Here is a 126,875-nt window from a genome sequence, read left to right as displayed (position 1 = left end):
CTAATGCAGGGTACCCATGCAAGGTTCAAAAAAAATAATTAGTTAGACTAGTTTAAAACAAACCCAGCAGCGTTCTGCTGGTTGGATGACCTTAATTAGACTATAAAGTGGGAAAAACGTTAATAGGAAATGATGCCTGCCTGCAGGTGATGACTAAAATGTATTGATCTCTAAGTACCAAGCTGGCAACTCTTTGTTTGGAGGAAAATGTATGATTAGAAGCAGTCCAGCAGTAAATACAGGGCAGCCCCTAATTCATCTGCTGGTACAGGTTAGTCAAGCAAGCGTCTGCATTTAGTGCAGGACCAACAGCATGATGTTATGGGCCAGCTTTGTGTATAATACGATATAATTGCCCTTCCCGACCTCAAAGTGTGGATCTGTTCATGTCCTGGGACTGAGGTGAAGAGAGATTTACTTGTAAAATTGCACTTTAACCCACAGATGCCAAAACGGGGAGGCTGTAGCTCACCTACCTGTGTCAAATATAGATTGTACCTTATGTTAGGAGCACTCCCTGAAAATTTCGTGCAGTTGCTCACTGGTAGAAATGCAGTCACTGCTTCCTCACTGCACACTCAAGTGGCCTCGGAGCCAGGAGGGACATTGCAATGTGCACCTGGGGGTGGATGGACCCACGTATTTAAGACTTGCTCATTGCTAGGCTGGCTATAAACTGACTCTCCGGAGAGCCCAGGAGTTCATTACCGGTGTCATTCACTACAAAAGCAATTGCATTTTCTGGGGCACGGCTGCGAGGAGGCGATGGTGAATCTCAGCCAGCGGAGAAACCAGGAGGGTCTCAGCTCCTTCTTAATTCGCATGCATCCTCTCCTCCACCCTGCGCAGCTCGGGAAGAGATTTCCCCCACAAAACACCTTCCTGCCTATTAGCATGCGTCCTGCAACGCGCCGCAGTTTTGTTCCATTTGCACTTAATGGCGCCGTGATTGCTGGAAGCATCTGAGCGCCGCGGCCCCTTGTTTGCTGGCAGCGGATGCGTGTCCCAGGGGAGCGAGCATTTGCAAAGAGGGAGGGAAGTGAGTGGGGAATTTATTTTGTTGTTTCTACCATTTAAGTAAAGTCATTTTCTCAACCACACAGCTGAGGAAGTCAGAAACTCTTGGCAAAGGAGTCAACAGCAAGCAGGATTTCTTTCGCTGTTCAATATTTATGCCTTTCCACGTTGCCCATATTCGCAGGGCATTTTGCAGGAACATGCTGCTCCATTTTTCTGAGCCGGAGAGGATTTGGAGGGCAAATGCCCTGCAGCGAGCTGCAAGCTTCCCCTTACTGGAATTAGGAAACAAAACCCTTGACATCTCATGGCAGGCTGATCTTGCCCTCCGCACCAGGACCTTTGTTGGGCACAGACATCCTGAAGCACAGAGCTCCAGCCATCCTTTGTGTTCTGTTCACATCAGGGCACCATCACACCCCCAGCAGCAGTGTTGGTGCTGGTGGGGGCACGGAGGTGTGATCTCGGCTGGTTCCACACCGGAAACACTCAAAACATTTACCAGGTTCAGCTTCTTTTTAGCTCACACACCAGGAATAACTCTCCATGAGCTGGCCCATTCCCATCTTGTTTCTAAGTCGCCGGTGTCCATCCGACTGGCCCTTCCCCACCTGCAGCTCCCGCAGAGCTGGCCAACAGTGCCACCCACCTGCACCCTGCACCGCGCTGCCAGCCCTGTCTGCAGCCCCGCTGAGAGCCGAGAGCCCGGCACCAACCCTGGGACGAGAGCAAGCATCGCATCCACACCTCAGCTACAGGCTACGAGCGGGGAACCTGGACCGGTGTCCAGTGTCAGTATGCTTTCAGTCCATCACACCCCTCCTGTCCACCCTTGTTCAGGCTGTAGTATTGTTTTTACACGACGCACGCCTGTTGTAGGATGCCTTTTAAGGCAATTCTCTGCAGAAGTGTGTATTAGATTTCTCTCCGATTCATGCTCGTTTCGGTATCAGAAGCATGTTATCATACGCCAGATGGAGCCAAATAAAAACACCACGAGTGCTGGAGTATACTGATGTGAGAGATATATAATAATTAGGATGTGCTGTAAAGCTATTAAGGCTGCAAATCTGAAGAATCTATTATATTTTCTCCATTTCTATTTCCACAACATTTCTCAAAACACAGTGACAACTAGCAACGTTAGCATTCAAATACATCTTTTCCAGGCGCACACAGACTGTAATACCAGTGTTATTTATCCCGGTGTGACTCAGTGTGTCTGATTTAGCAGAACTAAAGCAAAGTCCTTTTCCCAGGTATGGATATGCCAGGACCTGGTCTGATCCTTCCCCACCAGCGGGTGCAGGAGCAGCAGAGCATCCGCGCTACAAGGACAGGCAGGGACAGAGGGACAGCAGCCAGGGATAAAATTTCTGAAGGTGGAAGTGCCACCAGCAGTGATCGATGTGTCCCATCCCCCCCAGCAGTTTAAGGTTCAGCCTGTTTGCTAGCCATGGGAACACAAAGGCTGTCCGGCCTCAGAGCAGGCTGTGGCGTGACGAACAGGACCTGCAATAAGCAATAAGCACCGGACACACGACTGCTGCTCCTGGCCCCGCTGTCCGAGCGGCTGAGCACCCACCACCTGCACAGCCTCCTGGGGACCTTGGCAAACGCCATTTTACGATTTTTTTTACTGGTTCACCCGGTCCTTCCCTCCTCCCTGAATGTTTTTTCTTCATGTGTGCAGGTGGGAATGCTGCAGCCAACCCCCTGCGGCCGCAGCAGCAGCGAGGCGAGGCTGTGTTGGTGCCTGAGAGTCTCTGGGCTTTGTGCTGCACCTGCCAGCGTGGTCCAAACCCCTCCAAAATGGCTCTCGCAGATGGCCGGACCCGCGGCCGAGCCCCAGGACTGACAGTGGGTTGGGAAAGCTGAAGGAAGCGCACGCAGGTTGGGGTTGCTCCTCCGCAGAAACGAGTGGCTGCAGCAAGCAGCCCGGCCCCCTGCGCTGCCCTCCTGCGTTTGGGGTGCAGCTGAAGCAGAAAGGTTCGCTTTGGGTTGATTTTGGTTTTAATAACCTGAAACACGGCAATGAATCGTGGCTCTCCCAACACTGGGCTCCGCTGTGGCGGGGCCATACAGGCAGAGACGGCCCTTCCCGAACGAGCTCACAGCACGATTCGGGTAGGGAGACAGAGAGGAGAAAAGCACGCCAAAATCCTGATTTTCTCACTCTTCCCACCAGCTGCTTTTTGCTATTTGTCAGGTTCAGGGCCCACCTAAGCTCACCGGCCCCTCTTTGCTCACGTAAATAACCGGCCGCAATTAGCTTGCAAACAGCCCCAGCGTTTAATCACACGCTTGACCTCCTCCACCTCCTCACGCACTGCAATCTCCGAGCATTTCATTATTACCCAAGATTATTTATTTTATGTGACTCCCCACTTCAGCCCCGCTGGTACCGCATTAACGTCAGCGACACGAGCCCGCCCCGCTTCCGCCGGCCCGCTGCTCCCGTCCCGCAGCCTCTGAGCTGCTAATTAACTCTCCATTATGATTTTTAGCAAAGAAAAGCAATATGACACAATTCAATTAAAATGACAAAAGGAGGGAAGAAATGACATGTGTTTCCCCTGGTGGTTTTTTTTTTTTCCTTTATTCTAGGCAGAGGATGAGCCCATTTCTCTGCATCATCAGTGCTGGGGGTGCGGGAAAGCCTTTGCATGGGCAGGGCTGGCGCTGGCCCTCGGTTTCCCTGGGGAGAAGCTCTATGACCCCTCTGATCAGCACCCTGAAAGCCTCTCCTGGGTCATCGTGGGGGCCCCCCAGCCCTGACCGCCCAACCCCAGGCCCCTTCTCTGTGCAGGGAAGCCCCCAGGGCCTTTTCCCGCAGGTCAGGGATAACGTACTGGGGAAGGAGTGCTGACACCGCCTGTTCTGGAAGCACTGGATGGAGGTTTTTTTCCTACCTGTTTAATTAAACATGTTAAGAAACTGCAAGGGGGAGTTTATTGGATTTTTTTCCCCTTTTCAATGCACTGGAGCTCATTAAAAAATAAAGGGGGGGGGGGGTGTTTGCTGCAAACACAGCTTTCAAATAAGTCTTAATTTAAATAATTAAACGGGCAGCATTTATTTTCCTTGTCGTTTTTATTTCCTTACCAGCTTCCTTGTCAGTTTAGCTCAGATTTAAGGGGCTTTGCAGCGATGGAGTGGGTGCAAGGCAAGGAGGGGGTGAGGTGGAGTGCAGCGCGATGAGCACCAGCCCCTGGCAGTGGCTCCAGGAATTCAGCACACGCAGCCAAGGCGGGTCAGGATGGTCCCAGCCCACCTCTCCTGGACAAGGTTTCTGCCCTGATAGGACACAACGTCCTCTCTGCTTGCTGGTCTGCAATGACTGCAGTGAATTAAGCATCCGTCCCTTTTCCTGCAACTGCAGCCAAGCCTCCGGAGTTTGTGTTTTTGGTTTTTAAAGAGCTCTGGGATACATTAGATGGGATAAAAATTTTATAAGGGAAACATTATATACACTTTTATACATATAACCCTCATGTTTCAGGCTAAAAGGCACCTTCTAACTGCCTGGGGTGAGAAGGAAAGTCCTCCACTGGGCCCATTAGAACCTAATTGTTTGTTATGGATGCTATATGCTGCCCTATATATTTCTACAAAACCTCCAAACTTTCCTGACAAAAAAAAAAAAAAAAGGCATCAGCAGCCTGATTTTTTCATCCTTTTGACTCCCATCTCAGTTGGGGCTGCCTGCAGGCTGTGGCTCTGAAGAGTCTGAAAAGCCTGTGCTCTTCCCCACAGCCACACGTCCCCCTTGGTTGTGTCATTTGTCCATCATCAGCCTTCATCGCCAGCCCTGGCAGGCTGTGAGTGCGCAGCTCTGACAGCACAAGCGTGGCACCGCTCAAACAGCCCTGCGAGCGGCAGACAAGCAATTCTCAGGAATCCCTGTTTTAGTAACAGCTCTTTCCAAACGCCATCCTATAGACGAGAAACCTGAGCTACGGAGGTGGCTGGTGGCCACCCGCAGCTGTGACAGGCTGGCACTGGGCTGGGACACACCACGGGGTCCTGGATCCCTCTCCGGCCACCAAAAGCCCCCAGTCCTGCAGTCTTTGCAAAGCTGGTATTTGGTAGCTACACAGGGAAGGTGCTAATGAAGTTCCTCCAGCAGCAAGTGGCCAAGACCCAGGATTTTGGGAGCCTTCCCCCAGCAGGTCTTTGGAGGGGAGAGCTCGGCCCCTGGGGACTTGACCCCTGGACCCTGGCCCACGGGCACCAGCCCTGCTCTGCTCTACCTGCCCCTGGCCAGCAGGAAAGTCACCAAAATCTCCCTCTCCGGTGACTTACAGAGCCAATGTAAGGCCATTTCCACTCTTAGAAGCATTTCTTCCTCTCCAAAGCTCAATCTGCCTCTTCCTTCAAGGTGGCAATTCTAGACCTCATTCTCTCATGGAGGTGGCCCCGCAGGAGCTTTGGTGCTTACCCAAGCAAGTCAAGGGTCAGCATGAAGCAAAGCATGCAGAGAAAGCAGAAAATATGCTGAAAGCAAGATGCCGTCACTTGTCTTTCCCAATGGAAAGCACTACAAGGTTGAGGTTTTGTAACCTCTCGTCGACCTCCTATGGAAAAAAACAGCATCACCTTCACGAGCTAAACCTCCCTGACCTCATGGGAGGGGAGACATGGGCACTGCTCAGGGCAGGCAACAACATCAGCCACATGGAGATGAACTTGCACCCATGAGCGCAAGGAAAGGCCCACGTCACCGCTGTCCTTCTCCACTGCCGCCCTTCACGAAAACACAGCCTGTTTTTCCTATTAGCAATTGCAGTCAGCTAATACCTTTACCTTTGCATTGTGAATGGTGTCACATCTCCTAAGTGTCTTAAAGTAATACTTGATGATATTCTCTCCCTCAGTAAACATATTGATTAGATTACAAATAAGATTACCACTAAACATGGCCCTTTGCAGAGAGCAAGGCAGCTCTTCTGCTTCCTCCTGTCAAGTAGGTTGGAGTTTATTTGTTGCAAAAGCTCTTGATTATTGTGATTTAATGTGACTCTGCTCTTCCTCTCCCCCACAGGGACATAGAACAATTAGAGGCCGCATTTTGGGGTGATTATAACACACCTTGGGGGTGTTCGCAAGGCAAAAAGCTAAAGAGCAAAGGACTTAACGACCTAGAAAACACAACGATTCCCTGACACTGCGCTGCCCTTGGGGTGGTTTGACCTGGAATCGATGCGGCGGTTGGGGCCGGGACACAGCGGCACTGGCAGCCGGGGCTGAGCCAGCCCTGGAGCTGTGGGGGGCCATGAGGGTGTGCTTGGGAGATCTGCAGCAGCCCCAGCTCCTGCAGCAATGACGGGGTGGGCATCCATGGAGAGAGGCAGCAGGGCCAGCTTGCCCCTTCGCTTGCTGTGAGCGGTGTGGATGGATGGGACCGAAGGGGGCTCACCCCACTGCCATCTCGCCCTCGCCAGGGACCACATCGGTGATGGCAGAGTGGCTCCATGCCCACCTCTCCTCAACGCAGCATCCCACAGCAATGGGCGAAGTGGGAGAAAATGCCCCGTGTATCAGCTCAGTGCAGATTAACTGGGATTTAGGGCCAAAGGGAGCCCAGCTGAAACAGGGACAAGCAGGAGACCTGCAGAGCAGTGCGTGTGGCCTCCCGTGGCTCTGTGCATGGGTGTCCTGCCAAGGGGCAAAGCCACGGTGATGCCAACCCAGTGGTGATGCCAATCCAGCCGCTCCCAACACCCGGCAGTGCTTATAAATCCCATTCGTGAGATATTTGGCATTTTCTACCTCCAGCAGCCACAACTCCTGGTTTCAGCTTACCCCGGCCCTCTTCAAAAGGATCTTGCATCAAGCCTTACAGATTTGTAACTTGTAGAAATCATAGCACTTGAAAGAAGAAGGGAAATTAAAAAACTGTGGTTAAAATGTTGATTCAGTGTGTACTCTGCTTTTTGACACTGATTTTCTTACATCTTGCCTTCACCAGAAGTTCCCTTTGAACAGCTGTGTCCCGTTTTGTAAACGGTTCTAAGCTCCCAGCACGCTTTCTTCTGCACCTTGACTAATTCCCCCAGCTTGTAAGAGCGCTTGCACTTGTAAGCTCACAGACATCTGCTACACTCGGGGACTGTGCCCTCCAAAAAAGCCTTAAATACATAAATAAATAGTCTGGGGCAGTCGTTCTGATCAAAGCCAGCTGAAGCACACAGGGATGTCCTCATTATTTATTATAATTTTTTTAATTGCAGTTCTCTCTTTTTTTTTTTTTCTTACCCCGTCGACTAAATTACACCCACCCTTTCTCCCCTTCCCGGTTGATATTATTTAGCGCTCAGCAAATGAATAATTTAGAGTTTGCGTTGAGCAGAGACGCTCCCCTCCCACTGTGGCCGGTGCATGCTGCAGGGCCGCTCTCGGGAGTAGGGGTGAGGAGGGCCGGGCCTGGCAAGGCCAAGCCGGGCCAGGCAAGGCCAAGCCGGGCAGGACAGGGCCGGGCAAGGCCAAGCCGAGCCAGACAGAGCCGGGCAAGGCCGGTCAGAGCCAGGCAGAGCCGATCTGAGCCAGTCAGGGCCGATCCGAGCCGGGCAGGGCCGGGCTCTCGGCGTGGCCGGGCTCGCAGCTCCACCTGCCGCCCGCCGCCATCAGCTCGCCTGAGCGCGGCTCTCCCCGGCCCTCCCTCCCCACAGGGGCTTGGGAAGGGATAACGGCGCCTTATTAATGAGATAACAGCAATTACAGAGCATTTCCCAGCCCAGGGGTTTCCGTGCGTTCCCCCAGCGTGATTGCAGCCGGTGGTGACGAGGCAGGAAGGGGATGCGGCCTTAATCCCATCAGATGGCAAAGGCACAGGACATGGAGCATCACGCAGCCCCCAGACCCATGGGGATTTGGGGTGGGGGCTGCAGCGTGAAAATCCTCTGTGCCCCCATGTGTGGTGTCAAAGAGGATGCAGCCCCAACCCCTGGCACAGCAGGGCTGGGACAGGCAATGATCCCACCATGGACCACACACCACAACCACCCCATCCCTTACGTGCTGCAGAACCAGCTGCCTTCGTGCCCCCCACTCCCTTTTTTATTATTATTATTATTATTTTTCCAGAAATCAGCATTTTCTTCTCCATCAGCCACAGGGCTCCACAAGCCCACTCCTGAACTCTTTAGTCCCTGCCCCAACTCCATACTGAGCCCTGGTCACTGCCATTAGGCTCCCACTGGGCATTGAGCTACTGCTCCAACCCTTTGATTGCTTTTTTCTCGTTTTCTCCCACTTTCACCCCTGCCTTTCCAAACCCAGACACGGAATGCTTTACAACAGAAGTGTTTGCTGGGTACGGAAAAACAGTAGCTTTTCTCAAAGCAGCTGTTGCACCCCCAGTCCCAGAGCAAGCATCCCACTGCACGTCTTTCATGCACAAGGATGAAACACCTGCGAAGCTCCTTGCTGCACAGTCAAAAACCATCCTCTCTTACACCTCTAAGCAGCTTTGAGCGACAACTTACACTCCCTCATTCTGCAAAATCAGCTTTAGGCAGGGCCGCGGGCGCAGCAGCCCGGCTGCCTCACACACCTGGCCCCGCAGCGGGAGGACCGAGCTTCCCTGCAGAGCAGACTTTACATATTTGCATTTTTAATTATTTTTTTTAATCAAAACTGAAAAAAAGTTTATCCTCCCTGCATTAGAGGGAAGGGTACAATGAAGTCCTGAGCTCTCTTTGCTTACTTGGCTTATTAAAGGTCCCCCAGTGCCTGTGTGTACAGGGTCAGGGTTGGGGTAGGGCAGGTCCCTGGGAGCAGGACAGCGGTGGGGTGGCTGGGGCAATGGGGTGCACAGTCACACAGCACACCCTGGCATTCCTCTGTGTCAGCAAAGCAACTTCCGAAGCTCACAAAAAAATCAGCCTGGGTCTGTTAGAAACCCCCAAGCCCTCAGTGCACAGCTCAGCGAGGCGGTGCTGGGAAGGAGAGCCCGGGCCACACATGAGCCTGGCCAGGCAGGGCTCTAGCCCCACTCACACTCACTCGATCATGCTCGCACTCACTCGATCACGCTCACGCTCACTTGATCACACGCTCACTCAATCACACTCACACACTTTCCCCTGCACTCTCCTGCTTGCTTCAGTTGCCAAGGAGACAGTGGATGCTCACACGGCCCTGCCTTTCACAGCGTGTAGGTTCCGGTTGCCCAGTTTAGCTATTGTTTTAATATCATTTATTTGCAGAGACCATGCCCAGGAGGAGCTTCTCTCCCATTTAAACCAACCAGGCCATAAAACCAGACAGCAGGTGCAGCCCCAGGCCTGTCACTCATCACTGCCCCAGCTGACTGACAAGCTGCTTATGGGGGCAAGGCCCCAGTTCCCTCCTCCCCAACCACCATCTGGGGTGGGGATGGGGCTCGCTTCCACCAGCACTCACACAACTCTTCTAGGGCTGTGCTCTGAGCAAGGATCCTGAAATAGGGGCATTAAGATTAAGAATGCACACACCAAACATACTCCTACCCTTCCAAAGGGGAAAAGCTACTATATAAAGAAAAAAAAAAAGTCAAATCACACACCTAGAGTTAATGCTGCTGTGCATAGGTATGAAAAGAGCAAAGAAATCTAATGTTCTAGGTACTTAACACTTATTTCTCCAGTGTGAATGATTAATCCCACCAAGTCTACACCTATGTGAAGATCCTTCAACCCATAACTTACCCAGAGTTTTCCCTAGTCACAGTGGAGTAAAGGAGCCTGGGCACTAAATGGTGACACTGTCAGCATCTTCATTTCCTCTTAAAGAGCCTGTATCTAAACATCACTGCATTGGGCCGTGAAGAACAATATATCTAATTTCCCAGGAGACCAATCTGCAATAATTGGGCAATGCTCCAATGTGCTTGCTTGAAATTAGAGCACCAAATGCATCATAGTAAACTAGAAAGCAACTAGAAAGCACTCGCAAGTTTTTTTTGGCAACTTAATTTTGTTATTGCATTGAAAAGTACATAAGTGCTCAAGTAAAACCATATAGTACTTTCAGAGCGCAGAGACACTGTAAAAGTGAGATTTGTTATGTATTTATGCAGTACTTTTAGAGAACCGCCGCACATATCACAGACCGAACGCTGCTCGCGTTGTTTGTACAAGTAGGCTATTGACTTCAGAGCTGGGAAACTCCCAGGAGGAAACTAAACTGGGTGCAACCCAGCTCCTTACAAAAAAATAACAGTAAATATGCTGTGCAGGAAAACAAAGGGAAAATAGACTGTGTTTCATGAGGAAAGCTATTTCTGAAGTAGCAGAACAAAAGTAAAATCAGGCAGCGGCTGCGAAGCGTGAAGCCTCCCCAGCACGCTCAGAGCTCCCACCTGCACTCCCACGTCAGCACGAGGCAACTTTCAGCAGCCACAGAAACACAAGGACTGCGACTGAATTTCTAAAAGCAAATTTTAAAGAACATACTCCCTTTCACACAGCTTGGTATGTTATTGGGTAGTCTCAGTAACACACAATAAAAGAGCGCTGGCTTGCCCCAAAGGGCGATGGGAGAAGGGGGAGCTGAGAGCAGAGCAGGTTTTGGCCACAGCGGCTTGCTGGAGGACAGGTCTGTGCTGTTAAAATACAATTTGAAGTAAATTCTTCAAATTTTACTTCACAATTTACCCCAATCTGCAGCCCAAGGGATTTTCTGACTGGGAGGACTTGTAGCCCTTGTTGGGCAAATTAAAGACAGATTAGCAAGGCAGAGCAGGAGTAGCATGCTGCCCTCCCTACCTATCCCTTCAGGGAATGAATATCCCCCAAATAAATGAGCCTGGCAACTTTTAAAGACAGGAAAATGTCACTTGCTAAATAAAATCTCCCAAAATACTGAGAAATCTTATGGAGGGTGCTGTCTACCTGACATTTTCAAAAATCAAATGATTAGGATCAACCTGTAGTACCTAAATTCCCTCTTCACACTTCCTACCACATCCTAATACAGTAGGTTGGCCTGTACTTGCCTGAGGCCCTGATATGTAAATATCCTTGCATAAACACTGGAAATCTCTACAGAGACCCTTCCCAACTCAAACACACAAGCGTAAAGGTTTGCACACTTATCTAGACACACTGGTACACGTACATAGACCAGAGGAAAACTGCTGCTGAAATTGTAACCACGGTTGTGTAACCAACCAGGTTTCTGACTTACCCCAAAAGTTAACTCTTCTCTAGCGATGGACAAATAACTGCAAACATGAGAAAATGGTCACAATGCTCACTGCATTAGACTACTCTCATACCGTTATTTTAATTTAGACAATCAGAGAAATATAGGGAAATTTCTTGGATCAAATAAAAATCTCCAATGAAATTGTGAAATTGATGGCATTTGCAGTGTTCAGGCATGCATCTTTCATTACGTATTTCAGTAGGTGCCTTGAAAGCACGTTAATTATAGAGCTCTGAAATATGAAAACCTGAATCCAGAGTGCCTTATTATATCCTAATTATTCCACTGGCTAGAAGAAGAATGACAGCAATAGTTCAGGAACGTTACAGCTACATGCTATCTAATCAAAGGTGTTAAAACAGAGATATCAAGGCTAATGCAAAACAAGGTGCAGAGCCCACCTCTAGGTCACTTGCAGAAGTGCTGGCAAACTTAGAAGCAAGAGGGAGAAGCAACACGTTGCTGACATGGGGCTGAAAGTCTAACAAATAACTGGGGGATTGCAGAGCTAGAGCCTCTGCATTGCAGAAGTCTCCCCAGCACGTACCTCCAGCTCGAGGGGTGCCAGAAGTTGCAGCACACAACCCAGGACAGGTGCTGAGAGGATGAAGAAAAGGGACAGCCTGAAGCTCGAGCCGGGTGGCAAATGAACCTTTGCACTTTGGTGGAGCTGTGCAAGCTTTGGGGCCAGGAAAAGAGCACAGCTTCTCTCTTTACAGGTCACTAACGCACCAGGTAAGTGCTGCTCTACGTACACGGTTCCTGGAAATGTCACTCCTCCTCGGTTGTGGGTTTGCTCTGGAGCATAAAGCTCCTGAGATGCTTCTAAAGGGAGTCACCATCTTTATAATTAAAAAGTAAGATCAACAGCTGAGCTGCCACAAGAACATCTCAGATGTATCCCAACAGCCACATGAGGCAGCAAGCAATCCAGCACCAATGATAGTTGAGGGCCAGTATTTCAGCCAAAAATGACATCGATTTGAACTGGAGGAGGGAGATGGGCCCTACCAGCTTCCCTCTCTAAAAGGATGACTTTTACAAGCCAGGAAAAAATTGTGCAGAGTGAAGAGCTGATTGTGCACTTAAGAAGATATTATTTAAAACCAAGTGCTACTACCTCTACTGCACAAGGAACACACAGTATAGCATGCCATGTAATAACTTCAATTTTTCAGACATGTCTTAGCCTCCTCTTGTTATTGGAAGCAACATTTGAAGGCCAGTTTCTTCTCAACTTACCTGCCGCAGCTTCGCAGTTAGCGTGCTCGCTTGCTGGATGGTTGGTGGTGATTAGCAATCACAATTGTTTTTTACAATTAAAGGAAGGCTATGACAATGTTTTGGCCAAAAGTCAAAGTAGTTTCTTTCCACTTAATAACATTACATAATTTCAAAGACAGTTTGGAGTTTACAAACGATTAAAATCTTCAAGTAAGTGTCACACATGATGTCAGGTGAACACATCAGTGGCGGAGCTAATCCGTTTTTTCAGCGAGACAACCAGTCTCAGGTGGACCACGTCAATGCCGGGCTGAGTGCCAGTTCACTAGCAGTGTGCTTGCTGCAGTAGCCTGTGGATAGGTTTGTCCATGTACAAGAAATAATTATCAAAATAATATGATTTTTCTATTCATCTAATAGCAGGATTGGGCCGTCAAAATTGTGATTTTTTTTTTAACTGCCCATGTAGAGGGGGAAAATAAAAAAATAAACATTCAGTACAGAGCACCAGAAATACACCTCTGACTTTCATATTAGTAATCAAAAATGCGTCCCTTATTATAATATTCATAATTGTGTTCCAAATTCTTTGTTTTATATCACATCTTCTTCTGAAACCCATTGCGGTTAACTGTGTTTGAGGGAGTAGGCTTGCCCTCAGCGAGAGGGTATTTTATTAAATCTTTACTGGATCAAAACAAAACACTCAAGATCTCTTCAAAAGGTTTCCCTGCTTAAAAAGCAAACAAAACAAAACCACTACCCATTGATCTTTGTCCAAGATCCCTAAGACAATAATGAAGTTTTAAGATTCATAAAGTTTCATACCTCCAAAACACTGACAAACAAAACAATATAAAAAACCAAAGTGCATCTTTAGGAAACAACATCCCCTCAGGTAGACTAATATTTTACTGTACCAAGAAAAATAAATCCAAGAAGAGAAAAGATTTAGAGAGAAAAATACATTAGCAAATACAGATAAATTTGTTTTTAATAAAGGAGTTAATTTTCTTTCAATCCTATATAAAACAATAGCAATTAAAAACTTCATTTTTGAAAGTAAAATATTTACATATGAACAAGTAACTGTGCAAAATTTACATGAAAAAAAATGGAAAGACAGGATTCCTAAAAGACAAAATAAAAGGGGTGTAACAGTTGTCAGGTGTTGATAAAAATACTGATCAGCATTCAGTTTACACGCAAGAGAGTTAAATTCTACCATGAGAGTTCACACAAAGAAAGCCAAAGTATTTACAGTCATAAAAGTACTATCAATAGACAATTTAATACAATAACCTCTGAAAATATAAAGAACCAATTAGTATATTTGTAATAAAAAAATAGGTACAAAGAAGGGACTTTGCTCTGGACATCTTTAAAGTAGGCCCACAGCTTGCATACAGTCTTTTAGCAAAATAATTATAGTTTACATAGCCATTTTTATGTTATGTGCCAAAAATTATGTACAATTACTGACAAAATACACCAACCATTTTTCAACACTTGATTCACACTGAGAAACAGTCTTTTGATGATTCCTCTCAACTTTGATTTTATTTAATCTAAGCTTTCACTTTAGCTAAAAAACACAGTGCAAGTAAAATATATTTATGCTGAAAAGGTTTCTCTTTTTTTCCTTTTTTTCCTTTTTTAACTTTACAGCTTTACAAACTATAGCAAATAATATGCATTTTTACAGATGCTGCTAAAACATTCAGAAGTAACCCTCCTTTATGGGATTTCAGGGCCTCTAATAAGCAATAATGTGATTAAAATTGAGGTTATGTTTAAAATTAACTGTATATCCCTCTAGATTTTGAACATTTTGGGGAAAGATAAATATTCTTAAAAAATCAGTTTGCTTTGCTAACTGACTGTTTAAAAAAAAAAAAGCTAAATGAAATGAGGTCATCTGCTGTAGACATATAATTGATTTAGTTGAATAAAACTGAACTAAAATGCACAATTAATGTCAAAACTGCTACAGGGCTGACAAAGGGTAGCTAGTTATTTGCTAAACGATTCCATCAGTCTTTATATATGGCTTGTTTGGCAAGAAGGCCACTCAATCAAGAGATGAGTTAAAATTTAATTGTCCTTTTATAGTATCCACAGGCCTTGTAAGTATCCTCACTGTTACAGAAATGTATTTCTCTTATACTGAAGAGTTTATTTATAAACAGGAATATAAAACTGTTCCATGTAAAGAGGTGGTTGTTTTTTAAACAATATCCCATTTGCTTGTTACAAAAAGGCGTAATTTGCAAATATATAAAAAATGTCCTCAGGCGGCTCTCCATCAAAAATACCTTGATCTTTTCCATTTTACTTAAGGAATGCTTTATATAGCAATAGTGAATGGCTTGTCTCTCGCTCATTTTCTAAACAAAATATGAGGTCCCTGAGGTTCACCCGCGTTATCCTTTGTCGCGTAAACTGTCTGGTTGTTCCAACTCCAGAGCTGCCTGGGACTGCTGCATTTGAACCAGATCCCTGTGAACGAGAAGAGCAGAGAAATCAGGACTTGGTAATGCCCACAGGTACTCCAAAACTGTTCAGAGAAAACACGTGAGGTAAAAACTGACTGACTATGTCCAGGAGGCTAGCAAACAGTGTATGCTACCAGATTACAGACTTCATTTTAATTACTATTTTATAAACAATAGGTGAATAATTAGAAGCTATTGGTGATGTTTAATATAGATGTGTTTTGAAAACACACAAGCAAAGTGCTGTTCTTATCTGCTGGCAGGCTCTAGTGACCGACAATCCCAACAAGCAAAAACCCACGAGTAACTACTCTCGGTATTCTTCACCAGGTTGGCAGACGGATCCCAGGAGCAGCCCTGGAGTTCTTGCTGAGCTAGGAATCATTCCTATCAGCCTGACTGCGAGGTCGCAAGGAATATCCTCTGTCTCCCCTGATCTTCCCAGCAGAGTGCCACGATCTCTGCCTGTTGTTGACAACAGCTGTAACCAGGCTCAGCATTATATTAAGCAGCAGCTATTCTGGACACCGGCAAACATTCCCTAATCATCTCTGAATTCCTCTCTATCATTCAGCAACACTTACCCCTCCGCTACACACTGGTAGCGTGCCACACAGGGTGGCAAAAGAAACAAGCAGAGCGTTATTTGTTACTTTCAAAAAACAGGAGGAGAAACGTAAGATTTCTTTAGAGATGCCCACACTGTTTAGATATAGACTGGTTGGTAACTGAGTTTGCAGAGCAGCTCTGCTGGGGCAAGCTCGCCATGCATTCTCGCTTGCAGCAGTCACAGCTCTGGTAGGATACGTGTGATAAATACAACTCTTTTATGTCTTCTGTGCTTTTGTTTACACCAGCAAGGAAATCCTGTAGTGCTTTAAAGCCATCGGATTAGGCAGGAACACTATCCCATAACAAAGCGTCTCCTTCCAGAAAGCCTGGGGTTTTCTCACAGCCAGGGTTCTCTAGCACATGCAGCAGAGACATTTCCTTAGCAGTACTGGGGCGCAGCCTGGCTTGGGGCTGGCGACAGCTGAAGAGCAGCAAGCATCAGAAGAGCAGCCCCCAAGAAGTTCTCAACCAGCCTCCCTGGCTCTGCCTCGCCTGCAGGGTGGAAGCAGCAGCAGTGAGGCACAGTCGCCAGTAGATGGCACAACGAGACCAAAAAGCCAACTTGCAGCTCAACTTTAAAAATCGGAAATATTTTTGGTAGTTGCTTGTTGCTGATACCTTGCTCTTGTGTGTTTATAGAGATAATGAAGATATTCTGAGCGACTGGGAACAGATTATATTTCTATCACTTACTTCTGGATACTTTTTTTCCCCTCCTATTTCATTTACTAGAAGAATCTAATATTCTTTTATTTTTTATATGAAACTTCAGAACTACGTGACACCAGAAGGCCCAAATACTCCACTAGTGGATAAAGATTCATCTGCCTGCAGTTTAGAGCATTTAAAAGTGTTCTAGGTAAGAACACTGCAGAGTGGAGAAAAGCCATGAGAGCAATGTGAATGAGCTGCTGAGACGCACACTAACACAGTCCTCCACATGTTAAAGTAATGTATTTCTGCTCAGTGTATGTTACTAAGAAACCAATCTAAACTTGCACTGGAAATTGTCATCTCTGAGGTGGTAGCATACTGGGTTTGCTGCCGCCCTTCTTACATCAACACACCACTAACAACAAAGGACACGTTTCAAAAGGTCACTTTAAAGCACTTGCACAATTTAGGTGCCTAATTTCCATCTACTTCAATGGACGTTAGAAGATGTAGGACAATATTGGATGCTAAATAAATTTTGTCAAATACATACAGGTTAATAACAAAAGGTCTATAGATGGAATGGTTAGCTGTTTGTTTGTTTAAATATGCCTTAGCTCAATCCTGATTTTTATTCAAAATGTTATTATAGTCTATAAAGTAAAATATCAGGAGTCTTTTTAAAGAGAGAACTATGCTACTCCTTTAGGCACAGAATAAGTTATGAGCTTTCTTACAACATTCAATAAAATCAGTTGGACCTAAAATTCTAAAACTGACACCAACCTGTTTTGTTGAATTTTGAAACAGTACAATTATTAGAGGTGATTTTACAAGTAATTAAGATTCCACATCCCTAGACAACAGAAGCTTACATTTACAAATCTGTGTCTAAGTAGATTTTTTTCCACACTTCTTCTAACATGCCTTAACTACAAACTGCATACAAATGGTGACAAGTGGAGCTCAATTTAAAAACGTTAAGTGACACAGCAGCAAAAGCACAGCTGTGAGTCTATCAGATCAAAAGCAGCTGGTTCTTAATTAAACAGACAAAAAGATTAGATTTCCAGGGAACCTGTAGTTAATTGGTTAACCAATAAGTGATTAATCTAGGATAACTAAATTAGTCAGATTTAGATGAAATACAAACAAGTGTTCACAGTAGATGCAAAATACTTTCCATAACCTAAGTGACATTAACAGACTATTAATGTTGCACGGTTGAGCGTGCATAAGCAGGCAATGCCAACATCAACACTCTGTGAAATATTTCAGGATATTCCTCAGAGACCACATCATTTATAAACATATTGATCTTTCCGAGTGCTGCATTCTGCAATTTCTAATTTCTAAATTCTGATTTTAAATTATGTTTATAAAACTTCAATACAATAATTAGTTAACTTATATAAAAACAACTCTATCAATAAGCAGGCCTGATATATTATTAATAATATCAGGCATTTCAGTAACATTCAAAACACAAAATTGTTTATGAGGATGCTCAAGAGGCTTGATTTTTTAATATAAAAATAAAATTTATTAGTTTTCAGATTGTTTTGTAAATTTTATATCAAGCACACAAATTCTGGCTTCTAATAGCTCAGTATAAAGCAAGGTGAACTATTCTGTAATGTCACTTTTCTATAGAATGAGTTGCTTTAGCAGCAAAAATGTGGGATGTTCATGCAGTAAATAAGCAAAATTATTAAACTATTAGTATCCTGTCTCTTGCTATCAGATACAAAACTCTGCATCGAAAAAGTCTCAAATTATGAAGAGCGTTTTTGGACCTGTTAATCACAAGTTTCGGAAGACTTTGTTCTTTTCAAGCATTAGAGATTCTTCATTCAATATCTTCCATGCAGAAAGTAATTTTATACTATTTCATGTTCATTAACTTGTTTACAAATATAGCAGATAGTCTATCAATCTACCTGAATTTAAATGAACATTAAACTAAACAAATACTGAGCATACTAATAGCTTTGTCAGTAGAGGCATTTTTAATTTTTAAAATGCTAGTTTAAATGGTAGAACATACAAGGGATATATATGAACATGCTAATCAAATAGAAACAGTCAAACTGATCTGCTGTAGAGATCCTAAAACTACAGACCAATCAAAGGCTGAAGAAATTAGACAAGTTCCTATAACCCGACGGTCCAGATGTAAAATTCAGCAGTGATTCAACTCTACCACTGCACCCACCTCATTAAAGGCATTAGTCTGCTCTCTTAGTTGGTTAGTTTGGATACAGCTATGACAATCTGTTTTGAAACCAGGTCCAAAGAAGCACAGACTTGAGAGAACAGCGATGGCTTTCTAACATTCCTCAAGTTTCATGAATCAGGAAATAATGACTACTCAAATTTTGTCCCCTATGCCATTACACTGATGCTAAAAATTGATTCTGGCCTTGGAGCAAGCAAATGTTAGCACATTTCAAAATACACTCCTGCTACTCAAAAACTTCTACAAACTAGCAAAGAAAGCTCTGAAGAAAAAGACTTTTACAGAGTGACACAGCAAAACCAAGGACTGCAATTGCACTGTACCTCTGTCCCTGATCCAGATCCTGGTGAATCCACTTTCCTTTTCTTTCTGGGACCAATTGCAGCTAATGCAGTCAAGTTGGCATCCCTCTGTCTCATCTGTGCTAGCTCCTGTTGCTGCATCTGCATTTGTCAAAACAAGTACGGTTAATCTTTTTTCTTTTAATTTTGCAAAGAAAAGTTTATGTTGAAGTGAACACTTACCTCCTTGGCCTTCTGTTTCAACCTAAGCTGTTCTGGATCTTCTTGTCTAGATCGAGACTATGTTGATAAACGATGAACATGGAAGAGCGAGGGAAGAAAAAGAAAAAAAGTAATTTGTTTACAAAAGCAGATAAACATGGTAAGTTTTGCAGTGTATGAAAGCTTTTCTTAAATTTCTGTGGGAAGTGGATTAGTAACACAATAACACAACACAAACCTATCAGAAATCCTGGCTTATTTTGTGAATTGTCTCTAGAGTGCTGCTGCATAGGTAGTCATACTCATCCTATATTCGGGTCACTGAGTACAACCACAAAGTCTAGTACTTGCATCAACTGCTTCCTACCTATTATATTTCTTCATCCTGTCAAAATCTTTCTCAATTCTATTTCTATTCTCCAAAATACTTGTAGCTTTTCTATACCATTTCATTTATGCATACCACCAAGATACAAAATAAACCTTTTTCCTCAATGAAGATGGCAAGGACTAGTTTTTAAGTTCTAGTAAATCTAAGAAAATGCAACAAGAATGGTAGAGCAGCTGTCTCACGTGCTTTACCAAGAAAAGCAGAACACAGCTGTATCTAAAGAACACATTCATCAAGTTCTACCTCTGAAGATTAAAGTCTTTCCCTTCATCACGTCCTTTAAAATGCAAAGAAACTCTGCACTTTTGACGTCAAAAATGACACCGAAAATGTGTGAAATCCAAGCACTTGCCTTTGCTGCACGCATTAAAATTTCCCTTTCTTGTTCATCTTTACGCTGCTTTTCTATTTGATCAAGTTGTTCAAAGAACTTGAGCTGTGCCCGAACGTCACTTGCTTGTTCATATCTTTCATCATCCTGAAAACATAGCAAATATGTTTCTCATTACATATCTTAAAAACAAAGCTGTTACCTTGTACTGTACTGTAGAAGAACATATAGATTTAAAGCTAAGTGTTCACTTTGTCCTTTTCAAACAAATAGCAAGTGTATATTTACACCAGTCAAACCAGCTAGAGCTCTTAAAAGCATTTTGTTCTATTCCACGAATTCATCAGATTTTGACTTCTATGCTAATATCATCACGGCTTTAACCTCCCAAACATATTTCAGAGAGAACTGTTTTTTGTTATTTTTTAATGCTTAGGCATTTGCATCTATTAAGAACACACATCTGTCAGATAGAAGTCTCTTGAGAATTCAGAGCAGTGCTCTCTAGTCCCACGTTGATCCCAGCAGCATTAACAACAGGTGCAGTCTGTTCATTCTAATACAACGTGGCCACATGCACGGAGAGCAGGTGAAACAGCTCATTTTACATTCAGTCGCTTCGTCCCATACAAAGTGCCTTGTTTAACATGGGTTACCATCAAAAAGGAGAAGAAAATATGATATATTTTTCTCTCCTATATGCTCACATTGGGGGAAGGAAGGATATAATGTGGTGTAAGCCTCAATGCTAAATTTTGCTGCATCCTCTTCATGCTTGAGCAGTTGTAGAGTTGTACTTCTGTGACTTAGGGTATACCTTTTTGGAAGGTCAGCATAGCCAAAGAATATTTCCTTGAAAGGGAATATTAACTGCATGTTCAATGATTCACTTTCTCCCAGTACCTGCTGGGCCTATATAGATTGAATTACAGAAATAAAAGAACACAAGGACTCTACAAATAGATCATCACTGAGCACAAAAAAGGCTTCTGGAGATGAGCACCTGTATGTATTTTCAGTAGGAGATCAAAAAGCTTGTTTGCAAAGATGCTGTACACTTGAAGAAAGGAAATGAAAAATACTCATCCATCACACCATTCAGCCTTACACTGGGAGACTTGATGCTGACTGACCTTTACCAGATGGCACATAATGCTTGGGTGTGGTGAATAATACTAAACCACATCTTTTATCTGCCTCTCTCATTGTACAATCACTCAGACTTTAAACATTTGACATAATAAAGGGGTGGGGACAGCTCCTAAACATTGGTTTGAAAAAATTTTTGCAAAGGCAAGCTGAAGTATTCTAATCATCTATGTATATTAATAATCTTAGTCTAAGGTAAATCAGTCAGAGACAATAAACAAACTAACTTCACAGAATGAAGAACATCTAAACACATGTATCACAGCCAACCCTAAGAGCCCATGGAAACTGTGCGATTTTATCTGTGCAATTAAATACAGTTACCTTATAAGAAATGTTCTTTTGTTGAGCAGTCTCCGATAATTTTTCCACGAGGTTTTGTAGTCTTTGTTGTGTAGCATGTGATACGTAGCTAACTACATCAGGATGGATTTCTGTTATTCCGTGTTTTTTACCTATGATCAGGACAGAAAGTTGTAAAAAAAAAAAATTATAACATGCAGCTAAACATCTGGTCAATCTCAATCATGGAAATTTAAGCACTTTAAAAAATAAGGCCATCATGTGTATTTCTGAGAACAAGCATTAGACAGGAAACAGTATACATATAAAAGTTTACATTAGCTTAACAAAATTTACGACTATGAACAAATGCTGCATGCCACAGTAAAACAAGTAACCTAAGAACATTTTTAGTTATACTATAATTTTTAAACTTGTGCATAAATACAATAAAGTTGTTTCTGGATTTATTTTTTTAAAAACAAATTTAATTATTTTAGTTGCTCTATCATTTTATGCAGTCAGAATTTTAACAGGGTCCGCTAATTTTGATGTTAAGTTGCCATCGTTTTAGAAAATATTTCTGTAGCTTTGTTATTGCTTACACTGTTCTTCTACTTTCATAAGCTGAGTGACTGCCCACACAAGCATCCAAATATACAAAAGGTAACTACTCTAGCAACTTTAAAACTATTCAAATCAATTTCTATGGAAAATGTCTTCAAGTACCCCCAACACTAGTGAAATTTGTTTCTTAAAGCTCTAGAAACATTAACTTACCTATTTCTAATATCCTTCTTTGTAAAGGTGCTGAGAAGAGGAAGGTTTCATCTTTACAGGACCTTGTTAACGTGCCCACTAGCTCAGAGTTTGTTGCCAATATTCGAGCGCTTTCCTCTGACAGGTTGACTCCGGCCATTGATGCAACATCATTAATGTCATCGTCATCCCTTGAGAAACAAAAACTCATTACAACCATAACATTTAGTTCTTGTATCTACACATTCTGCTACAAAACCTCAACTGCAGGTAAGTTCCACAACAAATCTGAATATTTTATTTAACTTTTACATTTTATTTGCTTTTATTATGCATTAAAATAAATCATTTGATTCCAAAGTATTCTTGCCATTTTGCACTTCCTAACTGTTTTTCTTAAGGTCTTTTCTTATGCAACATTTTAGCATCTTGAGAAACAAAAGGCTAGACATCACTACCACCAAACAATAATAAACTGCACTCATCACCGTAAAACAGGCTGTACATCTGAACGACCTGAGCAGAGTTGGCAGGAGCAGAGGAATGAATTCTATTTGCTTGTCCAGACAAGATTTGTTTGTGAGGTTTGATATCTATCCTTAGTGCCAGCTAAATGCTAAAACCAGTCTGGCACAAGTATATCCACAGCTGTTTGTACAAGTTTTTAAGTAGCAAACCTGCTACAGAAAATTCACTTCTAGTTCTTGCGAGTTTACCTAGCCTGATTCAGCACCACTGGAATACACAGAAAGGATCCCACTGAGCTCAGCAGGTTGCCCAGGCAGTATAAGTACAAATAAGCATATGGTTCCTCACCTAAAAGAACCTCCCCCAGGTTCTTTCAGTTTATTCTTCTGAGCAGCAGCTACTTGTGTTGAAACAGTGGCAATAGCCTTGTTTCCAGGTAATACTGTTGGTTTTACCACAGGTACTGCAAGAAGACAGACAACATTTGTACATCAAACTTCAGAGTTCAGATTTACATGCCAGTCATGGGTGGTAATGGCAAGGGCCTGGCACAAAGACTCTACCCGCATTTCACCCATCTAGAGCAGGACCCCCCCATGCACTTCCAGCTCCCAGACATTTTAGTTGACTGTAAATGCTGCCCTAACATATGTGCAACCCCAGCCACTATGGCAATATGCTCTGAAAATTTTATCTGTACTACAACAGCCAGCATACAGCTACAGGGCACTTTAGAACTGACAGTAACAAAACAGACTTCAGTTAGTGCTATCAATACAATATATACTAAATATCTTGACCTCCTACCTGTCTGAAGTTGATTCAGTTGAATTTGTTGAGGAGTAGTAAGCATAATACGACTATGTGGTTGCCGCAACGCTACCATCGGTGTCTGTGTCAACGTTACCTGTGGAGGCCTTATCAATGTCCCTGCTTTTTGAGACTGTTGGATAACCTGCAGATAAGTAGAAAAAAGAACTGTGAACAATCTGAAACAACTAAGGCTAAGAATCTGGTGGGAAGAAAAAAGCCTAACAATAAACTTGTAAATTGTTATCATCTTAACACATCTGTTCATTGATCTAGAATCAGCACATTTTAAGGTATTTGAGTTTCTTTAGACAAATTATTACTCAGAGGAAGACTAATCCACTTTCTGTGATACAAAAAAAGCCTTACTGCTATTAAAAAACAAACTATAATCACAACAATCCTGGTAAAAGTTCTACCTGTAGTTTCTATATTAGATATAGAAATATATATAGCGTTCAATTTCTATTTCTTCCCTAGGTCCCTAACCCCTTGCTATAATGTCTAGGCTATAAAGACCATAAAACTGATAAGATCCCCAATTTTCTTTCAAGTTAAGTAAAAAGTATTTATGAACTGACAAAAGCAATCTCTTCTTTTCATCTTATATAAAAATTTCTGGACAGAGAAGCTCAGATGAATGGCAAATGTTCTACAGGCAACGTTCATGTACTAAGTAGCAAGAAACCCTAGCCATTTAATAACATAAATTAATACATATCCTAGAAATAGCTTGTGTGCAGACACTGCTTTGTTATGAGAACAGGAAAAAAGGCGGTGCACATTATAATAGTCTTATATGGTTTTCATTAAGGTTTACATGCAGGCCTAAGAAACTTCTTTCCTCTTTTGGGGTAATTTGTTGTTAGACTTATGAAATGGGAAGTGAAAAATGCTCCGTAACACTGCTCTCATGGGATGCAGTGATTGAGAAAATCTGTCAATATTTCTTGGTAAAACAGGAAATATAGTACTTTATTCGTGAATGGATTTTAAATTATACCTTTTTTCTTCTTAGTAGCTCTCTTCTCTAAAAAGGTTAAAGATCCGACTGAGGTAAACAACCAATTTGTGAAGCAAACTCACTGCATTCTGAAAAAACAACTGTGCAGTAACAGCTGACGCGCTTCAACTTACGTACCAGTGGTGTAGACTGCCCTTGTTTACTAACGCCAACTTGTGTAGGCTGAGTTAGACTGATTACAGGTTGTTGGAGAGTACTCGTTACAGTTGCAGTCGCCTTCCCTGCTGTGCGCTGAACCGACGGGCTTAGCATCACTGCCGTAAGTGCAGTTGTTGCTTGCGTTGTTGGCTGCTGCTGTTGACTTTGCTGAATGAAAGCTGCAGAGTCCGGTGTTAACTGTCTCAAGGCAGGTAAACTCCTCTGAAAAGAGGAAGGGAAAGAATTTGCTTGAGTATCTTAATGCTAGATCACAGAAGAAAACATTAATCATAAAAAGCAATGCTTTTTATGCAACGTCAGTGTGCTGCATTGGTCTGCATGGACATCATCATCAGAAGAGAAAATGTGACAGCAGCACACAGAAATACCATGCCACTTCACGTTTAAAGCTAGACAGAGCAACAGGACCTTTAGTTGTGGGAACTTGGCATCAGGCATCTAAGTCACTGAGCCCATCTGGAACCCTTGGTACATATTTAACAGTCTAAGCTCATGCTGCCTCACTTGACTGCATGTACCAACCTATGAGATGTGATGGCTTAGAAGACTGCAGAGTTTTACCGAATTCTTACATTAGTTACTTAGAGTAACAATTTTTGTCCTTGTGAACAACTGACATATGAACAAGTATTTAAGAATCCAGAAACATCAACACACACCTACAGCTATATCCCTTAATCATACATTAGCCAAGCAGAGTTATACTCTTACCATAAAGTGCTGATGTGCCTTCTCTGATTTTTCAGATGTTAAATGTTTCAGAATAAACATTATTTTGAGATGTGTCGAATTACTATAAAATTTAGGACAAATGGTGTTTATTATTGAGAGATGACAAATTTCCTATTTATCCATATGAATATATGGTATATAGCAGAGGCATAAGAGCATGAGTTTGTCCAGAAGGTACAGTTTTCTGTATCATTCAATCCCTACTTTTTTTTTTTTTTTTTTAAGAGACTAAAGAGATGATAATAAATCAATTCATAGGCTTGGTGCTATGGAAAGAAACAGCTTGCAAGTAATAGAAAGATGACCCACACTTCTCAGATTTCTTAAAGTAGCTATGATTTGACACTAGTAGAAATATTATTGGTTGTGCCAATGAATCATACTAACAAACCTTTGGAACCAAGAGACAGAAATATTGTTTTAAGGGTGCAGAAGTCTAACCAGGCACCATTTAAAACTTCCATCTACATCATCTCAGAATTCCATCTGTACTGGTAAAAGATGTGCTTGTGCTCATTGCTGCAGGCAGATACGCACAGTTATACATGAGGACTTGTGAACACAAGTTACCTTCAGGAAAGGCACAAGGTAAGGTTGAGGTGAAGAATTAAGTTCTCTGTAGAGCCTACTGGTGAAGTCTTCTGCTTCAATTTTTCCATCCTTCAGAACAGAAAAGCAAAATAAATGAACTTGCAAAAATTACCTTTTACATTTATTCAACACCAAGCAAAAAAATTACGTCTTAGCAATCTATAGAAAATAAGCAGTTTTATCATCCCCCACTAATTTTAGTTATCAAGTTTTATCATAGCAATGATTTTTGAATGCAGTTTTAAGACATCAGCCACAGAGATTTATCAAGAGCGATCAACTGCTCAACAGCCTGGCAAGCCCCATCTCTGGTGTTCTCTTTTCCAAAGTACCATAGCTCCTCCATTTCAAATAATTAAAGGTGTGCCCATCATATACTAAGGTGGCATCTCTCTCACAAAACTAGTTTTATATTCCTCTTAGGAGGATATTTTGACTTTTGGTCTTGTGACCACCTCTGGTTATCTCATGATAACATCCAGAATATACAGCTGTGCCTTAAATTAAAGGCTGCTCACAACCAGGCTAAGCAGTATTACTATTCATTCTATAAATATTATGTATGTCAAGCTTTAACATTAGCTTCAGGTAACATTATTTACTATTATTTTGTAAAAGTTTGTGGTTTCCTACACTTAGCTATTCTACTAGCTGCACTGTCTTTCCTGACATTTCATAATTCATATTTTTATTCGTTCCTTTATCAATAAAAATCATAGAATTTAAAGAGTCATCATTTATATTATTTGCACTTAAATTTAACTCGCATAGGTCCATTACAATAAGTTAACAGGTGTCATGGTTAGGAGCAGCAACATCTGATTTACAAGCTTTAAAGGAAAATATATGCATATATTTTAATTCAGAAAAAGCAGTGTTTGGTTTATCTCACATTTTAGAAACTTCCTCATCATAAACACTCAGTTTTGAGTCTAAATTTGCTCACATATTGTTTCTTACAACTTTGAATGAACTTTCATATGAACTTTCCTTACCAGCAGGTTCTGTACCAATTCTTTCACGTTAGCCGCAGTCTCTGAAGACTGTTTTCCAGATGATGCCAGTTTTATTAACGTGGATAGAAAGTTTTTGCATTTCTTCACATTTTCCATAGTTTCCTGATGGAGGTGGGCAGGGGGAGTAGAAGGGAAACAGAAGGGATAATAAATTCTTTGTAATAAATACTCTGACCTGAATTCTGAGAAATAAAGTCCTTCTCTAGTTCATCACTGAATAATAGTATTTATTAATTCAGGTCCCTGAATTAAAAAAAGTGTTCACATTTCGTAAGTTATATGGTACTGCCAAAAGTTTACTGTTTTCCCAAGACCATCAGGTAACAGAACTCGTACATCTTTACTACTCTCCACTCAGATCAGTGCCTGTGTGTGTATATGCGTATAGATACACATACGTGGTTGTAATAAAAGGGTTTTTTAATGCACTCAGTATCTTACTGTGGCAGCAGTGGAGGTTGCCGTCGTTCCTTGCACTGTTCTCTGAGGAGTTCCAGTTTGTACAGCTGTTGCTGTCCCCAATGTAGTTGTTTGTGCAGTACCACCTAGAACAATCTGAGGCTGCAGAAAATACAAACATAAGATTATTATACTTGGAATGTACCTGACTGTTTCCTATCAAACCATCAAATTAACCAAGCCACAGGGCAGTGGGCATCTTCTTTCACAGCTCCTACAAAAAAGTTGCTCATCTACTATCTGTTGCAGTGGAAAGAAAGAGCCACCAGATGGCACAAAACACTACACATTCAAAACTGAAATGGCAAAAGTTGATTAACAATTGCAGGATTTTTGGTTACTCAATAAAATCGCAAAATAATACCACAAACATACCCTTATACTCTGTTGTTTCACAACATGATTAAAAAAAGCACTACGTTTCTGTCAATGCAATAACTATTTTTGCCTGTTTCCTTAAATGCCACTTTCAAAAGGAGACTTTTTTAAAAAGCACAATGAGCACAAAAGCTTTGGTGTTCTCTAGGTCTTTTTGATGAACGACAGGACAAAGCATTTTTCTACTTTCATAGACAAGGTGGTAATTCAAGGTAGGAATAACACCTATAAAGAAACAACACTGTAAACAAGAACTTTTCAGACATGCAGTCCCACTCAGACTTCCAACACATTCTAATTACTAATGACAACCCAATCAGAGAAACAATAATTCTTATCAAGCTAAAGCTAGCTCACAGAACTTTAAAAATTTATTTGTAAACTTCCTCTTTAATACAAATATACACAAAGAAAAAGGCTCCAGTGGTGCCAAAGATAACTTTCATTGGTATTTGGGAGATGGAAAAGGAGCTAAGGATTTAACATGTCACATTCTTTTGTAATAAGGATAAATGAAGACCACGATATGCCCATTACAGGAAAAAAAATATGCAGATGGAATGATTTTTTCCTCCAGTACAACAGCAGTGTAGATGAGTGAGACTCGGATAAATTAACTCTTAGACTTGGAAAGACCACTGGCATAGGCAAAGGATCTGAGAGAGAAAAAGGTTAACAGGGTGCACAGCAAAACCTGCATGTATTAAATGAAAACTCTCTAATCCTCTCTACTCCAAGGATGAAGAAAGCACAATTATATGATTAGGCAACAGCAATCACATCGTATTGTTGCCTGGAAGTCAAAGGGAGAATTTCACACTTCTGCACTGCGTCTTAAACTTGGTATTCCCCTTCCTCCCCCTCAAATAAAAAAAATCAACAAGAAAGCCTTTCATTAATACAGGCTGATCAATTAGAAGAGACCTCGCCATACTAAGACATCATGATTTATCCTAGGGCTATTAGAATCTCCACAAGTACACAAACCAAAGCACAAATTCAGAAGAGGGAGAAGGCTTGTGGAAGAGAAGGCTACCAGGGCAAGTTTTTGTTTGTAATTGTAAATTTTGTTGCGGGATTTGGAGGACTTCAGATCCATCACAGGACTACTGCCAAAGCTCCAAATCTAAAGGAAAATAGTGTCACTTTTTTGAGGGAGAAGGCATAAAAGTTACTTTATTTTGGCCAGTTCTGCAATTATAAAAACTTTTATTTTTTAATAAGGCAGGACACCTTTACATATATAAGGCAGGACATATATACAGTATATGTATATATATATATATACATGTATACATATATGTATACATATATATGTATACATATATACATATATAAAGGCAGGACACCTTTACATATATATATGCAGATAGGTGTAATATGAAAAAAAAACCATTAAAAATCATATACATTTTTTTACATCCTCATCCAAAATCTGAAGTAAATTAGGATCTGCAAATGTTTTAGAGAGGATAATCCATACGATATTTCTTCCATGCACTAAGCTTCCAATTATAACTCCTGTATTTCTGGCAGTTTCAGGGCTTTCACCTATCTTAACAAGTGAGGTACCTCAGGCACACCTTCCATTTCTACAGACTTACTTGCACAACAGGAGGACGCTGTAGCGTTGTGGTGGGTTGCACTGTTGTTTGAGCCTGAGACACTTGCTTGATAATAGTAGTTGGTGTCACCTGTCGTGCAATAATAGACGTTCCCGGAGCCTAGGGAGAGAGGAAAAAAAAACACATGGTAGTTCCTAAATTGAAATATAATCTACCGATCCCTTATTAACCATATTTGGTCTTGAATGGCTTTATTGATATAAAGAAGTTTTAAACTTAATGCCATGCATACAAGTAAAAATATTTTTGATGAAGGCCAGCCAAACTGTAACAGATTCAGAACAAAACTTAATGCCTATTCCACATGGGAAAGTCTGTGTATTACCCATTTCATCAATGACTTCTTCAAATCACTAACAACACGTTGCTTTCTGGTGTATTCTTTTCAGCTAAAACCTTTTTCTTTTTTTTTTTTTTTTAAATGCTGCAAATCAGTGAACAAACCTGCACTGTCGATATCTGTACTGGAGGAGCACTGGTAGGGGTAGCAGGACGAGGAGTCATAGTATTCTGAGGCTGAGACTGGGCATGTGCCTGTGCTTGCATCTGCGCCAAGGCTTGTTGAGGGATCATCAGCAACTGCCCGTTCTCACTACGCACAAGGACCATGCCTGTTAAAAAAGAAATTAGTCAAGAAACATACTGTCCTTTTCAAATGTGAAAGAACACATTTTTTCAGTTTATCCAAGTTGGATACGTAAGTGGAATGAATGCACTGTTGAAGTACTACACAGCTAGCAAAAGTAGTTTGGAATAAAAGCAAAATACCCCGACGTGTTACCATATTCTGTATAGAATAGCTTAACTGCAGGAGGACTCCTTATTCATCAAAATGCTCTGCATGGTGTGCATCAGCACACACGAGTCACATCCCTCCCGACCAAACATCTCATGAGAGTAGAGGTTAAAGTTAGTAATCACATAAAAATTGCTCCTGTTTTTCTAGTAAAAGATGTTTTATTTAACACAGCAACTAAAACAAGATCTTCCCATTAAGGAAGATTCCTGTTACTTTTTGAGAAATTAAAATCAAACTAGGTTTCACCAGCAACAGGAACACAATTGTCTAAGTTCTAAATTAATTTCCCCGTAACAAATTTAGTAATGAAAGCGGTTATAAAATCGTAATTTTTCTCATGTGCATCAGCAACAGACTGCACTGTGCCATGTTACACCCCAAAAGGGAAATAAAACGGAGAGGGAAACGAGGCAGCCGTTCCCTGCTCAGTCACTCCGATCGATGCACTTAACCCCACCGGAGAGCTCCAGGGAACCAGACCCAAACAGGCAGATTTTCAGATGCTAGTCTCTTTCGAGAAGCACATACAACATCGGGATCGGGACAACGTGAACTTTTTCAAGGGTTCATTCATTCCTCATGTCTCAGTCAGTCTGTGAGAGCCTCAGGAATTCGTGAGCTCCGAATAAGCCACCCAAGGAAACAAACTGGGCACCCAAAACTTGTTAGCCTGTTTGAGCAACAACCTACAGGAGGAAACTTCACCACGAAAATGAAGAGGCACTACTAAAACCACACATTTTTATTGTTAATCAGTGGATAAAAAACCTATACATGCTCCCCAACAATACGTGGAGATAGATCTCTTCTCTAGAATCGCATAGCATGACTACCACAAAAGAATCAAGCTTTCATTTGGTTTTCTAGTTGAAGTGCTGAAATGTCTACAGACAGAGCCTTAAAAAGTTTGCTTGGATGGTTTGAAAATTAGCGTTCAGCTACAAAATCCATATACTGATTTTTACAAATATGAGATCAAAAGGAAAACATTACTATATTAGTATTACACAGATGTTAATTTACATCAAAATTTACATCAAAAAGCTCATTTACATCAAAAAGGTAAATTTCTTTCACAGCTTGTTTAGAAGCGTTAAGGTGGGAGCACTACGTGCTGCGGACAAGAGCTGTATCTAGAAGCAAATATTCTAAAGTTGTCTTTCTGAAGGAGTGGTGGAGGGGGAAAATCTTTATAATCTTTAAGACTGCAGAACTAAATACACTGAAGTTTAGCTGTCATGCCTGGAAAACCATGCCACCACAAAAAGTAAGGTCTTCTTTCCTGTGACTTATGTCAAGAGATGCATTTTAATTACAACAGCAAAGCCACGCATCACCAGCACAGCTTACAAGAACTTTTATAACCTGAGAGCTTGCTCCTCTCTGCTGCTCATTAGAGCCACCACTACATTCTCACCAACAGCCTCACAACACGGGAACAGGGCTACCAACACACACACACACACACAAAAGAGAAATTCAGTAGTTTAAAGCCTAAGAAGTGACTTGCTAGCATGCCGAGCTCATCCTTGCACAAAAAGAACTTGGCAACAATCTCCCAATGTGCAAATATGAAATCTTAGGTGATGAATTCTTGTTGCCCAATTTTGTCACCTTTCTTAATAATCAGCTGAAGAAACTGAACACCGCATCAGTGGAAATCTCCAGTATTATTATAACTGGAGACATGAGGACAGCGTAAGTCTGATTAGAGGGGCTATTTTCAGGACAACGTCAAATATTTAATCTGGCCGATTCCCGTTTAGTTTCTAGCAAATCAAAAGGTCAAGCACAATTATAGAGCTTCACTTAAAGAAGCCCTGAAATGCACACAAGTATATTGACATCCGTAGGAAACTTTTTTCCTTAAACACCACAATTTTGGGGTTCCCTACAACATTGAAGGGCTAACACACCACCCAAGTCCTTTAAGGGGAGTTGTGTATTTCCTCCTTCCAGAAGCCCAGCGTAACAGATACCAACTCGAGATAAGCACCAAACCAAAGGTGACCACCGCTGCAGGGCAAGCACCGTGCCAGGACCGCGAGGTGCTCTCCCTGAGCTCCACGCAGAGTAGGAGCATGCCTACACGGTAACACAGCACAGCCGCTGACACAGGTGAAAAGCGTGTCAGCGTAAACCTTACAAAACATACCAAGGAAGTTCAGGTTTTGGCAGTCGACAGAGAAAACAATCAGCTATAATCGAAGCCTTGGCTCTGGGCGCTGCCCTGTTAGATGTCTTAACTACGGCAAGTCTGAATCTTCGCTCAAGTCCTGAAGTCCTAATAGAAAAAGTAATTCACGCACAGCTACATTCATATCTGTCCCCGTTTAAATAGCTCTTTTATATTGCGCTCCTGTTTGATACGCAGTTATTTTCAATTTATACAGTTTCTAATATATCTTTAAGTTAGGGTCTACCGCTGACAGACAAATTGCTGTGCGCACTTCACCGGCTACGTGTAAGCGCAGAGACAATTACAAGCAGCAGACCAGCCTTGCATAACCTTTAATCACAGCGTGATGATTTCACACATTTCACCTGCTTGAAATCGTGTCTTGTTGGAATAGAGATAATCTCAAAAAAGGTGTAAGAATTTAGATCGAGATGAACTTTGTTTGTGACACTTTCGTGCAGAAATTCATCCGTAATACAATGAGGGCGACTAATTTCTGATTGACCACTTCACATCTCTCCGACCTTGCTGGCAATTTTTAAAAGGGAGCTGGAGACACCTTCACGTGTGAAGGAAATATATATATCTTTTCAGTTCCAAAAATGTATATTTTAAATATTGACATACAGAGAAATACCATAATCTCATACTCCAAAGCGTAAGGGTACAAACGCTGTATGAACCGGACCAGAAACAATCAGCAGGTACTAGACGACAGCTAGAACTGTACCCAGGTACTTCACTTCTCCATTAAATGCAGCATCACATTTACATAAGAATGAGAAATACCTTTTGTTTCAAGTTTACAATCCAGGTTTTTGTTCCCCAAGTGGCTGAATTGCAATTTCAGGCCAATCAGTTAACAAAGATCGTTGCAGATGTTCTATTAGAAAGAAGTGACAATAAAATCCCTGCACATATTAAATATCTGTTTTTTTTTTCCTAGAAAGTCTAATAATATGTACTACAAAAATCATACTCGCTATTAAAAATGCAAACATTCTAGCATTCTTTCCAAGGCCCTCATTAAAAAACTAATTAAAATTAAAATTAATTACTATTTTTGTTAGAAGTTTGAGGCTTAACAGAATCCTGAAAGAGGCTCCTATTTTAGTTTGAATTAAACAATTCATCACAGCTCCAAATGAAGGATTAGCAAAATTGAGTTGGATTTCTCCTTACACCAAAAAGGATTTGTCCTCCTAACTAGTGCAATGGTCATCTCACGTACTCTCATTGCAGAGAACTTTCCAGATCTTGCTAATTTTCAAGAAACCTTTTGGGCAGAAAAGTTCATCATTATATAGCATAGCGACATGACTCTACAATGTGCCTTCTTTGCCTCTTGCTATTTGTATTTTATTTGCTAATGGCATTTCTATTTTCAAAGGGTTTTGTTCTTTTTTTTTTCTTAAATTAATAGAAGTTGTAAAATCATGCAGTGGAATAAAATGTGAAGAGCTCTGCCCATATGACATGTCAGAAAAACACAAACCAGGCTTTCTTCTAATGCCCTCCCCTTCCTTTGAAAGAAGTCGTGCCTTAGCAAAGGCTAAAGAAAAAAAAATCCATATCAGAATAATAAAGGCAGAAAAATCAAAAGTGATCTTGTAGCTGTTACAGACCACCCTGGGTAACTCCTGAGACATGCAGCTTCTCTCTCGCAGGGAACCTCTACGTTTGAGGGAACCAGAGATGCTTCCTCCAGTAAACCTAGAAAGCTAGATTAATAACATGTACAAGAGCTGGAATGAGAGAATTCAAACTCCCTGCAGGTACAGCAGGCATCTGCAGGTTACGGCCCTGAGGAGCTGCGGGGTCCAGCAAACCGTCACCCCGACGAGCACACCCAGCAGACGCAGCCAGGTGTCAGCCCGGCTCAGAGCAGGCGATGCACTGCTCAGGGACTACTCACACACCAGGCGATGTGCTGGAACGGCAGCACGCACCCAGCACGAGGACCATAGGAAGGGATGCCCACGCTCGTCACACCTGCATGAAGGACTGAAACCCTTGGGTAGCTGTGAAATACAAAACCTACAAAGTATCCTACCAGATCAAAAGCAACAGCATTTCTGATACTGAGCAGAAGAACAAATAGGTTGAAACTTAAGAGATTTTGCTCATTACCCACAGTACAGCCCATGGTCTGATCCAGACCCGTTCAGAACCATCATTAATGAATGTAGACTTCTAATAAGGTGTTTTTTCTTTTTTGTAGCTGAGACAGACACAGAGGAGTTAATGGATGTATGCTCTTGAAATCACATGGAAAATATGTTTTTCCAGTCTTCTGAGGAAATTCTCTGAGATTCTGTTCTCAAAATAAAAAGGGAACTGAACTTTACTTCCAGGAAAAGGAAAAGAAAAACCACACGCACACTTAGGCTCAGGGAGCACCGTGAGACAGCACAGCATCACCTTCAATACACCCATGTTCAGAGAAGATGTCCAAGCCCCAAAGAATAACTAGAGGATTGGTAGTTCAGGTGCAGGAAATCAAAGTTCGAACAAATATCTCTAGAAAAGAAGGTTATTGATCGTAAAGTCCATTGGAACCTGACAAATCTTCAAATCCTATCCAGATTTGCCAGGAAATTTCACCAAAGAGGTTATCTTAACACCAAAGCAGTTAGTGCCCACAGCTCTCAGGCACATACTCAGTTACAAACTCTGACCTGGAATAAAAATCTGACAGTAATTGTAAATGGGCAGTGCCATATTAGCAGAAGAAAGCTTTATAATAGTATCGGTATCCTTTCTATGTTGTCAGAAGAGAGTCTGTTGCAATGAAAAGGAAAGCAAGTGTCCGTAAGGGTATGCAAGTTGATAACAGACACACCACAGACACCCGAAGAAGCAGAGGGGGTGAGTCAGTGCTCTTTAGGTGATTTGATCAAGCTGCGCAGAGACCCTGGAATGACAAAACCTTTACGAAAGGAAGTTTTTAAGATTTTCCCAATATAAAAAAGGTGGAAGAAAAGTGGATAGACAGCTGGAGCAAAGGATCGCTGCCTGTAGAAACCTCAGGGAGAGCATTCGGCAGCAGTTACATGTATGACAGTGGCTCCTCTTACAGGCAGGGAAGGATAGCCCGGTGCTGACACCAACACTAACTCCCCTCATGATAACTAGCCTGCCTATACAAGGTCTCGCTCTACAGGAATAAAAAGCCAGTAAAAGAGGGAAGAACCTACCGAAGCTGACTAGTGTAGGCTACAAGTCTGCAAGCTCCTGGCAGCTCCGTGACAATCTAAGTAAGCAAAGGAGGCCTCCCCTCGCACAGGACAACTTTAGACAGGTTTGGAATTACTTGTGTAAGTCAAAGAAGAGCTGCTGTAATAAACCATCAGACACACAGCACTCGTGAAGGACCATCTACACACCAGTTCATGAGACGTATTGGTTACAAACACGATGAACAGCACAGACTTTCAATGGCAACACAGCCGTGGGCCGGATTTTACCAGGGATGCGTTATTTTGTACCTGTTGAGAGCTGTGCACCATCGTTAGATGCGCTGTCACTTCTGGCAACCTTCAGGGCTTTATGCTGGCACCAAAACCTTTCACCATCTCTGTCACTGACTTGGGTGATGGGACAGAAAACACTCATCAAGTCTGCACAGGACAACAAACCGGGGGAGCTCCAGATATGCTACAAGGGAGGGCTGCCTTTAAGGGAGAATTCAACAAGTCAGAAGATTAAAACAACAGGAATTTCACAAAGTCTATGGACAAACAAGTCCTGAACCTGGGACAGAGGAACCCCATGCAATAGTGCAGGCTGAAAACCAAAGCAGCAGCTCTACAGAAAAAAAAAAAACAACAACAACAACAAAAAAACCACAGGGGTCCTGGTGGACACAAGCTGGACAGGAGTCAGCAGCACGTCCTTGCAGAGAAGGCAGCTAACCAACACTGGATTGTATTAGCATGCATGCAGCCAGCTTCATCAGGGAAGTGTGAGTCTCATTAACTGGCACTTGCAAGGTTGCCTGTGAAATATCTTCAGTTTGGGGCTCCTCAGAGCGGGAGAAATACTGACAAAGTGGAACAAGCGCAGCACAGGGGCACTGCAAGGTGAGGGTGCTGGAATGGGCCCCAGGCAACCTGACCTGGCTTTGAAGTTCACCGTGCTTGGAGCTGAGGTTTAGTTCAAGTGATCTTCAAAGGTCCCTTCCTACCTGAATTATTGCACAACCCCATGAGAGAGTGCCAAGTACTAGCCACAGATTCAAAGGGAAACTGAAAGTCGCTTGGATTCAACATGACATATTGCTGGGGCTGTAAAAACGGGTCAGGACTTCAGCTGAGCTTCCATTAATTCCATTAATAAATTTCCATCCGTTTTTCTGTCGCATACAGACTGTGACAGCAGCTCATCAAGAGGGGAGCACGCCACGAACCAGAAGGGGAGCCCGGACCTAATAGTGGGGCAGTTTCTCAGCCGCAGCCCAGACCCCTCCTCGTGCCGTGGATTTCCTGGCACGCTGCGGGTAAGGGCGCAGAGCGGGGAGCGAACAAAGTTTAGGTGCTCTGAACCCTCAGGCGAGCTGTGCTGCACAACCAACCCGGGAAAACCTTTACTTGAATTTTCTTACCCAAATCTTCGAGGCGTTCAGCAATCCAAGCTCTTAGGCTTCACAAACAAACTCGGTTGGTTTGTGACATCTGTAAGCGTCTCGGCCCTACAAGCGTTACCGCAGCGCTTAAGCCCGCGCAGCACAAGTCTCAGACCCCACAAAGCAGCCGGCTGAAAACGAACCCACGGCTCGCCGTGCCAGACAGCCTGTAGGAACACAAACCAGCAGCAGTGGCAGGCCTACGACCACAAGGCTGCCAGGCGGTGCTAGAGCTGTCCAGCACACCGAGACCCCGGCCCACAACCGCCCACGCCCTGCACCAGAGCAATGGGCACCCTACAGCACCGAATGCCAGGGACTTGTGCAGCTGGACCGAGTGCACAGCCGTAAGATGCTGCACACACCTTGAGGCTGGCTGTTAAATGCTCAGCACCTGCTGGGCTTAAGGTGGAACAAAGCCAGATTTCACCTAGCCACAAAGCCTAAAAGTTTTGGTACCGCTCTCGTTTCCTACAGCACTCCACTCCTTTTGCCTGTCACTGCCCTCCCCTCACAGCCCATGTGCGCACACAACTTGGGCCATAACTGAAATTCTACTTCTTGAACAGCTGGCCTGTGATTATTACTAAGACAGATGAAACAGACCTCAAAAATCACCACGAATCCTGACTACAGCACAAGGAATTTTTGTTGTTGTTGTTGTTTTTAAGACCAAGTACACAAGTCTACATCATGAAAAACTTTTAATAAAAGATTATTTTATAATAACTTCATAATAATAATTTTATAACTCCTTATAAAGAGTTAGGAGACAGAAGCGACTCCATTGCACAGGAAAAGCTTTTATTTACTTCTACTATGCAAGAAGTTAGTTTCAAACTACAGAACTTCCCTGTACTCTCCAAGAAGCGAAGTGAACAACTTGCAAGTATTGATTCCAAGAACACAGCGAAAGGGATAATGTCAGGCTGGAATGCCAAAAAGCCACCGTGTTCAACAGTGATCCCATACAGAGAAATGTTACCTGCTCAGCTGGAAAGGTGTGCAAGTGCTCTGACAAACACCTCTTTTTTTATAAAGAAGTATTTGACAGATGCTTCATCACCGATGTGGACTGAAACTCTTTTGACTTTTCTGGAAAGCCATATTCCTTGAAAGCATGTTAGCAGTCCTTCCTAGTCAAGCATATAAAGGCAGAACAGCAGAGAGCTCTGTCGAACTGCAGCCCGACCATCACACAAATCCGCCTTCCGGCTGATGCAGAAAGAACTAAGAAAGAAAAACACTACCAGGATCTAAACCAATTACTTTAATTATTGATCTCGAAGCGATGCAGACTTAGCTCCGCTGCTAATTTCAATGGACTCGCATCAAACAACAACACGGCTATACCAGAATCGGATTTGCTTTTGCGAAAGGAAGACACAGAAGAGAGGGTTACTAATTCTTTTGATGTCATTCTAAAGCGGAGATTTTACAACTCAGCCAGTCTTCCTTTCTGGCCAACAGATTGCCTACACCAAGGTGTACCAACGCACGGGAGCTGTTCAAGCACGCGATGAAATGGAAACGGGCACGCTGCTTCGAATTCACCACAGCCTGCACACAAACACCTAGTGAGGAACGCTGCAGTAAATGCACATCGCCTTCCTTGTAAAAGCAACACCCTGAAACAACTGAGTACCCCGTGAATGCCCTGCTCTGGGTACACCTTGGTAATTTTGGCAGGGACACGAAGCTTTGCGGATGCTGCCTTTTCACCTGGAGCTGCAGGGACCCCGCGCTGGACGATTCCCCAGACAACCAAGCAGGGCTGCCCCAGTGCAAGCTTTCACTTCCAGTCCTCCTCCGCAGAAGCAGCCTGTGATTTCACGACTCCCGCTGCCGATACAGGAGGTATCCTGCTTTGAGAACATGCCAAACACAATGCCTGCGAGTTCAAATACAAATGATCACCGTGGACACGATGTTGCACGTCACTCGGCCGATAGCAACACTTATTAAATAGCGCTGCTGTTTCGGTCGGGGTATGAACACAAAAATAAAAGTATTTTCACACCTGTAAGCTTGCGCTCGGAACGCGTTTAAGCAAAATGAAGCCTAGTTTTGATTTTACTAACCGTCAAAAGCACAGTCCTGAGTAATGACTAAGCTTAATGACTGGGTATGACTAACACTTATAAATAATTAGTGCCTGCTCTCCCCCTCCCCCACGGAGGGGAAGGAAGGGAAGAAAACCCAACGATACCCTGGAAAAAAAAAGGAAGAATGCTAGGAAATAGGAGCTCCAAGTTCGTGGCGTGACCGCTTGCCTCTTTTCCCCGTCCACTCTTAACACCACCGCAAAGCAAACGTGGCCACATGGATGTTTGTGAAGAACTAGCAGCCGCTCACACGTTCCTGCAAACTTGTGCGGAGTCCAGCCACTCTGAGCCTTCGTACTCGAGATCTCTTCCACCTCCTCCACCGATCCCTCAGCAAACGTTCTTGGGTCACCTCCTCTGCCTCTCGCCACAGGTGCTGCAGTTCCTCGGAGCTGCGCTTCTGACTCACAGGCGCGACTGGTCCCACTCGCCGCACCGCCACTTAGCTTAAACGCACCTGCCTGATGCTGGCACCGCTGAGAGCTGGGCTACACCTAACCCTCCCTCACCGAGCTGCTTGATTAATAAAGTGAGAGAGGCGTGAAGACAGCTTGCCACAGCCTCGCTGCCCCCCGAGCTGTGTAAGAAGGACGGGGGCACAGCACCGCAGCTCAGCGCCGAGCTTTTGTTTATTCGCTGCTATCTCCAGCGTATTTCGCAGCCGAATCTGCACTGGGTGGCCGTGCAGCACCCAGCACGTGCTCTGCTCTGTGCAGAAGGACTGGGGTGGCTTTTAACAGCGTAACTCAGGCAGCGTGTGATTCTCAGAGCAGGTGGAATAAGCTGGACCACTTTTATAGGCAGGCGGATTCAAGACAAGATCTTACAGCAGCCGTACTAGCCGTGTGAAATAACATCACGCACTGATGCAAATTTTGTGTTGCCAGTTGTCCAGGTACCGGCTGCAATGCATTACTGGGAAAAAAAGTGTTTTAGGAATGCATTTTAAGGAAAAAAGCATCAAAAATAAAGATAAGTGGTGTTCATAACTTATGGTTCTGATTCATCAACTTATAAATAACTTATATATATTTATAGAGTTCTACACTAACAAGAAGTTACTCGATTTTTCTCAATATACTTTTCTAAATACCACGAAGAGCGTGGCAACAGTCAAAGCTTGCACTAAATCCCATACAAATACCGAGTAAAAGGACTGTCCCTGGGTAAAAGGATTTACAACCTATTTCTGCACTTTGCTGAGAGTCAGCCCTTTATAATCCAAGTGTAACTTTCTCATCACTAGTAATACAAGTACAGAAAGTCGTATTTTTAAAATGTTATTTCTAACCTGACAAGAGCTCCAGGATGACAGATTATCTATCTGTATTTGTAAAGGGCCTTAAGAACAGCTCTGCCAAGGCGGTGCTGAGCCTGCTTATATAGATCTCACTGCAGAGCCTGCTCTCAGCTCCCTATAGTTATCACTTCTTTCTTGATTATATATTGATAACCTATACCGTTACACAGCGATGACAATCAACGATTTGTCCTCACCAAAAAAGTCTATATTAAAAAAACAGTTAGTTAAAGGCATAAATAAGGCCTCAAGGAGATTTATTTTACCTTAAATATTCCACTAAAGACATACGAAGAAAATTACTCCAAGGCAGGAGGCTTTGTGGTAAAGACTTGGCTCTCGGTTCCTTGAGACTCCTGTGCCTCCAGAAAAAGACCAGCATTTCTGGAAGGAAATTACTACAAAATAGAACTGGGGTAAAAAAATGAGACTAAGCTGAGGTAAAACTGTCCATGAAGGGGAAAAAAAATAATAATAATTTGCTCCTGAGGCAGCAGCGTTTTTCTAGGATAATCTATTCGTGTGTCTGTGGTCTCGATGAAAAAGGTCTCATTTAATTTGAAATATGAGTGATCACACAATCTTTACAGCTGTTTAATTACAGCCTCATCTGTATACAGGTTTTGTACTTCTCTCAACATTTCAGGTGGAAACGGGACCATTTTGCCCCAGTAATTCAGAGTAACAACGTGCAGTACGGACACAACTGGGTCACTGTAAAAGCTGCCTGCTGTATGAACCGTTTCCCTTCTGCTGCCAGGAGGAAACGTGCAGGAGGGGTGATGCAGCAGAGCCATCATCCAGACAAAAAAGGTTATACAACTTTTAAGAAGCCTGCATCAGTATAAATAAACTACAACTTCTTGCGTTTCCTCAAGAACTTAATTAGTTTAAAACCAAACTCAACTCAGGGCATTAACACCTCGTAACAACACAAACACAGCTCCTTAGCATCCGCACAGCCACCGTCTTGTTAAAACAGCAGCGTGCAACCCGTCAGAGATGTACCGAGGCTTCAGTCCCGACGTGCAGGAGGGAAAGCCATGATGCTCACAGGTAACACGACTCACGGGCAAGGAACAACCCGACGGCGGCCACGCGCTCACAAAGCTCCTGGTAAGCTCTCTGAGCTCAGTCTTCCTTCAGCTTCGTTGTTTGTGATACAAACCGAGTGGCTGTCTGCAAGGTACCACTGAAAATTCCTTCCTATCACTGCCTTCGGTTGTGGGAAGCACCATTTTCAACGTTGTGTGTTTTCGTGCAGCTGCTTCGTCAAATCTTCTCTCACAAGAGGTAGCACACCTACCAAAAAGTTAGCTCGGCAACGCGTACTGCCGTCCAACTGGCAAAAGCCTTCTTGTTAACATCAAGCAGTGACAGCAAACTCCAGGAGCAGATTCAGACAGATAAATGGAGTTGTAAACATTCATAAAAAGTTTCAACACACAAAACAACCGTGACGAGAGTTGACAAGATGGGTTATTTTCAGGTTAAAATGTTCGTTTCAAATATTTCTGACAAAAAGTGCATATAGCAGCCAAGAAGTGTTTAACGTGCCCTGTCTGTACGTGGTTTCTATGCCTGCTTCATACCAAAGAGACTCTCATTATTCGTGACAGTTTTGGTGAGAGCAGAGAGCAGGCTTTCCACCAGCCGACCCCTTCTCTTAAAACCCACCCAGGCTACTACCAGTATTTTAACTGTGCTCCTGAACTCCTTCACACACTTCTTAGGATTTTATTTACATATCATTTCCCGAGACAGAGCAGACAAACAACAGTAAGGATTTTCATACACCAAAGGGTTTCGTTTGAAGAGCGTTTGCATTACCTACTAATTTGTGTCTTATCACATCAGTGTCCAAAGCCGGTACGTTTTCATTTTCAGCTGCTAACTTTGCTGCAGTGCCCTGTATTAGTGACTCGAGTCCCAGGCAGCACCAAATTTGTGGTCCTCTAACCAAGATGTTGCACTTCACAGTAACCCCAGAGATGGGAAACTCACTCAGCTCACTGAGCGTGCAAACACCATAGAGCTTCCTACAACAGCAGAGTGCAAAATGCCCCAAAGACACAAAGTGCTCACTTTTACTCACCTACCAACATCACAACGCTAGTGATACCCCAAGCCCCAGACAGACGGTGACTTGAAGTGTAGGTAGATATATAAAATAAATCCATACGTGCTCTTCTTGCTGGGAACAACAGCGTTTTCCGTAACAGAAGTGAACAGTAAGCAAAGTTAATGTCTTTCATAGCTTGGCTTAGTAGAATCACAATTATATTTCCCATTAAATCTCAACATTTAAAGAGACACCTTTATCAGATGTGTACAAACAAAGCATTCATTTGCCTCGTGACACTCGTTGTAACAACAACAGAAATCCTACCGAGCATCTCTCTCATTTTTAGGTTCCTTGGGGTACAAAGCTAAGCACGCAGGATTCCTTAATTATAGAAATCACAGCGAGAACTTTCAGCCTGGTGACATATGGCAGATCTGATGTAACAGATTTCAAATAAAGCAGAATGTTCCTTTTGCTGATGCATGATTTGAACATGAAATCCACCCTGCACTCAGACGAGATCCACGGTTACCCTTCAGAGAGCGAGCTACCACTTCACGCGCCAAGTACAGGACTCCCAAGCTCTAATCTTGGCTCAATATCGATTCCCTCATGGCCTTGGGCAAGTCAGAACTCCTCTCACTCGCTCTTTCCCCCAGCTTTAAAGCAGAGTTCATACTACTTTATTTACCAACCACATGGGCATGTTGCAAGGATCAAGTTTTGTAAAATACCTTGAAAGTAAAACAGACTACGCGTACTGTAAGAAGTTCCTGTTATCACTTTATGTTAGAGATGTTTTGAACAAAACACAGCCATGCCAACACAATTAACAGGCAAAATATTGGCAGCACGTGCATGATGCAGGGAAGCTCGAACCAGGATATGTTTGAACTCGCTTGATAGTAAGAAATAGAAAGAACGACATTCCACTACTTCGTATTATTTCTTCTGTTCCTTTCTGTATTTCTTAAGATTATGGAAGTTTGTAGATCCCCTTATGTGTTTATATTCCTATTGTCTCTAATTATTTTAGGCACTTCTGGGGTACACTTCAAGCACAGAATAATCCGAAAAATGCCACCTTCAGACTGAAAAAGCGTTTCACAAAGTGTTTACCAAGTGTTTTACAGTGACAAGGTGGTCTGATTCTCCTCAGCCTGACGCCCTTCTCCTATTCCTATCTGCTCTCTTTTGCCTGACAGCCTAGCACCCCAACTCCTTACTGAAGGAAACCGAATTAGTCCTGTAGAAATTATTTTTCAGTGATGCCAGCTCCAAAAAGTATCAGTGCTCAAGTTGACAGGACCTGAACACATTTTAAATTAGGCACGTGCTTAGGTACTTTTCCCATCCTAAGGCAGAATAACCAAGGCCTGAGGCATTACAACCCTTACTGTACAACCGACACAAGCTAAAAAACGGTGGTTTCTACAAAAGTTAACCCCCCATTTCAAATCAAGTTCAATATCCAGCCTCTCAGGCTGTAAAGAAAACCTTCAAGGTATGAACAGTAGTACGCCATCCTCCAAGGTCTGCTGACGCAGGGTCCCGACGTTCGGACAGCTCTCCTCGCTCCTCCGAAGCACCACCAGGAAGCTGAAACCAACGGCCGGGGGCAGCTGCACCAGCACCGTTGAGAGTTCTGGAACACCCAACTTTTCAAACAGCCCCATAGTTTCCAGGGCTGAGAAACGACCCATCCTGGAGTCACACCACACACACAGAGAACAGAAAAGGCCCCCACAAAGAAAACGGTGGAGAAGCCTACTCTCATCCCCCATCAGCAGCTCCTGGCAGATTCAACCGAGCCTCGTAAAAGCAATAAAGAAGTTTTATCATTAGGTACAAAGCAAAACAAGCCTGTGATAGCTGTTCTACTAGAGCAGCAAAATTGCATTACTGCTAATGAGAATGCTGGTCAGGAGCTCCGAAGTCAAAAAAAAAAAAAAATTTACATAAACTATAAAAACAACCTGTCCTATCTTCTATCTTCAAACAGAATTGAGTGTCGCAATCTTGCTTATTCAGGGAAAAAAAACCTTTAGGATCAAGCTGGCAATTTTTTGTGAGTACTAATATTCACTCAGAAGGTAAAAGAAAGAAAAACGGGTACAGAGGGAAGTGAAGGTTTCTAGATTTCATTTTCACCCGAGCTAGAAAACTGTCCAAGAGACCTACCAGCTGCATGTTGTTCTTACTGCATACCTGCAGCAATCTCTCCAACCTGCTCCTTTCTCTAAGCAGGCACCTTAAAGGTTGTCAGGAGATGCTTGTCCATAAAAATGAAGTGGGAGAGTAGCGACATGAAGCACCTCCACCAAGAACAGAAACCAAATCTTTGAACCCTCAAGTTGACAATAGTGCTAAGGTGATCATAAGCTCCTGGACTTTGGTTTTAAAATTGTATCACAGCATTGCAGGAGGAGATAGTATTTTGAAAAGGGATTTTAAAGCACACAAGTTAGTCACTTTACCAAGATGATTCTACCACATGTCAGTGATGGTCTCTAATCACTTTATGAACCCCTACATTGCAAAAGATTACTCTTACAGCATAGTCTCAGTTACTTATAAGATCCAGCAGAGAAGTGTATCTGTAACAGCAAAACACGGACAGCGTTTTAACAAACTCACAAATTTTCCTACCTCTTACCAGGTGATTACACACAATGCATTTCGTATTATTGCTTGAAGTACTCCAAAACAAAGAACTGGATCTAATTTATTTTCAGTCCCTATTTCAAAGATGCTGCATCTTCAAAGTAGCATGCATAAAGAGAAGCATGTTTGCGTTACCCCCTCCCTGCTCCCTAGCAAGTTACCTGTCAACATTTCCACGTCGTTGCTATAAAGTTATAAATAAGGTTACTTTTGGACCTTCACTACCCGGATCTGTCCAGCTGGACCATGAAGCTACTGAAGAAAAGACTGAGCAACAGTTCTCTTCCTCATAGATGTCAGTAATGGGAAACTGTTATAAACGCACAGATGCTCTGAACAGTCCAGTTTCTTTGGGAAACCATTTACCAGAACCCTGCAAGGTCACAACAACTCCGTCCTATTAGCAATTCAAACACCTCCGATTTGTTATGTTATTGATATATTTGTTGTATGATTTGTTTGTTATACAACCACCTTGATGCGATACAAAACATTATTCTAAAAGCAACGTATTTTAGAGAGTGCTGATCAAACTTTTGTTCCACATGCTCTTTTTAAGAGTATGTTAGAAACCTCTAGCCGAAGTCCAGGCTAGTAACACTTACTGACATTTCACGTTCTGCTTTTCATAAATGAGAAATGTAACTGTACTTTGGAGGGCCAGAAACAGTGTATCAGGATATGAAAATTAACTGTAAAACGCGTGCTGCTCATTGGTCAGACCTTCCACGAGAATTTTCCAGGTATTTGTAAATAGCAGCGTAAAAAGTGACGTGTTCCGTCTTTAATCTCAAGCTCTTTCATGCACTAAGTCTTACCAACTCTTGTACAGACACACCACTAACTTTTAGGCACAAACTTGTGGATGCAAATGTGGTGGTGCACACAGTAGCTGCACAGCATACAAGCACTGCAGTTGCAGCCTCACACTGCCAAACTGCCTTTAAAACTCTGGCCTATCACAGTGTAATTTGAAATATGATTTTGAAACCATACTCATCTATTCTGCTTTCACTATGAATGTAGATGAACTCTACTAAAGATTAAAGCAGTTGCACACGGTTAGATTTTTCAGAAGCGCTTAGCCCGTGCACCTGTGAGATGTTGTTAAGAGCTCAGCACCCATCAGTTCTCAAGTTGTTCTTCGCTTCATGCAGAACATTTGCAAAGTTGGCTTCTTTGGCAAAGTATAAAAACGTAAACGAAAAGAATTAAACACAAAACGTTCCGCTAAAAAAAATCCTTTCCAATATTAAGTCTGTCTTATGCAAAAATCTAAGTTCCTATTTCTGTTCAGTCATGAATATATGCTTATATTAGGAGTCATGCTATTCTTTTGAAGTTATAAATATTCCTAAAAGTGTAGGACAGACAAGAAAAGTGCTTAATAAAAAATCTCAAGTGTTTAGAAACTATATTGCTTTACTTTGATCTATCAAGACCTCCAAAGGAGCAATTTATGGTCCAATTATGCTTAAGGACTGGCAGTGCTGCTTCAGTGTGTAACACATTTCAGTGTGCAATGGTGGTTTGAAAACATCAGCTACCTGGAAAAGAGGTCCCATTGGGCTCCACAGTAGTATTTGTCCCATAATCAGATTTATAATGCAGTATTAGTGAAAATGTATGTATACATGGCAATAGATTGCAAACCTGAAAAATCTTTTGATACGCTGTGGCAATAAATAAATAAATAAGGCTCTTCCAGACTATTAACCCACAAGCTTCAAATTAAGCACTAGGAATTCAAGGTCTGAGTTTTAGTGATGTTTTTTAAATTAGCGCCACGTCTCAATCAAATTACTCATACAGGGAATAACTCGCTACACAAAAAAACGTGGAATATTTATGCCAGTTGTACTCAGATGTACTGAATGCTCGATAAGACTTCATCGAGCTACATGGCATCACACACCATAAATAGCATATTTGACAGAAAGCTCGTGTGCAGTAACACCGTATGGTTGCTGGTCTACCTTATACAGCAGGTGCGCTGCTTTAATGTTTGTTAGGTGTCTCAACAGACACACTTTTACTAAGACCTAATGACATAGATAATATACAAATACGACTGATTTCATTAGGTACTAGTAGTAAAATTTAATTAGTTGCTCTTTGTACACTGCCCTGCAAACAGCGATAGTAAGAATATACCTATTATCGCATACTATTAAAAAGACAGGGAACTCTGTGTAGGCTTGCACTCCTACTTTCAGTTATAGAGGAAGCATTGATACAAGTACAAGCCAGGTTCAAAATAACAGTAAATATATAACCTTACACCTCCAAATCTAGGGTATTCCGGAAGGGACAGAAGAGTTCTCAAAAGAGAAATGTTTCTCACCCTGCTTTTTACTCACCCACTGAGGTCAGGACTAGATTGCGTGCCCAGAGATGCTCTGCACTAAGCACGATACCAGCTACTACAAAGCTGCAACCCTAGACACAACAGGGTGAGGTAAGGACATAGGAAGACTGCCTTTTGTATCAAAACTCCAGTGACTAAAAAGACGATCATAAGCTTCAAATCTGGGAGTTTTTAAGTCAGACTTTGAAGGTGTTTAAAGCAAAAGAAGGTGGTTTTCTTGTGTTCTATCTGCCGCTTCTCTATTCAAGAGTGCTCTATGGTACTGGGGGCATGCAGGGACAGGGAGGGAACAGAACAGCACGCGAAGGTTATACAGACTACCAACAAAACCACCCTAAAACGCCTTCTGTGAAAATGAAATAGCAACGTTTCATTTGATAGTTTTTCATTGTCACACTTTGGCAGTTTGCAGCTTCGTCTACAGGCAATGTTGTAACGAAGACACCGGATAGAATTATCTCCGAATTACTCCTTCTCACAAGACTTTCTGGTCACCTGAAATCATACGCTTCGTAGTGGAATGCTACTACACTACTACTCAACACCAGACAATTCTCATTGTTAAATGCGATGCCTTTTCCACAATTCACAATTAAACAGCAAGAAATCTTATTTGGACATCTTCCTCCCTGCAAGTACGTTCCCGAAATAAAAGCCCTTGAGCTTCTACTTACCTGGTGGTAACTGAAAATTCTGAATGTTCGTTGGATTCTGAGGTGGCTGAGGCAAACGAGGTGCTAAAACTGTAGGAGTCAAAGTTGCTCTGATTCCACTCGTAGTTGCTGTTGGAGTCCTTGGCAGAGTTTGTGCCACTGTGTTGGCAGTGCCTTTAGCCATTCCCGTAGGGGTGCCAGGTGCTGCAGGAGGTATCCCACCAGGATTGGGAGCAACATTGGAGAGCCCAGCTTGCATAGTTTGCCCAATAATCATGTTACCCCCTGTAGTACTGGGCTGGCCAGCAGTAGCCAGCGTCTGCTGTTGGGATACTGCCTGGACTATAGTTTTAGGAGACTCAGATTTGATGACCTGCGTGGCGGGAGCTGCTGGTACGGTGGTACCAGGCTGGCTGTTCACAAGCGACGTCTGGAGGGAAACTCCAGATCCCACAGTGGCTGTAGCAACAGCAGGAAAACTTCCCACGCTGATGGTTGAATTGATCACAGTATTGCTCCCATTCTGAGTGGCTGCACCAGCTGCAGCCACTGTGGGTCCTGCTGTGTGGATCGGTGGCCTCACGAGCGTCACCGTAGGCCCCCCACTTCCAACGCTCGGTGGCGGCTGCGAGGAGATAACTGTGGGCGAGGAGGAAGATGCGGAGGACACAGCAGTATTAAGGAAAGAAGTCTGGATGACAGTGTTGGAAGCTGACGGCAAAACAGCGTTAACAGTATTTCCTTTTCCCACAGATCCAGGTCCATTGTTAACGAGAGGGGCAACAGCAGGTGCAGAAGCGGGGTTAGCAGTCACAGGAGTCCCAGAGAAAGCAGCACTTCCTGCATGGTGAGAGTTCATCACCACGTTACTCCCATTCAAAGTTTGCACTGTTGTGGTCCCAATCTTGCCATTCCTGGTGGACATGGCAGTCGCCATGGTGCTGATAACCACCGATTTGCCCTGACTGAGGGTCCCTGGAGCAGCAGTGACTTCAGATCCTCCTGCTGCTGCAGTGGTGGTGCTGGTGCTCGTCGTGGTGGCTCCATCCAGAGCTGAAGTCTGGGACCTGGTGTTATGATTAATAACACCCCCTTGCACCGCTCCTGCTCCTGCAAAACAACAACAAGGGTAAACAGAGAGAATGAGCAGGAGGAGAACTCCAGCAAAGACAGAACGTTCTCCCTCATCACCGAGTCTTCTCCATCTCCGAGGCTACTTGCACGCAGCCAAAAAAATGAGATAGAGAACAAACTGAAGAGGGATTTAAAGACATTATCCTGAAACCCCCAATTTCCCACCAAAGATTGGTAGCTTCAATATGAACCATAACACCCTCACCCTCATCACTACAGTAAGAGAAAATTGGGAAAAAAAGATTTGACATGATCTGAGGGAAGGAAGAAGGAAGATCATCTCAGACCTCTTCCCCATTCTAGAGCCTGATACCACATTTATCAACAGGACTGCAACTGCAAGAGGGGCAAATGGCAACAGAAGACACATTAATAAGACATATTCCTTATGCCCAGCACATGTTATCCCCTAATCCTTTCATCTCCTACAGAGTCAGTCAGAGCAAGAGGCTCAACACGAGCAAAATATGAAAAAACCGAAGGGAAACAAAAACATCAGCCTGCCAAGGTAAGAAGTACTGTGATGCCTGGCGCAGGCTGCAAGAAGACCCCTCCCCCTTATTACAGGATTTCTTCTTCTGGATCTGAAGTTCCCACAGCCAGAGAGAGCCACCAAATAAACAAATAAAAAGCAAAGCTGAGTTTAAGAAGGGACAAGATGATGTAGCTTCTTGTCCTGAATAATCCTCACGCCCCCCTGATGAGGCCTGGCGTTACCACAAGTACAATCACAGACAGCCTGGGTCCTGGCCCTAAGGAGACAGAAAGGGGAAAAGAACAGTGACAGACAAACATTGAGATGCATGTTACGAGGGTTGAGGAGATCCTCCTAGAAGAGCTTCATTAATCATGACACAAGGTCTGTAATATCTTCTTACACTTTAGTAACAAGAAAAGAAGCAAAAAAAAAAAAAATGGGGGGAGGGGAGGAATTGCAGAGAGATTCTGGGGAGACATTTTATTATTATTATTATTATTATTCCCCAGAAAAACCTCTTCCCTCCATTCTTGTGGAGCGAACCCTCAGCCCTAGCATCAACCCCATCCCCTATGATCCTCACGAGACGAGGAAGGAGAACACACACAGGTAGCGGGGGCAGGGGGGGCGGGAAGGGGGGCACTGTACCAGGTGGGGTGCCATGGCCTGAATTCCCCCCCTTCCCGGGACCCGGCGTTGTGACAACCCCCCCTTGAGGGCAGAGGAGGAACGGGAGGTGTCGGCTGCCCCCTGAAGCCCCCCGCAAGGAGGAGGGGGGGGGGGGGGGGATGTGGGGAGGAATACCCAGGCCGGCAGATATTGGGGGGGCCGCGTTTTGAGGGACTTCCTCCCCTCAGCGATCCCCCCTCGCTTCCTCCTGCGCAGGAAATAGGTGTCATGATTAATAACACCATAACACCCCCCTGCGCTCCAGGGACAGGGCCGGGGGAAGGGAGGGAGCGCTGCCCCAGCCGGCCCTACAGAGAAGGGGGGATCCCCCCCCCCCCGCAGCAGCCCCTACCCCCGGTCAGGGCACGGGGGGCGGCCCACGAGGTGCAGGCAGCGCCGAGGGGGGGGTGGGCAGCGCCTCCCCCAGCGCCGGGGTCACCCCAAACCCCTTCAGGAGGAGCAGATGAGGGAAAGGGGGGGGCGGGGGGGGGGACAGGCTGCTCCCATGGGGGGGGGCTGCCCCTAAAGCCGAGGGGTGAGAGATCCTGAGGCGAGGAGGGGAAATAAAGGGGAGGGGGCGCCCCGGGGGGGGCACACGCACACCCTGAGGGGGCACACACACCCCTGGGGGGGGCACACACACACACCCTGAGGGGGCACGCGCACCCCTCGAGGAGGGCTCGCCCCCACAGGATCCATCCCCCCCCGGCACGGCGAGGAGGAGGAGAGGGAGGAAGGCAGGGGGGGAGCGGGGGAGGGGAGGGCCCCGGCGCCCCCCAGCCCAGCCCAGCCCCGGCGGTACCTGCTTTGGCCAGCTCCGGGGCGCTCAGCCCCATCTTGCCGCCGCTCTCCGGCTGGGCGTTCGCGGTGCCTCCCGCTCCTGCTCCGGCGGGGCTGGGGCTGGGGCTGGGGCTGCCGCTGCTCACAACATGGTTCCCCAGCAGCCCCCCAGCGGCCCGCAGGGGCTCCTGCGCCTTGTGGTGCTGGTGGTGGTGGCCGGAGGCCGCCAGCTGGGACTCCAGGGAGCCCACCAGGTCGCTCACCACCTTCTCGTCCACCTCCGTGTTCAGGAAAACCTCATCCAGCAGATCCGAGCCCGCCGCCATCTTTTTTTTGGAGGGTTCCTGTGAGCGGCTCCCTCCTCCCCCCCCCCTCCCCTTCCACTCCTCCCCCCTCCCCCCCCGCACACACACACACACGCTCAGGCCTCTCCCCCCTCCCCTCCGCGCTCCGGCACCGCGCAGGCGCGCGGGCCCGGCCTCACCTCAGCGGCCGGAGAGGGATTCCGCCCTCTTCTGATTGGCCGGCGGCCGCCTATAAAAGGCGGGGCAAATGGCTGCGGAGGCTCAGTTGGGAGGCGGGCGGCGGCGGCGCTGGTGGCGGCGGGGACGGGGGAGGGCGATTGGGAGCGGGGGGAGGACGGGGAGGGGGCGCGGGGCCGCCGGGCCGCGGCTGTGGGAGGGGGCGGGCGGCGGGGGGAGAAGGGGGAGGCCGCGGCTCTTTGTCTGCCCCGGCGCAAAATGGCTGCGGCTCCCCCCGCCGCTCCCGGCTCCGAAGGGCGCCCCGCACCTGTGCTGGCGGCGTGTGACCGAGCCGCCGGCCCCGGGGGAGGCGGGGGGGGGAAAGGGACGGACAGGCGGCCGGATAGACAGACGGCTCCGGGCGGGGAGCAGCCCGCCGGGGTGCTGGGGGGGGAGGTGGGGGTGCTGTGCCCGGCCCCGGGTCTCCCTCCTGGGCCCTGCTGCGGGGACAGCTCCGCGCCCGGGGGTGGCCCAGCGGCGGGAGCCGCACTTTGACCCCGTTGTGCAACCGCCATCAAGGAAGTCAATAGGGTCGGGGTGAAAAATACGACCTGGCTTCTCACTAACGCTCTCTTTCTCTAGGTGTTGTTTTCCAAAGGCGGCTGAAGCGTTGGAGCAAAATGAGCGGGAAGAGAAAGCACGGGTAAGTTTTGAGAGGTAGCGAGCCTAAAGCAGGGCCTCGTGTTTCAGCGTTATAAAATAAGCGCTGCTCTTGTGTGCTGGGAATGGATGGAATTAAAGGCTGGAACTGCGTTGCAGGGATCGACTCAGCACCTGCTAATGCCCTGCCCAGAATTCACCGGCCTGCTGGCTGACAGTAGGGCTGCACTGGTGGAGACTGGTAAGAGTAAGTGCTCTGAGCTCCCTGAGACTGGATTGCTTTAAATAGGTCAGGGATGAGAGGATTCTCTGCTTAGGGTTGCCCAAAGATGGGTGTCAGAGCTTTCTGCGTTACAATTTGTGGTGATCACTTAACTCGTAGTGCTGTGACACAGAACAAAGTGCCCTGCTCACCAGTTGGCCCAGTAAGCGATGGGAGCAGTCCTAAAGTAGTTCCATATCCTACTCTGCCCCCAAACACATGAATATGTCTATAGGAGGTGTTTGCCAAAAGGTCACTAAGGAAACAGCAAAAACCGATAGCTATTCCTTAATAGGGTGAGTAAATATCTTTAAATCAAGTCTTAGCCCTTACCATAAACTGTATTTCAATAACTGTTGTGGTTTCTCACATCCCCCTCTCACCTGCACAAGACTGCTGCTGCTGAGTTAAAATTATGACACCGAGCCTTTCCTTCAGCTCTGATTGCTTTACAAGGAGGCGTCACTAGAAGGGACTGCATAGGTCCTCTGAGAAGTTCTAAATTAGGGTTTTATAATCCTTTATTCTTGTTCTCAAATATTTTGTACTTCATAGTTTTTTTTGTCTTCGTACCTTTTCTCAGTCATCACTCAAAACTCGGAGAGAAAAAGAAAATACCTCTTTCCTCTCTGCAACTCTTACTCTCATTTTTTTGCCCAATTGTAATGCTGCAAAGTAGTTGCCCACTTCTTGCAAGGCAGGAATGCTGCTTCAAGCAGAGTCACGTCTACCGGTTTGTTGCTGCCCCAGTCAAGCACATTGCCAGTTTTAGCTGTGATGAAATTCTATAAGCAACATACCAAAGAACTATCTAGAATAGAAGTCTCTTTGCATTCCCAAAACAGTGGAAGAATTAATCTACATCAGCTGCTCAAATGATTTATGGGGGGAGCTAGGCTTGAGCTAAAGCAGCCTGAAGGTGCACAGTGGCTGCACATCTTTCTTTTGCAGCACCTAAATGGGTGTATAGCCCAAAGCTGGGCTGGTGAGAGTGATGGAGGAAGAGAGTGAGCGACACGAGAGATGGATTAAATTATCCCATGGCAGCAGTAGTCAACACAAAAGGTTAGAGCAGCCTATGTTCTTCTGCTGCTCGCATTTTAGGGCAGCTGGAATGCAGCTTACAGTTGTATTACAGAACTAGAAATAAAAACCTAGAAATCATCAGTCTTTGTTCTAGCACTCCCGTTAGTAGACCCATATGGCATATTTACCATATTAGGTAAACCAACTTTACAAAATTACAAGAGCAACTGAAATGCATTATGGCTTGTGTGTTGTAAGTGTGCAAGATTTATTAATGGATAATTTATCTTTTTGCACTCTGCCTTTCGTTTGCTATTGGAAGTAACTTTTTAGATGGGATTCTTCAGGCCCGAGATTCCAGCTCCGCTGTATTGTACTGCTCACTTCTTATTCTAAAAGTTGCTCTAATATTCCTCAAATCTGGTTTCTGTAACTACTTCAAACCTGAATCAGAACATTTCAAGAAGTGGTCGGAGCCAATGGAGAATAATTTGTTGGTAACAACTAACACGGAGGTATACTTAATGTTCATCATTGTGACACTTTTGTACAATTTTCGTGGAATTAAGACCTATTTTCAAAATAAATGCTTGCTTTACTTCAGAGTGTTTGTTTTATGAAAGCGCCTGCATTTCACCTAGCATGACTGTAGGAGAATATTTCGTCCCATTGATGTCCATGCCCTGGTTTCATGATGCTCTGGGTTTGTTACAAAACTTAGGTACTGCTGCAGAAACTGTTTCCATGTTTGCATCTGCGTGCATTTCCAAATTGTTTGGAGGACAGGAGCACAGGAGGTTAATGGACAATTGCAGAAGTACACAGTGTCTGGAGAAAGACAAAACAGTGGAGCTCTGGTTGAGGATGATGCAGACCTATGCAGAAACACAGTTTGTCACAGTCCGCATGCTGATCCTTCTGCAAAGGGGTGTCAGTCTGCAGCAGGCTTCGTGTGCACCTGGAATACAAAAGTTTGACAGTGACCTGTACAAAAAGTATTCCTGTTGTGAACATTTTACTTTGAATTGAGGGGCAAATGCAGGCTTATTACACACAAGCACATGCAGATAAATAAAACAACTTTTGTGCCTCTTTGTAGTCTGCACTTTGCTGTCTCCTTCTTGGAAACTCAAGGTATCATTGAAGTCTTGGTCTTAAAATCATGACACTGCATTTCAGCTGTCATTTGGTGGATCTCTGAATAAGTCTAATGTCCCTAATAGTCGGAAATTGGAAGAGGTATACCGAAATCACCCACTTGAAGTGTTTATATCTACATAACAATGGAACTTCAGAAGTGGTGCAGAAAAACAAACCTCTTTTTTCCATAAAAGATGCTAGTAAGACCTACAGTGACATATGCTTGAATAAAAATGTGACAACTTCAGGGATTTCCTTCTTCTAAAAAATAAATTATTTAACTGTACCTGGTTATTGGGAAATACATAAAAACAATCTGTTAGAGAAAGACTACTAATGAGCTAGATTTTTTTTAAAAAAGTTAGCTGAGCACGCAGCTGCCTTGTGAATCTTCTCTAGTTTTTATGGGACAGTTTGAGGAGTGTGTCCCTAGCACACGCTATATGCAATTCATGTGGGAGTTACTTAAGTATGGCTATACCAAAGTCCATGCAGCTAAACATCCTGTGCCCAAAAGAGGATGCCCAGAGAATATATTGTGGGATAAAGGATCATTGTTTAAAGGGCTTCAAGGCTTTACAGTATAAAAGAGTTGTGGAATACAACAATGTTTTTCCTTCCCAACTGCTCTTAATCTAACTTGTCATGCTTGCTACTGCGTGCCAAGATAGGAAGCATCAAAATCCAGACTCGTCTACACGGCAAGAATTAGGGAACTTTACTAAGAAAAAGGAGCACTTGTACAAGATGTAAGTTTCCAACTACATGCTCGGCAGCAAGCAGATTCTTTTAAAGCAAATCTTCTGAATGGAGATTGCTAACAAATGTCCAGAATGTTTGTAGAAGAGACAAGAAGCAGGCATGTCAATAAAGATTTACGTTTTATCTGTAATAAAAAAATTATTGTGCAAGTCGACGTGATTCAGGGAAGAAAAAATATTAAAAGATGAATGGTCCTTCTGGTCATGACAGCTAGTTTCAATAATTTTCTATTTTGAATTTAGCAAATGATTAGAACTGACCGGGCAAAATGAAAATGCTTTCCTCTCTAAGTAAATTAAAGTAACTTTTGGAAACTTCAGTCCCTCCTTCCATGTGATACTCTGACAGAATATGTCAAGAAATTGTGCCTAGTGATGGGTCTCATTACTGCAAATCCAGTTTGTACATTTTACGGTCTGGACCTGTTAGAATATGTCTGAAATACTTGTTTTTAGTGCAAGGTGGCCTTGGCAGTTTCAGTTTCAATTGGTATTCTTTGTGAGCAAACTGTTACCCTGCCAGGGATATTTTGTCAACAATTATCCTCAGAGGTCCTTGTCATGGTATAATAATGCAATGGATGTTTCAGTTCTGGACTCCTTTGAGCCTTCTTAGCTCAGAGCTGTTCTGGTTCTTCTCTGACTTTCTAGCATCATTCAATATCTAAAATTCTCTTCACCAGTCCTCACCACTTACTTTTTGAGCAGCGCAGATCACTGGTCCTCTTCCTCCTTTACAACTCCATTAGACTTCAATTTTCCACCTGCCACCTATTTTCCACCTCCCTTACCTATTGGAAAACCAGTAGGTAAATCGGTTGTTGCCTCCAGACACAAGCTTGGTAGCCCACTAAGGTCAGAAGGCAGCTTCTGTCCTGTTTACTGATCTTTCCGGTGCCAGTAGTTTTTTGCCAGAGGTATTTCGGCTGTTAACAGGCCTATGTGCTACCCCTCCTCTTACTCTAGCTCATCTGGAAAGCACGTGCTCCATCCTCAGCCCTATCTTCTGTTAAGGGTCGTGGTTAACCAGAATAGTTCCCATGCCTGGAACCAACCCTCATCCTAAAATGACTGGGAGAGCAGAGTGCTCCTGGAATTCAGATTTCCTTCACAAGGGCCAGTCACTTTTGACTTACATAACTTTGAGAACCAAACTATTCTAAGAAAATAAGCTGAATTCAACAGGCCCCCAAATGTTCTTTAAAAAACAGCAGGTAAAGGTATAACTTCTTCCTTACCTCCCCAGCCTCTGCTGCGCTAGCAACTGGACAAACTGGCTTGCATTTCCAAAGGGCACAGCCTCACCTTCCTAGGTTGGATCATCACTAGAACCCTGCAGAAAAACAAAAACAAAAACCTGTCTTCTCTAAGGTTTTCTTTATTCCCTGGTCTCCATGAATTCTCTTACATAGAACATATTTCTGCCACTTTACACAACATATAGCATGCTCTATGAAATTTGCTCTCAAATGTAAAAATGAAATTTGCACTCTTAAATGCACACATGCACTCTTAAAACAGAGCTCCTTAGAGAACTGAAGGCTGCTTCAACTTTTTCCAGTCAATACAGTGACATTCTTAGGTTGTTGCCTTTTTGTCTTCTCAAATATAGCTTTTACCGGACACTTCTTTAACAATTGGCCAGTTATGGCAAGCAGTTTTATCCTCTTTCTTCACATGCTGCCCTCCATTCACTCATCTTCAAAAATACGTAATAAAATGAATCATAAATGGAAGAACTGAAGATAAATCTTCATCTTGTTTGGTTCTGGTCAGTGCCAAGAACAGGTACAGTTAATGTCACATCAGTTGTGAAACAGCAGTTACTGTAGATGAAAACATTTGTCCTATGGAATTTGATAGGCATTTGTTTTATCACAATGCTAGAGACCATAAGTTACAGGAACAGAGCTAGAAGCATTCTTTGTCCCTAAGCCCTTATCTAAATCATTCAATAGCCCCCTGGTACCCCTCTTTTTAAATAGAAGAGTTATTTCAAAGGAGGACCGTGTGCCTGAATATGCACATTGGAGATCAACAATAAAAAGCATCAAATGGAACTAGCAGGCCAAAGAGGTGGTAAAATTTTCAGCGTACATACAACACATAGGTCAAGATCCAGATTCCTGTAGATTTTAATTGGAAAAATAATCACATGTACAAGCATTTCTGACAGTCGTCTTCGGATGACAGAAATGGCTAAGTCATTTTCCTCACTCCATCTCTAGTCCATAGTCTGCCAAATGCTGTTACCAAGCCGTATGAGACGATAGGATTCCTCAGAGCAACCTAACTAATTTTAGTGACAGTATAAAGAAAACAGACATGAAAGACACTGAACTGGAAAGCCAGTGGAGACAGAAGAGGTATGGAAACATCATCACGTAAAGAAAAAAAGTGAAAGAAATGTAGTAAAGGAGGTTTGTTTTGGTTATAACGAAATGAGATTGTATCTAAACATTTTGTGGATTTGGAATGCAAAAAGTACGTAAGCAAGATTTTGCCAAGGTTTTTTTATTCTTACTTTCTAGTGAACTCTCTGTATTAACTGATTAAAATAAATCATGCTGTATCATCTGTTCTGAGCTGCCTCAAACTTAATGAAAGCACAGCATGAAAGGCTATTATTTAGAGTTTTCTTCTGAATTCTCCAGCAGTCCTAAAATAGTTAGGGATATTACTCCAGACTATAGGTTACTTTCTTACGCTACCTAAAATATATCCTCACTATCAGAGTTCAAGGACTGGCCCCTATTCCTCTAATGAGCTTTTGCTCATTTTTGAAACTCCAAACAAATCCAATAACTCAATTAGATATGGGATGAGTTCCCACAGTTGAGAGAAGAAACTAGTACAACTTTTGAAACAAGTAAGACAGATATTTTCTCTCAGAATACAAGATGGGGAAAACTGCCAACCCACAGGAAATGACACCCCAGATGGAGGGCCAAGTTTTTTACGTTAAGTTATTCTTTATTGTCATTTTTTTCTGTATGGGGTTACTTGTAATACTCTCTCATTACTGCAGAGTTATATATAGTGAGTCATTGTTACTTAGGTTTCTACCTAGGACAGTAAACCCATCCATCCTGTGTGAGCTAACCAATTATTAACAACTGGACAAAATGGCAAGCAAGAAACACCACACCTTAGTTAGAGAAAATGATTACTTTGGGAAGCAACAATTTGTATGTTCTTCTGCAAGAAAATGAAGTTGTTTTTCCAAAACTGCAAACCTTGTTTCTCTTAATTATTTTCAGCAGAGCAGAAGAGGGAGCTAGTTTTGCTGCTCTGTACAGTTTAGTGGGCCAGTAAGTTTACTCACTCATTGCTGTTCCTTGACATGAAGCCGTCTATGCAGAATTGTAGGACTTGGCAGCCTGAAGCCACCTCTGCTACACCCTCGTCCCCAGCAAGAACTCATCAAACTTAACTTCCTTGTGACCCTAAAAGCTATGTCAAGCTGCATACTGGAACAAGTGCTGGTGTGATCACTTTACAGAACAAAAAATTGTTTTAAAATTGTGCTAATAGAACCCCTGCCATACCTCAAGCAATAGAGAAATGAGGTATGAAATACAAATAATGCAAAAGCGTTGGAACAGTAAAGGTCAGAAGTTCCAGGTGTATGCGGAAAGCGTACACGCAAATACCACAGCAGTGAGGAGAACTGACCAACCGGAGTGACGCTGCCATCTTAAGTGAAGTCTGATTTATAGTTTAGCTTCTAAAAGATGAAGGAGATTAAATGCCAGTTTATTGTCATACAAAAATAAATTACTTTCTGAAACTGCTCTAAAATCCTATTGCTATGATTTAGCCTTACCAGTCTTGGGATCTTTAACTAAAAACATCAATTAAAACCTATAAACTTTAAACTCAAAAGCCTGTTTAGTCTTACTTTAAGGAGTCAAGTAACAAACATAAAGGAAGAACACTCTAGCAGATGAAGCAACGAATAATAACTCATGTCCTCAAAGACGTTTCTGAAACATGCCTTTTAAAACAAGTCAAAGAACAATTCGAGCTATGAAAGCTGCAGCAGATGTTGCACAGGAAAAGAACAGCATACAGCCGAGGCTAGGTAAAACGATACATTACCTAGCTGCAGAGAAAGAAGCAGAATCTACCAGTTGTTTGCAAAACACACAAGGAGAGGGAGATTCATTTCTGTGTCTCAAGAACAGAATCCACTATAGACAGTTAATGCAAAAGAGGTTCCTGAACTAAAACATCAAATGAAGGAGCTCTTTTCTCTGTGTGCTCTCAGCCCAATGCTGGGGATATACAGAGGCTTGCAGTTCACTTCAGCGCACCGCTACCCAAGAAAAAAAACAGCCTATGCAGCAAAACAAACAGTCAGAGCTTTTTCCTAATGGAACTTCGTATTTTAGGCTATGTTCGGTGCTCCCCAGTGTCCTAGATAGACAGCTATCTCTCTTTATGTCCTAATTATTTCTAAACTTAGGTCTGAATCCTCTTACTCATCTGAATGGAAGATAGATGCCTAAACACCTTTTTTAGAATCTAGGTCTGGCTTGTGAGACTTCATCCTTCAGTTTTTGTGAACAATTTGCAAACTTCAGCTTCATTAACTTTTTTTGTATCACCTATATTATCCATTTCCCCAGCTTCATGAAAGGATCTTTTAAAATTATCTCCAGCTCCCAAACCCATGAATAGATCACCATCCAGTAACCCAGGATAACTTCACCTTGCCATTTTTGATTCACAAAATGTACACCTCAATATAAAAGGTGTTTGCACATCTCTAACTGCTGCACTCCCCCTCCGCATGCTTCGAGGATGAGATGAATCACGAGAGTGGACAGGATCTGGGGTTATGTTCTTGGTCTTATGTCTAGTGCCGCGGGTGTTTTTTTAGTCTCAGTTTCGCAGCTTGTAAAGTAGACACTGTAGGGTAGTGATATGAGTGCGAAAAAAGTCTGGAATAGCAGTTTGCATTCATTCTAATAAAAGGTGTTATGCATGTCAGAAATATTTCAGTTTTATTAAAATAAGTAAATGTTCCATCCTTACTCTGTCGCATCAAAAGCATCACGACTTCTAACCTCTATAGGGTCAGGTAACGAAACATAACTTCTACAAGTAGGCCTTGTACATTCGTGAGGTAGAAACAGCAAAGACTGGGCAGGTGAGAAAGGCACTGCTGACTTACCCCATAAACGTGCGTGAAGATATCAAGCTGCTCTTAAAAAACGTGAGAGTATAGAGGCAGCCTGGAAGCATTACACAAAAAGAATAAATCCTCCAGCAGCGTTTTGTTGTTTGTTTTTTTTTTGTAATTTTACCGTTGCCTTTTCACAAATACAAAAGAAAGTATTATTTTGCTCTATAGCAAAGAACTCTTTCCCCGCAGAAAATGATTGATTTAGCAGGGAAAAGAGTAAACTGACTACAGCATGAAAGTGCATACATGGAACAAGAAAAGAAATACATACTATTTTAATGAGAATGTATTTATAATAAAGCTGTTTAAAAGTATTGATTAAGAACCTGTTAAATCTAGTAGGTAATTGCAAATGCTCCTTTTATATCTCTATAGTTAAAACTCGCTCTTAGATACTGAAACGATATGCTATAAAGGCTGTGTGTCTGTACAGCCTAACTCATGCAAACACTTCCTCCTCTTATATTTCTTACCGGTAGACTGTTGAAATAGACATTGGGGACATTTCGGGCATAGGACTGGAGTTGAGCCTTTGTGGCTAGATACAGTGCACTGTGGCCAGGGTTAGGGGTTTTGGTTAGGGGTTAGAGGTTAGGGTTTGTAGAGAGAGAAATGCCCAAATTATGGTCTTGCTTTGATCCTCACAAACTTTGTGGGTCTGGATGTGAGGTTTAAGCTCTCTACCACAGCATCCTTATTGGGAAAATAGATTTTGTCTTGACTGCGCAACACATATGGACTGCTGAGAAATGCAGTGGAATAATGCAGATTTTTGCTGGTCCCACTAATTATGCAGTCAACATACTAATTAGGAGAGACAATCCCACACAAGCCTAAAACTATGGCATTTTATAAAATATTTCATTTAAATCCAGAAGTTAAACTGACTTTAAATTTGATGTATGGGGGTGGAATGAAAGATGTCAAAATTGAAATGTCTGAGGTACAGACTCAAAACCGAGAAAAAGAGAGGAACAAAGGGGGAGAGAGGACAGAACAGTATTACATGCGCTAAAATATCTGTATTTATTTCTGGAACAACAAAAAAAAAGAAAACAACACCTATTGTTATGACTTGTATTTTTTTCTTCAGAGGAGCTACCCCTCTTACTGAGATGTAGGACAAACTAATGTAATGAAGCAGTTTCCTACATACATCACGGTGTCTCCTGTTCTTAGACTGCGGGACACTGAGAAACTAACTGTATGATGTATCCATTATCTAAATAAAAGTTGCCAAGTTTTCTTTTTTTCTACTTACTGCTATTTTTCCTTTTCATTTACTTTTGTTCCTTCTCTCTTCCCTTTATTCTAGTTTTCTTCAGTTGACTTTACATATTTTTTCTTTATTCTACTTCATGTGCTTTTCTTATAAAGGATAAAAACATTTACATACGTGGATCCTTTTCTTAATCTCATCTTTCCTGCATCTTTTCAGTTCTCCTTTTTCTAGTCCCTCCTTCATTTCTGAGCTCTTTTCTACTCCACATTCCCCGTATCACTATAGAATTGTGTTCTGTACTTGGTGACCTTATCCTCCTTCCCTGCAGCTACCACATGTTCTTTGAAACTACTAGCAAGTTTCTAACATTTCTTCTCCAGGGCTCATGCTTCTGCCTTCCTTTATATAATTGTGTTCTGTTTGCCATACCCAAACTCAAAACTCTGTTCCACTTTCACTTCCTCCATTTTCTACGCTAGCCTCTTTTCCCTCCTCTTCCCTCTTCCTTCCGTGGGGAAGGGATGCAGACCCTTAAGACTGCAGCCTTCCCCATGCCGCCTCTGGTATTCTTCCCTCCAACCAACTTCTAGAATTTATACGGCAGCATAAAATAAATCACTACCTCTTCCAGATACTCATCTTTCTCCTACCACAGAATAGCACTTGTAGCACTCCACATCCCTGATCTCTCCTCCAGTTGCAACGACAATCCTCCTATTGTTAATTCTCCCACTTTATACAAAGTGGTATTATTATTGTACTCGAAATTCCACTGATGTCTTTCCATCTGTCAAGCTGACGAAAATTTACCTGTCCTGTCACTGGCCTTCTTCCAGTTGCTACAGGTTCCAATTCAACCACTGCTACCACTGCAGCGGCCATTTTTCTCAGCAGCTGCGTGTATCCCAGTAGTTCCTACTACCAGCAACTAACTGCCACCATATCCTGCTGTCCCCAGGCACAAGAGGAGATGTTTCAACAGCCAGTGCCTGGCTCCCTTCTTTTAGCAGTTGGGAGTTTGTTACAGACATCTTTCCAACAACTGCCCTCTGTCACTAACTCTGCCAGATGTCAGTTCAACCTACATTGCCATGGACGCTGCCATCAGTCACATTACTGTACTTTCTCCATCATAAACCCCACAAATTTTCGTCATTGCTCTTAGTCACACATCTCTTCTCTAGCTGCTAGGAAATATCATTAGATATATCAGTGGTGACCATCCCAAATGCCAGTGGTTGCATTCCAGCTGCCATGGGAGTCTTAGTTCTGGCAACATAGTTTTCCTCTGACTGTACCCTACGTCTAGTCTCCAGTGGTCACTGGTGGTCCAAAATGCTGTTCTGTGAAAGCTGTGTCTGCTGCTATCATCAGGTACCAACCACTCTGTGAGGTTTCTTTCTGGTACCAGAATGAACTGCAATCAGCTGCTTGATATGAAGCTTAATCTTCCCTCTTTATATGAGGGATGCCCAGGATTGCATACTTGTCATAAATTTAAGCAGTGAAACATGTTTTTTGGCCACCATTTCAGTGCTTAAGGGATGAAGAACTGTATTGTTTAGCAGAATAAATAAAACTAACAGGGCATTTAAAATGTCAGGTGTCATCTTCCGTCTTGCTGCTCACTTGTTATCTTTGACTGTTGTCAAAAGATACTGAGGTAATTCATTATAATAAGAGTATCTTCCAGAGACAGGTCGATTTATGGCCATGATGATAACTAAAATTCCATACGTTTACATATTTCTCCTTACCTGTGAATATTTTATGCCGCTTCCATGTATCGTTCTTTTTTCACACTGTTTTAATTAGGCTCTCTGCAGGATCCACATTGCTGTTTTGGTACATGATGGTCCCTTCCTCTACTGCTATTGGGAAAAAAAAAGTGAAAGGGTAAAAGTTTGAGAATATAGTGCAGAAGAGGAAGTACTGCTGCTCTGCCTCGGGTTACATTACCTTTACTAATATCATTTTCCCCGTTCAGAACAATTATTTGCCAGTGAACTGAGCATTTGGCAATTACTTCTCACCCTACCTTTACTCCATTTGAGCTTTTCCACATACTTAAAGGAGACACTCCTCATATACAGAAGGCAGAAGAGTTTTTTCATCAGGGAAGTTTTTAACCAGTGATTTGCCCACTAAGGATCACCATTTACTACAATAAAAAGGCATCTTTTCTTGCTCTGTATAGGTTGTACCTAAGGCCGAGTTAAAGACAGGCTGACTTTAAAGGCTGACTTTTGCATTCAGAAAAATACTTTGCCCAATGCGTATGTGCGGAATCATTTATTTTATATTTTAGCAACCGTCTCCAAGCTAAAACGATGAAGATTTAACACGAGAGAGACTGTGACCATAAGGGAGAGCGAGGAGGACGGCGTCTTTCCCCTTCAGGCAGGGAGGCTGCTCTCCGGGCTGTACGAACACCACGAGGAGTAGCGCCATAAAACCCGTGAGGCCTCGGCTCGGCCAGCCCGGGGCATTCGGAGACCAGCTCTGAGGCACGGCGCAGAGGCGAGCAGGTCTTTGTGACAGGAGGCCAGACCCGTCGGCTTCACTGCTGGAAGATGTAACCAGGGGATGGGTGCGCGCCGCTCCGGCTAAGCCTCCTTCCGCCGAGACAATGGCTCCCGCTGCATTGTCTCCAGCCGCTGGGTTTGAATCTTATTCATTCGCGTCACACGAATTAGCGAGATTTGCGCCCTCTGACCCGCTCCCCGAGTGCGACTGCCCTGCTCCGTCCCGACCCACCCCCGGCGCTGCGCGGGGGCTTCACCTCCTGCCACCCAGGCCGCCAGATGCTCCCGCTTGTCCCCGGCTGCCCCGCAGATGGCCGCGGAGCTCCCGGGGGAGGCGGCGGGCAGGGCCCCGTCCTCCAGCTGCGGCCCGGCTCCGCGCTCCCCCCCCCCCCCACCCCGCTCGCCCCCCTCAGCGCCGGGAACAAAGGCGCCTCAGGGGCAGGCCCCGGGCAGCGCTCCGCGGGCTGCCCGGCCGCACGGAGCCGGAGGGGAGGGCGAGGGGCTGGGCGGGGAGGCGGCCATCAGCCGGCGGCTCCTGTCAGAGCGGGGAGCGGGCTGAGTGGGGGGCCACTCCCGTCAGGGCAAGCCGGGGGGGGAGGTGGGGGGCGCTGAGGCGGTGGCAGCCCCGGGGGGTTCTGTGAGAACCCCATGAGGTGTGTGAGGAACCGCCGTGTTTTGGGAGAGCCCCCGTGTTTTGGGGGAACCCGCCTGTTGTGTGACACCCCCCTGTTGTGTGACACCCCCCCGAGGTGTGTGACACCCCCGCGTTAGGTGACAAAACGCCCCCGCGGCGGGCGGCACAGCGCGGTCCTGTCACGCCTCCCCCTGCCCCCCCCCTTCCCCTCACAGCGCGCGGGAAGGGCGGGAAGCGCGCGAGCCCTCGCCCCTCCCTCCCCGCCCCGCCCCGCCCGCAGCGCACGTGGCAACCTCGCCTGGGCCCATCACGTGACGCGAGCCGCGGGCTTTCCCCCCCTCCTGTCCCCCCCCCCCCCTCCTCCTCTCCCCCTCCTCCCTCCTCCCCCCCCCTCCTCCTCCCCCTCCTCCTATCCCTCCGCGTCTGACCCCGTCTCCCGTCTGGTCAATAGCGGCGCGGCGACGGCGCATGCGCGGCGCGGGCCGCAGCACGCCCCCGCGCTGCCTCCCCCCCAGCGCGTCTCCCTCCGCCCTATATAAGGCGGGCGCGGCGGGGGCTCCCGGCTCCGCAGTGTGCGTGGGCGGGCGGCGGCACCCTCCCCCCGCCCCCCCCCCCCCCACGCGGCCTCCGCCCCTCACAGCGGCCCGGCCCCGGCCCCGGCCCGGCGGCGCCATGAGCTCGGGGACCCCCTACATCGGCAGCAAGATCAGCCTGATCTCCAAAGCGCAGATCCGCTATGAGGGCATCCTCTACACCATCGACACCGAGAACTCCACCGTGGCGCTGGCCAAGGGTGAGGCGGGGGGCTGTGAGGAGATATGGGGGGGGGGGGGAGGGAAGGGGGGCAGGGCCTAGGCCGGCGCCGTGAGGGGATGGGGGGGGGGGGGGCGCCTCGGGCCGGGCTGGGCCTGAACAATGAGCCTGGGCCTCGCCGCTGAGGGGGAGCCGCTGGGGGCTGCCCGAGCGGGGAGCCGGGGGGGGGGGGGGGCCGAGCCCCGGGCCCGCAGCGCGGCGGCTCTCGGTGAGTCAGCAGCCGGAGCTGCCTCGGCCCCGGGGGCTCGCTGCGTGCCCGCCGCTGCCCTGGGTGCCCGGCCCGCCCGGCAGGGGGGCTCCGGGGGGCTGGGGGGGGGGTGGCCCCCGCCTGCCCGGGGGTGGCAGCGCTCTGAGGGGCTGGTTCTGTCCCCTCGCGTTGTTACCAAAAAAAAATTACGTGTTGGCGTTAAGGTTGGGTTTTCCCCCTCTCGGCTCCAGCTGTGTGCCTGGCAGGTAGGCAGTGCTGGGTTTGAGTGGGGATGCAGGCCTCTGCTGGGGAGAGCAGCACTGCTGTTGGCGTGTCTTTGTTCCTCTCGTGATCAATAATTGGGCTCTGCTCATGGTAAGAGGTTGGGAGCGAACACACAGAGTGCTGTAGGGTGTTCACACGTGGGGCTGGTTCGTCCTACCTCGCAAGCTGCTCCTCGAGGCTTTGCTCTTGGTCCCCTGTAGAAATAGTGATCTGTCTCCTGCTGTGTGGTGTAATCTGGATTCGATTGTCACCTGTGCTGGGAGCCTCCTGTATTCGCTCTCAGAAAAGCCTGTCCTATCTTGTGTAGCCTCTCAAACAAGGTCTTACTTCTGTATTGCTTTTATGGTCCGGCTCGGCTAGTCCAGCTAATGCATATCAGCCTTTTGTGTCCCTGAGTTAGGTTCTTCTCTCTTCGGGAAGTTCAAACTTTCATCGCTGCCTTCAACAACCCACCGGGATTGTCCAGAAACCAAACATCTTTTGTCTCACGTGACTGTCTGCTGGAACAAGCTGCTGGCTTGCCTGGTTCTCAGCTCCACCTGAGGCAGCCTAGGCCACAGTCTTGGTTCAGCATAGTGGTGTTTGGGTGGTGTTGAGTACAAGCACCTGAAACCTGCTGGTATTTAATCTGGAGCTAAGAATGTGAGTTTTCACAAATTCCCTCTTTTTTAGGGCTGTTTGTCTAAATGTATAAACAGCTATTAACTAGAATTAATTGAGATATCTCAGAAAGGGTGCGGTTCCTTTTCTGTATGTGCAGAATGGCCTTCACCTTTCTTCAGCAGAAAGCAGGGATGGTTTCTCACATAGCTCTGGCTTCCATATAGCACTTGCTACTGCAGAGCTGAAGTGGTATGTTTCAAAGGCACATGTGATGAAATGTTTTATGGTGTGAGAAAGCACATGCTCTTCATAATTTATCTGGCACATCTTGTATTTATCGGGCTCTCAGTGTTCAGTTTTGATGAACTGGAATTTCTAAGTAGTTACGATACGTGGAAAAATGCTCTTTTTTTCATCTGCTGCTTTAAACTTTACAGTGCAAAGCCTGCTTTTCATTGCAGCTCAGAGGCTTTTTTAAATTCTGAGACTTCATATCAAAATTAGTGTCAGAATTATGAACACAGCAACGGTGCTGAAGTCAGTGACAGCAGTGCCAACACTGTTTGGGTGGATTTGGTTGAAAGCACGTGGTCTCTGGAGGGGTAAAAGCACTGCCAACTACTGATCAGCAATTGATGTTGTCTAGATAGTGGATAAATTATTGTTAAGCCCCAAATGCCAATGTTTATGGTTCGGACAACTTAAATACAGACTGTATGTATTATGCTGTGCTATTCTCCGGATTTTTATCATCCCAAATAGTACAAAGAACAACCTAGGTTGAAAGGAACCTCAAGAAGGAATCTGGTTCAGCCTTTTACTCAAAGCAGAGCTCACTTCAGTTGATTTGAACGTTGTTCCTGTTAAATCTCAACATGTGCAACAACTTAAATGCTGGATAAGAAGATTCCATGTGCTTAATTAAGTGCTGCAAGAAAGTTGTCCATCTCGTTAGATGCTAAACTTAAATTACAAGCAGTGGTCAGAACGCAGTAGATAATGAGCCTCCTGCTGGCAGTGAGCCCCAGTAACTTCACTTTCTGCAGGAGTCTGAAGAAACTGCAGGTTTTGAGCAAGAGACACCCTTGTGAGCTCTTTCTAGACATCCAGTCCCTCTTCTGTGTGCTTCCTGACCCGCCAGTGGTCTAGCTTTGAGTCCTACATGTGAATACAAACTGTGTCGCGGAGCGCTAGCTGCAGCACAGTGTGGGATTGATTTCCTGTTCATCTGTAAACAATAGTCACTGGAACTCTTCATGGGAGACAGCCCTTCAGTCCTCCCAGAAACCCGAAGCTGTGCTTTGGGCTGTGCCAAAAATCATTAAACACTTCAGATACAGGGGTGGGTGTGCTCAACTCCTAGAGGCCTCTCAAATGCCATCACTGCTGTTTTGTCTACAACAAGGGCATCGTTTTCCACCCTTTCAGTTACGAACCTTGAGCCCAGCCAACTGAGAGGCTGTCTGCACAGCTTCAGGCTCTGCAGGTCCGTATTTCTCCATGTGGCAACTGACGGGCTGAGAGAAGGCGTTGTGCTTTCAGAGCTAGCCGTGGGATTCTGCGGTAGCTCCTGGTAGCTTTAACATCCATTGCCCTGAGCTGGATGCTGTAATAATCTAATCTTGACCAGGGATATCAGTATGGTTCATGTCTAAAAGGCTGTAAGTATTGCTTTCAGTTTATAATCTGCTTCTAGTTGACTAGGTTACAGTTGTAATACGATCAAACAGCAGCTGGAGATCTAAAATAACTTGGAGGCTTTTCTACCCTAGTAACTAATGGAAGATGGCATTCAGAGGAAGCAACTGACTGTGCTTGCACCAGTTAGGTATAAGCTGAGGTGCTAAGGAGCACCAGCAAGATGGGAATCAAGTTTGGCATTGACCTGAGCTTGCTGCTCTGCGTGAGCTCACATGCGTGTTGGACATCAGTGGGGCTTGAAGACTGCGTGCAGCACAAACCCCTGCTTGGTGGGGAACCGCCTGGACACAGCTTTCCATCTGAGGCCATCTCCTGACAAGCAGTGCTGCCTACAACCATCACCACTCGTTAATAAGTTAGTGTTGCTGCAGGATGGCAGGGATGCTCAGCAGGGGGATTGAGCTGGTCCGGTTCTTGCAGCCCTCTTTCTGGGGGAGCTGTCCCCTATCGTCCGTGTGACGGGGCTGTCTCTGCTTATCTGTCCAGCTGGGAAGTGGGAGTGGTGGCTGGCTGGCACACAACCGCGGGCTGTGATACAGCAGGTGCTTGGGGAAGGTCTGGTTAGGATGGAATTTGCGAAGGTACTGCAGGACTGCTGCTGTGTCCTGGCTGAGAGGCTGGGTAGTTATGTGGTAACCTGCTAGAACTAAGTGATGCAACTCCAGCCTGGAATTCTTCCAGTGCCAGGGCGCGTATATCAGGCGACGATGTGCCGGGGCTTATCTGAACTGACCAAGCTCCGTGAAGACGGAAAACAGCTAGGCTAGTAGGCTTGATAAACTCCTGAAAGTTGTGGCAAAAAATCTGCATGCGTGCTCATTCTCTAGCTAATTCCAGACTTTCATACTCCAGTGTCTAAAGTGACTGCTGCCTGTTTTCCTTCCTTAACAAAGTAGTAAGGCTGAGTCTGACCTCTTCCTGTTTTATAGATTGGGTTAATTTACGCTCCTCCCTGGCAGCCGCACGCTCAATTACTGCCTTTTTTCCACTCTAATGTCTGACATCATTCTGCTTAGTACCTGCTCAAGTGTTCTGGTGCCTGAAACTCAGCAAAGCCTCAGTAGGTACTAAGGTCTTAGATCTATCCCTTAAAAAGCTAAATATGAAACCATTAGCGTGGAGTGGAGAGGCTTTCAACAGTAACCTCTTATTTATTATACAGGTAGAGATTTTTACAGATAAGTTTATACAGGTGTATTTTTTTTATTAATAATAACTGAAACCAAAGGTAAAAAATTTGAGCTCTAAAGCCTTCTAAGAATTTTTCCCTGCTGCCAGAGGCCTCTCCTGTGGCCTGCTGCAGTGGCAGTTGTCTCAAGCTGCGTGTGTATGGGATGGGGAGGGAAGGTGACTGTGGCAGTACAGTGCTGTGGGGAAATCCTCGGGTTTTTAGTAGGCTTCTTCGCAGCTGGTTTATGGTCTTCACCTTCACAGTTAGTTGTAAACAAATATGTTTACGCAGGCTGCTGAAAAAGCTGGCATTTGAGAGATGTGTGGGATAAGGGGAGCCAAAGTATTACGAGAGCACACTCTGCCTAAGTTTCAACGTGTACAATGTTGTAAAGATAATACTGGACTAATGGTAATCTTTCTAATGCTAAAGTGCGGTCCTTTGGTACTGAAGACCGGCCCACAGACAGACCTGCTCCTCCAAGAGAAGAGATCTATGAATACATTATTTTCCGAGGAAGCGACATCAAAGACATCACGGTCTGTGAACCTCCAAAAGCTCAACATACCCTGCCACAAGATCCTGCCATTGTTCAAGTAAGTTAGCCCGAAGTGGAGGTAGGCAGCTAAGGTAAAACATTGCTGATGAAAGACTGGATTTTGTTACAAAATGGTGAAAGTGAAAGCCGGTCAGTGTCTCCAGGAATCTTCAGATTTTGGGAAGCATTCTGAATTTCGTTCTAATGTTTAGATTAGCAGGATTAAAGACTTCTGTCAACAAAACTCTCTCGAGTTTACTAGCTGAGAATGCAGGCAAACTAACGCTTCTCAGTGTTTACTTAAGCATTAATAACGCTGTACTGAAGTAAAGAATCACTACCAAAGCAAGTTGACTTCTGGACACTGTAAATGGAAATGTACTTTGTCTTGTTACAGTCTTCACTGGGCTCTGCCTCCACATCCTCCTTTCAGCCGCATGTGCCTTACAGCCCGTTTAGAGGTATGCCACCTTACAGCCAGCTTGCTGCCAGCTCTTTACTTAGCCAGCAGTATGCAGCTTCATTAGGTTTAGGTAAGTAAAGTTTTTACTTGCTAGAATAAAGGTACGGTCCTTGTACGCAGCTACCGTGAAAGCAAATAAGAGTAACTAATGCTGAATTCCTTGCCGAGTGTCAGGCTGCAGCAAGCAGTGAATAAGTTAACAACTTTGTGCAGCACTCTTATTGCAAGGAGGCCCATCTTTCATTGACGCATGCATACATGAGAGAGACTAAAGAGCTAAAGTTTTTTTTCTGAGAGTAATGTGAATACCTAACATTGAGGCCAGTTTATTTCTAGTCTAACATACCTTACGCACACAGCGCACGTGAAAAGAACTTGTGTTCCCAGAGAGGAGTAAATAAGCTGCTCTAATGCTGTTCTAGAGATTCTTGTATCTCTTTCCAAGTCCTTCAGATGTTTCACTACCTTGTATCTTATCCATATATCTTTTTGCTTTCTCTTCTTCCCTCTATCTCTTTAGAGAAATTGGTAAGCCCTCCAGCATCAGCAGCTGCTTCCAGCCCTAGTTCTTCTCCGTCTCCACAACCTGTTTCAGAGCCTGACATGTCTTCAGAGCCCCATCAGCTCTCTTCCAAGGGTAACAGCAGTTTGAGGACTCCAAATATTTGGAAGAACTGCATGGCACTTGCAAACAATCTGTTCTTGTTAACCCCCTCCTAGAATGATAGTACTTACATGGGTAATGCTAGTCAAACGAGTTTGTTCTTGGCTGTTGTTGCTTTTCCTTACGTGAAGTATTACTTCCTCCTGTTCTAGAATTATCAATTAGAGGAAACAGGAGAAAGGAAAGTAAAGGACTGTGGATCCTCCTGTGTAAGTATCAGGAGAGGGCTGAGGCTTAGGGATGTTGTGCTACATCCTGCCCAGGAGCATGCGTCAGCTTAGGGACTGGGTGAGAAATGAATTGGTCTTTCCTAGAAAGACAAGCACACTGCTTAAATTGTGGGTGGCCTTGCTGTTAAAAAATAAGTAACCTGGTAGAAAAATCAGGAGAATTGTTGTAATTGAGGAAACGTCAGGATATATTTCGTGCATGATGGGGCAGTGTACCTTGTCAAGACTCTCTTTGAGTAAAGCATGACTAACAGTAAGCAATTTCTGAGTTGTGAGGTAACAGTTCTGGGTGCTTGCTTCTATGCTTAAACAAATTTAAAGGAGTTTGAGTAGGGATAACTAGACTGACCATCCTCAGAGCAGAGAGTCCAGGTGCAGCCTGCATTTAAACATGGTAATTAGTTTCATCTGTTTTTAACTTAAGCATGTATGCTTGTGTTGGCATGAAACTGTTTCTGCTTACTTTCTGGTTTTGGCCATCTGTCTGTACGTACTTTCTCAGTATTCTGGCTAAGCTTTGAAACTTTCTCATGTTAAACTTGCACAGCAGCTTTGTCCTATTGAATAATCCTTAGGCTGTGTCTGTCTTCCTTGCAAGTTTTCCAGGTGTACATAACTGGGAACCTGCATGATGTTACCTACTGGGTATATCTCATGTGGACTTGGGTGACCCAGAAGTGTCAGTGGCTTGGTTTGTGTGTACTCTTCAGCTTTTTCACTTTTCTTGCTCTTAAAGTGTATTTAGTTAAAGTTCACTTCTGAGCGGTTCTTACGCATAACTACATAAAGCTGTAGTACTCCAAAACTTCTACTTAAACCTAGAATGCAGTATTTCTTCTGAGTACTGAAGACTGTCACTTTCTAATATAATTGGTGTAAGGTATACCAAACCATGAAAAGTATTTACATGTTTTGTAGTGTGAATAAATAAGCCTGGATGGAAGAGCAACAGAAGTCTTGGGTAACACTTTGGCCTTGACCAAGGAGGAATTTAAAAGGGTAACTTTGAGATCCTGGTCTGGTTTCAGGTTTTCTTTATTTGAAAGCTAACAATAAGCAATGACAGTACTTCAAGTAGTTGAAGGGGCTTCTAAAATGGCTTACAAAATGGGATATTGTTGAGGTGGTTAAACTTTTGCAGCAAACTTTTTTTTAGGTGAAGTGGGGAAGGCTTTCTTGAGTGATTTCGAAGTGGTAGGTGGTTTTGTTTTTTTTTTTTGCTTTAGATATAAAGTACCATGTAAAATACAATCCTGCATAACCAAAGATACACCTAGAAATCAAATTTTGCTATAAACTCTCTGAGACTGACCTGGTTTGCTTATCTGAAGTGTGCCTCTTAACTTGGTTTAAGAAATAAATGTGTAGCTTTTTTTCTGATTTAAGGCTCTGGATTTGAGAGCCAAGGCTTGTCAGAGCAGCAGTGCCTTACCTAGTGTATATGCCACTTAAGCATAGCATGCAATGGTAAACACACACGGTTTTGAATAATTCTTGACAAAATGGCTTCTCCATAGGAGTGGGTAGGATTTGAGTAGCATCGGCACGCTGTCTGAGAGGCACTTAATCATTGGAATTTTTTCCAGGTGCTGGCTTTCCGCCTGTTCACCCAGTCCGCAAAAGCCCCATGGTCGAGCAGGCTGTTCAGACGGGCCCGGTTGACAACATGAATTCACAAAAGCCGCCCCCGGTGAAAGTAACTCCAGGGGTTCAGCGCAACGGACGGCAGGTTCCGCAGAGCAACACTAAGACAAACGGTGTGTATGTACCGCTCGATCCTTGAAGTGCCATTTTTAGGCATCCTTCAAAGGTGCATAGCAAGACTCAACTCTTTCAGTTTTGTTCTTGTGCTCCTTTATTAAGTTGCTTTCTTGTTCAGTAGATACAGTTCAGGCACCACCTGTGCAACCCCAAGGGCAGGTGAATGATGAAAACAGAAGACCTCAAAGGAGAAGATCAGGTAGGTTAATCTGACACCCAAAGATTTGCTTTAGCTTATGAAAGCAAATATTGTTAATTTCAACGAAGGATTATTGGACAGAATGCTAAGGGCAAAGTAAGGCTTGATAAGTCTTTGGCCATCTAGAGATGCTTCCCTAACAAAATAGATTCTGGAGCCATAGAAGTTCAGAACCTTCCAGGAACAAAATTCTGGTGTCTTCTGGAAACTGGAGGTACATCATAAAAAAATTGATGCTGCTGTGACTTGGCAGCAATAAACAGATTTTTCTGAAACCTGATTTATTTCTTTAACTGGGAAGGGCAGCCTGTTTAAAAATTTCATACTTTTTTAAAGTAGAAAGATCTCTGGGATTTCTTGGATCTGTAGAATACAGTTCTTACCTTGAGACTGCAGTTTAAGCACAGGTCAAAAGAAAGTGAAGTTAACTTCAAGGAGACATCCCTGCCCAAGCAAAATGAGAAACGGCAGGAAACAGAAGTTGAGACACTGGGTCTTCAAATTTATTTGACTGAAGGCAGTGCTGTGGAAGGGGAATTATTATAGTTTCTTTTTTTTTCCAAAAAGGAGCTGATAACTTCTGCTTTACAACTAAGAAATTACAAAATACCAGCCCCCTTTGTGGGTAGATGAGTCTTGGGTGTCAACCCCTCATAACAGGTTTACAGACTGTAGGTAACGTGCTTGCAAATCAGCAAGCAGACCTGATAGCGTGTCCCTTCCCTTAGCTTCACCTGGCAGAGTACTTCTTTGTTTTCTGTCCTCATACTGAAGGGAAAGTTGGACATGCTCTGTCTTAGTGGTAAGACTGACATTGAGGAATGCTTTTCAGAAAGTTAAAATATTGCTGTAATATGTTTTCTACAGCCAAGTTGAGAAGTTACTTTCAAAGAGGTGTGGCCTAACCACAGGACTGGAAGCCAGAAACTCCTGAGTTCTAATCCTGGTTTCCTCTGGTCTTGAGCAAGTCATTTAACCTCCCTGCACGTTACCAAGTGTTTAAACTCTCCTGCTTTCAGGAAACAGGAGAACCAGAAATCGTTCTAGAGGACAAAACAGACCAACTACTGTGAAGGAAAATACAATAAAGTTTGAAGGTGACTTTGACTTTGAAAGTGCAAATGCACAATTCAACAGAGAGGAACTTGATAAAGAATTCAAGAAGAAACTAAACTTTAAAGGTTTGTGGCTTCATTAAATATGAATTGCTGAGCTAGTAGTAAACACTGCATAGAAAAACTCATGCTGAGAAATCGCGTGATTACATGTGGCGGCATCTCAATCTTGTTTGAGGGAGCAAGAGAACAGATGGCTCTTCGGTATGCCTCAAGGAGGTGTAATGCATTTTATTATCTTCAGATGACAAAGCAGAGACGGGGGAAGAGAAAGGGGACCCTGGAGTGGCAACTCAAAACAATGATGGTAATGCAGAGGAGGACCTTCTGGGACCCAACTGCTATTATGATAAATCCAAGTCTTTCTTTGACAACATCTCATCAGAACTGAAATCTAGGTGAGTGTGTCTATTAAAACTTGAATTATAACTAAAATTGCATGAAAAGCTAGACATATGACATGGTGTGACATGTAACTCTTCTAAAAGTCTCAATAAAAAAAAAGTCTCAAAGGAAAAAACAGGAAAATCAACAGAGTCTTCAGAAGGGAGTATGGCCACGCATCTGAACGTTGTCTTGTTCAGTTCTAGGCGTACCACGTGGGCTGAAGAAAGGAAACTCAATACTGAGACGTTTGGAGTGTCTGGCCGGTTCCTTCGTGGCCGCAGCTTTCGTGGTGGATTTCGAGGCGGAAGGGGTACTGGAGCAGCAAGGCGAAACCAACCCACTCACAGAGCTGGTACTGGCAGAGTGTAACTGCAGAGGCAAGTTTTTTAGCAAGAATAAATACTGTCCCTGAGCTAGGCTTGTCTCTTCTTCTTCACCCGAACTGTCTTTGCAACCTCATCTTGCTCTCCAGTCTCTGATGTATCAATAATCGTTCCTTACTGGGTCTGATCTGTCTTTATAAGTCATGTAAGAGAAATACCAGTGGTTTTAATTTTTCTGGGGTTAACCTGCCTGTTCCAGAAAGTGAGAGCTGTTTGTTTCAGTGAGACTTTCCAGCCAAGTGTTTTAGTTGATAAACAAATATGAACTTTAGTTGCTTTTTCTTAGGCTTGATATCCAGGGGACCTTCCCTAATTCTGCCTTTTTCCTGCATAGGTTCTAACTTCTCTCCCGAGAGGATGAAACTGTACATAGAAAGAAAACAACCAACTGCTGCACTAATGTGGGAAAATGGTTCATATTGTTTACTGTCTCAGCTCAAGTGACAGAACTTCATGTACTACTGCTTATATTCTGGACTTATTTTGGACCAGCAACTGTCAGCTGGAGTATTCTTTGGAAGAGGGAATGTGTTCAGGGGTACCTTCTTCAGGGTGTCTTTTTTTTTTTTCTTTTTAAGTGCAGACTAACTTACATGGTTCTTCTTTCTGGGTCTCTCAAAGGCTGCTATAGTCTAAGCTCAAAGTCAGACTCCTTTTCTGAACCCTGAAGAAGATAAATCATGGTATTTTAACATGGAACCAAAGCTCACTTGAAATAAACCAGCTAACTTGTTTGTTCTGAGTAACCAAATGAATTCTTTGGTGCTGCTGGTCTTACTGTTCTTGGCAGCATGTGTGAAGTAGCACTTGGCATCTGAAAAAGTGGATTCCTGGTGCTGGGGAGTTATGTATATTGTCACTTCGGGAGTACTGGATTGTTGATCATGTAGTAGTGTAAATGACTGTACAACTGTTTGCCACCTGGTACTGATGTGGAGGTACAGCAGGTTCGCGCAGAACCGTGACTCTCCCTCGAGTTTAAGGGTGCTGGGCACTCCTCAGAGGCTTCCAGCCTCTCAGCAGGGCGGGGCAGGGCGGGAGGGCAGCGTGCTGCGTCCTCAGCAGGATGGGGCAGCGGGGACACCGCTGCTGTGTGCACCGAGCGGAGAGTCCGTGGCAGCAGCTGGCTGCCGGGGGGGCTGGAGCTCCGGCTTCTTGCCTCGGTGCGTACCTCGCTCATCCAGTACTAAACGCAAACAGTTCTCTGTACACTAGTAGCCTGTGGTGGAACACTATGGAATGTTTTCATTAAACTAGGAATGGGGAGTCCGTATAATGAAGCTTAACAGATGGGCATGTTTAAGTTGTTTCCTCTGTACCCCCATACTGTAAATAGTTTAGTTGTCTTTCTTTTGTTTTTAAAATCTGTATGTGGGGAGAGGGGCTGGGAGGGAAGGGCTTACATTTGTTTGCATGAATAAGTGGGTTAAATTGCTATAGGCATGTGTCCCTTTTTTGGTTGGTAGGGAATTTTGTTGAAAAAGCACCTTGATGACTGAACCCCTTACATAGCTAGAATTTTTTAGTTATGCATTGACTTAGGTTACTGTAAAAGCTTGGATTTATTTTTGTAGGACTTTCTTGCTAAGAATTAGAACATAGCAGTGGGGCTGCTCTTTGGAGTAATGTAAATTGTAATTATAATAAACATGTAAATGTTTGTTTTCCTCCTACTTTGTTCTGTCCATCTTCAGCCCGTACAACTTGTCAGATGCCCGTCAGCAGGGCTCAAATTGGTCAGAGGAAACTGACGGGAAGGGTCGTGCAGTGTTCAGAAAGGGTGCCTAAAACCTCTGGTACAGCTGCTGAACACCACTGTGACTGGTATCCTGTGTTCTGTGCCCTGTGGGAGGTCTGGCTGTTGAGGATTTGCCCGAAGGAATGGTGTTGAGGCCCAAAGGAGTGGTGCTGTGACCCAGACTGTCCTCAGCACCCAGCCTGAGTCTGTGCTGGTGGAGCTTAACGAGAGCTTGTTGTGGGTGGTGAAGCTTCTGGTTCGGTAGCCACAACTGCCTTTATCTGGGCTCAAAGCAGCACACAGGGTGTGTGCTGAAATAGCTTATTTGGGAGCTGCTGCAAGCCTCTAATTTCTCTGAAGGCAAAACAGCCACTGGGACGCTGCGGTGTAAGATGGAATCGCATTGCCAAAGTCAACTGAGCGGTGAGCGCTTCAGAGCTTGTCCTGTCTGGCTGTGGTGAAATGAGAAAACAGCAACGTCTCTATAATTCATTTTTAGGGCAGTAGCTCCCTTTGTTCTGCACTTGACCTCAATCTGGTACATAGACACAACCGGTGCTGCTGGCACTCCTGAAGTTGCTGTCCTGTGGGCGTATCTTGGCCCCTCTGAGCTGAGCACGGTGGGGACAACTGGTGGCTGCTGAACGCTGGGACTTGTTCCCTGCTCGTCCTCGTCCGCCAGGAGCATTAATTCCAGCGCGGTCTGAGGCAGGCAGCTGCCCGCAGGGCTGCCTTGCAGCCCTATCAGCTTTCATGGGGAAGATTCCTGACACGAGGGAAAGACAGCGCGGAAAAACAAACCATTCCTCTCAAAACTCCGGTCTGAGGACTGATAAATGAACCAGCGCGGTACTCCGGTAACTCTGTTTCTCTAGTTTGTGGTCTAAAGCTGTCCTGAGCAGGGGACAGCACTGCAGCTTCCCTGTCCTTGATTCCTGTATCGCACTCAGCCCACACTTTGCTTTGCAGGAGTTAGCTGTAAACAGCTTAGTTGTGGTGTGCTGGGCCAGGGAAAGCACGTGAGTTACTGCGAGTGGAATAGTCAGACGGGAGCCTTCCTCGCCTCCCTTGCAGGGAGTGCTGCAGGTCCCGCTGCCTGGCTCGGGGAGCTGAGCTCCTCACAGGGTGCTCACAAGATGCTTTTGGTCTCTCTTTTGCTTTTGGTGCAAGTTCTCGTTTTATACCTGTGAAACTCTTTGCCAGTAACAGAAGAGCTGCTTTCTGAGGCTCTCCTAATTCTTGTTCCAACCCCTCAGCAGATATAAATAGGGAAACTTTTGTAACAAAGCAGCACCTCGCTGCTGCAGCAGGGAGTGAGCCCTGTAGGTGAGAGCTCGAGGGGAGGCTTCTGTGCAGCGGGAAGGGGTGCTAAGCACCAAGCCATGACTGGCCCCCTTCCTGCCAGCTTCCCCTCAGTGCTAGGAGTAAACAGATTCCCTCAGGCATATAGATGTACTGGGTGAAGCCTTTTATTGTGCACAACTTCAGGGCTGTAGGAAAAGACAAACAGTGCTGCAGCAAAAAAAAAAAAAAAACAATTTTTAATGTGGAGACAGGAAAAAGGGGCCAGGGTCAGTCCTGACACCCCCTGTGCAGCTTAAAGGATGGGAGACCCCCCTGTTGTACAGCCACCTCCTGGCTCAGAGCAGCACAGCCCCAGAACCCCACCTGGTCTAAGCACCACAGACCCCACCCAGGCCACCAGGAAAAGCCTTGCCTGGGCTTAAAGCAAGACTCCAGCTCCCCCCCGCCCCTTTTTGTTTTCTCTGTGTTGCAGACAGCCTTAGACTAATCAACAGGGCTGAGCTCAAGACCAGTTGGGATCAGCTTCCTTACAGAGCAGGGATGGTGCAAGCAGGCGAGTCAGCTGGAAATGGCTTTTCGAAGGCCAGAACTGGGGATAGTGGAGGTGCTACAGTGCAGATACCTATCCCAACTAAACCTTCCTAGTTGGGTATTCACTCATCTCCCCTTTAGGCTATATTTTTGTTACCTGCTGCTTTTAAATGTATTGTTATACACACTTCTGTTATACACAGTTTATTAGTCTGTGAATAGAACAGACTGCACAGAGCAGATCCTGTCTCAAGTGCGATGTGATTTTGGCGCACAGCGGTGCAGAGGTAGGCCTGTGTTACCGCTTACAGAAGGAGAGTGATCAATTTACCTCTGCTGAAAGGAAGAGAAGTGGCGGAGAAAGCTGCTTTAATTGTGAGGAGGCTGGACCAGAAACAGCAACCTCTGTCCTGGGCGCAAGGTGTGTGGAGGAAGCAGGATGAGGGTAAATACAAAAGGATAAAGTGGAGTAGAGCTTTATCGTTCAACTGTTGCATGTAACATTTCAGGAGTTATTTTTAGCATTAGGAAACTACTGGTCTACAAATCCCCTAGTGGGCAATCACAACACCAACACTTTATTCTAAACCCGATGAATCATGCAAAGTCTATGCAAGTAGCAAGTCATGCACTCCTCCGTTACGTCATGCTTTCAGAAAAGTCAGTGCTCATGCTGGTTTCCTCAAAACACTGCACCTTGAAGTCTTTGTAGTGTAAGTCAAGAACCTAGCGCAAGTTGTTCAGAAGCTTCATGTCTGGGCTCTAATCCTCTAAATGTGGAAATGCGGGGGGGAAGCACAGTTCTGTACTAGTAGTCGTGTTCTCTTAAGGCCAGTGCACACTTGAGACAACAAAAAAGAACTGACCCTGTTCAATGACTCTCACATTAAGTGAGGTGTTAGAAAACAACTGCAATCAAAATCTTCCTCCTTTAATGGGTGGCTACTGCTGTTGTGTAGCCAATCGATCCTTGGTAATTAATATAAGGAACAGACGGATTTTTTTTTAAATAAGAGCTTAAAAAAATCAGTAGGTTTATTGTAGGTCTCAAGAGGGGCACAGTATCAATAATGGAATGCCTACATGGTGTCTATACAGAGTAACCCATTGCTTGAATTAAAAAGCAGCTAAGCAGTTGAATTTTGTTCATCATGATGTTTTCTTCTGTTTTTTCTTTTCATTTTCTTCCTTTTCTTTTTCAATTTCAGCAACATACTTCTCAATTTCTTCAGGGCTTAGAATCTTAAAAGAAAAAAGTGACCCTTAAGATACTAATACATCTCAGAGGCTTTTATTTAAGTGATTCTAACTCTGACACGGAAAGAAAGTTAACTGCTGTTTATAGAGACACAGGTACATTGCGCAGACACAACATTCCTCGGCCACTAATATGAAATAGAAATATTTGCCAGTGCAGAATGTGAGATTACGGACTGGAAGTTAGGGCAGCTCTACAACAACGCTATCAGAGAAACGGGCTACGGGGGAGAAAAGCAAAACAAGGCTTTTACCTTCAGCGGCTGATCTCGTCTCATCACAGCCAGCTCGATGTTCTTCCCACCAGACTGCACAACCTTAACAACAGTTAGGGGCAGGTATTAGGAGCAGGCCCGTTAATTAATCTAACCCCCTTTCAAAGGGGGAAAAGTACCTCACTCTTTAGCTCTAAGCTCTCTAGCCCAGCAGTAGTGTAACAACCCCCACCCACCTCCCAGAAAAGGGGCCCTCCTTCTGGCCTCAGTGCACTGAGGTGGTGCTGAAGAAAACCACAGTTCCACAATCGGACTTTGGGCTTCAGTTTTCTACATCTTAAATTTTAACACAACAGCAAAACATGCCCCAAGCCTCACATGCAGTACCTTTAGTTCATTTATTTTAGTTGCGAGAACTCAAATCTGTTTTCTTCCCTAGACAACTGCAAGCAACTTCTTCCATGTAAGGTGCAGGAATTCTTACCTGAAGCACCCTGAACCTCGAATTTAACCCCGCACAATGTATATTTATAGCCTACAATTAGTACAGTTTACATAGATACTTTCATACTACTGTATGAAGATTTTGGTGTTCTCACATTTAAGGAGTTAATCCAAACATACAGTGAGGGAGTCACACAAGCGTTCTGAAGCTGACTCACCTCAAGAAGAGCCTTGATAACGAGCTTAATAGTTAGATCATCTGTTTCAATGGCTTCATCAGTATAGTTTTTCTCCAGGAATTCACGTACAGATTTAGCTCCTCTGCCAATGGCATTAGCCTGGAAATGGTGAGGGTGAGAAAAAAATAGCACAGAGGTTTAGGGAAGAGAGACCTAATTTACACGGGAAGCAAGAAATAGGAGTTGTGCAATTACATGGTCCGAAACCCTTTTGTGGTCACCATGTATTTTGTGTAAGACTGAACACCTTACTTCCCCCACATCACTCAAAGAGACAGTAGTCAGGTACAGGTATGGATTTGGTAAACAAAAAACACAGATGTCCCAAGTAGAGCTGAGCTGCAGACAGCCATTCCCAGTCAACGTGATCATTATGGATCTTTGCTGCTGTGAGCCAGCACCATCTGGTCAGTTAGATCTCCTTTCTACTTCAGTCCCTCTTTAAAGGGGGCATTAACTCTTGAATATTTAATTATTTCTCCATAAGAGATGGAATCAACTCACCTTCCAAGCATGGTATGTGCCAGAGGGATCGGTCTGGTACAGCCGGGGGGTTCCATCAAAGTCAAATCCCACAATCAGAGCAGAGATACCAAAAGGTCTGCGACCGTTGCTCTGAGTATACCTCTGACCAGAAAGAAGAGACGTTTATTTCATAAGTAGTTCTAAACATTTTTAGAGTAAAAAGCAGAGACTGTAGATGTTACAACCAGAAAAGGAATCAGAAGTATTTTAGGAGGCTTTCTTCCTAATCTACCTATTAAAGTCAGTATTCCATATCCTACAGAATGCCATAAGCAAAGCAAGTAAAGTGAGCAGGAACTGCTCAATCCCTGCTCCTAACATCTGTTCAGGTTTTCTGCATGATTACAGCTACCAGGAAGAATCTCTCCTGGCAGCTGCTGCGAGACAGACAGATCTAGCAACACCGTGCTTTGACAACATGCTCAGGAAGCCAAAAAGGAGGGTGACAAACACAAAGCCAGTTTTCACCAACAATTTGCAACAATTCCATGAGTTACAAAGCACGGTATCATCTGTGGTGATAGCTGGCTGCAGGAAAACCAGTGTTAAAGCCCTTTTACTGGTTTTGCAAAGTAGTTGCCACATCAGGCACCAGAATTGTCCCCAGGCAAGGAGGCCCCACGCTGGCAGCATTATGGCAGCAGCGACAGCATGCCAGAATGAGAAGCGTGGGATTACTGCGAAGGAACACTGACATTTTGGAAAGCGGTATTCTGCTCTGGCAGGCAGGTAATTATTACAAGAATTACACTATCACTATACTAACATGTCTGTGTAAGTTAGACTATTGCTAGTCCCAAGTAGTTGCTGAAAATTATTTTAACACGCTAGAAAATTAGTAATTTTAATCATAGAATGGGGTTGGGCATATTGTGACACTATATTTATGAATTTTAAACAAACTAAAACATAATATATTAAGTGCTGCACTGCTTTGCTTCCCTCTTATCACTCCCTGCAACGTCCCAGAGGAAGCAAAACTACAGCAGGAGCCACAAGGATGTTTTGGCGGTAACACAGCGCTGGCATCCTGAGTGCACTAAAGCTGCAGATTAGCAAAGTGTTCCTGATAACATCACAAACGTGCTCACGCAGCCATTACAAGTGCCAATTCACTTCATCTTTGGAAGAACACTAGTGATCAATCCCATTACGACATTTCTGTTTCCAGAAAAGCACCACCACGTGCTGTGTTACACTGCTTTTTACCAGCTAAGCAGAACGTGGCCAGGAGAGACCTTTCACTCGCGCACTCAGGCGCCGTTCACCAGGACATATTTGAAACGTCTCCGCGCCGTACAGCATACCTGCTTCAGGCTGGCGATGTAGCGTGTGATGTACTCCACGGTGACAGGATCCTCCACGGTCAGCCGGTGGCTCTGACACTCCACACGAGCTCTATTTATGACTATTCTGGCATCAGCTGTGAGCCCTGAAACGACAGCGCATTCGCTATGCTCAGACGCAGGCTTCGTACCACACGCACAAACAAAACAACTACGCTCGCCCTACGAGGCTGACGAGGACGGTGTCAACAGCAGTGGAAAAAAAGCAAACGAGATCATCATTTCTTAGGCTTGCTGAGCAAGGACAGCATTTAAAAGACAACAGTAGGAACGTAATGCAGCAAAATGGCACCATTTTTGTTTACAGCTTTCACGTTTGTGAGTTAAATAACATGCAATTTTGAGGCAGGCAATCAGACCACTACTGCCAGGCTGAAAGCACTCCATCGAACAGCAAACTAACAAAGCAATTTCAATTCTCCCATGCTTTGGTTCTATTTCTTATGCAATCTGCCACTCTCCGTTTTGTGACTTGTTTCTGCTACAGAACTCAAGGTTGTGACCCCACCTGCACACGTGAGGATCCTTAGCTGAGGAAGCGAGGCAGCAGAAGTTGGCCAAGCCTCTCACTCCTGCATGCTACATCGAAAAAAAATACTATTTTTGCCAGCTGAATCTCCTCTTAAAGCATTATTAATACTGATTGAAAGACCCCAAATTAATTGAGGATGGGAAATACATTTTCTCTCCAATTACGTTGTTTTTAAACTTTCATGCCCCCTGTTTAAGCTCTGATCAATGGAAATTGAGTCACTTGGACCAGGAAGATCGTGGAACTAAACTATTTGTGCTTCAAACACGTAACTGTTCATTCAGAAGGAATCTTCTGAACTTGGAGATGAAAGATTATTCTTTGTTTTATGCAATTTAGCTTTTTCGGCTCGATGCTTGCGGAAAAAAGTCCCTGTAACTGATGAATGGCTCTCACATCTCCTGTAACACAGCTACCCAGTTAAACTAAGCACGTTATGTCCTCAGAATCCATAAACCTACCGAAGGTGCTCCCGTAACTGTGCGCCTAACCCCAAACCCCGGAGAGTTCACATACCTGCAAAAGCCATGCAGACATTGTCATCGAGAGCACAGATCTTCCGCACAGTTCTTTCATCCTGAAGTTTTGCCACAGACTTCTTTTCCACCCCCAGAACAACAATATCCTTCCCTCTGACTCCAACCTTCAAAGCAGTAAAAGGGGAAAAAAAAAAAAAAAGTTAAGCTAGGCTTGAAGAACCTCGTAGCTGCAGACTTTAGTGAAATGAGTATTAGGAGAGAGGGGGAGAAAAGTCACACAAAAACAGATTATAAGCATGGTTTCAACTTGAAGTCAGCATTTTGTTTCCTATTGCTACAACCTGGAAAAGAACTGATGTAACCAAAATTGCATTAGGTTCCCGAGTGCAGTTTCACAATCAGCTTTCACCAATTTAAATCTCTGCAGCTCCTAAGAGAGAGATTCCCTCTCCTCCCCGTTTTCCCCGACACCACCGTTAGTATTTCTGCAGCCAGAGGCAGGATCAACAATAAAACTGCCACTGTGACTGCTCCGCTGATACTGCTCGAGTCACAACTAAAACCATTTAAGACCAAACAAAATGTACAAGCAGCCCATCAGTAGGCGGCTTCTTTACTGTACAAATGCATACTTCAAGTGTGTTTTCCAGCATTATGGAAGGGAAAAAAAAAGTCCACCTTTCATACTTTTCTTTCCACTGCTTCTCACAGGATGACAGGAATCAGTCATTTCTTGTGAGTGCCCCTTCTGTTATGTTACAGATGTTTCTAAAACATTAAACTCAACCAACTACCCGACAAGAGACAAGACAGAGGTAGATTACATTAGGTGCTAACTCCACTTTTACGAGGTTTTTCCAGGGAAAAAATTTCTGGGGAAATCCCCCAATTTCTGGGGGGAAAAAAATTGGTGCCCAGTGCCAGGACAAGAGGCCACGGGCACAAACTGGGGCACAGCAAGTTGTTTCAAAACACCAGGAAGCACGTCTGTGCTGTGGGGTGAGGGAGCACAGACCTGCACAGGCTGCCCAGAAACTGTGCAGTCCTCAGAGACCTTCCAATCACACTGTGATTTACACCCATCCCATAAGCAGTAAGTTTTCTTCTTGGCGTTTTGTTATTTGGGAATTAACAGTTTTGTTTTGTTTTTCCCCCGGTGATAAAACTCTTAATTGAGCAAAAGTCTGGGGAAACTGGAAGACTGAAACTGGCAGAAAGTCGCGTCTACATGCCTTTACTGATATGTTTCCCAATCCACTGCGAATCTGCATCTTGCACTAGGATAAAAGATTACCCTTTTGACCACGTGCAAAATTACAAAGTCGAGGATCATTCTCTCCGGTAGCTCTGCCACAATCTTGCAGGTACGAGGGTCTTGCTCCCTGTGGCTGGAACAGGGTTGCTCTGCTAACTCAGGCTCCCTGAGGCAGCACAGCGCGCCGAGGAGCGGTCAATCCACAGCTGCTGCATCACTCCCACCACCCCAGGACACCCACCTCGCGCCCCTGCCTCAGCAAACAAAAACCCCAACGCGCCCCCTCCAACAGGTGGGGAACTGAGGCAGCGCCTTGCACACAACGCAGCGCCCGCTCTGGAAGAAAGAAGCAGCGCTTTTAGGCAGCTCCAAAGCCGCTGTTGAGCTGTGAAGCCCCCTACCACCAGTGTCACCCCCTAAACCCTGTCCCTAAGCACCAGGCCCAGCCTTTCCTTGAACACCCCCAGGGACGGTGACTCCACCACCTCCCTGGGCAACCCGTCCCAACGCCTGACTGCTCTTTCTGAGAGCAAATATCTCCTAATTTCCATCCTGAACCTCCCCGCTGCAATTTGAGGCCATCCCCTCTGGCCCTACCACGAGCTCCCTGTGAGAAGAGGCCGACCCCTGGCTGCGGGTGCCCCAAACCCGGCGGTGCTCACGGCCAGGCCGGACGAGGCCCTGAGCAACCCGTCCTAGCGGGTGGCGTCCTTACCTGTGGCAGGGGCTGGGGCTGAATAGCTTTTCAGGCCCCTTCCCCAGCCGCTCCGTGCCCCCAGGAGCCCCTTTTCAGGCCCCTTCCCCGGCCGCCCCCTCCCCACGCTCCCGGCCTCTCCCTCAGGCCCAGGCCCGGCCTCCCCTCAGCCAGCCGGGCTTCGGGAGCCGCCCTGCCGCCTCTCGGCCCTCACTCACCGCCGTGGAGCCCTTCTTCACCGCCTCCTGGGCGTACTCCACCTGGAAGAGGTGCCCGTCCGGGGAGAAGACGGTGATGGCCCGGTCGTAGCTCATGGCCGCCGCCTCCCTCAGAACAGCACACTCATCCCCCCGCCCGCTTCCGGGATACGCCAACGGCGCCCCCTGCGCCAACTGCGTACGCTGCAGCCTCGGCGGCAGGGGGGAGGCAGCGCGGCCGCGGCTGCGCATTTAGCGTACGCATGCAGCGCTGCGCACCCGGCGTAATCAGCCGGCGTAGGCGGCCCCAACCTGGCGCTGCGCACTCGGCGTAGGCGCAGCGCCCGCCCCCGTTTCCCCCGCTCTCCCGCACTTGGCGTAGCCGCCGGCCGCTCTACGCAGTTGACGCAGCGCGGCGGCAGGAGGCCGGCAGCAGCCGCCCGGCTGCGGCAGGGAGCCCGGCGGCTGGGTCGCACCATGAGGGAGCGGCCGGCGGGGGGGAGCCGGCGGCCGCCGCTCGGGCCCGTTTCGGCGGCCTCCCCAAATCCCCACCGCCGCCTCGTCGCCGAGACCCTCCGGTACCGGTTGCGGGCTCGAGGAGGGGCGGGGCGGCCGGGGGAGAGGAGCCCGGGGATGTTTTCCCGTTGCGGAGCGTACCATCGGCGTTGTCTCCCCCCGCCGCGCACTGCGGCTCCCCTCGCCGGTTAATAACAACATTATCGCAGCCCGCCCGGCATGCGATAGGCACTTAGTGCACCCCACCATGTCGGTCGCCTTTGCTTCTGCTCGCCCGAGGGGCAAAGGGGAGGTCACCCAGCAAACTATCCAGAAGGTAAAAAAAAATAATAATAATAAAAATAAAAAATAAAATTAAAAAAATAATAAAATTTAAAGAAAAAAAAGCATGCTTGTGGTACAGGCAGTTTTCTGCAGGATCCCGGGGAAGGCTCCTTCATGGAGGTGCTGCTGAGGTGGGCAGGAGGAGGAGGAGGAGGAGGAGGAACAAAGCCGAGGTGCGGGGATGGCTGCGGGGGGGCGCGGGGCAGGGGCGGGAGGCGCCTCGCCCGCTGCCGGGGGGGTGGGGGGGGGGCAGGCGGCCGTGAGGTGCTGCCGGGCATCCGCTGTGCGTGACGGGGTTCTGGGGGTCTGCCGGCCAAAAACGGGGGGGGAAAGGGGAAAGTGAGTGAAAATAGGGAATTTGCGAGGGGGTTCTTTTGTATCTGGCTGCGGGATTTTGGTCGCGGAGGAGGCAGAGGGAGCAGCGGGCGCTGGCGGTTCCACCTGCTGTTATTTGTGCTGTGGGCATCGGGGTTCGGTGACAAAGGTCTTAAAGCTTCCCTCAGGGAGTGAGGTCCCCACGCGGGTCTGGTGCAGAAGCCGAAGCAGAGGGCTGGGAGGTATTGTTCCCCCCTGTCACAGGGGATGCACGCACCCGCCCGGCCCCTCCGTTCCTCCGCAGAAGGCAAAACTGCGTGCCGAGGAGGCTGGAAATGCCGATAAAGCCCGGGCACGCTCTGCTCCGACCGCTGCTTGGCTTCTGGGCTCGCTGCGAGCGCTGCCCGCCGTGAGGTGCCGGCGGGGGTCGGGCTGGGGGCTGGGGCTGGGGGCTGGCGAGTTGTGGCCGGCGGGGAAGTGTCACTGAGGGAACTCAGCGGCGGTGGCGTTTGGGCCGTTGCCTGGTGCCGCTTTGGGACTTCGAGGGGAAAACCGTCGTTGGAGGACTGTGACAGAACAGATGTAGAGGCAGAACAGCTGCTGTAAGAGGTGGAAGTGTGACGGAAATCTCGGGACGCTGTTCGGAAACGAATCCCACGTTGTGCAGCTCTTGTGCCACGCGTAGTATTGTGGGCCGATTAATTTTAAATAATAAAATATTCCCGTGGCTAAGCTTTTCTCTAAAACTCCAAATTGGATGAGGTTAGGGCAGAATTTCATAATTCAGATGGTTTTTACTTAAAAACACCACCATATCAATAAGCAAAGGGCAGCCGAAGTATCTTCATTTCAATTTTCAAGCACTTTCCTTCTTTTCATATCCATAAACTTTATGGAGGCTTCAAAATGTTATTTCTTTACAAATAACATCCAAAACCGTTTCCCGTCACAGGAAGGTTTGTTGGCACGTTCCTTCAGGACTGCTCACCGGTGTCGTCGGGTGGTTTTCAGTGATCTTCCTTTTTGCGAAGCAGTGATGCTGAGCGAGAGGCTTGCAGGCACAGTCACCAAATGGGCTTTGCAGTCAAGTACGAGAAGTGGGGCAGTCCGAGAGGGAACAGATGCTGGGCTACAAACTCATTAAAATTCTTATTAAAGTGTGTTTTTTTTTTAGAACATACCAATTTTGTTGAGAAACAACGTTATTCTTATTTGCATTTGTAATATATAAGCTGCTTATTTTTATTTGTTAACTCAATTTTAATAGTCCGTTAAAGCTTTTATTATTCAAGTACACACTATCATCCTAAAATAAATCATGCGGAGGAAGTTAGAGCTTTTGTCAACACAGCAGTGATGATGATGCTTTAAAATGATTCACCAAATAGCATTTTTAGGGCAGTGAACTATAATTTCTTGTGTGCAACAGAGATCAGAACTCAGTTCTTTTTCCTAGGAAGTTAGGAAAAGAGTTATTCCTGTTTCCTTTTCAGTAAGCAAAATGTTCTTCAGCTAATTGTGGAAGAATAATAACCCTTTTCTGATAAAGGTATCTGTGGTATTGCTTGGACTCTTGGTGTGGAATACATACCTTCACTGAATGTGAAAATGTTTTTGCCAGTGAAAGTTGATAAGGACAGTGTTAAATACTTCACTAATTCTGCATTCAGAATTTCCATTGGCACCAGTGAAAATTCTGTGCAATGAATGCAGACAGTGAAACAAGGAGCTGTGCTGTGAGTCAGGCAGGAGTATTTTCTCTTAAGGTTACCTGCTGCTCCCAGGCTGCATGTGTGCTGGAGGAGCAGGGCTCCGTCTGACACAATTCCGACGTTCCCTGCCAGGGCTGAGGACACCACCTAGACATCCTGCTGGTCCTCAGCCCCTCGCCGGCTTGGGTGACAAGGTCGCTTGCAGGTGCCAGCAGCAACCGGTGGTGGATAGGGGCGTCCAGCGAAGTTCTGGACAACTTGTAAGTCCCAAGCAAGGAGCACGACGAGCCGAGCTCTGCAAGGGGGTGACTGGCCAGACCAAGCGCAAAGAAAAGACTCTTCTGCTCATTTTCCTATAACCTAGCTTTCTGCATCTAAATGGGTCAGGAACTTGTTCTCATCAGAACATACACCCACACAGATTAATTCATATTTAGCTAGTATTAAAGATGTTATACTTTTCTTACGTCCTGATGCCCAAGTTCAAAGGCCCAACCTTGCAAGCACTTAATAGCAGTGGAACCCACAAATTGCATTATGTAGTGAGTTTTTTCACAGAGGCAATTATAAGTTCATAAATGCTGTTGTTATTTTTCCATTCATTCACCTGCAGAAAGCTTGCTCCATTCCCAAGAAAGTGATGGGGAAGAGGCAAACTATTATCTTTGAAATTCTGAAACAAGCGAAAGGATATTTTAATTTTTTTACTGCGTAGTAAGTTCATTAATTAAATGACAGGTGGCATTTTGTCCAGCAGCCCTGATTTTTTTGAAATAATTCAGTGAGTAGATTTTACTGAATGAAGCTAAGTTAGCAGCCACTGATACACGCAAATTAACTGGAATATAGTTACTCTGTATTTTCATTTGAAGTCCTCCCTGTATTTCAACTGAACTACCGCAAAGGACGTACTGGGATGTAATTTTCCTAAATGTGGTTTCAGTGGATCCAGCCTTGCAAATTTTATATTTTGTCAAAGTTCAGAAGTCTGCAGGCACAAGTTCCATGCAGGAAAACAAGTAGGTTTAAATTGTTTGAAAGTATGTCTCCTATTTGAAAATAAGAGTCTGAAGTTTTTCAAAGGGCTGGGTGATACTTTAGAATGAGGGAGACGCATTTCATAGGGAAAGTGATTTCCTTCTTCAGCATAAAATCTATCTGGCATTTAAGGAGCAAAAAAGGTAAGTCCATTAATTCTTCTTTGTTGGGTATTTCAGCTAACTCATTTGAAGATAACTTCATAAAGGAACGATTTGAAAAGCACTTTGTAATATCCCAAAGTAGAAGTAGTAGTGCACAAAACACAATCCATGGTGAAGGAGGGTGAATGTGGAATGTCAAAACCACGGGACTTCAATCTGATTCTCATAGTAACTTGTTTTGATCGTGTTTCTCTTATGCAGATGCTAGATGAAAACCACCACCTAATACAATGTATTATGGATTACCAGAGCAAGGGGAAAACTGCAGAATGTACTCAGTGAGTATTACGAGTTTTGGGGTATGTCAGAGAGTTTGGGTGTACTTTTTCGCAAGAACAGTACTGTGAACAGCTCTGCTTACTGGCCACTAAGAAAATACCTGGACTATTTCCTATTTAGGTTCACTTGTATTAAGAAATTAAGATTGTTCTTGAGACAGAGGTTTTGGTGTTTTTGTTTTTTTTTCCTCCAAAATATTCAAGAATTTATTATTTTGAATATTTTTAACAGATCATTTATGAAAATAATTATAGAGGATTACAAACCTGGTGATATAGGACCACTAGCTTTATGCAGACTCATTAAATGTGAGTAGAATCAGGTATAACATAGATTCATCAGAAAGTAATAAAATGTTAAGGATCACTAGTGGTTATCTATGGCTAAAACAATATGCATATAGACATACCAGTTTGTTTTACGTACTATTCCTAATCTTGAAAGTAAAATGCTTTTATAAACTTTATGGGTTAAGTCTCGGTCGGGAAGAATAGCCAATCTGCCCCATGAAAGGTCAAGTTATATGAGGCCAAACCCAAAAGAGCTGTACTTTCCAAAAAAATGTCTAAATGAGTTTATGATTCAGTTCTTGATTAATTCAACCTACAAGATTTGAATTATTTTAATAATGCATGCACTGCCTGCTTGGAAATTAATCCATTGAAGATTTTGAGCACTGAAGGTCAGCACTGAATGCTTCTGCAAAGAAGGCGGTACTACGGGAGTATGTGTGTGTTTGGGAGGAGGCTACCAAGTTCCATGCTCCTTGTATTCATATCACCATCCTGGTTTTATTTTTGCCTCTTTTACTGCTTTCCACACATTTTCCCCTTATCAGAAGAAAAGTCATGCTAAAAAAGTATTTTCTCTTGCCTTGTTATAGAACCCTCCGTGTCTGGCTCTTCACTTTGCTCAGTGGTGCAGCTGTAGTTTGCTTTTGGATGCTCTCCTGTTCTTCCTTATGAGCTTTTCCAGTTCATCGAGAACTGTGAAGAAGCATACATGGTTCTGGTGGTGCTTACTTGAGTAAACACTCCAGTGAAAGCACTCTTATAAAAATCTTATTCTTATCTTGCTGGAAAGGCAAACAGGTTTTGGTTTTTGGAGTTTCATTACTACTAGGACGCTGGTTAAAGAGAGGAAGAAGCTGTGGCTAACTGTTAGAGCAGCGGACCCAGTGTCAGTACTTAAAGAAATCCTGAGATTCCAGCTTTACAGGTCACTCAAAGCGCTTTCAAAAATCTGCGTACTTTGCTTCCCCCTTTCTCCAGGTTCACCCATTTGTAAGTTGGGTGTTGAACCCACTGTTGAAAAGCATGGCAGCACAGAAATAGGTCAGTACTATTGCTATTTATTAAGACTGATGTAAAGTGGGCTATTGTAACTTCACTAGCCATTTGTAAAGAGCAAAAAAAAAAAAGAGAAAAAAAAAGGTTGTAATTTTCTGTGTTGTTAACCCTTTCCAAATAAGCTTTACTCCTTATTCTATAGATACCAACAAATCTTGCACAGAAACCTCGTTTACTTGGCAACAATAGCAGATTCTAACCAGAATATGCAGTCCTTGCTTCCTGCTGTAAGTACCAGTGCTACCATCAGAAACCATCAGAGGGAAGTGTTCATTCATACTGTTACTGATCACTGTCAGGAAACCATTTTTTAGTATTTTTCCAGCAAAAAGTTTTGAAGTGGTCATGTAGACCACTAAACAAAAGTTACTGTATTTGAATCACATTCTTCGGGATGTTAGTGTTAATATCTGGCTCCGTGGCCTAAGTTCTATATCCTAAATGCTGCAGTGTCACAGATCTGAACAGAATCCGTTTGTTCCAGATTTCTTATTCTTTAATTATTCTTATTGTATTCTTTACGCAGGAAAAAAAAAAGCCACTGTTTTATATCAAAAATCGAATTCAGCATTTGGGCATTAGTTTGTTTTTAAACGTTGTGTTATTCTTGCTAAAGTGATTGATTTTGGAAGTATCCCACCTAACACAGAACACAAAATAGCTTTATGCTTGACAAGGGTCAATTTGTCAACGCTCTTCTGTATAGTCTCTGCTAACGCGTATACCCTCAGCAGTTACTTTCAGACCAGCACAAAATGAAATTCATGTTAGTACAGAAGAATGGGCACAGAAGGCAGGCTCTATTATAAGCCCAATTTTGAGATCTTCGCTGTGCTGCCTGCTGGCTTCCCTGTGTCATGCTGAATGTCATTTGCACACCCTAGTCAAAAGAAAAAAGGTTTACTCAAGCAAGCCTAAAAAGTGAGGAAAGCACGCATTTAGTTGAGGCAGCTTTTAGTCATAGTCAGGCTAATTTGGGGGGTTATTATTTTTCTAAATAAAACCTAACCAAAAATTTGCTTCTCCTCCTTGTTATTTGCAGCCTCCAACGCAAAACATAAACTTGGGCCCAGGAGGAATGACTCAGAGTGCATCCAACCAATCTCTCCATTCACAGAGCAATCTCAGTGATGCAATTGGGACGGGCCTTCCTCCTTCCTCCCTCATGCAGAGTCAGATTAGCAATGGTGAGCCTTGGTCCCCTTTGTGCTGCTTTGCTGTTGCTTGGCAACAAAATCATTAATGCAGAATATACTTAGAGAGCTGTAAAAGACCTCTCCTAACTCACCTTTCAGGCATATGGAGATTTCAGGCACATGCTGAAATCATCACAAAATGGCTACAGTCGGTAATGATGCTGGGTTCTGCAAGGACTCCGGGCTGCTCAGTATTTCTGCAGGGGAAATTAAAAATAAAAATTTTTGTTTTAAAAAAATGTGTAATGAAAATCACCACGTAAAGATGCCTCCAAGTTTTTAGTTAGAAAAATTATATATTGCAGTATTTTTCTCTTGAAGGCGGTGGGGGCTGGCCAGGGTAAAATGAGATTGCTTGTGTAACTGGCTGCACAACCGAGCCTTTAGATTGCAAAGGCTTTCTAGGAGAAATGCCTTTTTAAAAATAAAATGGTGTTACGTCAGTCTTTGTCCTCTGCAGAATCTTGCAGGGATTGAACTACGTAGCCAAAGAGTTTGCACAGACATTTTATATGGATAAGATAAATATACAACTTTATCTATTTGTTTCTTTTGTTCTCACAACTGAAAAGAAACTCACTGAAAGGGTTTGTTTTTTTTTTACTTTGTGCATTTTATAGTATGAATAATCTGTTTATTTATTTTGCATTTAATGATTATTTAGTTAGCTCTTGTTTATGTGGGTCTTTCCCAAAGTGACAGAGAGAGAAAAACAGTTTCTATAAATAGAAATATGTGACTGTAAAATCACAAACCTTGGCAGGGGGACTCAAGAGCAGATGCAAACCATGAAATTACTTTGGACTTTTAAAAAATCTGTTTGTGGTCAAGCTGATGGCACCTTTTAAACTAATGGATGAGGTATCTACTTTAAACAGTTCCAGCGGTAAAAGGGGCTTATTAACTTTATCTGAGCCTTCTTTCTGAAGGATTTATTAACTAGTACAAGTATTAGAATAAATCAGTCAAAACATCGTTTTGTTTTTTTGCTGTGTGACATATCACTCCATGTATAGATAGAGTGAGAAATTATTTAACGTTTGTCGACAGTTAGTGGACAACATTTTTTGCAAGTTAGGAGTAAGTATGCACAAACAGTTATGGATACGTGGGCTCTAGGACATGTGAAAATTTTCCATCTAGTGGAGATGAAAGAGTGTAATGAACAGGTAGAACATGTAGCAGTATGTGTATCTCTGGTTCTACTGATTTCAGTAGGCCTAGATCTGTTCATCTCCTGTTAAAAATGCTGCTTGCTTCTCTCCATCAGAGGAAAATATAAAAATCAACAGCAATTTTTCTCATTTTGATGTCTATAAATATCATTAAGAGCAATTAATCAGGTTTGCACTAAGAGAATTAGATACATTTTTCAGAGGCTGGAGATACGCTTAATAACTGGATTGAAATATCATTATTTAAACATTACAACACAATTCTGTCTCTTCTAGGGATTCTGCATGTCTTCCATCCTATCTAAATTAATTTAGATAGACAGCAATACACAGTTGAGTTTAGATAGACAATACATACTATCGCAATTTATGTAGTAACAATACCCAGTGAAAACAACTTTCCAAAACCCGCTCATAAAAGTATTTACAGCAACTAACAGCAAAAACCAGGACCAGTTTTCCCCAGTGTTAGTTATCCAACAGCAACAGAATTTTTTAAAAAATAAGTATACTGCCAGGTAAGGAGGATGATACTCAAAATGTCAGGATACAATTGGAGCACCCTGATAATTACATGCTGGGATATCGGACAGGGAGTGCTGCAACAATAGTGATGATGATTATGGTGACTTGGAAGATTTATCTTCTGAAAGTCTGAGGTTCTTCCAGGCAAACTTCAGGAAAGGGGAGAGGCAGGTGTGTCCTCTTGGCCCTCGGAGGGAAGGGTCCCTCAGTGCTTCCTAAGCCTTGGCCAAGGTTAACTGGTTATAGGGGAACTGCCTGAATGCAGCAATGCACAAGGAGCAGCTGCTGTGCTCCCCGTCATCACCATTTGTGTGAATGGGGAAGATGAGTTGGCAGCAGGACAGGAGGAAGGAAAGAACAAATTTCAGGAGGCTGGGATGTTACCAGAGTGCGTGTGTTTTCTGAAGAATCTGAAATTACTGGCATTTGTTCATTCTGCTGCCTGCAAGATCTGCGGCAGCCCATGAAGAACTGGCTGTAGGCTGGTGCTGCTGATGTTTTTCTTCTTGTCTGCAATTCTGTATACCTAGATTTGGCAGCCAGGAAGAGGAAGATCTCTCTAATTTTGCAGGAGGCAATTTTAATTTGTCTGTAGATACCAGGGAATTTTAATAATGAGGATTTTTTTCGTTTTGTTTTGCCTTATCATATTTTAGAAAGGCTGCGAGGGCTTTAATGCTCACTGTACATTGCCAATAATAGCACAGATTTTCTTGTTGCTCTCTTTAATTTTTCTAGGTCCTAATCACGTGTCTATGCAGCAGTCAGGCCAGAACACTATGCCCACAACCTCTCTGAGTATGACTGTCAGCAGTCATGGAACTGGGCCTGGTTATAGCCATACAGTGCCTGCATCTCAGAATGTGCCAATGCAAGGCCAGGGGTCAATAGGCAATTATGTCTCTCGAACAAACATCAACATGCAGTCTAATCCAGGTAAACTCCCTCTTCCTCCTTCTGGGCCAACTTGACTTTTCAGTGACCTCAGAGGTTTACCACACGCGAATGTGTTCTGTAAATATTTTCTGTAGACAGGGGCAAACATGCAAGAGGAAAAGCTTTAAGATGTCTCTGAATTTTAAGGTGTCGGGCACCAGAGGAAGTGAGAACAGTTTCAGACTTGTTTCAACTTCCATTGACTTGCTGTGGTTAACAATGAGTTGTGGAAAAGAGGATTAGTTAGGTAAAGGTGCAGCAGCACTATCCAGTAGGCCCTGACGGCAAGTCTCACGCCTGTGGGAGGGCTCGGAAAAGCACCTTTGGCCTAGCTGAAAGGGCCTGCCAGCCAAAGAGTATGGCACATTTACCATTTTTATGTTACTACCACATTTTTTATGCATAGAGAGGCTAGCAGACAACTCAGAAGTTCTCTCTTGACTTGTAAAAATGATTGCTACTGAGTATTGAATGGGATGTCCAATGCTTGTTCTTTCAGACAATATGAAATGTAGGGAGCAAATAAATCCTGGAATGTCAGTTTATTTAATCTGTATGATCATCAGGTATGTAATAAGATCGAAGTAGAAGAAAGAATTGACTAGAAAACAAATGCAGCAATGAATGAGTCAGGAGTGAGGAACAAATATCAGTTCTTCTTTCTTTAATCCTACTGTAATAATGATTCCATTCTTTTAATTAAGGTAATAGTTATCAAGGTTAGATGTATTTTCAAATGTGTGACTGAAACAAATGGTAAGAACTAACCACGTAAAGAATATCCTTTTCTGACTACAGTGCAGAAGAGTTAAATGCATGTAGTAGGAAAACATCTCCCCCTATGGAAAAATCACAGAATGATCAGGTTGTGAGTTAGTTGAAGGTTTTAACTTGATTCCAAAGAGATCAGGGAGACAACGGTCGTATCCTTTTATAAAATGGTATTTTCCATGCACGTTGTAGTCTCCATGATGCACCAGCAAGCAGCAACGTCGCATTACAACTCAGCGCAAGGAGGGAGCCAGCACTACCAGGGCCAGTCCTCCATTGCCATGATGAGTCAGAGCAACCAGGGCAACAGTATGATGGGGCAGCGACCGATGGGCCCCTACAGAGCTTCACAGCAAGGTAAAGCCTACCAGTAGCTTATTGATATAATTACCAGTAGGTTGATGATGTTCTGCCCATTGTGTAGGGCAGGTAAGTCACCAAGATTTCCAAGCCACTTTTATGAATAGAGAACCCATCTGGGAAGACAGGAGATCTGAAATGCTGGAAGTACCGTGACAGCCAGAACTTTAATCTCTTTTCAAGTGTATTTTTTTAATTATTTCAGGTGTTTAGAAATAATTCTGTCTAGAAGAGATCATATATCTCTAAAGAAAAGAAGAAAAGTTTGATATACAGCTCACTGAAGTCATTGGAAACCTTTTTGTTTCTTTCAAATGGTATTGGATCAGCCGTAAAATGGCAGAGTTAACAAGGAACACATTTCTGCAAACAAGATATAGTTTGCCAGCAATTAATAAGAAAAATTAGGCCAAAGCAAGGAAAATTCCAGAGGATAGCCACCATGTTCTAACACCTCTAGAAAAACTTCAGAGAGGTAATAAAAATGCTAGACTGATTCTAATATAAAATGAATTTTGCTAAGAAATAAATGAATACATTAATTGTAATATATTTGATTCTAACTGTGTTCTTGAGCATGGCATACATTCCTGTGCTTTCTAATAACTCAGATTAGTAGATGAATTGTAGCCTTTTCTTTCGGTATTGACACCCAAGTGAGTGGTTTTAGGACATGTTGCTGACACTTGCATAATTTCAGTTTCAACTAGCTTTTTTTCTGAAAATACAAAGTTATTTCCTTTTTTCCAGTGAGCAAAGTATCTTTGAAACCGCTCTGAACGTACATAGCCTGCTTACTTTTCCAGATGTAAACATTGTTTTCTTAAAAAAGAAATAAGATAATAAAAAACATCCCCTAGGAGTCCACGGGCTCAGTGTGCTCTCTCCTGCCTTTGCCTTGCAGGTTCCTCACAGCAGTACATGGGTCAGGAAGAATATTACAGCGAACAGTACAGTCATGGACAAGGCTCATCAGAACCTATGAATCAGCAGTATTATCCAGATGGTAATTCCTCTAAGCTCTGGTCACTGTAATACTGGTAAAGCATAGGCTGGCATGACTGCCACATCCAAGGACGTGGCAAACACATTAAGATTTGTTTCCAGTTTAAGTGCTAGAAAATTTTAATCCCGCTGCATGGGAGCCTGCGTACCCACATTTCAGAAAGAGCACGAAGCCAAGCTGGGACTCGTATATCCTAGTGATTTCCCTGGGGGTGTGACTTTCCTTGCCACATATTCAGACTTTCTCTTAGCCTCACCTTTGTGCATAAGCAACTTCATAATATATGGAGTCAACAGTGTGTAGGAAGTTATATTAATAATGTATGTGATAAATCTTTGCAATTTCTTATAGGACATGGTGATTATGCCTATCAGCAGTCATCCTATACAGAGCAGAGCTATGACAGGTCATTTGATGACTCTACACAGCACTATTATGAAGGAGGTAGGAAAATACATTGGTAATTTTCATAAACCAAAGCTCTGTTCCCCTAAAATACTGACCGAGGATACAACATCCTTATCAAAATATAAAACATGACTTGCAGTGTCTGCATGACAAAGCTGCTATTTAGTGTCCAGAAAATAGAATTCAGCCATGTATAGCATTTTTGTACCAATACCATATCAGCCTGTATCCACAGTATCATGTCAGTAATGGTATGGTGAGGTAATTACGCTGTGCAGCCTTGTGGGATCACTAATAACTTGTGCATAGCTTGATAATCATTAGAAAAATGATCCTCAGACGTAGCTGAGCCTGGTGGAATTATCGCTATGGATAGTGAACCTTTTTTTCAGTGAGCGAATAAACTTCCAGGATGTGCTCCACTCTTATAAAACTGTTTAATGAACATTTTATAGAATGCAAATAAAAGTGGCTATATTAAAGTAAGAGGTTATGCTCACTAAGGTAAACTAATGTGTTGCAGTTAGAAATGGGGTTGAGAGCTAGAAAAAAATGGCAGCTATAAATGAAAATTTACCCGGAGTGAGAAAGCCTACTGGTTTATTCCAGGACCAACTTTTTTGGTCTTATTTAATTCACCTTACAAATTGTGAAAAACAACGTGCTAAATGAAACTAATCCTTGAAAATCACCAATATTTTGAGTCTGTAGTTCTACCACTACAAAACACTGTACAGCAGTACATCAGTACATTCAGTGATGCTATTAAGGCATCCGACCTGTAAATTAACTGTAAAAATATTAACTTTATTATGATACAGCGGGGTGGCAATTTGGAAAAGCAATGTCCTCCATATAGTCTCCATTCATTTTGTTATTTCAGGATACCGCAAATGGAATTTCCATTGTAGACGTTTTTAAAAATATCAGTAACGACTAAATGTGTTGTCTTTCTGGGTTGTATGAATAAACATCATTATCTGGAACAGAATACAGTGGGAGGGCTTCATGAAAAAACAGCTATTTACCCTGGCACCCTTATCTTTGTAGCTCTGACTCTTTCTTCTCTGAAACTCTCCTGGAGTAAAACAAATCCTGGTGGAACAGGTTGCTTGTTTAATGATGTGTAAAAACAACTCTCTCCCATTCAAATATCCTAAAAGTCACTAGAGAAATAAACTCATCGTGATTGGCAAAATGCAAACACCTGTTTCTGAAAAGAGTACTTGTCTATGAGTTCCACACCAGGGCTCCTCACTCCCTTATTTTCTTTATGATTAGCATGTACGTTGAAATACCTGCTTCATCTGTAACCAAACTATTTCACTTTTTCCCTCTTTAGGAAATTCTCAGTACAGCCAGCAGCAGGCAGGATACCAACAGGGAGCTGCACAACAGCAAACATATTCCCAGCAGCAATACCCGAATCAACAAAGTTACCCAGGACAACAGCAAGGATATGGTACGGAAACTGTCACTGGCCAGTCAAGTGTTTGCAATACTTCAACCCGATGTCTCCATTCCTAATCTAAAATATGGTGTAAACTATTTTATTGATTAACCTTGGACATCCACATACTATAAATAGCCAAATAGCATAGCATGAAAAGGAATTCTGGGCAGTAACATCATTAGTAGAGCACTGCATTTCATACTGTTATGTTAGCATCCTGAGTCCTCTCTCGTGATAAATTGAGAAAATTACCCAGTACACACGCCTCATGTTGACTTCCTGACAAGCATTGGTAGGAGGTCACTGTATGCATTCTCAGGCCTCCTACACATCAAATAGTTCTGCAGCTGGCATAAAAAATAACATCAACAATCCGGAGAATCACTACTCCCTCAATTAGGTTTCTTGCAATGTCATATTAATCCTTGGTAAACTTGGAACTGAGGTGGAAAGAAAAATGTGGAAGTGATTTGAACATGCAGCTAACGCTGGCACAGGGCTTTGGAACCGTTCTGGTCACCAGGAGCAGTGCTCCCCATCGTCATCAAATTAAGTCTGATGGCTGCCTTTGAGTTCTCTGGACAGCTGCATGCATCTGAGTCTCTGAAAGTGAGTAACCATTTCAGGTTATTCAGCACAAAAACGGGCTGGAGAGATTGGGAATATTCTAAATACTAGCTTCAAGGCAAAGGATTTCTATTAAACCCAAAATTCAGTTTTTAATGTTAACATTTGGATTCCTCTTTCTAAAGATGCAGAATTTGCTAATTTTTCTCAGGTTCCTTAAGTTTGACACTCCAGACAGCTGCAGTACTCTGCTCCCGTTCTGTTTTTGCAGGGGGAAGTTGTGGCTGGGAGCTTATTGATGCTTCTCAAAACCGTAGATTCAGGGTAACGTTTTGGAAGACCAGAGAAATACAGGATTTCCCAGAGGGATGTAGAACCAGCTTGGGGAAGTCTAGGCAAAATCTACTCACAGTTCATACTTGCAAAGCTTACTTTATTACCATCGCATTTTACATTTTGTTAACCATAAGAACTCCCCCTAGCAAATCAAGCCTTATTAATAGACTTCTCTGTCTTCTCAGGTCCTGCACAAGGAGCATCTTCACAGTATTCCAGCTACCAACAGGGACAGGGGCAGCAATATGGAAGTTACAGAACTTCTCAGACAGGACCATCCGCTCAGCAACAGAGGCCTTATGGCTACGAGCAGGTAAATCATCTAAATCTCTGCTATAAGAAAGCAGATTTACCTACTAGCTCCTCACATCAATCTATCTGATAACTTGGTGCAGGCATATTGGTGATACTTGGGTGGGTCTTTCAACATTAGTAAACCAACAGAAAATTAACTCCACTGTTTGTAAACCTCTGATATGTTATTCTCCAACGCTTTTATTTCTCTCTTTTTTTTTTATAGGGACAATATGGAAATTATCAGCAATAAAAGGATATGATCCTGTGTCAGATTCATTTCAATAGTATATCCATCTTTTGAACTGGATGTACCGACAGTTTTGATTAATTGTAATATGTTGGTTACCCCTTAGCACAAAGCAGCGTCTGTATGTGAACAGTGTTCATTTCATGCTGGATATGAAGCAGTGCACTACTGGTAACAAGACAATGCTTTAATGGTTTGATATTTGGTGCTGTGTATAGTACTGTATGTTGATACAATGCAGAAGTTTTTAATTTCCCCCCCATTCTTGATGTTTCTAAATAGCTTTAGGATCATTTGATCACAGTTGTGCCCCGTTCTGGAAGACAGCCAGGCTGTTCGGCGTTCTGGCTAAATACAAAGCCATTCAGTCATATCTCAGCCCGGGGAAGTATCCTACAGTAGGTCATTGATCTTTTTTTAAATAATTCCATTACAGATTACCTGCCAGCTGCTGAAATCCATGGCTCTTAACTTTACTTCTTAAGAATAATGGGGAGGTTACATTCCTTATGTGAAGACAGTTTCATGCTATATGATAAAAGTAAGACTAATTGCAATTTCTGCAATACCTACCAGAGCGAACTACCCAAGTCTTAGAATTCAGTAATCTTCGTAAACCCATGTTTTTATTGTAAACGGTACAGAAAGATGATCAAAACCTATATTCAAAGATACGTTAATCACTAGGGCCACATTTTATATATGCATATCTATAAACTAAGATGTTTCTATTATGGAAAGAAAAATAGAAGGGAGCTCTGAGATCTGCAGTGTCAGCCTACTAGATGTCAATATTGCTTCTTATTGTGCTTAGCTGAGAAAAACATCTGGCAAAATTCCGGTCTTAAATATGCTACTCCAATTTTTATAACTTGCTTATATACATTTTCATGCCAAATTTCACAGGCAGGTGGCTGGCATCCTCCTTTATTTCTGATTCTCCCATAGCCCTTGCTCAGATTTTCCAGCAAGCATTATAACCATAAATATTGTCAATTTTATGGTTGACTGTTCTTACAGCTTACCATCACATTCATTTTTCTCTTGTACTGTGACAGAAATAGTTCATAAGAAAAAAGAAAAATCCTTTTTATTTTTTTTTTCCCCCAAAAAGCAACTAATTTCAGCTTTAATTGTGAAACAATATACGTATAGAGAGGGGAATTGTTAATGGGGTCAACCAGTGAGAAAATACCTATAGAGGGAGGTTTTAGAAATATGAACTAGTGGTATGTAAAAGCCAGTATAAACAATTGAAGTCACTTCTGTTTTTATATGTCCTTATAAAGTGTTGACTAAAGCACTTATAAAGTGCTTATATAACTGCTGAATGAAGTCTAAACTTCTCTGTGGCAAAAGGCTAGGATGATTATAGTCCATGAGCAATTTTGAATAGGAGATTAACTGAAAATTTACAATATAGAGTAAATTTACCCTATGTTGTAGGATGTTCTCCTTTCATTTGTCTAAACTGGTGTATTTATGGGATTTTGAGTTTTGGTACTTCGTATTTGGAAAAACCAAGACCACAAGTAAAATAAAAAAACCTCTCACTTCATTACTTTTTTTCCTGTAGAGGAAAATCTTTTAACTGGACAGCTAAAGATCAGTGTTGCTATCAAATGTGATAGCTATCAAATGTCCAAGCACTGCCCTTTCAACATTAACATTTTTAATAACTGATAAAACAGAAGATATTTCTGGTCAGTCCTCATTTCTCTCATCTTTCCTGCTGGTGTTTTCATACAAATAAGTACTCTCAAATATCAAGGAACGGAAAGGAAATAAGATCGTTTTCGTTACAATATGTTAATATTACAGGTAGCCAGAAGAATGCAATATTGCTCTTTGCCAGCTTGGAAATATGCCTTTTTATGTGGTTTTTGAAAGTGCTGAAATACTTTTGAGAGAATACGATCAACACTTAAAATGAAACAGCAACATTACATCAATCTGAAATGTCTTACATTAAGAACTTCTTGAATGTTGTGTATATAATGTATTTGAAAGAGCACTTTGGAAATAGTTTGTACATTTATTTCCTAATTTATACATGATTTTGGTGTTAATATTTCTAATTGTTAATAACAAAACGTTTATTTAATGTGTTGTTCATTTTTATGTGTCAATGTGGAAACAAAGTGATGCCAGCATTTTGACTTCTCCCATTAACTGTATCATTTTCTGTTTTGTAATACAGAATGCTTGACAATTGTTTAGGTTAAAAATTATCTGGAAATGAAGTTGGTGGTGCTTTTCTTACGACACAGACTTTTTGAGTGGAAACAACAAAGGGAGATGCCTTGGGGTCGCACCCACTAGGTGCGCCCAGAGGTTGTCCCAGCTCCAATGCTGAGGGCGATGGGTGGGTGCCTAATTAACGCCCAATTAACGATGCGTGAGGCGAGGCGAGGCGGCTGGCAGACTCAAGGGTACCCCCGAGGCAGACAGCAACGCCCGGCGGCACCCTCACGGGCGTTATGTCGGTGTCGCGGGCTTGTTGTGAGGGCAGCGGCCTCCGAGGCGGGGCTGAGGGGAGGTGGCGGGCGGCGCCTTCCCGCCCTTCCCCAACGGCCGGGGCTGGGGCTGGGGCAGGGGCGGGCCGCGGCTGCGCGTCCCGGCCGTGGCGGAGCCATGGCGCTGTGTGGGGCCGTGGCGGTGCCCCGCAGCGGGGCCGTCCTGGGTGGCCGGGCCGCTCCCCTCCTACGGCTGCTGCTGCTGGGGAGGCCGGCTTTCTCCACAACTCGCGTCGCGTGCGGGAAGAACAGGCGGCTGAGGCAAAAAAGAGCCATTTCGGAAAGGAAATTGGTAAGTCCTGAGGTAAACGGCGTGCCCTGGGTGGCATCAGCTGCCGGGCTGGCTGCGCTTTGTGTACGAGATGTGCAGAGAGCTCCTCCCTCGTGTTCTTCTGTTTAGGCTTAGAAAGAATTTGTTATTTCTGAGTGATCGATACGTCACTTTCAGTTCGCAGCGTTAGTTTCCCGTCTTGCCGTATGGTGGTGCCAAACACTTGTCTAAGAGAGGATTTTTAAGAAATCACAGGGCATGGCGTGACTTGAGTTATGCGAGAGTTCTGTACTTTTGCAGTTGCTTAGCTTGATATCACAATGCTGCTTTATCCCACGTATACTCCTTGGGCTATTTAATTAGCAAAACCCTTCTTTGCTGACAGGAAAGCTGAAGCGCAGTGCAGAACAGTTGGTTTGCCAGAAGTCAGATACCAAGTTCGTGTCAGAATTAGGGCCAAAACCTGGAATCCTCTCCACGCTGTATCTTCTTTACCCCCTAAGTAACTGGCTATGACTTACATTAAAGTTAATTCTACTTATTCTGTTTTCAAATAAGATTATTCTTTATAATAGTTTTCTTAGTTGTTAAAAGATTGACGTTTGCATTACTTTCATCACCTGGTATAGAAGGTAGTGAATCACTATTAGAACATCTCCCCCCCACCAGGCACTATGTCCTCTTTGTAAATTTTAGTTCCATTTAAAATGATTTCTTTTCAATTTTATTTTCATGTGTAGGAACACAACTACTGGATGATTCTGGTTTGTAGTGTGGTAGTCCTCTTAAGCAACCAGTGTTAGTAGTATGTAACTGTATTAAAACGATACTTACCCTGTTATTAGCTCTTCTAACATGAATTCTGCACTTCTAGTATCTGAGCTGCTTTATTAGGTTATATCAATATAACCTCTGGCATGTACTTTGCAATGTTTTAACGTGGTTCTTAAAAATACTTGAAAAATAAGATCTAATTTTCTTCAGTGTTATACTTAGTAAGCTGTATTTAAGTGATATGTGAATGACAGCAGAGATCTTTTTCACCCGTTCAGTGGAACTTGTCATGACAGAAAACAGCAGGTCTGCATATTATTAAATTCTGTAGAACGGTCAGCTTGCTGGAAGGTGACTGATAAACTGCACTTACAAGGTACAAACCTCATCCTCTTTGCAGACACGCTATTTTGTGGATCACCGGAGAGTGCGTGTGGTTGGAGGACAAGGAGGAGACGGAGGTCATTCCTTTTATAGTGAACCTCGAAAAATATTTGGAGGTCCTGATGGTGGAAATGGGGGTGATGGGGGTCATGTTGTTTTGAAAGGTAAAAGTCAACAAATCTGTTTTGTCTCCTGTTGTCTTATCTTTTAACACCTTACTCCCCTAGTTTAAATAAAAAAAAAAAAAAAGGAAAAAAAAGGTAATTTCTCTCAAAGCTGCCTTTGTTTTTTATGCTTTGTCCTGAGCCATGGTAAAAAGGACATAAATGACACCAAAGGCCTTAGGAGAGTTTCTAGAAAGCATTTTAAAAAACACGGTATTTTGCAGAAGTTTTAGTGGCTGGTACCTGACTGTAATAGTAACCCAACAAGTTTTACTCTTAAGCTAGATAAAGCTGCTTCTGCTATCACCCTCCTGCAAAATCTGCTAATCCGGCAAATGCATTTTCCAGAGTATTTTGTAATGGTTCTGTCCATTTTGGAATGGCCACTTAATGGAATGCATCGTTAACAAACCTAAAGAGATAAGTAAAGGCAGTTAAACTTCATCACAACTTAAATTAATATCAGTATTCCCTGATATGCTATGTTGACACAGTGAATTGGATATGTATTAATGCAGTATTCAGAAAGGAAAGAAGAGCTAAGAGGTTGTTCTACTAAAACAACGCCTTTAAGATCCATGTGTTTTGCTTTACAGCTGACCAGCAAATGAAATCACTTTCTTCAGTCCTCCCTTTCTATCAGGGTGTTCATGGAGGAAGAGGAGGAAGCAAAAACTGTTACGGAGCCAATGGTGCAAGTGTGTATGTTAAGGTAAGTTCTGGCTGCTATGTTAGCTTTGTATTTACATTGTTGATTTTCATGGTGAATGGGAGAAAATGCTCCTGTACGTTTTTACAAGGAGCCTTGTATGCTGTCCCTGCAGGAACAGGGCTGGTTGACACACAGGCAGATCAAACTGCTGTAAATTGTTCATCAAAATTAGACTTCTGTGGAAGGTACATCTGACTAAAATGCTGTCCTGACTTGTTTTCTCTTCTGGGGTAACATGCCTAGAGAAAGCAGAACACAGAATTTGTTAAGTAGGAGCAGACTTACTTTCTTTCATATATTTTCTTCTTCAATATGCCCATTTTGGTGCACACCTACAATATGTTTGTAAGCTCATTATTGTTAAGCTTCTGTGCTTAAAAGGAGAGCAAGTGGCTTATGGTACCATTGACATTTTAATGAATTGCAGTCTGACAGCGCTGTTTTGGTCCAGGAAGTGAACCTCTTGCAGTATGCTTCTTGTTGGGTTCTGCCAGGTGCCCAGCAGAGGAATAACGTTCGACAAATCTGAAATTAGCTGGGCCTGCTGAAGGCAGCTCTGCAGGCTTTGCAGGCATTACTCTGAATTACACGTCCCTTCATTTTAAGGTCCCTGTGGGTACATCGGTTAAGGAGGACGGGGTAGTTGTGGCTGACCTCACGCAACATGGTGAAGAGTATGTTGCAGCTTACGGAGGAGCTGGAGGGAAAGGGAATCGCTTTTTTCTTTCCAATGAAAACCGAGCTCCGATGTTATTTACTCCAGGAGAGCCAGGTCAGGAAAGGGTGCTCCATTTGGAACTCAAGACAACAGCTCACGCAGGACTGGTGAGTGTAGCAGCGGTTCTTCAACTTCCTTAGCCTTGTACAATGACATTTGACTGACTGAAGAAATAACATTTGGTAACATTTTTGTTAGCTTTTTGGCGTGCTTGTTTAGAGATGCAACTTGATGCTTTCTTGCTGTTGTTTGGTAGAAGGGTGTCCAAAGTGATTTGCAGAGCTGTCACTGTTTTGCTACGTAATGTCATCCTACTTCTGCTAAAATCAACAGTATATATAGAAAAGCAATGCTGAAGATTCACCAGTGATTAACAGATTCCCTGATGATGTACAGCAGGCTTTGTCTGCAGAATCTGCAAACGAACAGTACACTGTGGAGAACTCTTCTAAATTAGCTCGTTTTCTGTTTTTTTAAAAGAAAAAAGTATAAAGTTATAATTATCTTATAGTTAATACTCATATTTCTCTTTTTTCAGATATTAAACATTGGACTTTGTTAGTTCTGGGTTTAGCATCCTCTGAAACAAAAATACCATTTAGACATGAGTGCTAAGTCACTTCAGGGCGTAACCTGATTTTATATTTAAGTATGATAACGTTTTGACCCCGTTTGGTAAAACTGTTACAATCACGCATTTCTACCAAGTGTTACCTGCTGTTGTTCAAGCAAAATAACTGTCTAGCATAATTTCAAAAATTTTAGAGTTAGAGTTGGTGGATCAAAACGTCTAATTCTCTGTCCAGCTGGACACTCAGTGCCAAAAACATGAGAAGTGGGCCAAATTTGGAAATCTGATAAAGTTCTGTACTTCATATCCTCTAACAAGTACTCAGTGTGTTTGACATCAGTAGATGGGAGAACCTAGGATTTGATCTACTTTCATCTAGAGATTATTGGCCATCTGTGTATCTGTGGTATGTCAACTCTAGGATATCCCAGAGGAACTTCCTTTGCAGGATAGGTTTGTTTAAATTTTTGTCTTCTCCTTGGAAGGCCAAGTTCTTGGATATCAAGACTGAGAGCTGTAAGATTGCAGACTTGTAAGCATTCTGGTTAGTTACAGACCAAGCTACATTACTGAATTGGTTAGGGTCAAAACTAACTTTGAATTATTTTGGAAAATAATAAATCACACAATTAGAAAATAGGTAAAATGTGAACTGCAAGACAAAGCCATAATGTTTTTTCAGGGTAAAAGATTTTATGGTATACCTTTTTGACTCAGAACAAAATAAATACTTAAGTATTGCGTGCACACAAAAAAATAAGGTGATCCTTCTGTGTTTTGACCTTTTTAATATTTATGGGAATAAATAAGAGGAGTTAGGAAAAATAAAAAAGGAAACCAAGTTGTTTTTCAGAACTGAGCATGCAAAATTAATGTTATATTCTTGCCAGAAGATTCTTTCCACATCTAGCAAAAGCTTAGTTTTCGTTTTTTTTTTTTTTCCTTTGTATTAGCCTAGAACCATGGCTTTAATAAATGCTTGTATTCCAGGTGGGCTTTCCCAATGCTGGGAAATCATCGCTGTTGCGAGCCTTGTCCAACGCGAAGCCAGCAGTGGCTGCCTACCCATTCACAACCCTAAACCCCCACGTTGGCATTGTCCACTATGAAGACTACGAACAAGTGGCAGGTAAAAATCACGGGACACAGTCTGTACCTTGATAGCAGTTTGTGTCAGGTGGCTTTATCTTTGAAATGCTGTAGGAGGAAGCTTAGCAATTCTGTTCAAGTCCAATAGAAATAGCAAGAACTCAAGCTTAATGTAGCTGAAAACAAGTGGAAGCCCATTTGTCGTTCAGTTCTACGTGCCCCTAATATTAACCTAGCAATCCGAATGCTGTTTTCACTGGAATAATCTAAATCTGGGGGTTGTAAAACGTGATAGCCAGACTTAACATGAGGTATGCTCTGGTATTGATTCATTGATGGGATGTCATTCTAAAAGTACTTGCGCTGGACAGTGAAAGGCTTTGTTGTTGTTGAATGTGTTCAATTCACTGTGAAATTTCTCTCACTGTAGTCGCTGACATTCCTGGCCTGATACGGGGTGCTCATCAAAACAGGGGCCTCGGGGTGGCCTTCCTAAGGCACATCGAACGATGCCGCTTTCTCTTGTATGTGGTGGATCTCTCTGTGCCTCGGCCGTGGGTTCAGCTGCAAGACTTAAAATATGAACTGGAACAATATAAAAATGGATTGTCGGAGAGGCCTTGTGTTGTCGTTGGGAATAAAATCGACCTTGCTCAGTCCAGGATTAATCTCCCGCTCCTTAAAGAGCAGATAGGTGACCGGGTCATTGCATTGTCTGCGCTGACAGGAGACAACTTAGAGGAACTGTTGTTGCATTTGAGAGAACTGTATGACATTTATGTGAAGACAGAACAATCACGAGGGCAAAGGCCAGTCAAGTGGTAGGACACAGAACTACTATGAACTCTACTGGAAGGAAAAAAAGTCATCATTTGGTTAGGCAACATCTGTGTGTAGTTCTTTTCTTCCTGATTGTATTTTGTTTGTTTTTAATGCATTGGACACAGCTCGTGGATGTGTTTTGGAGTGCTTCGTTGGAACGTTTTTTGCACCTCTGAGGTGTCTCAAATGTTATCCAACAAAATTTGAAAGTTTTAACCGTGATGGATGTTCATTTGGAAACTGGGATTTTGTTTGGCATTAGGTAGTTAATTGTGGAAATAAAAGAATATCTGGTGGAAATTACTGAAATTCACAATATGCAGGGTATGTTGGCTGTCTGTCTGAATTGGAATGGTGTGAAGTCTCAATTTTTGTTTGTCAAAGATTCTAAAATAAAAATAAGGTGGTCCTTCCTGTCTATTTCTGTACCATAACGACTTCTAGTTGTCTCAAACTTTTCCTTTTTTTTTCCCCCTCGGAGGAGGAGGTACAGGTGCTTAGTGTCTTGGAGGAGGAATGTGGTGAAACAGCTGCAATTAATGATTGACATTTCCTCATTAGCATAAATAACTATCTTTAAATGCTGGCAGCAGCTAAATAGCTGTATAAACTAGCCACAGGACGCTCATCTGAGACTCAGTTCTGAGCTCTCTGGTTTCCTTGAGGAATCTTAAGTAATGTTCTGAGAAGTCTTAGACTTAGATGTTCCAAACACAAGAACAATACAGTACTTTAAGGATTTGATGTGGGCTCTCTTTTTTTTTTGACTGTCATATTTTGTACTGTATCACCACTAGTGGGAATTACTGTGTTTAAAGAAAATAAAGCTGCAGTGCTCCTCTAACTTCTTTCTTACGTGTACTACAGAAAAGGTGATAATTCTGTTTCTTTGCACATTTTATTTCATTTCATCTCGTATGCCTTATTAATGCATCTGAACGGTGCATCCTTAAAACGCTGGCTTTCTTGGCTTTCATGGATGGTGTCTTTTTTTTTCCCGCATAACTCTTTGACTATGACTGGAAGGGAGCAGTCTTGTTCAATTTCAGTATTAAAACTCAACTCATCCTCCTGCTGTTGGGATCAGATCTGTGATTACGACTGAATTAGAACTAACTGCGTGTGTGTAAGAAAGCAGGTGCGTGCTCCTTCTTGTTAAGAGCAGCAGGTTTTATTCTGAACTGCGAGGTTAACTCAAATGGCCAGATTCTTAAATTAAAGAAAATTGTCAAAATAGGTAATTACGTCTCTTAAATTCACATTCTGTGTACTTGTATCTGATCAGATGTGAAAAAGCAATCTATGCATAACAAGCAGTGATACTGTTATAAATACGATCAGGGAAAAGATGAAAACAGAAGTATTAAGTCCCAGAGCTGCTCTCGTCTTTTGTTTCCTACTTGCTTCATCCCGGGGATTTCCCAGGCTGAATTAGGTGGAAGTGAATATTTACTTCCGTCCTTCTGACTGGTTTTGTGCAGCGCTTTTAGGCCTCACCGGTTTTCTCTTCTATTCGTGTATGCTTTTCAGCCACATTTAATAAAACCTGAAGGTTGTCCAAACACAAAAGCTGGGGTAGCTGCTTTGCAGGCTGTTCAGTACTTACAGGTACTCAGCGCTCTGACTGCATTGTAGTGTTCTGCCGTGTTTGGGAATGACAGAGACCGTTTTAAAAGCCCCTGTACTCAAAGGAGCTTTCACACTGCCTTCCTAGCACTCATGCAGCCTTAGCACTGAGGGCGGAGAGTGTTTTGTGTAGCGATGTGCAAACAGCGCAGCGGGATGCTGGACAGCTTAACAGAATGTCCTATTGATCATGTAATTGGTTTCTTTGTTCTTAACGTGTTCAGCCACCTGTTCCGAGATGACAGACCAAGTTCTTAGCCACAGGCTTATAAGTTTCAAAGCGGTTTTACAGGAGCGTGGATCCCTTCATCTGTTGATGGAAAGTGCCAAATAGCTCCAGCTTTGTCGCTGGACCAACTGCTTGTAGGAGCTTGAACTTTCTGTAGCCCATATAGATCTCCGTCAAAATGACCTCATGGTAGAGGTCTCTAAGTTAATGCCAAACAAAAGGTGTGACTGCGTGCTGCTCAGCCCAGCGCAGAGTTAATAGCTTAGCTTCACCTTTCTCCATAGTGCTCCTTCTGCATTAGTGTGAAGATCTCCTGTAAATAATTCTTACATGGTACAGAACTGAGGGGTAACCTCTGTTTCTGCTGAAAATAAGGCATTTACAAAGGAAACTCATCCCACTTATAGGAGAAGAGGAAAAAAAATATTCAGATTAACTGGGTGAATGGTTTCAGAGAAGAACGATGCGCTGCAGGCTTTCTTCCCCCTTTTGGAGGGGGAGCATGTTCTTTTTGTTTGTTTTAGGTTTTGGAGAGGTTTTGGTGACTTTCTTCTGCATGACTTTCCCTAAGTAGCTATTGCTTTCCTTGACTGAAACCTTTGATGTTGTCTGTGCTTTTCAAGTTGTCGAGAGGAAAGAGATGGGGGATTTTTTCCTCATTCTGACAATAGGCCTTATTTTAGTGCAAATTGAAGCTCAGGCTATTTAATATTTCATAGAGAAGCTTGAACCATAATTGAGTTTAGCACTTTGCAGTTCTAGTACTCCTCATCTTTTTTGATACGATTTTTAGTAAATGATTACAGGAGTATTTTAGAGGTAATTGTTTTCTCTATATTTATTTGTAATCTTCTCCCCCTTTGTAGGTTCATGGAAAGTGTAGGTAGCATCAGTTGAACAGAAAAGAAATATTGATGTAAAACCACAAAAAAACGATCACACTTTTTAAACATATGGTTATTGAGGACTCACTGCAGTCCATTATGTAAAATGTGTTGGATCAGTGTGTTTAAGCATGGCCTATTTTGCAGTCTGCTTTACTTACGCTGTTTTGTTAAGCGCTTTTTCGTGTAGCATAATATTTTTAAGGTAAAGCAGGACGTCTTTGCAATGAAGTGAACTGCCAGCAGTAAAAGTGAGACTCACTGGAATTGCACTTAGCATTTCTGCTCAGGGTCTCAGCGAGGGTCAGGAGATGCAGGAATGATACCAGGTACAGTCTGATAATAGGTATGCTTAGAGGTGTGATACTGAAGCAACAGCGGTAGGTTTCCACTTGCTTGAATGGAGGGATTGCGTACCTTTCACTTACATAAAGGTTATCAAAGACTGAAGTATAAAGTGGCACCGAAACAGCCTCCAGAATGAAGAGAAGAGAAAAGGGCAGTAATCAGTGATACGAGCAAATGGAGTTCCTAGCAGTTAGAAGCACCTTTTATTCATGATTTGTTGGTGGGGGTTTTCTGAGGTGCACCCAGATGCTCCGTGTTACAGCTGTGTCAGCCTCCTCGTGTTTTGCCCTGCTCTTGGCCGGTCGGTGGGCTGTAGGGCTGGGTATCCTTAGTGGTATCCTTAGCTGCGGTCAGCCTGCCCACTCTCCTGTGTCACAGTTGTTTGGAGCGGAGAAATCTGAAATGAGAGAGAAGCAAACCAGGCAGTCTCTGAAATGTCACGGGAGGGATGTGGGAGTAAGATATGAAAAGCCCCCACAGCACCTGAAATTCTGAAAAGAGCTGTGGTTGATGAAAGGCGAATGGAAAATGGTGCTGCTCTCCTGGGCTGAAGAGCTTTGCTGTTACTACTGGTGAAGCTGGGTTACTATCACTTCTCTTGATTTTTTTCTAACTATTTATGAGGTTTGGGGGCAGGGGGAAGGCTACCAGAGGTATCAGATCTCATTTGGTCTCAGGATTTCATTTTCTGTTGCAAGGAAAAGGTTTTGAACTTACTTTTTTCGTTATTGTGTGTGTGTTAGGTGATTTTTCTTCATAGTGATTTTTATTTTCAGGCAAATTTGTGGTAAGCGAATAGCTTCTCTGACTCAGGTGTGTTTAAAGGCATGTAAGCTGTTTGTTGTTTGTTTGCTTTTGTTTTTTTATGAACAAACTGACTCAAATTACAGATATCCAGGAGTGGCTATGAAACAGATACAAGTGGTAGTAGAACAGGACTTTGTCATGGTTTGTACAAACATTTACGAACGACTGGTTGCGGAACACCAGTTGAACTCCTTTGCTGTCTTGTCTTCAACATCATGTTGCTAAATGAGCTCCTTGGTATGCTGACACCTGTAATGTGGAGCTAACGTTGGGGCCAGAGGCTCGGTGTGTTGCAGGTGTGCAACTCAAATGAGTTGTTAATTGAATGGCAGGTGGAACATGAATAGGGGGCAGGAAGGTCTGGAATGCTGTTGTGTTGTATGAACTGTGAACTCTGCAACGGAAATTTAAAGACAACGAATAAATGCTTTGGTTTAATCACTGTAAGGAAATCGTTGCTGTGTAAAAACGAACTTTTACTAGCAGCAAGATAACCTTTACATGGGGAGTGCTTATTCTGGGGGGACACTCTAGTCTGTAATCTGCAGATTTTTGTCTTGCATAAAGGTTGTGAGAGGCGAGGCTTTAGGGGAGAGGTAATCTCCTTTATTGGGCCTGTTGCACAGTGTGCACAGGGAGAATTGGTAAGCTTTGAGCTTAGCATCTCTTCAGTGGGTCCGCAGCCCTGTCATGTCCCTGGAAGTTGTATTTTCTTTTTAAATGGATGGGGATGTGGACTACTTCTGTTAATGATGAAATTCATTACCACTGTGAAAATGGCTTTGGTATAAATTAAAACTTCACCCCGATACTGCTGTGTGCCTGGCCTTTAAAAACCAGCTTTGTTTTCTTCTCTCTTCCATACTGCAGTTGCCAACGCTGTTCCCCATTAACAAGTTTCCCCATCTTGTTAAGCAGGGATTAATTGTGCCCGCACTACAAAGGTCTGGAAAGACTGAAGTTATTAATATTTGGAGGGCAGGTTATATACGTGTGCCAATAATGATAAGGGATGATTTGGTAACTCTTGATAACAGAACAAAGCTACCTTCGGGCTGCACTCCTGATTTTTCTATGTGCAGTTCTGAAATGTATTATGTGGTATGTGCCCATTTTTCTGAGGTATAAAGCATAGCTGGTAGGACAAAGGCAGGGAGATTTTTATCGAGCTCGTTTTAATATTGAGATTGTGTTTGTCCTTCATTTTTCCCCAGAGAGTAATTTTCCATCTCCTCTTTCCTGATTGAAATAGAATTGTCCAAAGAGACCTTAACGGTGTCTGGTGCCTTATCCACCGGGTTTGCAGGTTTTGTTCCATTTTTTCGTTTGTTTTTTCCCTCTGCCCTTGCTTATCCAAAGTAGCACTTGGACTCCTTGAAGCGTGCATTCCTTGCGAGGCGCTGTTCTTCCTGTCACTGAGATGGAAGTATTCCGGCGTTACATGTGGATTTCCCTGGAGCGAAGACAAAAGGCTAGTCGTGCTACTAAACCATATAATTACGGTTTAATAACTAGCTCATCTCTGCGTGCTCAATTTCAGTAAGAGGTAATAGTATGACTGGTTACTTTGTTACAGTTCATTTTATTCTGGTAACATTCCATTAATTTTAATTGGAGTCACTCTGGCATAATGCATTGGTGACCCAGGCCCAGGTTGTTGGTTGTTTTTGTGGGGGTTTTGTTTGCGTTTTTCCTTCAAAATGCAGCACTGCAGTGTACTCAAATGCCGTCATTTTGTCATGGTTATTGGGTAGAATGAGACACACAAAACGTGAAGAGTCTTGTGCTTATTCACATAGGCTGAAAATGTTTTATGCAGATTAAATCACCTTTCAGAAATGCACTTAGATCCAGACATACTAACACTGATTGAAAAGCACGGCTAAAAACTACCTGCAGAACAAATTATCTCCTGTTATTCAAATCCGTAGTGGGTGCCTTTTTATTTTTGTAACCAGAGAAATGCACAGCCAATAAATGTATAGGGAAGGGTCAGCATTTTAGACAACATAAAGGGCTTGGATTGGTTATACCGTGGAAAAGCTTGGTCATAATTTTAAAGATTTTTCATTTGAATCTTGACGTTTGCTTCCTCAGTGCTTAATTCCCATTGAACTTGGAACATCACTGTTTTCCAAAGACGTGAATCCCCACCCAGTACATCCTTCGTACACACACTGATCAACCATTGACAGAAGTTAGCTATTCATTGTCTAAATCTAGATAAATTAATCTTCCACTAAAAGTAGAAAATGCTTATGAAGAAAAATATTTGCATGAGGCAATGTAATTTCTAAAACACTGGTTGTCAAGAAGACATCTGTGATATTACAGATGAAGTATCCATATTTTGATTATCTTATTCATGAAATCATATTGGTTTGTGGCTATTCATTTCCTGTTGTTTTCCTCTGTTACAAATCAGGAAGATGAGTTTGGGCAGCTAGTTTGCTTTGTCCAGACAGGACACACATTTATCACATTTAAAAAATAACCTGGTAAAAGGTCACTGCATGAAATCAACGTTTTTACTGGATTATTTTAGAAATTGTTTATTTTCTTCATTTACCCGCCCCCACACCAGGCATGTAATGGAAGTTTAAAACATCAGTTCAAACAAACTATTATCGGGACAGTGAGCTCTGTCTAGAAAAACAAAAACTGATAAGAGTTGCTAAATGTAACTTCGATGCCAGCAGTTGTGGTTTTGAAGCTCGCACATCCATGTGATGGGTTAAGTCTATGCTAGTTTCGAAAGGTCCATACCAACCAACCCCTCTAACTATAGATATACGAAACTTGTTTCATTTTTGTAAGTGAAGATGTCTCTGTTTCTATATCAACAGAAATTTTGCAGCTTCATTGACATATTGCCGTCAGGAAAATGGCTTTGAGGGATGAAAATTTGATGTTTTACATCCTACCTTTTCCTTTTTTTTTTTTTTTAATACAGTACCTTATGTTTGATTCATTAACCACCTTTTCCTGGTAGAAATTGAATCACAGAAGACTGAGGTCCAAATCTAGCTGTAAGAAACCTATGTCCCTCTAAATTTTAGAAAATTGGTATTTAAATATCCACATGGATCTGTACCCCAGTGACTTGCAAAGTCACACAGGAAACGTGTGATAAGACAGAGGGCCTGGAATTTGGAAAAACTTGAGCGTAGCGCTAGCCCTGCAGTAACACTCTTTTTTATTTGTAGGAGCCTTGTACGAGCATGACTTAGAGCTGACCAGATACGTCACGTTTGTAGCTTCAAAGCACTTCACCTAGGTGTTTACAGAGAAGCACAGAAATACCTGACTTACAGAAGAGGTGGCCAGTTGTGTGTGCTGCTTCACATCTGCCTTCCCCAGAACTGGCAATACTCTTGTGAGGTACTATACTTATTCAGTATCCATTTTGCCATATTTAGTATCCATATTCATGGTATTGCAGTCCGTTTTAGCATTTAGGAGCTTTCTGTGAGCTGACTTCAGTATCTCCTATTTTTTCTGAAGGCATTCAGGTTTTTTTCCATGGTAAATAAAACTTGATTTGTGGAAGGGCAACAATATTGCCACATCAACCTGTGCGGCTTATTAACTGGTGCTACTCATTCATGTAAGATCTAAAGATAAGGACTGCTTTTTTAATGCTTGCTAAATGTATTCAAGTGGTTTAGGAAACTGATCGATGTAGAACAGTTCTAGAATGGTATACTAAATCTAAATGAAGTTAGTGCTATACAAGTCAATTTCGTAATGTACTTAGTCTGGAACAAAACCAACAATACATTTAACTAACTGGGTCACTTCATTCATCACTTGATTAATGAGTACACAATTTGAAATTTGCTTTTAGTGAATATTCAAACTAAAAAATACTAGTGTGAAAGTGGGAATGCTACTAATGCCTCGGTGCTTCCATGTTACGGAAGGAAATAATTACAGAGGGTCACAAATGTCATGGAATAAATAAACTTTTTCAGATTTAGAAGAATATTTTATGCTTGCTCTTCTTTTTAAAATATCAATTTTTATAACACAATTTGGTAGATCCTAGCAAAACAAATACCTCTTTAGACACTGTTGTGTAGCTTGCATTTAGACTAGCTAACATGCATGTTTTGGGTTGGTTTGGTGTGGAGGAGGCAATTCTTCTGTTGTATTATTTGCTGATTTCATACCCCGTCGTGCCAGATTTGTGAATGGTTAATATTGATTAGAAAACGTCCTTATTTATGAATTGTGATTGAATGGCACTCTATAAAAGTGAGTACCTGGTGAATTAATTGCTGAGATGAAAACCCAGTTACTCGGATGAGTTGATCGTAATGACCTTAAATAGCTGATTTCCACTTTCTTAGTCTTTTGTTCAACACTTCAGCTGGGGCTAGCTCTCAAGAGATGAGTGAAAAAGGTTGTATTTCTAGTTTATTCCAAGGAAATTACTCAAACCTGTGTTTTCAGAAAGCATTTTTGAGATGGCTGCTTTGAAACCGCTCAGGAGCCGCGTGGGATTTCTAGGGGATTTCAGCCCCTTATGAACTGTTCTGCAGGCTTCTGTCTGCACGAGTTCTTCCCGATGAGAATTTCAGAAGGGATATGATGGGCATTTTGGCCCTCTGTTGAGGTTTTGATTTGCTGTGCTGCTCTGTACGTGCAGTGTCCATCATCTGTGCACGTTTGACTTCAGTCTTTACCTTACTCTAGAAGGAGCTACGTGTTGGCATTCTTCTGCCCATATAGTTCTGTGGAGCACTTTGCAACTGTCATATAAAGTACCAACAGCAACAACAAAGGATCTCCCTACTTGTTACTTTCATGAAAGCTCTTGAGTAACAGCTTAATTCCTGATTATGAGACTGCTTAACATAGGCTTCATGCAAGTATCACACATATTATTTTATCCCTGTATATTTTGAATACAAGCTGTATCAGAGATATTAAACAGTGCTTTAGCTGTAATGGCCTATTGAATTTGTGCTTTTTAGAAAGTAAATTATTTTCATAATGGAGGGTAATAGCTCTGCTTTGTCAATCCATCATCAATTCATGAACGCTGCAGGGTGTATGTGCAACCTCATGTTCAAGGAATTATATATGCAACTCCCGTCATTGTTTGTTGTTCAATAAACAGCTTCAAACGACTAAAGCTGTGTGTGAGCTGTTACTTAGCGGCTAAAGTATTTGCCAGGACTGTCATTGCCCTTCTAGCAGAGAGCTTGTTTGTGAATGCTCAGAGAGATATCTTGAATTGAGATTATTAACTGCACGGCAATCAGTTTTCCTTCAGTGTTAATTGTGCTGCTGAATCCCAGGATATTGCGTTAAAAAGAATTCAGAAGTCAGTGCCACATCATGGATGCATTTTTGTGCTTAAAAGGACAGGTGTCAGCTTGTGGGCACAGCCTGCCTATAAAAACTATTTTTGCCATGAACTTCACCTTTACGTGCACAGGATGGGTGCTTGTGGTGTTTGTACACATGCACCACAACTACCTACTTCATGGCACTGCCTTGCCATCTCTAATGTGTGATCATTGTCCGGTATGGCAGGGGGGCCTAGGAATTACTGGCAGGTTTCTGATGTATAAGAAAAGCCTTTACACGATGACAAAAAGTCCTGCCTGGTGTATCTGAGTCACTTTAAAATGGTATCAAGTTGTAGAATTTTACAAATGGAAAAATAATAGTCCTGTTCTTCCCCCACGAATGTGTACGCATAGCACTACCGATAATGCTTGGTAATTGGATTAAATATCGGTTCCTTTTTATATTCAGGCTGTGCAAACAGGTTGTAAATTATGGAGTAAAAGTGTGTGGTTTGTAAATACCTAGTAATAAGTAGTATTCATGCATCCTGGACTACAGCGACAAAAGTGGTGCTGATTTAATGAGTCATAAGCATTCCTGAGCTGACAAGAGCAGGTTGCTGACAGACCTGGTTTTCTTGCCTCTGTGGTGTGTACAAGCCTTCCCTTCCCCAGGTAGTGGTGGGATTTAAGTGAGTGCCCACGGTAGCTGAATATCTTCATAAAATTGTGGTAACAGGTTATGGATGATAGCTTTCACCCTGCAAAATTCCTGATTGCTTTTCGTAATATAACATATCGCCTTAATGCTGCAAATACAACTGTACTGGCAGAAAAATACGTTGTGCAAAGGTATGGAGGAAAGGGAGGTTTCCTTCAAGGATAAGGGAACACAGCAGCGTTATGAGCTTCCTGCTATCCACAAGGATATCTGTGAAATCTTTCATGAGAAATGCTAGTTTCGTGGTGTCAGAAACCAAGTGAGCTTTTCCCTCTTTTGGCACTCATCCAGGGTGGCTAGTGAAGTGTTTTTGTTCTTGCCTGTGTTTCCTAGGTCAGAAGTAAAAATAATAATATAAAAATACTCCTTACTCTGTTCCATCTATTTGCAGAATAATTTCAGTAGAGTGGAGGAGAAAGGTCTCTTTCAAGACCAGATCCACATTTCAAAGTTGTGCTGGTATCACTGCACAGGGGCTGGGGTTATGAAAAATTAATCCTCCCTCTTAGAAACCACATTGTTAAACTTCTCTCTATGAATGAACTTAACTTAGTGTTTTCCGTCCTAGTTCTGTTATGAGATTGAATGTTTCCTTCCAAACGTGCAAGGAAAACATTAGCACTCTTTCAAATCAAAATATAATCACATCTTCCTGATTTCAAAGCCTATCCCTCTTGGCAAGTCTCATTAATTATCCCGGACAGGTGTTTTTCAACAAAAGCTCTTCTTGCATTGTTTCTTCCTCTGTAGCCTCCTACACAAGCTAATGAAGCTTCAGTGATGTCTCTGGAACAATGCAGCAATTTATATAACTACAGGTTGGCGAGAACAAATAAGGAATCATAATTGAGGAAGGGCACTGAAGAGAGGCTGTGGGAGCAAGGATCTTCTATCTGTGGAAAGAGATATTTCATTATTGGTGATGAGGGAGGAAGCATCACAGAGCCAGAAAGAAAGTAGCTGTGCTGAAAAATGCTCTTTGATAGTTTATTGATATGCAGACACTGCTCTGTGAAAGGACCACAGACCTCGTTATTGTGCCCTTTACATCCTCTAGTTAATGGAGTGTAGATTTGTATTAAGGGAGCTGACATTGCCTCCAAACAGGTCTTACAGTAAGTCATTTAGCCTGTTTCTTTAAAAAGCTCCTGAGTACAATTTAGGACTGCATGAATACTGTTTACTAACACTCCATGCATAAATTGGATCCTTCTCTCTGGAAATAGTTGTTTGGTTTTTTTTTTTTCCTCTGTGCCTATGTGCTTCCACAAATACTTGATGCATATTCATAATTACAGCAAGTCATCTTTCATGTTTTTGTTTTTTTTTAAACAGGTCCTGTCTGCTTTTTTTTGTGTCTAGACGATAGGAATTGGGCAACTTTATTAACAGGTGTGGTAGCAGAAAATATGTGTGTGTTTTGGTAGGTTAGCTGATGAGGAGCCCTGCGTTGCCTAATGGTAATGCTTTTTCACAGTTCATATTTGATTATGCCTAGGTGCTCCCTAGTCCCTGCCTCTTCCAAATGCATATAGACATTTATATTCCAAACAGTAAAAACCAGCAGAATTCCAATACTCCTTTTACTGGATTTGAATTAGTCATCAGCTACCCTGAAACTTCAAACCAGCTGATAACATTCTGAGTATGAAAACCGGGCTCAGGTGTGACCTCACGTACAGGCATAAGTAGTTTATTTCTCTTCTGTATTTGGCAAGGCAGGAGGAAGGAATAGAAATATCTTCCCTGCAAAATCTGCCAATGAATAAAATCACTTACAGCTAAGTTTAGGTAAGTATCAGAAGTCATCTTTTAGAACCATAGGATACAGACAGATAGAGAAGGGTTTTGATTATTACCTGCTATTTTGAATCCCAGGTAAACCAGACAGAAACGATTCCTCCATCCTTTTCTTTAGGTGTAATTTAAAGTAATGTAACTTTTCTTTTATCAGACTGAATGATCTAGTAGTCCTCTCTTTGTGAACGAAAGAAGAGAAACAGCTGGAAATTAGTCTCTTGTTCACGTTCTGACTTTGTCTTTTTAGGCAGACCAGTGGATTTCATGAGTCACAGGAAGAGAGGAGGTTAATGTAATGTTTTCAGATCTAAGTTTCATGTAACATGCTCTGGAAAAGAACTAGAATTGGAAAGAATTAAGTGATATGCTCTCACCACCAACTGTGCGCGCTATCAAGAACCTACTAATCAGTGGTAAGCAAAATTCAGCTGTTCCAGGAGCTTTAAAAATTACTATTATTAAAGTAAAATGTATAGGCTTTAATTGTCTCCTCAGACAAACCCATAGAGGTTTTACTTTCAGTTGGTTTTCATCGTTTCCAGCAACACCCTGTTTACCATAAAATATTTGGCAAGTTTTGTAGAAAAATACTTTATTGGGGTTCTCAGAAGGTAGCAGACACAAGGAAAGGTACAAGCAGGCTCAACAGTGCATACTGGCAGCTCTTAGCACACTTACTTCAAAGCATATATTTTAATTCATATATAATGGTCTGATTGAACATGTCACAAGACTGAAATATATATATACAAAACAAGACTTCATTTAAAACCTGACTTCAGACAACAATATTGATCTACTCAGCAAATGTCACTGGAATAAAGTTGAATAGTGATTTATTTTATTCCTAGCAACAGCCAAGAAACAGTTTGCTCACAATAGCAAAGTGTAATGGGCAATCACACCATCAGAAGCTTTTGGGTACTACCTTACAGCATTTGGGTTTCCATTTGTAAATGTAATTTTCAGACTTAGGATTTTGAGCTTCCTTGCACAATACTGTTAAATATGAGCTTTGCCATGGCAACTTATTATGTATTCGTATTACTATAGCACTGAACAATGCCAGCAGAGATCAGGAGTTAGTCTTCCACTTTGTGGTCATTCTGGCTCTGTTCCCAAAGAGGTTATAGACTACATGGGCAAGCATGATGAAGTGTGAGATGGGAAGCAGAGCTAAAATGCCCCAGATCTCCTGCTAAGACTGAGGATAGAGCCCTGGTCTCTTGAATCTGGTGCTTCATCTGTGGAATTAGTTGACTGCTTTAAAAATAAAAAATAATAATTAAAAAGATACTTATGTTGCTTGGAACAGCTTGACCAGGGTCTCTGTTCAAAATAATATGCTTTAAAAGAAAGCATGTGAGAGTTCTGGAGAGCTTGCTGAAGTTAAGAGGTCTGAAACTACCTTAAAAAAAAAAGGAATGCAAACTTCACTTCTCCCAGCACTTGTCATTTGGTAACGCATCGCTGAAAGGGTAAATATGAGGTCCTGCAGATGAGACTGGGAAAGGTCTTTGGGTCACAATGAGGGAGAGCCCATGGAGAAGCTGAAACCCTGCTGACACCTTTCCTATAGGCACAGCAGCCCTGTTCTTCGAGGCTGCCGGGGCTCCCACCATCCTGCAGGGCCGGTGCCTGCGCTTGTTGTTCCTGCTGCACGCCCTTGGGCTGGATGCTGCTCACGTTGTGGTGCTGTGCTGATCCACGTGGTGCACAGCACAGCCGGTCCAACCGCTGACAGTCAAAAGGGGGAAAGGCAGACAGCTGCTGCAGGACACAGGGCAGTGCTCGAGGAAGGACAGCTTCTGAGAGAGGAGAGGAAGCTTTGCAATGGAGGCAAGATAGGCAAGGGTTATGTGGAGGAACAGACAGGAAGCTTTGCCGAAGGGCAGGAGAGAAGCGTACCCGTGTATCGTGGGAGTAATGGCTGGTGCATGGCTGGACGCAAAGGGAATCAGATCCGTTTTGAAGTAGGAAGCAGGGAATGCCAACAGAATGCTTCAGGATACCTGATGCCCCTAAGTCCATCTGTAAGCTCTTCGTGGCAGCGATTTGCCCCTTCCTGGGGGGTGGAAGGGACATCTATTGCAGCACCACGTGCAGTGGGGACCCGGCTTATGGCTGAAGCTGCTGTAGTAGCAATGATAAACGAGGTGGTTTTCTTTCTGAGGTCCATTCTTTTCTTTCCATATAACCATGTAATATCTTAAGTGTAAACTGTAGTTTAGTCCAGTGGTTTCAGGTTAGATCGTATTTTAACAAAATGTTGTTGCCACTCAGGCTGACTAGGTGGCAGCAGAGCTCTTTTGTGCTCTTTTGTGCAGGTGTAGGATGCAGATTTCACCGTCTGTGGTTAACGTCAAAAAAAATTAAAAAAACCAACCACCTTTCCCTTCTATTCTGCTTGTTTCTGTTGGTGATGAACTAGAGTAATTTAATAGTGATCTCACTGCTGCCTTCCTCACGTGTGCCAGACCAGTGGCCACGGCTTCTGCCAAGGAAGCAAGCTACAGTACTTTTCTTTTATAAAAACCTGTGTTACAGAAGGCTCTTCACATCCACACACAGGGCTAGCTTTACTTCCAGCAGTTCTGGAGAGGATCGTGAGGTTGGATCTTTAGCTTCTTCGGACAGAGGAGTTTAATAAAAGCTCTTCTGAAGCTGTAGTGACAGAGAGGGTACAGGACAGGGTTGACAGCTGAGTTGATCCACAGCAGCCAAAAGGAAGTCTCATACCAGTAATCAGAGATGCAGTGGCCATGGCAGCCGGCACGGATAATCATGAGGAGGGTGTATGGTGCCCAGCAAATTCCAAAAATGCCCACAATGATTGCCAGTGATTTGGCCACTCTCTTGTCTCTAGAGAGCCTGAAGCGTTGAGTCATGCTCTGGGAGACTATCTTCATCCGCTTCTCTAAGGACATTGTGCACGCTGAATTTTTACAGCTCTTTTTGTTGCAACACTTGGGTTTCCCAGAGCTCCCCGAGCTGGGTGTCTGCAGGTCTTTTGCACCAAGGCTGGCAGTGGAGGCTGCTGCTTGTGCTTTGCTCTTAGAGAGGTCGAGGGTTTCAGCGGGCTCCTTCTGCTCCCACTTACAGCGTTTCAAAGAAAGCTTTGCTTCTGGGCTCATTTCCATCTCTTCAGTGAAGGATTGGTTGTGCACTTCATGGAAAACATCCAGGCGTAATTTGGTGCGCTTCTGTATGTTCAGGTAAATGCTCAGGTTGAAAAACATTACGCTGATGAAAGGGGTGAAAAACTCCAGCGTGGAGGCTGTCATGAGAAAATACCAGTTGTAGAAAAATTCAGCATAGCATTCCCCGGTGGGTATGATACTCTGGCCCGAGATATACTCCCAGCTGATGATGGCAGGTCCGTAAAGCAGGAACGCTAACACCCACACCATCACCATCTTCAGCACCGCTCGCTTGATGTTGCCTTGCTGGGCTCTGTAGGCGACCTGCAGTGGGGAAACCTTTCCTTAAGTATGGCCACACACACCAACTGGTTGAGGCTCTTCACAAATAAACTGTTAGTGTTTCTGGTAAAGTTGCTAGGCAATCTCCCAGCAGTGTAACAAATTCATATGCCATAGGCAACAGGAGCAATTGCTAGATAAATCACACTCCTGCAGGGAAGACTTAGAACCCTCGTCTTGCAGCTCCAAAAACAGACGTGGCTTCTGCTCAGTGGAAATGTACTGACTTGGTTTGAGCCCGGCAGGCTGCTGCTCCCAGCCACTTGCGTGAGTTGTCCCTAGCTACACCCTGCAACTCCCGGGGAGAGGCATGCCTCAAGCTCTGGGCTAGGCAGGCGTTTAGCTCTGGGTCTCTCTGAACCTAGGCTCCTTGTAGCTAATCCACATCGTACTTGGAGTCATGGAAAAAAACAAGCAGCCCGTGAGTTGCTCGTTCCCTCCTGCAAAAGGCTGAGCATTTTCATCTCACCATGCCCAACGACCTCCGGGAAGTGCCCTGCTGAAGTTGGTTCTGAAATCTCCTCGGCTTTGGTAGCCAGGGAGAAGCTGAGAATCCAACCACAATCTGCTTCTTTGTCCTGGAGATAACAAGCCCCTGGAAGTTAGCAATAGGTCTGCTTACCTCGCTGACTCACTTTGTACACTGTCCTGTTATCTGAGAAGGGAACACCTGCACAATGCGGTCTGAACCTTAAATGATTTAATTATGCCAGAAATAATAATTTGAAGCCATAACTGAATTATGTATTTGTGGATAATTATTGCTTTCCGTCACCAGGCTAAAAGATTCATAGTTTTTGAAGGATTAAAAAAGCTTTTAATTATTGCAGCGAATCTGGGAGAATAAAGCAGGGGAGAGTTACTCCCCTTTCAGCTGCCATGACAGGACTCACCGCTCTTGTCACCGAGAGGAATCTGTCATAGCTAATCAGCACGATGTTGAAGACCGAGGAGGTGCAGAGCAGGTAATCAACTACCAGCCAGAGTTTGCAGAGGCTTCTCCCGAAGATCCATCTCCCCGTCAGCACATAGGGCACGTACAGGGGAATGCAGAAGGCACCTGCAATGGTGGGGCTCATTTACGCCGAAACGGGGGACCCTGCGCGGCGGCAGCCCCCGCGGGGGAGGCCACGGGGGCCGGGGCGGCCTCGCAAGAGCCCCGGGGCCGGGGTGCGGCCGCTGCCGGCTCTGCTCGCCCGGGGGCTGCGGGGAGCGCGCGGGGCTGGGGGCGGCGGCGCCGGGGCTGCCGGGGGGACCGGGGGTGCAGAGGGGGTGCAGAGGGGTATCGGGGGGAGAAGCGGGGAGCTGCCGGGGGGGGACCCGGGGGTGCTGCCTGGGATGGAGTCCGGGTGCCTGCCCGTCCCGTCCCGTCCCGTCCCCAAGTTGCAGCCGGGCGCGGCGCGGCGGGGCGGCACTTTACCCACTAGGAAATCCGAGATGGCCAGGTTGAGCAGGAAGAAGTTGTTCTGGGTGCGCAGGCTGGAGTCCGCCACGAAGGCCAGCATCACCAGCGCGTTGCCGGCCACGGTGACAGCGATCAGCAGCGCCATGAGCGCTCCCAGCGCCGCCGTGCCGCCGGCGGCGAAGCGCCCGGAGGCGGCGGCGGAGCCGTTCAGCGCCCCGCCGCCCCCCAGGGCCCCGCCGCTCTCCATGGCCCCGCCGCTCCGCACCCAGCCGCAGCCGCGGGGCTGCCGCCGCCGCCCCTCCCCGGCCCGGCCCGGCCCGGCCCCGCCTCCCCGCCCCCCCGGTACCGACCCCCCAGCCCCTCCAGGGGGAGCCCGGACCTCCCCTTCCCCCCCACAAGCCGGCCGCGTCCTGCGCGCCCGCCCCGCGGCGTGCTCGCACCCCCCGGAGCCCCCCCGAGCCCCCCCCGGGCCGTGTGAGCAGCGCCTCCCCGCAGCGCCCCCGGACCCAGCAGCGGCCCTGGGGAGCGCTCCCGGTGCCTGCTTCAGGTGCCCGGGGCGGCGGGGAGCGGCGTTAAAGGCTTCATTTGTCCTTCAGTTACCCCCAGCCAGGGGCCCGCGGGCACGGGGGCGGGGGGCGATGCTCTCGCCTCCCCCCGCACGTGTTGGGCTGTTGGGAGTAACTCGTGTCCGGGTGCTGCCCGCGGGGAGCGGCTCCTGCCGCCGGCACCCGGGGCCCGCTCCGCGCACGGGGGCGGCGTTCCCACGCGTGCTGGCGGCGCCGCGGCCGCCCCGAGACGGCGTGGGGCAGGGCCGGGCAGCGGGAGCCGGGGCCGGGGCCCCGACCAAGCTCCTTCCCTTCTGGGGAAGTCGGAGAAGTTGTGAACGTCGCTGAAGAAGAGAGATCAAACAAAAAAGCGAAGCGACAAAATCCTGCGAACCCAGAACCGCGCCCGAAGCTGCCTCGCGGGGAGGTTTGCCGCCTCCCTGTCCCTCCCGAAGCTGTTTTCCCATCAGGAGCTGTCGCAGAGCTCCCCTTCGGCCCACCCGGCCCTGCTGGGGGGCGGCCAAGGGGTTCTTCTCAGCCAGGGGCAGTCACCCGCGGGGCTGGGGGCGAGGGCACCTCGCAGCAGGGCGCCCCCGAGGGCCCCCAGCCACGTCCTGCACCTTCCCTTCCTTCCCCTTCCCCTTCCCCTTCCCCTTCCCCTTCCCCT

At 43.9% G+C, this 126,875-nt stretch overlaps 6 protein-coding genes and 1 long non-coding RNA gene across 17 annotated transcripts; 3 read left to right on the top strand and 4 right to left on the bottom strand.

The window, feature by feature from the left end:
- Positions 1–13,479: 13,479 nt before the first annotated feature.
- Positions 13,480–51,309, bottom strand: TAF4 (TATA-box binding protein associated factor 4). 2 transcript variants are annotated; one of them, XM_035547953.2, is made up of 16 exons: positions 50,950–51,309; positions 47,888–48,976; positions 29,554–29,720; positions 29,089–29,208; positions 27,089–27,208; positions 26,627–26,749; positions 25,611–25,700; positions 24,267–24,509; positions 23,123–23,270; positions 22,664–22,778; positions 21,869–22,038; positions 21,131–21,261; positions 19,679–19,804; positions 18,957–19,013; positions 18,756–18,875; positions 13,480–14,931 (listed from the first exon to the last, which is right to left on the bottom strand). In XM_035547953.2, exons 1-16 carry the CDS (start codon positions 51,251–51,253, stop codon positions 14,764–14,766), a joined length of 3,291 nt encoding a protein of 1,096 aa, XP_035403846.1. In that variant the 5' UTR covers positions 51,254–51,309; the 3' UTR covers positions 13,480–14,763. The 2 variants fall into 2 exon arrangements, with proteins under 2 accessions (XP_035403846.1, XP_035403847.1); XM_035547954.1 differs by lacking the exon at positions 13,480–14,931 and adding an exon at positions 15,924–16,031.
- A 1,579-nt stretch (positions 51,310–52,888) lies between these two features.
- On the bottom strand, positions 52,889–65,318 carry LOC118248751 (uncharacterized). Of its 3 annotated transcripts, none has more exons than XR_007708925.1 (4): positions 65,238–65,318; positions 63,408–63,518; positions 56,476–56,570; positions 52,889–54,294 (listed from the first exon to the last, which is right to left on the bottom strand). It is a non-coding gene; the product is annotated as an uncharacterized LOC118248751 (long non-coding RNA). The 3 variants fall into 3 exon arrangements; XR_004778854.2 differs by lacking the exon at positions 65,238–65,318 and adding an exon at positions 64,433–64,544 and having other exon boundaries at positions 63,408–63,521; XR_007708926.1 differs by lacking the exon at positions 65,238–65,318 and adding an exon at positions 64,433–64,521.
- Positions 65,319–65,377: 59 nt separating this feature from the next.
- On the top strand, positions 65,378–76,969 carry LSM14B (LSM family member 14B). 7 transcript variants are annotated; one of them, XM_035547957.2, is made up of 10 exons: positions 65,378–65,602; positions 70,002–70,165; positions 70,505–70,640; positions 71,091–71,207; positions 73,051–73,221; positions 73,347–73,424; positions 74,444–74,605; positions 74,784–74,937; positions 75,124–75,303; positions 75,644–76,969. In XM_035547957.2, the coding sequence occupies exons 1-9, from the start codon at positions 65,482–65,484 to the stop codon at positions 75,293–75,295; spliced, it is 1,275 nt and encodes a 424-aa protein (XP_035403850.1). In that variant the 5' UTR covers positions 65,378–65,481; the 3' UTR covers positions 75,296–75,303; positions 75,644–76,969. The 7 variants fall into 7 exon arrangements, with proteins under 7 accessions (XP_035403850.1, XP_035403849.1, XP_035403851.1 ...); XM_035547956.2 differs by having other exon boundaries at positions 65,436–65,602; positions 73,344–73,424; XM_035547958.2 differs by having other exon boundaries at positions 65,438–65,602; positions 70,505–70,568; positions 73,344–73,424.
- A 1,534-nt stretch (positions 76,970–78,503) lies between these two features.
- PSMA7 (proteasome 20S subunit alpha 7) lies at positions 78,504–86,370 on the bottom strand. Its single transcript, XM_035547963.2, has 7 exons — positions 86,088–86,370; positions 83,958–84,084; positions 82,871–82,995; positions 81,543–81,665; positions 81,018–81,137; positions 80,395–80,457; positions 78,504–80,125 (listed from the first exon to the last, which is right to left on the bottom strand). Exons 1-7 carry the CDS (start codon positions 86,316–86,318, stop codon positions 80,033–80,035), a joined length of 882 nt encoding a protein of 293 aa, XP_035403856.1. The 5' UTR covers positions 86,319–86,370; the 3' UTR covers positions 78,504–80,032.
- Positions 86,371–86,829: 459 nt separating this feature from the next.
- Positions 86,830–101,224, top strand: SS18L1 (SS18L1 subunit of BAF chromatin remodeling complex). The gene is made up of 11 exons (XM_035547964.1): positions 86,830–86,898; positions 90,337–90,413; positions 91,906–91,990; positions 92,806–92,950; positions 95,398–95,595; positions 96,559–96,723; positions 97,631–97,732; positions 98,084–98,176; positions 99,483–99,602; positions 100,682–100,809; positions 101,017–101,224. Exons 1-11 carry the CDS (start codon positions 86,830–86,832, stop codon positions 101,041–101,043), a joined length of 1,209 nt encoding a protein of 402 aa, XP_035403857.1. The 3' UTR covers positions 101,044–101,224.
- Positions 101,225–103,641: 2,417 nt separating this feature from the next.
- Positions 103,642–109,495, top strand: MTG2 (mitochondrial ribosome associated GTPase 2). Its single transcript, XM_035547965.2, has 6 exons — positions 103,642–103,848; positions 105,002–105,149; positions 105,746–105,861; positions 106,468–106,686; positions 108,141–108,279; positions 108,670–109,495. The coding sequence occupies exons 1-6, from the start codon at positions 103,675–103,677 to the stop codon at positions 109,062–109,064; spliced, it is 1,191 nt and encodes a 396-aa protein (XP_035403858.1). The 5' UTR covers positions 103,642–103,674; the 3' UTR covers positions 109,065–109,495.
- Positions 109,496–121,033: 11,538 nt separating this feature from the next.
- Positions 121,034–125,942, bottom strand: HRH3 (histamine receptor H3). Of its 2 annotated transcripts, XM_035547966.2 has the most exons (3): positions 125,679–125,942; positions 125,152–125,318; positions 121,034–124,240 (listed from the first exon to the last, which is right to left on the bottom strand). In XM_035547966.2, exons 1-3 carry the CDS (start codon positions 125,908–125,910, stop codon positions 123,356–123,358), a joined length of 1,284 nt encoding a protein of 427 aa, XP_035403859.1. In that variant the 5' UTR covers positions 125,911–125,942; the 3' UTR covers positions 121,034–123,355. The 2 variants fall into 2 exon arrangements, with proteins under 2 accessions (XP_035403859.1, XP_050569987.1); XM_050714030.1 differs by lacking the exon at positions 125,152–125,318 and having other exon boundaries at positions 125,683–125,922.
- Positions 125,943–126,875: the final 933 nt, after the last annotated feature.

This window comes from Cygnus atratus, chromosome 16 (assembly GCF_013377495.2).
Source record: "Cygnus atratus isolate AKBS03 ecotype Queensland, Australia chromosome 16, CAtr_DNAZoo_HiC_assembly, whole genome shotgun sequence".
NCBI lineage: Eukaryota > Metazoa > Chordata > Aves > Anseriformes > Anatidae > Cygnus > Cygnus atratus.
This window is presented reverse-complemented; position numbering and strand designations above follow the sequence as displayed.

Excerpts from the sequence above, each read along its gene's own strand:
- LSM14B (XM_035547956.2), top strand. The coding sequence starts at position 65,482 with ATGAGCTCGGGGACCCCCTACATCGGCAGCAAGATCAGCCTGATCTCC. Across the intron at positions 70,166-70,504 it reads AAGATCCTGCCATTGTTCAA|TCTTCACTGGGCTCTGCCTC; the intron begins GTAAGTTAGCCC and ends GTCTTGTTACAG. Across the intron at positions 70,641-71,090 it reads TGCAGCTTCATTAGGTTTAG|AGAAATTGGTAAGCCCTCCA; the intron begins GTAAGTAAAGTT and ends CTATCTCTTTAG.
- HRH3 (XM_035547966.2), bottom strand. The coding sequence starts at position 125,910 with ATGGAGAGCGGCGGGGCCCTGGGGGGCGGCGGGGCGCTGAACGGCTCC. Across the intron at positions 125,319-125,678 it reads CATCTCGGATTTCCTAGTGG|GTGCCTTCTGCATTCCCCTG; the intron begins GTAAAGTGCCGC and ends CCACCATTGCAG. Across the intron at positions 124,241-125,151 it reads TCCTCTCGGTGACAAGAGCG|GTCGCCTACAGAGCCCAGCA; the intron begins GTGAGTCCTGTC and ends TCCCCACTGCAG.
- PSMA7 (XM_035547963.2), bottom strand. The coding sequence starts at position 86,318 with ATGCGCAGCCGCGGCCGCGCTGCCTCCCCCCTGCCGCCGAGGCTGCAG. Across the intron at positions 84,085-86,087 it reads TGAAGAAGGGCTCCACGGCG|GTTGGAGTCAGAGGGAAGGA; the intron begins GTGAGTGAGGGC and ends ACTGCTTTGAAG. Across the intron at positions 80,458-81,017 it reads TTATCAAGGCTCTTCTTGAG|GTTGTGCAGTCTGGTGGGAA; the intron begins GTGAGTCAGCTT and ends ACTGTTGTTAAG.
- SS18L1 (XM_035547964.1), top strand. The coding sequence starts at position 86,830 with ATGTCGGTCGCCTTTGCTTCTGCTCGCCCGAGGGGCAAAGGGGAGGTC. Across the intron at positions 96,724-97,630 it reads CTACAGAGCTTCACAGCAAG|GTTCCTCACAGCAGTACATG; the intron begins GTAAAGCCTACC and ends TTTGCCTTGCAG. Across the intron at positions 97,733-98,083 it reads TCAGCAGTATTATCCAGATG|GACATGGTGATTATGCCTAT; the intron begins GTAATTCCTCTA and ends AATTTCTTATAG.
- MTG2 (XM_035547965.2), top strand. The coding sequence starts at position 103,675 with ATGGCGCTGTGTGGGGCCGTGGCGGTGCCCCGCAGCGGGGCCGTCCTG. Across the intron at positions 103,849-105,001 it reads CCATTTCGGAAAGGAAATTG|ACACGCTATTTTGTGGATCA; the intron begins GTAAGTCCTGAG and ends TCCTCTTTGCAG. Across the intron at positions 105,150-105,745 it reads GGGTCATGTTGTTTTGAAAG|CTGACCAGCAAATGAAATCA; the intron begins GTAAAAGTCAAC and ends TTTGCTTTACAG.
- TAF4 (XM_035547953.2), bottom strand. The coding sequence starts at position 51,253 with ATGGCGGCGGGCTCGGATCTGCTGGATGAGGTTTTCCTGAACACGGAG. Across the intron at positions 25,701-26,626 it reads AATTGGTACAGAACCTGCTG|GATGGAAAAATTGAAGCAGA; the intron begins GTAAGGAAAGTT and ends TCTGTTCTGAAG. Across the intron at positions 22,779-23,122 it reads ACTGAATCAACTTCAGACAG|TACCTGTGGTAAAACCAACA; the intron begins GTAGGAGGTCAA and ends GTCTTCTTGCAG.